A 124,316-nucleotide genomic window follows, 5' to 3' on the forward strand; every position below is an offset into this window, starting at 1 on the left:
GTATTTATTAATAAGCACCTTTATTGGTCAGGGGTAATATGAAGAACTGCTTTTTCCCGTTTCCGTGTCTTGTGATCACGTATGTGTTGCACAGATAGAAACAAAACAAAAAAAAGTGTAAGAAAGACAACATTCCTCTGGCAGTAGTGCACTGCGGTTGTTATTCTAGTGGTCCAGAGCAGCTTTACATTGAGCCAGCCCTCTTCTAACACTTAACTAATACAACCATCATAATAACTGTTAATGCCTTTCACATACTGTACCTTTACTGTGCATAATGTACACAGCATAGTTGCTTACTGTACAGAGTTAGAAGAGCATCACCCTGTAAATACCTAAGTTAATATTTCTGTGTTGAATGGTGTAATTGATGTAATTGCAAGTCAAAAGGAGTGTCTGCTAAACAGAAAGGTTGATGTTTTGACATTTGTATATTTTATGGTGGCTTTTCCTGAATGTGTATCAAAATCATGAGTGGTACTGTGTACAGCTGTTGTATTATTTTGTGAATAAATAGTCTAAATTACTTTGTTCGCCTGTTTCCTAAATGCAGTTAATAGGATCCACTGATCTATATAATGACTGGATAGCTCATGACGTTCTAAACTGGTTTTAGTGAACCCACCGGAAGTGTTCGAGCGGCCATCTTACGATTCCCTACCAGTAGAGGGCTCCAACGCCCGTTATACAGAGATTGGTAGCTCCGACGGCACTTTGAAGTGTAAAACGACGTTCACAAAAGGATGTAGAAAAACTGCCCACAGGTTGTAATTCAAGCCCTATAAGTAGTAATTTATATGCAACATTGTCGCCCGTGTTGTTTTCTCCGAGGCAAGAGTAATGCTATTAATGTCATTCTATAGATCAGTGGATACATCATATTTACCAATGTGCAGACTTAATGTGCATAAAACATGTACATAATCAGTATTTATATTTCTTTCGGACTGTATCTTCGGATAAATTGTCCGAAGGTTCCCGGACCCCTTTCAAATCAGGTTACAAGGGAAAAAGTGGATATCCAAATTAGGCAGGGTTATTTGCATCCGTTTGCATCAGTCTGCGTAAATAGACTAACCAATCATAATCAAAGGTGACCTTTGAAGCCAATCAGATCACTCTAATAATGCGTCATCAAGCCTGCTCCTGGTTAACTACAGGTAAGAGAAACTTTCACATTTCGACAAAATACAGATAAAATCCAAATTATTGAAGGGTTATTATATAACCTCTGCAGTATCCCAGGCTTGAATATGTTCAAGTAAATTGAAAAGCAGTATTTTTAAGCCGGTGACCATTACGAATGTGCACTAATGATGACAAAACTTAATAAAAATAACATTAATAAATAGTGTATTTTAAATATATACATCATTACAATGCAATAAACTCTCCAGTTACCAACAATATAACTTAAAGTCTTATTATTTGAATTAGAGAATACCGATCAACATAATGGTACGATATAGTCCATCCGAAATAAATACCACCAGTAGCCTACTAGACACAATTTGTTTGTGGGTGCGTGTTTTTTGTACACTCTGGACCAAGTAAATTTAATTTGATGTATTCATTATGCTGCTAACACATTTTACATTCGAGCTTTTGTCGCTGCATATTCATATGTGACACAATCTTCCAACTTGTGCATAGCCTACATTACATATCTTCTCATTTGCGTTACAATTAAGCTTATGCCTTTATCCAATGGAACGTCTTGAATAACACAGGCTTTATAAGATTATGGTGTTCTTTAAATTTGCCAGAGGTGTGTCACTATCTGTCACTGATGAGTGACACATAAAAGAAACTTTAGACGGCAGCATAGTTGAAGGATTCTCCATAGCCCGCTTCACGCATGTATTTCTCCATGTCCAGCGGCTCAGATACTCGCAGCACTGCCTGATCATTGGCGCTTCTCTCTCCTGATTGGAGCTTTCTGATCAGATCAGCCAATGAGACTCGCTTCTTTGGTTTCCATCGACAGCAGGACTCGATAATAGAATATCTAGAGAACAAATGTTACTTTGTTAGTTCATATTATAGTGGCCATCAGAATAAAATAGATTAGTGTTGACTAATAATTTTACAGTTTAGACAGTGTCTGATTTAATATAGAAAATATTGCTCAGGCTCAGAAGTTGTTGTTTTTACAGCGAGTCCCTCTCAGGAGACTTAAAGGGATAGTTCACCCAAAAAGTATTCTGTCATCATTTACCGGTAAGCCTACTCACCCCCAAGTTGTTCCAAACCTGTATCAATTTCTTTCTTCTGCTAAACTCAAAGTAAGATATTTTGAAGAAAGTCGCTAACCAAACAGTTGATTGGCCCCATGGCAGTCATTTTTTTTTATTATCCGTACTATGTAAGTCATTGGACCCCATCAACTCTTTGGTTACCCATATTCTTTAAAATATTGTCTTTTGTGTTCAGCAGAAGAAAGAAATTCATACAGGTTTGGAACAACTTGGGGGTGAGTAAATGATGATAATTGTACTTTTTTCTGTGAACTATCCCTTTAATAGAGATCTCAGTTATGATTTGTTTGTTTTAGATGTTTTGTCCTGAAATGTCTTAGAAGAAATGTATCTGAAAATGACACAATTGTATACAGTATATTTGTATGGAGCAACAAAATTGATGTGGACCGTTAATTTGGGAATTTGATGAGAAATGTTTGCGTTCATAATGAGATTTAATATCAGACTTTGGGAGGCATTGTGGAGATTTCTTCTTAAAGTTCTAGAGTTAAAGGTATCTTTATGTGTGTGGAGAGGTATCCTATAGTATAAAATAGCCTATAGAATTTAATAACAATATTAGGGGTAGTGTTTGCATGGTTAGGGTGAGTCTATCGTATTTATAATTAGCTTTATCTAAAAACAGTAGAAGTCTATGATGTAACCTTTACGCTTATTACATAAAATTGTTTATGTGTGAGAGTAAAGTGACGTACAGTGTATTGGAGCAGTTGGGGGGTTTGGTTATTGTGTTCTCTCTCTGTAAATGCTGCAGAAGTTCGCTGGCCACGATGTTGGGAAAGGGGGGATCTCCTGAGTTTAGAAACAAAGAGGTAAAAATCTTTAGACAACTGAACCAATTTGGTTAATTTTTTCCACAGAAGTGGAACCCAACTACAACCATGCAGCTGTAGCTTTCTCTTTTAATAAGAGTGATTTTTGTCTTATTGAATGACAGGCACACTCACCTAAAGTCACCATCTCATAGAGCAAAATGCCAAAGGACCATCTATGGAGGATTAAATAGAAATGAATACAATGTAAAGATAACATTGACTGAGAAACATTGACTGAAAGTAAACTCACATGTCACTGCTTTGCTGGAGAGGTTGCTGTCCCAACACCTCTGGCGCTTGCCACTTTCTCATTTCCATATCTTCCACATCTTTTATAGAGCCTCCATTCATTTGCCTGCGATATGCCGGACCCAAACCCCACAGCTTGACCGACAGGTCCCGACCGACCAGGACACTTCGAGCCCTCACATTGCCATGGATGTAATTCTTACTATGAAGATACTCCTGGAATTTCAAGACCGGTTTGTGTCAGAACAAGAACATTTGATCTTGGGTGTGACAATATATTTATTTTACATTGTAAAATCATAAATGCTCCAGTGCTCATGACTGTCCATGACTAATGCATGCCAGAGTCAAACAATGTAAAGGGCTCATTTTGATTTATAAAGTTGACACAGTATGAACTGAAAGCATGCATTGAGTGGCTCATAAAAACTCTCCATTCATTTATTTACATTGGCAGGCTTTCATGACTTGTCAATATGATTGTATACAGTATATCTTGCAAGCTGATTTGTTATCTAACCAGAGCAGATCCAATCTGAGCGCCCATGGTAAAGATTCGTTTTTCAGTCATGTCACACGGTGCTGCCTGACCTGTGTGGTCCTGTGAAAGAGGGTTACAGTCAGTCAAAAGGTGAGGTTTAAACTTACAGTTTGACTTTTAATCAATCCATTACAAATGAGATCATCAGTAATGACACAACCTCTACATCATTCATTCGCAGGTGACCTCTAGCTCAAATAACTGATCAACGCATTCAGAGAGTTTAATGTCAGTGTTTTACAGTAATTGCAAGACATGTCATGGTTATCTATCAAAATTTTGTGGCTTTTAATTCAGGTCTGTTAGATTTGAGGTAATTTATAGTTTGGGGTCGGTATAATATTTGTACATTTTTAAAAGAAGTCTCATGCTCACCAAGGCTGCATTCATTGTATTAAAAATACAGTAAAAACAGTAATATTGTGAAATTTTATTACAATTTAAAAACTTTTTTGTCTGTTTTAATATATTTTAAAATGTAATTTATTCCTGTGATGGAAAAGCATCATTACTCCAATCTTCAGTGTCACATGATCCTTCAGAAATCTTTCTAATATCCTTATTTGGTGCTCAAGAAACATTTTTTATTATCAATATTGAAAAAAGTTTAGCTGATTTTTTGTATTTTTACGGAAACTGATAAAAAAAAATGGTCATGATTTTTTTTGTACAATTTTAAATGACTCACTTTTGATCAATTTAATACATCCTTGCTGAATAAAATTATTAATCTTGCTGACCCCAAACTTTTGTATAGTAGTGTAAATTTTATATATTTATTTATATATAAAATGTGACTATAAAGATTCTACAGACATGGTCATTTAAAAGCCGCAACATTATAAAATAAGTAAATAATGTTTTTTAAGTGCTTGTATATTTATAATATTTTAAATTATTTAATTAATAATTTAATTTATTATAAATATACAAGCACTTAAAAAACATTATTTACTTATTTTATAATTATCAAATAAAATCAAAACGTTGGTCTTTCTTTTTTAGGAAAACAGATATCATCTTGAATTTGTGTCCAATACAATTAACTTTAGGATAAGAATATTCCTTCCACAATACCATTTGTTTTTTATTATTGAAATAGTATCAGTTCATGTCTGTGATGTGAACTAAACAGGAATTAGTCCCCTTCCACACCTAAATTCCTGTTTCAAAAGGAAATATGCCAAACAGGAAAGAAACCTAAACTTGTTAAGCCAGTTTATGACATATTTAGCCATCTGAAATCTAGTTTCGTCTCTTTCCCCTGCAAGACTGAAAATACAGCATTACTGAGTCTGTACCTGTCTGCACCTCCACAGGAAGCTCAGCAGGTCTCCGTGTTCCAGCTGTTCTACCACTATTGTCAAGGGTGTGCGCACAGTCTCCACCCCCAGTACTTTAGGCAGCGATGGATGCGATCCCAACTCTGAAAGGAAGTGGGAAAACCCCAGAAAGGACTGGATCTCTCTGGCATTGGCTGATTCTGTATGGGGAAAAATTGGAGTAGAAAGTAAGATTGTTCAGTTTATGAACTGCAATACATAAACTATCCATCTATCTATCTATCTATCTATCTATCTATCTATCTATCTATCTATCTATCTATCTATCTATCTCTCTCTGTCCATCTTTATATCTATCTGTCCATCCATCCATCCATCTCTCTATATATCTATTTCTCTGTCCATCTATCCATATACCTCTCTGTCCATCTATCTATCTATCTATCTATCTATCTATCTATCTATCTATCTATCTATCTATCTATCTATCTATCTATCTATCTATCTATCTATCTATTTACATATCTGTCTCTCTGTCCATCTGTCTGTCCATCCATCCATCCATCCATGTATCCCTCCATCCCTCTGTCCATCTATCTCTCTGTCCATCTACAGTGCATCCCTCTGTCCATCTATCTCTCTGTCCTTCTACAGTGTATCTCTCTGTCCATCTATCTCTCTGTCCATCTACAGTGTATCCCTCTGTCCATCTATCTCTCTGTCCATCTACAGTGTATCCCTCTGTCCATCTATCTCTCTGTCCTTCTACAGTGTATCTCTCTGTCCATCTATCCACCTATCTCTCTGTCCATCTATCTACCTACCTACCCATCTATCCGTCGTGTCTGTCTTGTCTGTCTATCCATCCATTCTGCATCCTTTTAGAGAATCAAACCATCAACATTCTAAATATAGTGAGCATCGATGCTCCCTGGTTTTCATGGTGCATTGTGGGACTTTTTCAGGGAGTGAATGTTTCAGTGCACTGGAAGGATTTAGCAATTGAGACAGCCCTTAAAATGACCGACCCCATGATCAGAGTCTACTAGGGAGATGATTGAGACTAAGTTAAAAAAAAAAAAATTAAAGGTCAGATCAGACAGACATAGCTGGACAACTAATAAAAACTAATAAAATTTATATCAAATATAAAATAACTAAAACCTAAACTAAAATTGGAATGAAAACTAAAAATTAGGGCTGTCAAACGATTAATCGCGATTAATCGCATCCAAAATAAAAGTTTGTGTTTACATAATATATGTGTGTGTATGGAGTATAATTATTTTCTATATATAAATACACACACATGCATATATATTTAAGAAAAATGTGTTATTTATATATAAAATATTTATATATAATATAAATGATATATAATATAAATATATATACACAGTATATACATGCAAATATTTCTTAAATATATACATGCATGTGTGTGTATTTATTTATAGAAAATAATTATACACCTACACACACATATATTATGTAAAAACAAACTTTTATTTTGGATGCGATTAATCGCGATTAATCGTTTGACAGCCCTACTAAAAATATGAATCCATACTATAAATTATATTAGAATAACACTGATCCAACCTTACCTTTAAGCATTCGTAAAGTGACTGGCTGGCTGTCCATGACAGCTCTGTGCAACGTGAAGTTGTCCTGTTTCACTGAGAAGGTGGGGGCGAGTGGAGAGACCATCTGGAAAGTGCCCGGATGCCTCACAGTGGTGTCCTGAGGTACTGCAGGCTGGGAATTCTGCATGTCATGGTGAGGTTGGGCTGTCATGGGAATAATCTCATGTTCCATTGGGTTCAGCTCCGGCGGAGCTGTTGTTGTAAATCAAAAGATTAAGAGATAAAAAAAAATTGTTAGAAGAATTTGGTGTATATTAAGACTTGTGTGAAAGACCTTTATATAAACACTTTGATAATTAATGAACTAGATAATCTATTAATAAACATTGCGATCACTCATAAAGGGAAAGCCCTGTAAATAAAGACAGCGATCCTGCATGGCCAGAAAGGCTTATAAATAAACATTGCGATCATGCATGGAACTGAAGACCTTTAAATAAACAGAATACAACGACTTGAGTATTTGGTGTGTGTGTAACAAAGTCAGATGCCGTAGCTACCATCAATGCCTTGCAGGTGCCGTCTGTTGCTGTTACGGTGGCTGAATGTGTTATGATGGTGTTGTGTGTCATCTTTTTCATTTCTGTGGTGTCCATAAAGATGTGATGGCTTATGGGAGCATTTGAGCACAAACAAAATGATCAGCGTGGCAAGAAAGGCCACGAGAAATAGCACTGGAATGACGATCAGTTCCACTTCATAAAAAAGTACCTCTGCAAGGAAAATACAAACACAATAGGATTAGAAAGCTGAATTGTATTTGTGTTATGTGCTGGCATGTTTGAAGGTTGAAAGTTGAAGGTGTGTCATGTAATTGGACACCTGATCACCCTCTCCAGCTTGATTGGTTTAGATTCCTCCCACTTGCTCTACACCAATGACATCACAGTGCTCACTCCTCATTGTTTGCAGCTGCACTGGCGTGAATGATGAGGTTTTTAAAGCTCCAGTTTAAGGGTAAGTTTACGCGACAATAATGTACTACAAAAGTTTTTCTTTTGTTTTTTCACGTACAGATGACAACGTTGTCAAAACGATCCCCATTGACACAAATCCACGAAAACAAATAAAAACACAGTATTGTGCATGCCAGGCCAGTAGTTGGCGATGTTACTTTGTAAAGAAACACTATGCGGCGTAATACGCACGTAACACGTAATACGCATACACGTGATGTCACTCTTTTCACAAATTCGCATTTTTGTAGATGACGATAACACTATCATCTTCAAAATATTCTACTTTTAAAGCTGCATTGTGTAATATTTAGGATGATCTGTTGACAGAATATATCATAATACATAATATCATATACTCAATATCATATACATAGCCTAACTATGTTTTCAGTGGTGTATAGACCTTCCATAATGAACCGTTATGTTTTTATTAACTTAGAATGAGCCATTTCTATCTACATACACCACGGGTCCCCTTACATTGAAATGCGTCGACATGTTTCTACAGTGGCCCTAAATGGACAAACTGCTCTACAGGGCGTGTTTCGTCACTATGTTGTTCTTCGTGCAAAGAAGCTATAGCTAAAGTCAGCGAATAAAACACTGACACCGTGATGAACAAGTTACAATAATATTCGCAATTACATATCGTTTTACTGAATAATTAAAGGAACACATCGACTTTTTGGGACTTTAGCTTATTCACCATATCCCCCGGAGTAAGGTAAGTCCATACATACCCTTCTCATCTCCGTGCGTGCCGTAACTCTGTCTGACGCACCCACCGCTAGCCTAGCTTAGCACAAACACTGGAGGTAAACGGCTCCAGCTAGCATACTGCTCCCAATAAGTGACAAAATAACACCAACATTTTCCTATTTACATGTTGTGATTTGTATAGTCACAGCGTGTACAAATCACAAGGTCACATGAGACACAGCCATCTTCTAACCGTATACATACTGGGAGCTATATTCTCAGAAGACGAAGCACTGCTACTTCTGCGGAGTGATTGGATTTATGTATGGACTAATTCTGGGGGATACAGTGAATAAGCTAAAGTTCCAAAAAGTCGGCTTGTTCCTTTAAGTAAACATAATTTCTTTAGTTATCTTTGTAAAGAAACCTCATTGCTTAACTGGCTACTCTCTGCTGTCTCAGACGGACATCTTTTCCTGTCGGCCACTGTAACTTCTGTTGGTTGCAATTTGTATCCTCACCACTAGATGCCGCTAAAAATTACACAGTGCACCTTTAAACCCGTTTTCAGGCCCCCACAACAGTGTTGTCTTCTTTGTCTGTCTTTTACTCTCTGCGGTAAAAAGAGCTCCTGTCTGGAGCTTTGAGCTCCTGTCCAGTCTTGCCAACTTGGCGACTTTGTCGCTAGATTAGCAACTTTTCAGAACCCTTTACCTCTTTCTTTTTTTGAATGACTAGCTACAAATCTACGCCTTTTTGGGCTGCTGGTAAGAAAGCTTTCCCCACCCTTTTTTTTATTTTATTTTTAAATCTTACTGCCACTAAACTTTCGAATGGTAGTGTACAGAGAGAGACTAAAACTAATAAATTGCACCTAGCACATAACTTACCACAGAGAGAGCCTGGTATACATGGAAATGTTGTGTTGGTTGAAATAGACATACTGTAAAAAGAAAACATATATATTACTACCATTAATGAGATATGGCAAAGCACCAACTTCAAAACACTATATGTAAACTGATATCTAGCAATTCAAGTGCAACACTAGCTACATGCATCAGCTTATGGGTTTTATGAGTGTAAGGATAACATCTCTGGCATAATCAGGCAGTGCATGTCTGCAGTTTGGCAACTCTTTGACATACAACTAGACTGTAAATGTTCAACATTGATTACCCATGTGGTTTGCTGCTTGCCTGGCAAGCCAGACCTACATCAAGATGTTAGGTCTGGCAACTCACCATAGACACGACTCAATCCGAGGGGCGGGATAAACGGCTGTCTTTCAAATTCCCTCTGCACGCAATAGGACAGCGCTTCAACCAACCAGAGCGTTTTCCCAACAGCGGAGCTAACGTTAGTTGATAGATTCAACTTTTGAATGGCCGGCAAAACTACGAACACATCTTCCTTTTTTAAGAATGATTTAAGTTCTTTGCTCTTTTCTCAAAGAAAAACTTAACTCCAAGTCCTCCAGAGTCGCGGCCAAAGCCGATTCGAAAAACTGTTCGCCAGCAGCAGCCGCTCTTCTTTGTTTTCAAGTAGCAGGGAACCGTCGCAACTCTGTCGTCATTATGTTAAGCCCGCCCCGCCTACTCTATACACGATGTGATTGGCCTGACCCAATTTAGGTTTTTACAGCTCCGAAAGTCAACGGAGAGTTGCTAGACTACCCTGGCTGCAAAATACATTTTGTTGCCGCTAGGGTGCGTCTAGATTTCTAGGCTAGTTTGCTGCATGTTTTGCTGAAAATGTTGTACATTACTAGTGTATATACTGTATAGTGAGCAAGTCATTTGTATGTTTTCACAATGCTTTTTAATATAAGTCTTAAAGCTAAATTTGGTTCATTGGACTTATCTGACATTTATTCAGCTTGAAATATATAATCAGTTATGAAGTGCCATCCTATTTGATAAGCAGCTAAATATGTGTTATAATTAAATCATGACAGTATGAAGCTTTTGCCTCTATGCATAACACTAGCATGAAAAAAAAAAAAGATCAACACTGGTCATCACAACAGTGAAATTTGTGATCAATAAAAGCTTTGAATTTAGATCAAACTGCCAGAGACATGCAGAACATCAATGTATGTACCTGTACAGTATTAAAAAAACATAGTGACGAGGTCATGCCTGGAACACTAATTATCATCCTTTGTCAGGACATTCTTTCTGTGCTTGTGTATTAAACTACCAGACTGTCACTCAACCTGTTCCTCTGCATTACTGTCTTTACATCACAGATGCACCACAAATTCAATCACACACAAGAGTGAATGTGAGCTCAGGATAAAGTGAATTTTAATTCTTGGTATAACTGCACTAGAATTAAACCAGTGAAAATGAAGATAAGCTTCATTTACTGACCAGTCAATCCTCTAACTCTTTTGATTTCTAAGTTTTCACACACATATATATATAATGCAGTACATTGTAATATAATGTATGCATATTAATATATATTATAAACACAAAAATGAACTTACATGTCATCTCTGTGTGTGAAGAATAATGCAACTATTTCTCATTTTCCAAACTTGGTAATTTCCTTCTTGTCAGAGGCTGTTTTTGCCGTGTTTTATTCCCAAAGTATCTTCTCTGTCCTATCTCTTTGTGTTCTATAAGTGTTGTTCATCGTGTTGTGAGTCAATTGCTTAAATTCTTGCTGCCACACCCACCTCCTACAGCTGTTTCTGTAAGCTCCGCCTTCACCTGAGTTTCTGCCATATATCACTGTACCATAGACAGCTTATGATATGGTGTCTATTTAAAAATGTTTTTAAACTATTGTAGAGAGTATGATTTCTTTCAAGGACTGTTTAAATACACTTGCTAATAAATTTCACAATTAATTACAAAGAACAAGTAATTGTAATTGAAATTGAAAGTAGAAAGACTGAAATAGTATTTTCCTGTCAAACGCACTCCAAAATGTTACGGCGTACTACTATTGTCACGAACTGTCAGTATGGTTTTCATTCTCGTGCACTTTTAGTTTGCTTATCATTATTTTCTGTTACAATATGAAGATCCAAAGATGACGAAGAGTCAAACAGGTTTCAGATACTAAGTGATTTAATGATAAAATAAACTCCAGCCTGTGCAACACTGTGCTCTAGACACAAACAACAACCGACCAAGAACTGAGGAAACAAAGGAACTTATACACTGATAACAAACTCAAATACGAACAGCTGTGATGATTAAATGAATATCCATGGTAACAAACAAGTGGCGCGAAATGTGAACAAAGACAACAGGAAATAATGATAACCAAACTAAGGGGCCGTTTAAAAACTTTTTATGCATTTTTGCCATTCGTTTATAGCCTGGCTAACGTCAGACCTCGTCTCATTGAGACGTGGTCTGGGAACCACATGTTCATTTTCTCGTATTTGAGGCGTGGTTTACGAATGCCCAGAGACGTTTATTGGGCACTACGAATGTCTATCAAATGTGCCTGTACGTAGCTCATAGCCAATCGTTTCAATTATACCAGATGACGTATGTAGAGCGACAGAAATTCGACGAGGAAGAAGACGAAATAAACTTGCGTTCTAAACTACTTAGAGCACTATCTAAGGCTGCATCGAAAGGCAACTTCGCGTCTGATGCCATGTTGGATCCATAGATATAAACAAACTGCTTCGGTGTGTCGCATAGACGTCGTCATCGTCTTGCTGCTCCCTCCCCGTTCTGTGATTGGTTCCCTTTTTGAGGGGAAAATCTGGTCCATGGTATCCAGGCTGCCTAGCAGCGTGAATAAAATTGCGCTGCGCGCAAGGCAGCATGGGGAAACCCAGGCTAATTTGTTTACACGACAACGGCGTTTTGGGTGCCTGAAAACGCAAACTTTTGAAAACGGTCTCCGTGTAAACAACAAAAACACGAATCTCCGAAGACGATGACGTCATGCACATGCATATTACGTGTTCAGTCTATAGTGTTTCATCGCCATCTAATGGCCTGGCAGCAGAATACAGCGTTTTTAGTCGTTTTCGCGAATCTGTGTGAATGGGAATCGTTTTGACAATGGTGTCGTCTACGCGGAAAACTCAAAGGAAAAACTTCTCCGTTTTAAGCATATCGTTATCGTGTAAACGTTCCCTAAAAGTCCATGAGAATGAAAGCTAAACTGACAGTTCATGACAACTACAGCCTACATAATCAAGAACATATTTAGAAGTTTGTTGCAGGTTTATTCAAAACCATAACAATTAAATGCTAACAGTTTTATAAATGTTATACTCTTCTTGTCCTCTTATCCAGATTATTCAAAGCTAAAACTGTCTGCTTGTGTCATTAACTGTATTGCTTTAATGTTCGTGTGAACATCACTGATGAAAAGTGCGAATCGGATATGGAACTGGCTGATTTGGTCCTCCCTGTTCTCCCCTCATCATGTTTCATGGGGGACGGGGAGTTCCCTTGGCTGCTCAAACCCTTACTGTGCCTCTTTCCAAATGAACAGGTGATCATAGCATTAGTTTGTTGCCTGGGGTGACAGCATCGGCCACTATTAAACAAACCGGCCTCACTAATTAAGGGGTAGATGGGTTTAGTTTGGCATCTATGCTCTCTTTGTAACTCACAACCTCTCACACACATACACAAACGCATGTACATGCCCCAAGCACATGCTCGTCCTCATACACCCATGTATGCACACGGAGCTTAGTTAGGCAGCTTGGACTGCTGTGTTGCACCACATGAGAAGGTGTGTGAGAGGGAGATGTCTGTGCATGTGGAAAACAGGAAAGAAAGATCGAGTGAGAGAACTTGTGCGTGCCCTCTCTCCCTCAGTCCGTGCCACCCCAGGGTGGGAATGCTAAGACAGACAGGCGGTTTATTTTTGGGTCAGTGACAGTGTGTCAATGGCTGCAGATGCGTCGCAAAGGAAGGCTCTGAGATACCAGCAGACCGTGGTCAGTCACCATCTCTGTCTCTGCTCTCTCTCTCTCTTTCTCTCCCTCACCTTTTCTTCTTTCTGGTTACTCTTTAGACAGTTGTGAATTGCTGTTCTTCTGTCATTTGAAATCATTATGATTTCAAAGATGTTGCACAATCTCTGCATGACTTGTATTACTTGAGTCACTGCGCTGCTGCAGAACTCGCGGGAAAGTGCAGCTGTTTACTCAATCTCTCATTTATCTGAGGACATCTGTAGTCTGTACTACCTTTTTTTGTTCTTTGAATAAGTTTGACAAAAAAACAGTCCATACTATAGCGTGACTTTAAATAGGAGGTTAAATTAAAATGAGCGATTCTTCAATTATGGAAATTCTCTTTCAATCAGTTTTTTGAGATTGACTTTTGAATTCTCTGCATAAAAGTATTAAAATCAGGGAAAGTCTACTTTGCAGTTTTTCTAACAAGTTATAAAAAAAAAAGTTAAACAAAACCATGATCAGAGAATTATTTCAACACGTGATAAATGTTTTAACATAGATGACAGATAGAAGATATAGAAATAGATTTATTTTCCAAGATTTAAAGACAAAAAACTAATCGAAAAATCGCCCAAATATACATTGTAAACTACAAACCCATTCAAAAGTGTGGGGGCGGTATAAAAGATTTTTTGGAAGAAGTCAAAACAGTAATATTGTGAAATTTAAAATAAATGTTTCTATTTTTATATATTTTAAAATATAATTAATTCCATGTAATCAAAGCTGAATTTTCAGCATCATTACTCTTGTCTTCAGTGTCACATGATCCTTCAGAAATCATCCTGATGCTGATTTGCTGCTCAAGAAACATTTCTTATTATTATCAATCTTGAAAACAGTTCAAGAGTATTTGGCATGGTAATGGGTATGACTGTGTTGATATATTTGGTCTTGGCAGAATAGATCTGCGGCTGCTACTGCTGTTATTCCTGCTGCTGCAGAACAAGTACAGGACTTGCTACTGCCAATACATACATGACACACTACTGTGAGCCAGTAAGACATGCTGTTGCTGTACAAAATAGCGTACATGAATTACCCGTAGCACATCTATACAGGTGGAGCTGGAGAAGGTGTAGGATGTCTGAAAGCGCGCTGCACTGCTTTAGCAAATGCTGACCGAGTTTGATAAGCGAGCTTATTGGCTACTGATACAGCAGGAAGTGAACCAATCAGCTGTGCCTTATAGAGAATGATGTGATTGCAAGCCGATTGAGTTAAGGACCTATAAGCCTGCGCCATCTAAAACTTTGTATTTGTGCTGCCATGATGCTTTTTTTTGGAGTCTTTGGTTAATAGGAAATTCAAAAGAACAATATTTATTTGAAATAGAAATCCTTTTGATCAATTTAATGCATCTTTGCTTTTCTTTCATCTATTTTTTACATCTTACTGACCCCAAACTTTTGAATGGTAGTGTAAGTGGAAACCCCATCATAAATTATAAATGTGTTCCTTAATCCCAGCCTGTCATAGGAGGGCAGCAATGTGGTCCATTGAGCTCCAACGGCTGGTGTGATTTCTGCTTTGACTGAAGGGCAGAAGAAATGTATGGGTTTCTTTTACGAGGTTGAACATTTGAGCATTTGAAATGGTGTTGGTAATACATCTTGTTTAGAGTGTAATATAAATAAGGTAGTATTGCTTTCTTCTTTAAGCAGTTAAGGTCATCTTTTGTGAGTCCCTGTGTCACTGTGATTTACTGAGCAGTATATGTAACATTGATTGAATGAGCTCGAGAAAAAGTATGTATCATTGATTGAGTGGGCTAGAGAAAACGTGTGTAAATGTTTTATCAATAAGCATATTTTGGGTTATGGGTCACCAAGAGTGTACTTCACACTAACAGGGATTTAGAAGTTATTCATTTTTGTTCAACTTTATGTAAATGAACAGAGATTCTATGCAGCGACAACTGGTGGGAGTGTAGACTTTGATCGCGCGAAATAGTTTAATGTTACAATAGAAATGGCTGCTGTAGCAACCAACATCACATAAACGTCTCAAGCTGTTTAATCACAGTCAGTGCAAACAGGGCTTTAGCCGTATTTACAGTGATATGTTATTTTAGAGCACAGTTCTGGTTGGATGTTTTGATTTGCTGTTATTTTGTCAACCTGAATCTCAATCGTTTCTGGTGTTTTTTAGTATTATTTTAGGATTCATTAATATTTTGATTGAACTTTTCTTTTGGTTTAGTAATTTGAATTCATTTCAGTAATTCTGAAAGTTTCTGTTTAGTTGATTTTTTATTTCCATTTTGGTTTTAGTAATTTTAGTACTTCACCTTTAAGCTTATGTATTTCAGTTAGTTGCCAAGACCACATTTCAGATAAGTTTTATATCTCATACTTAATTTTTATTTTATTTCAGCTTAGTTTTAGTTTTAGTTAAAAAATAACAACACTTCTTGTTTCACACATGCGGTCATTCTTTTTTTTTTTTTTTTTTTTTTACATTGTATTGCTGAAGTGTACATTTAGCAAAGTTAGCTGAATGAAAGAGCCTCAACACAATGGCCAGGCATTTTGGGATATGTTGACAAGTGCGGTCATCACAGCATGGGAAGAACATCTATTTTAGAAGACCTTCAACATAATTACATATGACTTTACATAACATCTGGTGATGACACCATGACAATTGCCTAAAAAGTCTTCCCATACAGCCATCAACATGACCAAAAGCACAGCAGCATGCCATCAAACACCTCTTCCAACACGCTTTAGCTTCAGCACATTAGCCCTTTCTGATAGGAATTACTTGTTTGTAGATGTGTGCTTAGAAGATATTAAAATCTCTAATAGTGATTTACATACATGAATGTGTGAGCTGCACACATTGCCATTTGCTGTTAGTGCTCCAGTGCATGACAGTGTTGTCTGATAATAGGTTTCCAATTTTTCCTTGGGAGTCCTTGAGAGATAGATGAACAAATTGGAAGAAAGAAAGATCCACAGAAAGGTGTATGGGGAAGTGTGACTGTGATCATTGGGTCACACCAAAGCTATTATTAACCCACCGGCTAGTATTACAGGCCCTGGGTAGAAAGGGGGTAGTTCCAATCTATGGCGGACAGGGGGTCAGCAAGGGGGGTGTAGAAGGCCGGAGGTGTAGAAGCAGACTGGGAAGGAGGGGGTGAAATATGGAGAAAGCAAGGGATAACATGTACTGTGGGAACGGGTGAAAGTAACTGGATAGATGCGTGGAATGAGAGTGAGAGAGATGTGTTATGAGGAAGAGAGATACACGATAAACCTATCATCTACATTGGCCCATTCCAAAGTTGAAAGTGAGCGTTTTAATTCAATAAAACTGCAAATAGTAACACATACAGAAACAAGTTTAATATCCTCTGAAAAATAATAAACCACAGAGGAATGGTTTTAAGCCAAATACTGTATATTATAAATGTATAGCTTATATATTTCTAAAGTCACAAATGAGATTTCTTTAAAGGGTTAGTTCACCCAAAAATGAAAATTCTGTCATTGCTTACTCACCCTCATGTCATTCCAAACCTTCGTTCATCTTCGGGACACAAATTAAGATATTTTTTGATGAAATCCGAGAGGTTTCTGACCCCCCATTGCAACGTCATAGCAACTTTCAAGGCCCAGAAATGTTGTAAAGACAAAATAGTCCATGTGACTCCAGTGGTTCAACCTTAATTTTATGAAGCGACAAGAATACTTTTTGTGTCAAACGATGTATTAATTAACTTCAGATTAGATTATGTTGGTAATAGGGACTTACCTAACGCTAAAACATGTTTCGTGCCTCTAACAAGTGCTTTCGATCATCTTTCTGATCTTAATGGTATGTGGAAAACATTTGAGTTTTGCCACAGACTTGTCCCAGCGTCTAGAACGCAACTGAAAGCTTTTTCAAGCGTCTCCATACTTTAAAAAACGCGGAAATCTACTTTTAAACAGGAAATGATGAAATATTTACATATATATTTACAGCGGATCTATTTGCACGGTATTAGTATTGCCTGAGGTCATTTTTCCAGACCTTTTTACTGAAGGTAAAAGTCGCCGTAATCTTTACTGACATTGTCTGTAATGATTACTGAGATGGCACATTCGGACGGGACTAAAATCACAGAGAAGCTCTGGTAATTATACCCCACTTCTCCATGTTAAACTAGTCCCGTCCGAATAGGGCTTTAGTTGTCTCTCCTAGATTGCAGCAAGGTTAAATGGAGAGCAAATGGACATAATGTGTGTGTGGTACGTAAGATCTTTTTTCTCTTACCAAAGCACAGTTGAAAGAGTTACATCTCTCAAAATAAATAATTTAATCTGAACGAGTCGTCTTGCTTCCTGCACGAACCTACGTAGGTTTGTAACAAATTTGCATAATGCCAGCCTTTATTCTGTATTGGCTGCCCACAAAGGACATCTACTTTGACCCTCAAACACTGTAGTTGTAGCCCAGAAGAGTAGTTGTGGCCCGGAAGAGTTTGGTCCATGTTGTTGACATGTCGAGAAGACGCTGTTTTTGCTGCAAATCTACTTTGCATGCACTTCCAAAGGATGAGAACTCAGGCTCGAATTGATACGGTAAAAACGACGCCATTGCTACTGTTCGTATTACTGTGTAAACAAGTGCTGAGGAAGCCTCCGGAGCTGAACTTACACTGTAAGCTGTAAAAAAGACAGTAACATTAGTGTCTGAAGTGCTGTAGTGTTGTCCAGAAAGTGTGTTTGTGTGTGTGTGTGTGTGTGTGTGTGTGTCTGTGTGTGTCTGTGTGTGTTTTAGAAAAATTGTTGGGAATGGAGACATGGGAAATGTGTTTTCCAGATGTCTGGATCTTATCCGGATGATTAGCCTATAATTCTAAATATAGACCAGTGGACTTACTCGAAGCATGTCAAGAAGATTTCCCTCTATTTTTTGGACTCCCTCTCCTCTGTCACCCTTCGGGTGTTGTTTTGAAGAGGGCGATGTCTTACTTTTTTTTTTTTTCTGAAGGAAAAAATTATGATGTGACCACATTAGTGAGGAATATTAAAAGCACATACAAATAGTTCTCAAATGTACTCTGTTCGGACAAATTTGAAAGGATAATGCAGTGGTTTGTCTTGCACACCTGCACTGAAGAGGTTGTGTGTTGGAGAGGGAAATAATTTGACCTGGTAACTGTAACTGTATCATTGGATGTAATATTTTTAATTAATTTTTATTTTTATATTTTCTATTTTAGTTTTAATGTTTTAGTATTTAATTTTATTTATGTGACTATATCATTTTTATTTAGGCTTTAGAAAATTCTGTCATAATTTACTCACCCTCGAGTTTTTCCAAACCTATAAAGCAGTTGATGGACCCCCTGACTTACAAAGTATTTTAAAAAAAATACAATAGAAGTCAATGGGGCCCATCAACTGTTTAGTTACTGACATTCTTCAAAATATCTTCTTTTGTGTTCAGCAGAAGAAAAAAAAATTAATACAGGTTTGGAACAATTTGAGGGTGAGTAAATGATGGAATGTGTGTACTGAATTGTCATTTTTGGGTCAACTATCCCTTTAACTATATTAACCCTACTGTAAGGGCATCCAAACCTTGCAAGGTGCAGTCTGTAAGAAATCAATATAGTGTCAGGGTTACTAATATAGTTTAGGTTGATCCAGGGGGATTATCCATGTAAGTTGCTTCTCTCGTGTAACAAAACCTTGTTCTTTCTTCTGCGATCAGCTGTATGGAGAGTACAGGGAGCACCCTGGTGGGTCCCAGCGGAGAGAGGCCACTCGCCTTCTGATGGAGAGACAGCGAAAAAAGCATGGACATCACCACCATCATGGACACCACCATCACGGTCACCATGGGCGGAGTCTCAGCCGAAGTCGCCATCACAGCCACCATCACGTGGAGAGAGGGAGCATTCATGACACACCGGAGGAGGAGCAGGCCCATACCTCCTCATTCAAGAAACGCCGCTCCTACTCCAAGTGCAGAGGTCAATAATAATGAGCCTTGCACAAGCAGATACGAAATATGTTTAAGGTTGGAATCTGATATGAATTATAATGTTTTCCCAGACTGCGTGGCTCGAGTACAGAAGTTCCTCGTCTCTAAATTGGGAGAAGACTGGATCTTTCTGGTGTTGTTGGGTATTACCATGGCATTAGTTAGCTGGACCATGGATTATGCTAGTGCCAAGAGTCTACAAGGTAGTACACTACCCAGAATTCCCCACCTTCTCATTTGCTTTATTCTTCTGTTGATGAAATTTGCTTATATGTTGTAGCTATTTAAAGTCTTTTAAAATTATAGCTATTTAAAGCTATTTAAAATGTAATTTCCCCTGTTCTATTTTTCCTTTAACTGATATAACCCACATTCTTGTGCCACTTTTCCATGTTTTCCCCAATTCTCATTTCTAAAACTTCTCCAATGGCTGGCATTTGTCTTGCTCTTTCTCTACCGCACGTGCTCCATCACTTCTGTCCTTCTCTGTGTTTCTCAGCCTATAAGTGGTTTTATGGGGAGTTGAGGGGAAACATCCCACTGCAGTACCTGGTCTGGGTTTTCTATCCCATGGTGCTCATCTTGTTTGCCTCCCTCTTCTGCCACCTGGTCGCTCCTCAGGCCATTGGTGTGTAGTCTTGCTGTTCCCCTTTGTTTTTAATTTTGATAATTTATTATTTTTGCTATACTTCTGCTTTTTATTTGTTATTTTTTTATTTATATCCTATTTATATTCTTTGCAGATCTTTTAGCTTTATAGCAGAGTTTAAAATTATGTCTTTGCCTTACCTATTGAGACTAAAAAACATAGTTTTGTCCTTAGAACAAAGGAATCATTTAGTTATTTTCTGCCTTTTTGTGGCAAACGTCTCAATGGCTGTGTTGGAAAATCATACTTAATTCTTTTCTGCCATTAGGTGCTTGGTGAGTTAGTTTTGGATCTTGCCTCTTTATATAATCTCAGTTTTTCATTAAGGTGTCTACATACACTGTGTCCGTCTTTTGGAAGCACCCTTACTGTATTCTGTGCCCCTAAAACTTACCAGCAACATATTTTTATTTTCTTACACTACTACTGTAACTGCTTTACACTGTTTACTACTCAACAATGCCACCTCCTGGTTTATCCAATGCAATCACTTTAAAAACACCATCCAGATCTTCCCAACCTGCTTACAGGGAGAGATTTTCTCTGATCTTCTCTGATCTGAAACATTTCTCTGTCAAAAGGTTAAAGTCAGCATGAAACAGAAGTTGTGATAGTCTTTGCTTTCTTATTGTGACATATATCCAAGTGAAACGACTTCTCGAACAAGAAAAATATTTAGGGAATTGATTGGATGATTTTTCTATTGGTCATGTTCATGTTAGTGACAGATCGCCAAACTTTCCTCAACGTCATCAGAGAAGAGAAGAGATGTTGTTGAAAGAAGAAGGGAGAGTTATTTTGAATAAAGATCACGAGGGCACATAAAAAAAAAAAATAATGATGTGCACAGATAAATAATTTATAATAAATACTGTAATATTCCATAAAATAAATAGAATTGTCCATTTTGAATGATTGATTTTAAAGTAATTAATCAAAATCGGTTTCTTCAGTTCCCTTTATTTGTTCATTTCTCAACTTATTACAGTTTTCCAGAATTTCAAAATTAGATTCTAAATTCTTTGTACTTAAAGACATAACTTAACCTATATGGGTCATTGACGAATAAGGTTTTTAAAAGTGTAAAAAAAATAGAATGGAGATATAACTATATTTGAAACCATTTTTTTAGTTTACCTAGGTGTTAACAATAAGATTTTGTGGTTTGTACAATCAATTAACACTGTTTTTTGTCATTTTTTACAAGATGGAAAAAATGTCACCAAAAAAGTCATTTGGTTTAACCACTGATTTGAAAGTTACAAACTGATTTGACATTGATGTTGAGATAGTATATAGTGTGTATAGTGTGATCACTGATCTCATAAATGTAATAATTTATTGGACTACTCTAAACACTCCAACATATTCAAGAAAAACATTGCACAGGGAAAGGAAAAAAGGGGAAATGTAAAAAAAAGAGCCTTATCTGCTTTATATTTGTATTATTGTAGTTCCTTTAGTTATTAAAAACAATATTATTCCATTTAAATATTTACTATATCGGTTTTACCGAATGACATTTTGACACTTCAAAATCTTTAAAATACCTTTATATGTAGTAAAATATAATTAAAACCTTTTGGATTCAGTAAAAGAGATCAAGTTGTACTACCTTACATACTTTGGATGTTATATATTTGTTTTTTTATTATTATTAAGGCCTTTGGACAAAAAAAAAATGACCCGTCACGTCATTGACCCATGTATACATAAAAAAATAAAATCACAATCCAAAACCATAAAAGAAACATAAAAAGTCCCTTTTTAAGGAAGTCCAGTATATGTTGGAACACATTTCTGGTTTGGTGTCGATGAAAAAGGTTGGGAAACAAAGCTGCAGATTACATTATGATCAATTTCAGCTGACTTTTCTATATAAAGTAGTGTACACGATCCATATTCATTATCATATTTTAATTTGGAAAGACTTTCCACATTGATTTTTTTTTTATAATTCACAGGCATAATTTCATAATTTGATTGTTTTGTCGGTTTTCATTTCTCTACTAACTCTTATTTTTTCCCTCAGGCTCTGGTATTCCAGAGCTGAAAACCATACTCAGAGGTGTTGTGCTGAAGGAGTATTTGACACTCAAGGCATTTATTGCGAAGGTGGTGGGACTCACTGCTGGCCTGGGCAGTGGTTTGCCAGTTGGCAAAGAGGTTTGATTTTATTTTTGATTTTAAAGTCCCATGTAACATACACGGGGGTACAATTTGCCATTTCATATTTACAAAATGCACAGTGATTTGGGCTTGAGTGCCAGTTGTGTCAACTTGACTGGCCTTAGCATTCTAACCTTTCAATTGTGCTATTTTTATGCATTAGGGTCCCTTTGTTCACATAGCCAGTATCTGTGCAGCTGTGCTCAGCAAGTTTATGTCTTTCTTCTCTGGAGTCTATCAGGTAAGCAGAAGTGCATGGAGATCCTGTGATGCATATTTGGCATCTCCATTCATAAAATGCTGAATGCTCGTTTATCATCAGGTGGCAGGACAGAGTTTTTGTATTACACATTATTTTTGAGGACAGTGCTGCTGACAATGCTTATTTATCATCCAGGGCATTTATATTACCATGAATTATTACCACCTTCACCCACCTGTACCCTCAACTGTGTCTGCTTGCCTTTGTTTGTATGCCTGTGTCAGTAGAGCCCATATTGTTATACAGACATCCTCACAGTGGGTTGTGCCGTAGGGGTTGGATGCTGTTTTGGAACCCCTCTTGGAGGTAAAGTGCATGGTGCACAGACATTTTCTAGTTTTTTCTTAACCTTAATCAGTATAAATCATGACATCTTTCTGAATAGTTTTAGCATGTTATTGAATACACTCACCTAAAGGATTATTAGGAACACCTGTTCAATTTCTCATTAATGCAATTATCTAATCAACCAATCACATGGCAGTTGCTTCAATGCATTTAGGGGTGTGGTCCTGGTCAAGACAATCTCCTGAACTCCAAACTGAATGTCAGAATGGGAAAGAAAGGTGATTTAAGCAATTTTGAGCGTGGCATGGTTGTTGGTGCCAGACGGGCCGGTCTGAGTATTTCACAATCTGCTCAGTTACTGGGATTTTCACGTACAACCATTTCTAGGGTTTACAAAGAATGGTGTGAAAAGGGAAAAACATCCAGTATGCTGCAGTCCTGTGGGCGAAAATGCCTTGTTGATGCTAGAGGTCAGAGGAGAATGGGCCGACTGATTCAAGCTGATAGAAGAGCAACTTTGACTGAAATAACCACTCGTTACAACCGAGGTATGCAGCAAAGCATTTGTGAAGCCACAACACGCACAACCTTGAGGTGGATGGGCTACAACAGCAGAAGACCCCACCGGGTACCACTCATCTCCACTACAAACAGGAAAAAGAGGCTACAATTTGCACGAGCTCACCAAAATTGGACAGTTGAAGACTGGAAAAATGTTGCCTGGTCTGATGAGTCTCGATTTCTGTTGAGACATTCAGATAGTAGAGTCAGAATTTGGCGTAAACAGAATGAGAACATGGATCCATCATGCCTTGTTACCACTGTGCAGGCTGGTGGTGGTGGTGTAATGGTGTGGGGGATGTTTTCTTGGCACACTTTAGGCCCCTTAGTGCCAATTGGGCATCGTTTAAATGCCACGGCCTACCTGAGCATTGTTTCTGACCATGTCCATCCCTTTATGACCACCATGTACCCATCCTCTGATGGCTACTTCCAGCAGGATAATGCACCATGTCACAAAGCTCAAATCATTTCAAAATGGTTTCTTGAACATGACAATGAGTTCACTGTACTAAAATGGCCCCCACAGTCACCAGATCTCAACCCAATAGAGCATCTTTGGGATGTGGTGGAACGGGAGCTTCGTGCCCTGGATGTGCATCCCACAAATCTCCATCAACTGCAAGATGCTATCCTATCAATATGGGCCAACATTTCTAAAGAATGCTTTCAGCACCTTGTTGTATCAATGCCACGTAGAATTAAGGCAGTTCTGAAGGCGAAAGGGGGTCAAACACAGTATTAGTATGGTGTTCCTAATAATCCTTTAGGTGAGTGTATATATGGCTGTCTTAATGTTTTGGTCTTGGCTGACTAGATTTGCTACACTGCTGCTGCTAGTGATTATTGCTGCTGCAGAGCAAGTATGGACTTGTAACTGCTAATAGATACACAGACACACTGCTGCTGCTGCATAAACAGACAGATATAAATCCTGTAGCAGATCTAGGCAGGTGGAGCTGGGGGAGGTGGAGGGTTTCAGAGGAACTCTCTCATAGCATACTGCAGGACTAGGTTACAGCAAACAATGAACCAGTTGAGCTAGTAATCTCATTGGCTGCAGGATTAGCAGAGGACAATCACCTTGTGCCATGCGATAATGATGTGAATGCTTACAGATTGCATGTAAAAAAACAGCTTGTGCCTTGTAGAGTTTCATGACTGAACTAGATATTTATTTTTGCTTGCCAGTAAAATGTCTAAACATCATTGTCAAACTTCGTTTTAAGTATAAATCTAACAAAGATTAAACAACTGAAGTAATACACTTAATTTAACATAGCCTACTACCGTTCGTGTTTGTTTTTTTGCCCAAGAAATTAATACTTTTATTCAGCAAGGATCATTAAATCGTGACACAAAGGAATAAATTATTTTTTTAAATAGTTTATAAAATAGAAAACATATATATTAAATCATCATAATATTTCACAATATAACTGTTTTTACTGTATTTTTATCAAATAAATGCAGCCTTGGTGGATATAATAGACTTTCAAAAAAAAAGTCTAACCAACCCCAAAATTTGAACGGTAGTGTTCCTATTTTATCATCATATTTGTGGTCTTTGGCATCAGAAAGTTTGAAAATCCCAGATGTAGATGACAGTAAACCCTTCTAAATGTTTATTTTGTTTATCCAGGTGTTTTGTTTAGCATTGAAGTTACATCAACCTATTTTGCTGTGAGAAACTACTGGAGGGGCTACTTTGCTGCGACATTCAGTGCTTTTATTTTCAGAGTGCTGTCTGTGTTCAATAAGGATGCAGGTGGGATACTAAATAATATTTCTGAGTGAAAGTCTTAATAGCCTTGAGATGATCATTTGTCAGATGAGATGACGTTTCTCTTCCATTGGTATTGTTTCAGTCACCATCACTGCTCTCTTCCGCACCAACTTCCGCATGGATTTTCCTTTTGACCTGCAGGAACTCCCGGCGTTCGCCATTATTGGGTGAGAGTGCGGGGGAAAAAGCGTGCCGTTCGTGGTGAGGGCACAATCCTGAAGTGTGTGTGTGTGTGTGCCATACTGTAACCCTTGACACACTAGTAGACCTGAGCACACAGCACTTTACATTCTGCATTATTGTCAGCTGACCAAAGCGACCAGATGTTGATATTATATTTGATTTGTTAAAACATCATATTTTGCTATTTGATGGAAGTTATTCTATTATACTCTATTATATTACATAATAATTGTGTTTACATTGATCAGAAACAATTCAGCAGTCCTTTCACTGTATCTGTCTAATTTATTATCTTGTCTTATTATAAAACTGAAAAGGCCAGAATGATTTGGATGGCTAGAATGATGTGATAGGTTTTGTCTTTGTTACTTTTTTACCCGCAGGATTTCTTGTGGGTTTCTGGGAGCTTTCTTTGTTTACCTGAACCGTCAAGTTATCCTGTTCATGAGAAGACCTAACATTCTCACACGATTCCTAACAAAACAGTAAGAGAAAAAAAAACACCAAATGACAACAGACAATATTAGCTTTAGTATTAACTTCTTTAGCATTATTATGAGAGTATGTAGTACTCGCTTGAGAGTTCTTTTGCTGCAATTACAATCTTTCAAATGTGTCTACTAACAAAACACTTGCAATATGTGTCATATTTTCTCTCTCAGCCGGTTGATTTTCCCTGCTGTTGTGACATTAGTGATTACGACACTGACATTCCCTCCAGGCTTTGGGCAGTTCATGGCTGGAGAGGTCAGATTTGGTTAACAATTAACAGTGCAATTTTGTTCATTGTTATAACTAAGAAATTAGGATTCATGCTATAATGCAGTGGTTCTCAACCAGAGATCCTCAGCAAACTTCCAAGGGGGCCTCAAGATGATTTGAAAAAAAAATATTTAAATCAAGATATTTCATATTTTAATTCACCCCCTCAACAACTGTTTTTTGTCTTTGAAGAACATCTCAGTTACATTTGTAACCTTTTCCACATGAGCTGGTAACCGAGCCTGCCCACAAGGCTGTTTATAGGCGCAGATGCTTGCTGAGCGCAGATTGGACTTGGGTCAACCCTGAAGGTCTCGGGATCCTGGGGTTGAATCCATATCCAAACTGTAGAAGAGTTACGCTACACTCCTAGTGGAGTGGGCCCTGACCCCTAGAGGCGAAGCCATTTTGTGCACCTCATAGCATGTATGCTGCTTGGTGACCGCATTACCTCTTTTGCGACCACCAAAGCGTACCAGAAGCTGAGAGGATCTACGCCACTGGCCTGAGCAGTAGACATAGATCCTCAGAGCACGGACCGGACACAGCAGGCGGAGGCTTTCTTGGTCCAGTGTCTCATGAGGCGAAGGAAAAAAAGCCTGGAAAGTGACTGGCTGAGGAGCCACAGAAGGTACTTTCGGAATGTAGTCCGATCTGGGGTGCAAAATAACTCCCTGGTCCACGCAGGAGGAGGCTACGAAAGGGCCTGGAGGTCTCCTGTCTCTTGAGTGATGTTAATGCTAATAACAGAGCCACTTTGAGAGTCAGCATTTTTTCTGAGACCGACTCAAAGGGCTCAAGTGGGGTTACCGTTAAGGCTCCTAGGACCAATGTTAGGTTCCAGGAGGGAACTCGCGACTGGCAGATAGGCCTCAACCATCTGGCCTCCCAAACGAGGCTCCTTCCAAAGAAATCTGGCTAACAGAAATAGCAACCACACATACCTTTAAGGCAGCTGGAGCCAGCCCTGCTGAAAGATGCTCTTGAAGGAACTCCAGCACGAACTCCAACATGATGCTGCATCCTCTTGAAAGGGAGGATTCACATGTGCATTTTTAAAATGAGTATAAATTATGCCAAGCTCTAAAATATTTTATCAGATATCCTATACATTTTTAGTAAAATATTTTTAGCGCAATTTTCCACCGGACAAATTGCGATTGTTAACTCATGATTTCTGTTCTGTGCGTCTGTGCGCACCAATCTTGCACTTCTATCTACTCCTCAACCAGACCACCTAGAGACTTCGGGTTTTCGGCATTATGTTAAGGAAGGTCTAATCTCGGGAACGCACAAAAAAAATCCAGGAAAAGATTGACTATCTCTTAGTGTTGTGATCCCATGAGGTGAGAAAATTGCGCTAAAACACTCACTGAGTTTTTATTACTTGTTTTCTTAATCCTTCTCAAGCAAATCTAGAACAATTGGGAAAATCATGGAAATTCATTGGTTAAAATGAGTGGGAACCCTAAAGACCATTCAGATTTTATCAACATAAAACTTCTGTAATCTTACAATTTAATCACAGAAACTAGGAGTGTCCACCAATTAAAATAAGTTTTAAAAACAAAACTTTGCCATTATAGCAGATATTGTTGTGGAGAATGGTGGGCCTTGGAGTCACAAAGGTTGAGAACCACTGCGCTGATGTTTATGGTCTTTCATTCAGACAGTCTTGGAATTGTGTCATAGTTTGGTTGGATTTTTGAAAGATATTATTTGATTTGGTTTTAAATGTGGTTTAAATTTGATGGTATTATTCCACAGCTGATGCCCAGGGAGTGCATTAACTCTCTGTTTGATAACTTCACCTGGACTAAAATATGGGGTTCCTCTCTCCCGCCTGGTCTCGGTCGCTCTGCTGTGTGGTTTCACCCTGACGTCAGCATCTTTGTCATTCTTATTCTCTTCTTTATCATGAAGGTTGGTCCTTTTCAATCTCTTGTTCACATTGTCCTCCATCAATCATCTGTTATTTATCTTCACTGGTTTAAGGTCCTTCTGTTGTCTTTAACTATGTTTGTTTTTTTCACGTATCTTTGTCTAGCATAAAGTGCCACAGCCACTCAACAAGCTTTAATTAAAGTAATGGTTGTACTTTATTTAACAGTACGTGCACTTTCTGTATACTTACAGTGCTTTTCACTTTAAAACACTACAAAAGCACTGCACTGACATTGGCTTTAGTTATCATATCAGTAGCCAGTAGATGGCTTCAACAAAACCTGCTTTTATTCAGGACAGTCATTATCTCCCTCCTTCTGTCATGTTTGAAGCTGCTGAAGCAATCATTTTTCTCTTGAGTTAGGCTCGTATAGGTTGTGCTTGTGCTGAAAGAGATTTTAGAATTAAGGCAATCGTGTGAAAACATTATTATTCATCTCACAGTTCTGGATGTCTGCAGTCTCCACCACGATGCCCATCCCGTCTGGAGCTTTCATGCCTGTCTTTGTATTGGGTAGGTCTTAGGTATTATTCATTTATTGGTGACTGCCATTTATGGATTCATTATGATTTATTTAAGGATCACTTTAACATACTGCATTGTAGTTTTTTTTTAACAACATCAAGGAGCTACTGCTGAAAAATAGACTTTTGGCTAACTTGGGTACATTTACATATGAATGTTTATTATCAAAAAATCACTTATTAAATACAAACTTTTGGATCACACTGTAAATATGTAAATTAACTTTACACATAGAACTCAGCCACCCACATTTAGTTTTTTATTTGATCAATAATACACTGGGATCATATATTCTCCAACGTTTCTCTTACAGGTGCTGCATTTGGTCGTTTAGTGGGTGAGATCATGGCAACTCTCTTTCCTCACGGTATCCTGTTTGATGGAATACTGTACCGCATCATCCCTGGAGGGTACGCTGTCATTGGTCAGTCATCCTTTCCTCCTCTTCCAATCCACCACTATTTCCTAGTGTTTGCTCATACTGTGTTGATGATGTCAGTCCTGTTCCTGTCCCATCTTCTCATAGTCTCTGATCTTCCACTGCATGTCTCCATACTCTCTCTGTCATTGTCACTCCTGTCATAACCCTGTCTTATAGCACTCCATCTTTCTATCCTGTTACTCTATCAGTCTATTCTTTTCTCTTACCGTGAAGGTGCGGCGGCGCTGACGGGAGCCGTCACTCACACCGTTTCCACCGCAGTGATCTGCTTCGAGCTGACCGGTCAGATCTCTCACATCCTTCCCATGATGGTCGCCGTCATACTGGCCAACATGGTAGCGCAAGGTCTGCAACCATCACTGTACGACTCCATCATCCAGGTCAAGAAGCTGCCCTATCTCCCCGAACTGGGCTTCGGCCACATAAGGTGTGCAGACATTACAAACGTCACCGCTATGGCTCCACGCATGAGACAAACCATCTTGGCTCACAGCGCAGCCAGGTTACCTCACCCTCGCATGCTGACAGCACCTCAGAGTCCTTGTGATTCATTAGCAGTGGGAGCCATTAGTAAATACACTTGTCAACGAGGGGCGGCAACATGAAGCCTTGGCACCTTTCCAGCTAACACTGAGCCTCTCAACACTCATTAGATTTGGGCTATTCATACCTCTTTATCAAGGACACGCTCTCTGTCTTAATATACCTTTTTGTGGGCTGGAGCAGTGGTTCTGCTTCAGGACCCAGAGTTTACATTGCACATCATGTAGTGACCCAACACAGTGCAATAACTGTTTATGGTACAAAGAAAAGCAAACAAAACTGTCATTAAAATCCAATGCTGAAGACTTAAAGGCACACTATGCAAGATTTGTACCTTAATATAACAGCTTCGAAATCATTTAGATGGTAAACGAACTTGTAGTAGGGCGAATCATCCTGATTAGGGCTGGGCGATATGGAGCAAAAAATATATCTCGATATATTTTGCTATATCTCGATATACAATATATATCTCGATATCTTTACAGGAAAAAGAACCCCCCAAAAACTACTGCAAAAACAAATATGCCAAATACCACAAAGTCTTTTTTATTGAAGTGCAAAGAGGTAGGCAGTTCACATAGGAACAAGTGCTTCTGCAACATTTTTAAATAATATATTTTTTTTATTCTTTTTTTTTTATAATTAAAACTAACATCATCAAGTATGATATTTTTTACTTTGAGCAATTCTGGAACTATAATTGACTATAGAAGCATATAAAACAAAACAGCTCCTTGGAAAAATTTTTATGTAATATTGTAGTAGTTATAAATAAAGGTTTATTTTAGTTCAGATTAACATTTGAGGCACTTGTATTCATAATGTCAAAATAAAACCGACGTAATGTTACTTGAAGGCATTATAGCCTACTATTCCTGCCAAACCTCCATGGTTGCAGTAAGTGTTACTACAGTAAATCCATGGTGAATGTTGCTGATCTGTGGACACTATAGTTCATTCATGGCACAATGTTTCTCCTGGTTTCCACGTCAGCGCTGTTTGATCTGTTAATAACGGAGAAATGTGAATGTTTCTCACTAGATCTAGCAGCCATGTTATTACTTCTGTGGCGAATTCAAATGCTTTCTTTACTGGATCTCTTATTAGTGCCGTGTAGTAACAGTGTCGCATGATCACGATTGGCTCGCGCTGCTTTGGTCCAAACTGATCAACGGTCCTTCAACCACATAATAACGAGCAGTTTCGTTCCGCTTGCATTACGTTTGCCATTTGATGTTGGGCAATGTTGTGGTCGCGCCGGCGTCTCTTACATTATGAGCGCGCTTGCCACGAGCAACGCGCCTACATTTGAAATAACAACATTTTTATAAATATAAACAATATATCGATATATACGATATGTCAAAATCCATATCGTGTTTAAAAAATATCTAGATATATTTTAAATATCGAGATTTCGCCCACCCCTAATCCTGATAGCAAAGCAGGGGGGGACGATCGACTAATAGCTAATTAAATCTTTAATATTTGCCATTATGGCACAGATATATTGAGCAATCCATAGTTGTAATATGTTGATTAAGGGTGTAACGATACCCTCATGTCATGATTTGATACATATGACAATACTGAACTCACAATACGCTATTATTGCGATACTATAAAGACATATGGTAAAAGGTTAACAAAAAATGTCCTGTTGATTAAAATGCTAAATTTGGTATTACACTGAAAATAATTGTAAATGAATAGACTTGGACTTAGGGCTGGTAACACAATGCACAGGACAATGGTGATACCAGAATAAAAATATTCATGATTCTGAAGCTGAAAATACAGAATTATTTCAAATGAATAATTTTACACTCTGTCACTGACTAGATATATTTAAAATAATGTTGGCCAATAATGTTTTTTACTGGTAACATCAGACATTTGGCATAATCAGGACCCACAAATATTCCCTCATTGCATTATTATACATTATATTCAACATTATATATAGTAGTTTAAGGTAGTACTGACACTACAACTCTGTAAACTTGAATTTTTTCTCACTCAGTAATTTAATTTTGGGTGAACTATACACAATGCATATTGTCACTATCCACTATACATATTGTTGCATTTTTGTATTGCGATATATTGTGACGCGATATATTGTTACACCCCTAATGTTGATTAAAACTTAAAACACCTATTTATTTTGCTATCATAACCACACACTCTTGTATGGCTAATTGCATTTTATCAATATTTCATATTGTTTGGATTAAGGATAGTTTTTCTTGTTGTCAGAACAGACCTGTGATCCAACAGAGAACCGCCGGTCTAGAGTAATTGAACTTTTTAAACCATGTCTTACCATTCTGTTTCCCTGCAGCCAGTATAATATCTTTGTGGAGGACATCATGGTGAGGAAAGTGAAGTTTTTATGTTCCCATTCTACATACAAAGAAGTACTGCATTTGTTGGAATCAACTTCTCTAAAAACCTTCCCGCTGGTTGACTCAAAAGGTAATGTCCCGCAGGCCGTCAAGACGATTTCCTGACTCTAATTAAACCTCTCATTATGGCATTTTCCTAGCTGCATGCAGTATAGGTGAGCGATGTATTTTTATTTTGTTCAAATCAAAGAATCTAAAGCTCTGTTTAGAAACCCAGCAAACTATCAACCTCATGTTGTTACTAGCAACATGAAGTTGCTGCTTTGTAGAATTTCAAATAAGTCACATCCTATACAAGATCTATCTCGACAATATGTTTGAAACAGAGCCCTAGTGTCTGACATCATTTTAATGCTCATTTGTAACTGGATTCTGAACTCACTTCACCTTCAACAGAATCTATGATTCTATTGGGCAGCATTGAGAGGTCTGAGCTTCTTGCCCTCTGTGATTGGTGGCTGTCCGCAGAGAGGCGGATCCTAATGCAAGGACAAAGCTCGCAAGGTCAGGTGCCTTGTGCCAAAATCAGCTGGGAATCATTTGCCTTTGTTGATGCTAGTGAGAATGAAGAAGAGGAGAATGAAGATGATAAGGTATATGCAAAGACATAATCCTACCTATCCTTCCATCCATAATGAAAATATAATAATTAGAAGAATCAAGATTTTTTTTCCCTGAAATTTTGCTTTTGTATTCCTTTTTAAGCTGACAATTTGTACTTACTGTTCTGTGTGAATGTTTAGACGATACCAGTTCAAGAGGAAAGAAATGGCCCTCTGCCTCCACCCAAACCTTCAGAACCATCCACCAATCACACGTCTCCTGGTGAGAAACATAACCAATCCTCTATAAATCTTTAATAAACCTCAGGCAAGCACTTCTATTGAACAAGCATCTTGAGGCGATATAAGTGATACTCATCCTCTAATCCGCCTTCCGACTTTTTCGTTTTTTCCTTCTCTCTCTCCTCCTCTTCTTGCCTAGATAAGGGTCCTTCCCAGTCTTTCGGGAGAATTTTACGTAACTTCTTTTCATCCTCTTCAGAAAGACACACAGAAGGTCAGCCACAGGTACATTGTTTGTGCTCAAAGGTCCCTTATGAAAACCGTCTCAGGTTACGACTGTAACCTATGTTCCTTGAGAACAGGGAACGAGACACTGCGTCAGAACGCTATGGGGAATGCTTCCGCATGAACCGGTGTCTGAAACGCTTATCTAATCACGGCAATTCTATTGTCCGGCGACAGCCTATGACATCATCACTAGTGCGACCCGGAAGTATATAAGGGGAGCCTGGAGAACATGTCAACAACTTATCATCTGAAGAGACTGTTCAGCAGGCATCCCCGAGGCATGGCGAAAAGACGCAGTGTCTCGTTCCCTGTTCTCAGGGAACATAGGTTACATTCGTAACCTGAGACGTTCCCTTTCAAAAGGGAACTTGCACTGTGTCAGAACGCTATGGGGAACGATCTACCCACGCTGCCATGCTGAGGGGAGTGCATGCCAAATTATGTCTGTGACAAAAAAATTCAAAAAACGGCAGTTTCACTGAAATGCCAAAAACACTCCCCCTTCGGGTCACATACAGTATGTACACGTCAGTGACAGTATTCCCTACGGCCACTGCCCAAGCTATAAGCCTCAAAGAGGCCTCTTGATACAATGAAGGCCTACCAAGGCTGCTCAAAGGCTTTGGAACCAACAACTTCCGTGAAAGGGGTTCCTTTAAGAGAATATGGCCAGGGGGTCCAAAGGAGTCCCGTCCAGTCACTTTCTAAGGGGGACATGAAATCAACCCCACATGCCACCAGGGAGGCTGACCTGGTCTAATTTAATGACCTAGTCTTGCCAACAACCTGTCTGTTTCCTAAACAGAGTCTCTAACATATTTTGCTTTACTTGTGGAGACATCCAATAGGGAGGACTGCAGATAGTGGCAGTGATCGCTCACAGACCGGATCATAGAGATGGGCATCCTGGAGAGTAGAATTCAGCATAGCGCTTTCTAACCCTTGCGAACGAGGGGAGTAACTCTACCCAATGGCGTATGCCCTGCCATTTAAGTGTGCTGTCATATTTTAATGGCTTAAGAGGCAGGGCCGGAGCACTTAGTATCGATGCCTCTCCAGCCGTGAGATAGTTCGCGAACATCTCGTCAATTGGGGCATCGACACATACCCTTGTTCACGCATCCCCTGAACATCAGCGATGGCGATGAATGCGTGCTGTAAAGGTGTTCTTCCATGCCTTTCTGATCTCATTGAGTAGATCCGGCAGGAATGAAAGGCTCATGAGAGCTGGAGCTTTATGGCTGGAAATAAACCATTCGTCAAGTCTGTCACGAGCGGCCTCTTCCCTCACGCGCTCCAACGACAGCAGAAGCCTTGCTGGATCTTCAGCTATAAGGTTTACATTGCCAACACGTAGTGTACTCAGCAGAAGTGCTATTGACCCTTTAATGCAAGGGGAGTACAATCTTATGCTACTATCGAGGAGGCCTACTGTAAAGCCTACAGCTTTGAATGTCACGGGCGTCAGCCCAGGCAGTGCTTCGGCTCTAATGGAGCATACTCAACCATCCCAAGCAACTAATCTGTCACTACCTGAGCCTGGGTGGTGAAGGGTGATATCATACAAGCTATGGGTAGCAAAGTACTCTAAATAAAGACCCTAACAAGGGGAGTACTATCAGCATGACCCTGAGGAATGTATCAAGTTTGAGGCCTATTTACATTCTCTACTAAACCCAAGGAAATGTGGCCAATGACATTCAACCTTATGACTTGAATTATTTTATTCAAGGGGCTCATTTTTCAATTTTAAGGCCTAACTGGATAAACTACCTACAATACTCAGCTCTAAAGGGCGGAGGCCTGAGCATACTGCTTCTTAATTTCTAGAGAGAAAAGGCCTGACAACCCCCATGAGATATCTGCATGGGAGGCTTTTTGAAGATAGCCTTCTACCTATGCTGCTATCTACCCTGTAACACCACTAGCATTTTTACACCTAGTGCAATAGGCGGGCCTTGGCTAGACGACTCTTGTAGTAAGAGGAGGCCAGTACTAGGAACAACTAGATTTACAGGAATAAATTATCCTGATGGGCTCTAGCTCTAAGTAGCCTACACTCAGATACTGAGAGGCTCGAGGCGAGAATGCTTAGCAAACCGCCTCCAATTTCCTTGTTAATAAGCCTTAGCCAGAAATCGAGGGAGCCCCGTGAGGGGCTATAATCTCAATGACTCTCTAAAGTGAGAGGAGAACTGCTGCTCTAGTATAAGGTGGCTATCAAGGTGGCCCGAAGAGGGCCAATGCTTGACTTTGTAGTTCTATCTGGAGCTTGACAGAGCGGTGGCCTCAGTAGAATAACTTCCGATAGGGAGGAAGCCATCTCACACAAAAGAAATGTCTATTAGGTGCTCGGATGAACGGTGGCCTCACTAGAGAATTTTCCATATAGCCAACCTGTTCACTACTACTGACTGGCACTACCCGTTATACAGTATAAGCCTGACTACTCTAACATAAGAGGAGGCCTATGGGAAGGGTATGCATAGCCTACCTATATATGGGAACTCTAGGGCCCTAAACCATATTTAACACCCCCTTAATACTTCCTAACAGGGAACCGTGGCCTATTATTCAACCTTACTAGAAACTCACGTAAAGGGAGAAGACCTACAGAGCTCAACCTGCTGCCCATAGAGCGATGGCCTAAACGACATTCACAAAATGGAGGCCTATCATCATAAGAGCGCAAAAGAGCGCACTTATTACCAAACCCAAGGCCAGACCTACAGAAGGGTTCCAAATTGAAGGAATAACTCATAATAGGTCCAGCCTCAGGCTAATGCAAGAAGCACTGGGGGTGAGAGATTTAAATGCTTCAAATCTGTCAGCTGATCAGCCTGGTATGCTTGCAACACCGTCATTGTGTGCAAGGCATCACCAGCCAGACCCGCCACCGCGTATGCCCTGCCATTTAAGCATGCTGTCATATTTTAATGGCTTAAGAGGCAGGGCCGGAGCACTTAGTATCGATGCCTCTCTAGCCGTGAGATAGTTCGCGAACATCTCGTCAATTGGGGCATCGACACATACCCTTGTTCACGCATCCCCTCAACATCAGCGATGGTGATGAATGCGTGCTGTATAGGGGTTCTTCCATGCCTTTCCGATCTCATTGAGTAGATCCGGCAGGAATGAAAGGCTCACGAGAGCTGGAGCTTTATGGCTGGAAAGAAACCATTCGTCAAGTCTGTCACGAGCGGCCTCTTCCCTCACACACTCCAACGACAGCAGAAGCCTTGTTGAAGCGCGTTCCATAACACTCAACAACTTAACATCACCCTCATCAGCCATCTCCTGCTCTCTTGGGCTGGTTGTTTTTATACACATCAGGGCACTCGCTGCTGGATCAGAGGATGCTAGTGACAACACATCCTCATCCTGCAGCTCACTCTCGTGGGTCTCTGAAGGGCGTGAGAGATTACCAACTCTCTCAACCTCCTCAGTGAGCTCCCTCTGAAAAACCCCACGATTGGTCTCTGCTCTGCCTCAGCGCGAGCGGGACCTGAATCGCCTGGTACAGATGTCTGTTCCTCTTCCCTCGAGAAGAGAGCAGACGAGAGTGGAGTTTTCTCAAGGGAAAAAACTCACAGTGGCACAAGCAGATCCCTCAGGAACTGATCGTGCATGCTCTGAGCCCAAACAATAAACACACAAGTTGTGTGTCATTAAGTATCAATATCTTAGACACGGATGCACACACTTCCTGAAGCATTTTTCACAAGCCATGATTACCTTTTTGAAGTTTTCAGGTTGAAGCGTACAAACAAAACAGTCCCTGAAGACGAAAAAGTTGTTGACATGTTCTTCAGGCTCCCCTTCCGAGTCGCACTAGTGATGATGTCATAGGCTGTCGCCGGCCAATAGGATTGCCGTGATTAGATAAGTGTTTCAGACACCGGTTCATGCGGAGGCATTCTCCATAGCGTTCTGACGCAGTGTCTCGTTCCCTTTCAAAAGGGAACTGCATGTGTGTGTGTTCCATCAAATGAATGCACTAAATGAATTATTGTCAGCATGTATGAAATTTTAATGAAAGGTCGATAAAATGAGAAGAGCAAACATATTGCTAATGGTCTGCATTAATATTCATCAGTGTTTTTCAAGGACGTGTGTGGTTAAAGGGAAGTGAGCGGTCTTTCATAGAATGTGTCAATATGTAAATGTTCATTCTAAAATATTAATGAGTTTGAATACTTGGAACAAATGCACCGTCATCTTATTATTGAATTATCTTGCCATTTTTTTCAACCCAGGAGCCTTATCCTCCACCTTTAACTGACACAATGACACCAGAACAGGTATTATCAATTCCACAACACAATAACAAATTAACGTTCAAGTAGGCATTTAAGCATGAAGAAAAAAATAATTAATTTAGGATCTGCATATTGTTGGATGTTTTAATTCTTATGTAGCTTATAAATGCAGATGAGTTGCTAAAATACAATAAGACAGAGTGGAGTTGAAAACTGGTTCTGACTGGTTCACATAGATCAAAGCCTGGGAAGAAACAGAGATGGACAAACCTCTGGATATCGATCAGATCAGAATAGATCCCTCCCCCTTCCAGCTGGTGGAGAGAACGTCACTTCATAAGGTGAGAGACATCCCAACAAAGTCAAGTCACTTTTACACTTTTACACATAATATAGCGCTTTATACAATAGTATAGTGTAGAGCGTGTTTTAAGCGTGAGTTTATTCAGATCAGTTCAATAACTGTTGATGTTGCAAAGTTCATCAATTATGAAACAAGTTCAATTTAGCTATAAGCAGCTCTACAGAAGACAGTAGTGACGAATGCATGATATATCTGAACCCTATTGGTTTTATGGCCGATATTAGATTTTTAAATGTTATGGATATCAGCTGATATTTGACATATCATTCTGAATGTGCCGGTGCAATGCAGCGCCAAGCGCAACGCAAGTGTTTTTTGCTAGTTTCAGTCCGACACAGTTATCATTTTCACGTCCTGCGCCATGTTGTTTAAATAGCAAATGCATTTGCGCCCATTTGTGCGCCCATGGGCATGCTGGTCTGAAAACGAGGTGAGTTCTGGTGCATTGTTGCACAGATGAGACTCTGATTTAACGCACGTAAATCCCAAAACACACCCATTACTCATTATGAGAATAGGGACAACCCTTTCAGACCATGCTCCTGGCGCACCAACCATTTTTCCCATCATTAAACTAGCAAAAGTGGATTCGGACACGCCCTAAGTGAACTTGCGCCGTGCGCTTTAGACCATGCGCTAAGATCATTAAAATAGTTTTAAAGTTAATTTTTAAAAACACTGATAATTTAATAACATTGTTAAATGTAATCTAGCAAATCTCAAAATTAATGTACATGTTCATACTGTACATTAATTTTAGCCTTTAAAATTCTTTTAGATTTTATTAAAAATTTATTTTGACAAAATAATATATATATATATATATATATATATATATATATATATATATATATATATATATATATAAAATGAATACAATGATTTCATATTTTTAAATAACTATCTGTATTAGCCAGCGCATTCCTATTTATTAATGTAAATCAGGGATTCCCCAACTTTTTTTCAGCCGAACCTCGTTGACCTTAAATATTTACTTCAAAAACCCTCTGAGATTTTACGTTTCGATAATTCAACAACACATTCACATGTTCATGGTTCTCTGATGTCCATTAATGGCCACATTGCATTTTATTTAATTTTTTTTTTTTTTTTTTTTTTAAATTAGGATTTTTTTTTTTTTTTTTTTTATGACTTTATTTATCTTTAGCTTTTCATCAACTCACAAACCTCAGCTTGAGAAACCCTGGCGTAAATGAAACTTTTTTTTTTTTTTTTTTATGATTATGATGATGATGATGATGATGATGATTATATAAAATTATCCAGACTCTCAAGATGATTCAGGATTTTGAAGGTCAATAAAAACTTTACTTTTTTTCACCAGACTCATACCCTGTTCTCTTTACTGGGCCTCAGTCATGCCTATGTAACCAATACTGGAAAACTGGTGGGAGTTGTAGCGCTGAAAGAGGTAGTAGCTTATCCATCTGTTGTCATTGCTAGTTTTTTGTCTTTTGCTGAATTTGCTTATTTGACTGTTGTTTAATTCAGAACTGCATACTTACATACTACTCTTACTATTTTTGCCATAGAAAGAGTAGTTTGCTAGTATGCTGTTCCGAATTCAGAATGTTTAACCCTTCTTTCTTCTTCTTCATCAGCTCCAAAAAGCCATTGAGGGCTCAACGCGCAGTGGTGTGCGCTTGCGCCCCCCTCTGGCCAGTTTTCGTGACACCATTCGAAAAGCTTCAAAGGTGCAAGCCTCTTCCCCTCCATCCTCACCCGTCTCCACCACTGCTCCTTCCTCGCCTCTGTCCGCACCCGTGGTCCCTCACGTCCATTCCCCTGGCCCAGCAGCCCCAGTGAAGGAAGGGAAGGAGGAGATGGTGGTGTGGATTGAGGGCGTGAAACGGGAGGTAATTGTGGGGAACAGCAGTAGCACAACCACAGTAAGCAGCAGCAGGAGCAGCAGTAGCGGGACAGGAAGTAGTGACAGTGAGGCAGGAAGTGCTGACAGCAGCCCAACCCTGCCTCCCTCCTCCTCTCCACCCCCCATCCCTCTCTCCACCCTGCAGCCCGTCCCCGAAAACAAAGAGGGTGAAGAAAACGAGGACGAGGAGCCCGTTTAGAACAAGTAACGTTTGTTTTTCTTGTATTTGAGGTGTGATCCGTGTACTTTTGTCCACTTTTATTTTTATATAACTATTTCATGTTTTTTATTCATTGCTCGTTTAAAAGGTTTTAAAACATCTGTTTCTTTTGCCCCACTCAATTTGTGTTCATCCTCTCTCTTTTCCATTTCCTCTTCCCCTTTCTCTTCTTTATTCTCTTTTTGTAAATAATTTTATTTTCCTTTTTTTCTTCCTCTTTAGAGGAAAAAGAAAAATAATAAAAGAGTTCTCATCTTATTTTTCTTCTTCTTCCTCTAAAAAATTCTGCTCAGTTTCCCCCTCCTTTTCTTCTTCTGTGTCCACTTGATCTTTCTCTTCTTTCTCTGAAAATTTCAGTAAACTTTCTGCCTTTTTCTTCCACTTTTTTTTTCTACTTACACCTCCCCTGCTTATTTCTATTTCCTCTATACATGTCTGTAAATAAATGTTTTCTCTTCCACTTGCTCTTCCTCCTTTTTCTCTATTCTAAAAAATCCTGTAAAAAAACAAATGTAAACTGCAAAATGTAAAATGTAAACTGCAAATGAGATTTGTTATTGAGATTATGGTCAAATAAGTGCTAGATTTTCTTTTCTCCCCAATACTACTTTAAATATTCCTTCCACGTCTTTTCAGTGGGAATCTGAAAACAAAAATGGGAAATGGGAAAAAAAAATTGGCTCTCTTTCATGTCGGTCACTCCAACGTTCGTCGGAGGGATCCGACAGAAATGGGATCTTCACAGAGAGACTAATCTAGTTCAAGAGAAACTAACTGAGTCAATGCACATTGGCTACAGCAGGATCATCTCAGAAAAAAAGCAAGAAAAAAAAAGCTGTTTTCACTCACCTAGGAAGGGCACGCTTTCCCAGTGTTATCCAATGTTCTCACTGAGTGGGTCTTGCAGAACATCAGTGGCCAGGACTTCCCGCATAAGCTTCTGCCCCTAATAAAGGGAGAAAAGTGAGGCTTTTGCAGGGCACTGGAAGGGCCAACAACATGGCGTGTTGGTAGGGATCCCATTTCTGTCGGATCCCTCCGACGAACGTTGGAGTGACCGACATTAAAATGATACCGATGTATGGTAACCCACATTCCCTGAAAGAGGGAACGGAGACGTCCGTCCCGTCGCCATGTTGTTGTACCATCGCTGCAGACGACGGGTCCCTGGCTCGGCTCCTCAGCGAAAACCAAAGCTGCGTTGCACCTCCTGCTCATTATATACCCGCACTGCATGATAGAAGCTGCTGGCGCAATTATCGGATGCCAATGTGCATGGGCTCGTTTAGTTTCTCTCGAAGTAGATTGGTCTCTCTGCGAAGATCCCATTTCTGTCGGATCCCTCCGACGAACGTCTCCGTTCCCTCTTTTTAAGACGTTTTATATAGCCGAAACATTAACATTTTCCTCGGTGGCATAAATGATGCTGATAATGCTAAATCAGGTTTACATACGGCAGTCTGTGACATTCTTTCAGACCTCATAAAAGCACTTAAAGTCTTCATGCACCTGGACATTTTCATATGCACCCTTTATTAAAGGGTCTGAACACTTTTTATATTGCCAAATGAGCAAAAAATTACAACAAATCCAAGACATTTCAAACAAGGAACATTTTCACTGCATTATATGTAGTTTTCAAAAATATCTGAAACTAAATGTGGCCAGCAGGTGGCACATTGTGAACCTTTTCAAAATCTGAACCTACTTTTCACCTGAAACATATTCTCCTCATGGCCTTTTCGAGTTATACATTTTTAAGGAATTCAAATTCAGGGTGTGCACACTATCGTCTCTTAATGAAACCCATGTCCTGCTGTCATCTATCAATCTTTTCTCTCAAAACTCTCTCTCAGGTGTCTCTCATGTCTTTAAACCATGGACTCTGCTATTTATGAACAATCTATGTTGGTTCATGTGATCTACTGTCTTCGATTAAATGTTTCAGGTAATTTAATGTGATTTTTGTGTCTGTTTAGTCAGTGAGCTGTCACTTTATTTCCCTCAATTTTTGCTTGTTTGTTTTTGTCTTATTTATTAATTTATTTATTCATCTCTTTCCCTCTTGACGTGATGAGAAATTGACAGAAAATGTATTATAAAGTAATTTCGAAAGGTTAATGATGTTGTTTTTGTCTCGTTGTTTCAAATTTGTAGTTTACCTTAGGAGAACGGACATTTATATATCTAAAACCATTCAGTCTTGGTATCTTCTAGGAATAAATAACAATTCAATAAACAGTGACAAATTTAAATAAAAAAACTTTTATGGCATTTACATCTTAAGATTACTGTCAGCGATTCAGAATAATAAATGTCTCGTCCTCCGGATGATTGAACGATTCCTTCACAGGACTTAACACTAAGGATTTTTCTATTGGCCTGGTAGGGCCAGTGGTAAAAAAAATGTTGTGGACCACAAAAAAGTAATACATAAATAAAATTGGCCTAGTTGTTGTCTCTGTTGTTTTTGACCCATAACCTTTATAAATAAAGTTGTGACACCAAAAATTACTAGCCAAATATTTCAAATATTGTTAAAGACAAGTAATAAAAAAAAAAAAAAATTATTAATAATAATTAATAATAATATTTTTACTATAATAAAGTAATAGTCAGTAATAATAAAAAATAACAAATTACAAATAGTCTAATTATGAGCAATAGCACAAATACAATAGAACAAACATACAAATAAAATAAACACTGCTTTTCATGTTTTTCGGGTACGTCTAAGAGTCATTTTCAGGTATAGAAAATGAATGATCAAGTGTAAAATAGTGAGCAGTGAGTGATTTTTTTTTTCTTTGTCCTTTATTGATTGATTAACATTAAAACAAAGACTGCAGCAGGTTTATTAAGCTGTTGTCACTTTAAGAGCTGCACGGATCCAGTATACTGTTATACATGCATTTTCTTTCTCAACTGTTTATGTTTACTTAAGATATAACAGACTATGTTTACTAGGATACTCGCAGAGACCGGCATTTTTTGACGTGATTTTTTATGAAAATGTCCGTTCAAGCGCAAGAAGACATGAAAGGGCCATCGGGCAGTCCTTAGTGTTGAGCCATGCTTCATTAATGGCTTCATCACACACACTTGACTTCTATATCCTTGTGTCCTTTAAAATTAGCCATTTGCAACCCTTTAGGTGGCTGCAGTTTTAATTAACTTTTGTGCTCCTGCACCATGGCTACGGCACATTACATTCCATTCATGCATTTTACCGCCTTACTGACAGTTACATTAACACCTGTTTTGTCTTATTTTCTATTTCGTTAATAAAACTTGAGTTAATTTTGGGCAAACTTTTGTGTCGGCCTTCTTTGTTGCGGCCTTTTGAGCCACAGGCTGTAACAAAATGGGGGCTCGTCCGGGACGAACAAGACACTGGGTCGTCACAGTGAGAGAATATTCTTATATATTTCTATCCTATTTCTCGTTACTGATCATTTATCAATCTCTAAATCCATTAACAAATGAGACAGTGCTTCACAATTAGGATTTTATTTACAGCACATTAAAATGCACATGATTTGAATGAGGTTACATGATGACACCGAATGGAGTTGAAGAAACTGCAAGATCGCTACCTATAGCTTTATTTTTTTATTCCTCAATAATCAGAAATCCCATTCTGATTTCACCACATTTCTTTGTCATTTTGCACTAAATGCATCATATTTCACAGAGTATGACAGAATTATGACTTTGTGACATCATTGCTGTCAGCTATTAATGTTGCCATCCTTTGGACATTTCACAAAGAGCTCTTACATCGAAGATGCTAAAGGTGTATTTTCCAAAGAATGTGATTTTGTTCGTTGAACACAAGAGATTTTTCACTTCTTTCTAATTTTGTCTGGTTTTGAATTTCGATCCAAATAAAGCAATTTAAAATGACTCTCCCTCAGCAGATACTAGTCCTACGGTGTTCGAAATATCACAAAGAATGACAACTTGCAGGCCTCGTTAGTATAGAAAAATAAATGTTGCCTCAGTATTGCATAACGACATTAATCAAAACTCTCAAAATCCTCAAAGAATATAAATCATTGCTAAACCAAACGGTTTCTAAATCTAAATTAGTGTTAATGTTGCCACATCCAAAACATTTTTTTCTCTCTCTCTCTTTTGGAACGTATACAAGTATCGACAAAGATTTAGATGTGCACGCTAGTAGTCGAGGGCACTTCTTTCTGCAGCGGGTATTTAAATTACAGCTTATTAAATAATTAGTGGAAAGCCTGCAAGCACAAACCAGAAAAGCACCTTCTTTTCACTTCTTTCCACAGTCATACGGTCTGTCATGACAAAAACATACTCTGACCAAACATGTCAATTAGCCCATTACCACATGATTTTACTGAGGTAATGAGTTTATCTCTTTGTATTATGTCAGCTACAGGATTCGAAAGCGACAACTTAACATGGAAAATACGCATGAAGCAAATAGTTCAACAAAACTTGAAATGGATGGATCCATGAGTTGTCTTCAGGATTCCCAATTTAGTTTCCTGTAGTCTCAGACTCAACGGATTAAAAGTATCCAAAGTTTCCTCATCTTTTTGCAAGAGAAGATTGATGGAACTTCCCGGAATGATGACGATGATGACTCTTCAGTTTTTCTTTTTGTTGTTCAGTGCAAATCAATATTGAGCAGCTCAGCCAGGCAGTACACAAACAGATCAACACAGACATCGATGAAAAAATGAAGTAGAACTGAAAAAAAAAAAAACCGTTAGGACAGAACTGGGCTGTCGCTAAAGAAGATGGGCAATACATTCGTTTATGTCCATAGTAGTGCATAAGTCTTAGTAACAATACAATTAGGATGTTGAAAAGGGCAGCACTGTTTCCATTTGGGCAGTATTGTGCTTGGTTATATTAAGAACAAAAATTGTGTGTGTGTGTGTGTGTGTGTGTGTGTGTGTGTGTGTGTGTGTGTGTGTGTGTGTGTGTGTGTGTGTGTTGGAGGTACATAGGGGACACTTCACGCAAACAGCAAATTCGTAACGTTTTTTTTTTTTTTTTTTTCAGAATATACCTTTAAAGACACATTCATACATTCGTACTAACATACATACAGTACATACATGTTATATATACAAATACATATTGTTTCATTGGCTTTTTGTTTTATTACAAAAATCAATATATATATTATTACTATGTTGATACTGTTAATTCAGTCACTTAAATACTCAAAAAACGCATGCACTTTCTTTTGGTTGAATTGATTTCTCAGTATTGCACTCTTTGTTTTCATTCGCAAGCGGCCTTGGACTTCAGCACTCCCGCAATAAAACGGCGGGAGCACATAATACGTTATATTATAACGCATCATCCCGACGTTTGGTCTCTATATGCGTCCGCAGTTCTGAGAGAGCACTCTTTCAGCGTTTATAACGAATAAATCTGTTCCTGATGTAACAGTTTGTACGAGTACACATCTGGGGTAAAAGGGCATATACAATAGCTTAACTGGTTTGATAATTTCACAGACAGTTTCGTTTTTTATGTTCCTCGCTCCGTCCTTTCAGCTGGCCCTCAATTTCAGTTGGTTGCCACAATAACCATGGCCCCATCCTCCATCTCTTCTTCCTTCTCCTCCGGCGATTGGATGAAGCAGGATGTGACCTCGTAGGTCATGTGCTCAGCCATTGGCTGTGCTGGTGCTCTTCCTGGACTCATGACCCCAGCTGGGGTGGAGTCCTCTCGCTGTGTCAGGACGGAAATTACGGATGTCGGCTCGGGTTCAAGGGTAAGTGTTATGTCATCCTCCTTGAGAGAGAGATTAATTTTTTTTTAATGATGTTAACATAAAGTGGTGAATGATGTAGACATTAAATATCCTACCTTGACTTCCTCCTCCTCTTGCTGCTCCGGGATGCATTCGGTCTCCATGACAGATTCCTCGCCGTACACTTCCCCCATGCCCATATCAGCCGTGGACAAGCCCATGTGTCCCATCAACTCCACCTGATGGGGCTCCACCTGAGCCGCCGCCCACAGGTCAGCTAGTCTCGGGTGAGTGGGCAGACCCAAACTGTGAATAGTGCTGTTGGGCGTGGCTTGTAAGGAGTGCGAGGCGCTGTGCAGTCGATGTTCCAATGACTTCAAGAGAAAGCATGAGAAAAAGAATTGAGAATATGAAGTGATAATTGGTAAAACACTTCGATTTGACAAAGTACAAAAGTGCATACTGAACATCTTTTATGAGGGAGTGAACTACAATCCCAAGGAGCATAGCAAATTATGAAAATTATTTTTTTGTGTAAAACTATTGATTAAAATTGGTTATTTATTTATTTATTATTTATTATAAAAACAACATATTCTAAGTTTATTTACTGATGAGTTTGAGTCTTTTTTGCTCACCAAGGCTGCATTTATTTGATCAAACACAAAGTTAAACAGTATATTTTGAAATATAATCACAGTTTATAATAGCTGTTTACTATTTACAGTATTAAAAACAGTATTTAAAGATATTTAAAGGGTTAGTTCACCCAAAAATGAAAATTCTGTCAGTAATTACTCACCCTCATGTTGTTCCAACCCCGTAAGACCTTCGTTTATCTTCGGAACACAAATTAAGATATTTTTGATTAAATCTGAGAGCTGATCACTCCTCCATAGGCTTCTAAGTGATTGAAACTTGCTGGCCCAGAAAATTTATTAAAGACATCGTTAATATAGTCCAAGTGACTACAGTGGCTCAATCTTAAGTTTATCAAGCGACGAGAATACTTTTTGTGCGCAAAAACAAACAAAAATAACGACTTTATTCTACTATTCATTTCCTTCTCTCTGGGCCTCTAGTTGGTTCGCGTAGTGTTTTTGCGTAGCGCGTCTGTGTTGCACGTCATCACGCATCACACACATGACAAGCGTCGACCAATAGTGAGCCTACGTGGTGACGTGCAACACAGACGCGCTACGCAAAAACACTACGTAAACTAACTCGAGGCTCAGAGAGAAGGAAATGAATAGTAGAATAAAGTCGTTATTTTTGTTTGTTTTTGCGCACAAAAAGTATTCTCGTCGCTTGATAAACTTAAGATTGAGCCACTGTAGTCACTTGGACTATATTAACGATCTCTTTAATAACTTTTCTGGGCCAACAAGTTTCAGTCACTTAGAAGCCTATGGAGGAGTGATCAGCTCTCAGATTTAATCAAAAATATCTTAATTTGTGTTCCGAAGATAAACGAAGGTCTTACGGGGTTGGAACAACATGAGGGTGAGTAATTACTGACAGAATTTTCATTTTTGGGTGAACTAACCCTTTAAGCAAATTTCCGCTGCCATTATTCCAGTCTTCAGTCAACATTATCAATGTTGAAAACAGTAATGCTGCTTAATATTTCAGGATTTTTAATGATTTAAAAGATCAGGATTTATTTAAAATAGAATATTTATGTAACAATGTAAATATTGTAATGTCACCTTTGGTTGTCATCCTCACTGAATAAATAATTTCTTTAAAAAAAAAATCTTGCTGACCCCAAACTTTTGAACGGTAGTATTCTGCAAACTTCAAGCTAACTAAAGAAGCTAAATGACAAATGTTTAATTTGACTATTTGCAACTTGTTGCAACTGTTTTATAATATATGTGCCATAAAGTTTTAATGAGCTAGTCATATAGTCGATAGTTGTGATATTTACATATAATGACATTATAAAGTGAATCTGTAGTATTTCTAATCCGGAACTGAATTGTGTTTTGAATTGTTTTCCTACAGTAAGATGTTCCAGATTCATCACATGCAAGACATGACAGTTGCACTCCGTCACCCTTTTCAGTCATGGTCAGTGCTGTTCTCAAAATAGCGAGACCACCGACAGCTCCATCCCGTAGACCAGGGTTTTTTTTTAATCCTGGTTCTGGGGACCCAACGCTTTGCCTATTTTGTATGTCTCTCTAATTTAACACACTCAGTTCAGTACATGGAGCACTTTCCTAATGAGCTGGTGTGTTTAATAAAGGAGACATATAAAATGTACAGAACGGTGGGTCCCCAGGACCATGATTTAAAAGCCTTTGACAACCCCCGGCTACAAGAGATCAAGTTGTAGTACTCCACATAACTCTGTAGTGTTCCTCTGAGCATGTTAACATGACAGCGTGTGCTTTCTGACCTGTTGGTACTGCATGAGCTGCTGCTGCTGGTACTGCTGATACTGTTGGAACTGCTGTAGGTTGTTCTGTTGCTGCAACGTCAACTGCTGCTGCGTCAGATAGTGGGTAGAGCCGTCAAAACCCTCACCCGAAGCCCCGCCCCCCATGATGTAAGAGCCGGCGGCGGGAGAGGCCATGCCCGAGGGCTCGTTGCTGATTGGCTCCCACGCATCAGAGGAGGAGAGACAGTAAAGGCCTTGGGAGACGTAAGTGTGAGGCCACACGTCTGCAGAGGAATGATGCAACGGCTGGTCTGAAGGACAGAGGTGAAAATGAAGGAGAGAGACGAAAGGTCGTAAGGTGAAGTGGAGAATTCAAATGCAGATGGAACCAAAGTGGTTTCTGAGAGCATTTCTTTTTATGTACTAATCCAGGGATTCCTAAACTACGTCACATTCTACATTTTATTTGAAGGTGTCCGTGTTACAGTGTAATTATACATACAAGTACTGAGTAATACTAATTATCTACATGTACTTACTATAGGGTTAGGTTTAGCATGAGGGTTTGGTTTAGGGTTAGTTGCATGTAATTATGTATAATTTATAGTTATTACTATAGTAACTACATGTAACACATGTAACAAAAACACTGTAAAATAAAGTGGGTTATACTTTATTTGAAGGTGTCATTGTTACAGTGTAATTAAATATTTAAGAACTGAGTAATATTAAGCAACTACATGTACTTACTATAGGGTTAGGGTAGGATTAGGATTTGGTCGAGGGTTAGTTGCATGTAATTATGCATAATTTAATGTTATTACTATGGTAAGTACATATAATTATGTAACAAGGACACTGTAAAATGTTACCATAAAGTGTTACCAGATTATACAAGATAGATAGATAGATAGATAGATAGATAGATAGATAGATAGATAGATAGATAGATAGATAGATAGATAGATAGATAGATAGATAGATAGATAGATAGATAAATAGATCTTTTCCTTTTCTAATACCATTTCCAAAACTATAACAATCATGATTTTTCATCGTTACAATACTCCCGCTACATTAAATCCTCATTATTTTGACATAATCAGGCTGAAGAGATCCATTTTGTTTGGTGTTACACTGCAACCTGGCTTCTTATAGCTCTGACAGCTGAACCTCAGGAAAGCCGCTGCTTCGCGATTCTCCCCCATTGCCTTTGGGCCTGCAGCTATCAGGCATCTCTGACACATTTCCACACACTAAATAAAGTGGTGGCAATGCGCTCTAGACCTGTCAAACGGACTCCAAGGCACATCAGTCAAGGCTGGGTAAACAATATAAATAAAATCTGCTGAAACATCTAAGAGCTAACATCAGTGAAACAAAGAGGTTTGGTTATGAGTCAAAAAATCCAAACAGTTCTTACTGCAAGAGCGGTTGAATATTCACAAGGTTTTAAACTGCCAGTGAAATAATCATGCAAGCATGAGCTTAAGAAGTGTGTGCTTGTAATATCTGAGCCGTAGCTTAAAAGATTGTTCTATTCATCTGTAGTCAAGCAAAATGACAAATCGTTGATGTAGCATAACAGAAAACATAGTGCCTTATTAAAACAATGTCTGTATTCTGTTCCGGCACAAGGTGGTAATTCTGAATGACCTCACCTCTGCTAGTGATGCTCTCCTGGTTAACCTCACTGAGGTGAGCCACGCTGCCCTGGTTGGAGTCCACACAGAAACTGTCTCCGTCCATAGAGGTCCAGGCTAAGAGTGTGGCCTCAGAGATGGCAAACTGCTGCAAAATGCCTGCAAAAAGTAGGATAATGAAATATATTGGATAAACATTTTAAATATTTACATATTCATAGCAGTTTTGTGGGGCAGCACAGTGAGCGTCGCCTCACAGCAATAAGGTCCCTGGCTCAAGTCCCAGCTGAGCCAGAAGTCCTTTCTGTGTGGAGCTTTTATGTTCTCCCTGTGTCTGCGTGGGTTTCCTCGGGTTTCCCCCACAATCCAAAAACATGCGGTAGCCTATAGGTGAATTGGAGACGCTAAAATTGTCCATAGAGGTGAATGCGTGTGAGTCCCAAGTCATGTTGGGGAAAGACCTGGAAACCTATCCCGGAAAAATACTGCCAACTTGTGCCAAGAAAATTCATGGTCAGTCTCTCGCGTATGGCAAGAGATGGCCATGGAATCACCAAGAGTCGGATATGACTGGAATTGTCAATGAGAGAGCAAGGATGCATTCAATTGATGAAAAGTAAAAGTAAAGAAAAATATACATCTGTCACGTTTATATCTTATTTAGTTTCATTATCATGTCCTGTTTACTTCACGTGCTGTCTCTGTTTTACCTTAGTTCTAGTTTACTGTTGGTCTCTATGGTTACTGGTTAGTTTTCACCTGTTCCTTGTTGTTTCCGTTAATGATCCTCTCTGTGTATATGAGCCCTTAGATTACTCGGTTCTGGGTCTTTTGTTAATATGTATGGTTCTGTGATATTATTATATGTTCTCTTCTCATGTGACAGACGAGACTTCTTTCAAAGACATTTCTAATATAACATGTTCCAAAAAAAAAAAAAAAAAACCTTATTTGATTTTCTGAAAGTTCTTGTTAGTAAAATATACAATAGGCTATTATAATTTAATATCCCTGAAAACTATTTATTTACATCAAATACATCTTTAAAGGGCCCATGATGTTGTGCTAATAATACAAAGACAATTGGAAGTAATTTAATGCAAAAAGAAGCAAAACTGCATGAGACTGAATACTATTGAATACTAGCACTGTTACGATATTTGGGTAACACTTTAGTTTAGGGTCCAATTCTCACTATTAAATAGTTGCTTATTAGAATGCATATTAGGATATTGATTGTTTATTAGCAGCCTACTTATAAAGCCCATATTAATGCCTTATTCTGCATTACCATATTCTATATCCCTAATACCAGGGTGAGACTCCCTGAAAGCCTCAAAAGCAAAATTTGAAGGGGGTCTCAAATTTTGTCAAAAAGATAAAAAATAAAATATTTTATTGTCACCAGTGTTTATTTCGTTAACGAAAAGTATGATGAAAAATGTACGTTGACGACCTTTTTTCCCCTAAGACGATGAGACACGACACCCACGTCATTAAACGATAACTGTGACTATATCAACACATGCAATATCGTTGACCAAAAAATAAAAAAACAAACAAAAAAATAGACTGAAATGTGTTTAAAAAAAATAAAAACTTGACCAAAACCACTTATTTTTGTCGAATAAAGGAGGAGACAACACAAGCACACGCGCGCATGGTTTTTACGTTTTTACGATCGTTCATGCTTACGGTTGCCAGATTTCAATAATTTAAACACCAGTCAGAGCTTTTCTGTTAAAAGGGCACGTTTTCTACCCGGTCTTTTCAATAGTATCTGGCAACCATGCGCGCGTGCTTTACACTGCTGAAGAAGCGTGGATATTCTGAAAACACGTACAATTAAGATGGAGTTCCGCGATCTTCATTTGAGATTTTCTACTTAATTAAATAAGTGTCATTCAGTCGGTCTGTGTTCTGTCACGAGCCGCTTGCGCTGTTTGTGTGACTAAATCTGCGAACAAAATGCAGGCTGATATTGTCACACCACGATTGGTCATACCGCAGGCTCTCATTTGCAAGTGCACTGATTAGGTGCCAGTCTCCGATAGGCTATACCTGGCATTTATTCAGTTGATTGCTATTGTAATTGCGCCAGATTGGTGCCAATTATTGTCATGTCTGCATTGTAATGCACAACTTTACCTCTCCTTATTATAAAACAACATGCATCCAAACAACTTTAGCCAATGCAACCTCCTATGTCAGTGTTGCTTTACGAATAGGCCTACTATAGCATATTGGATGATAATAAATTGTTAAGTGTGTGCGTGTGTGTGTGTTGTCATGTAGCCTATAGACTGATTGTCTTGGCTTGCATCCATGAAATATTGTAATGTTATAGGCCTACTGCATATTGAGAAAATTTAGATCGGTATTGCACAACAATCGGGAGATGGGGACCCCACCGAATATTGATGGGTATGTCGCACACTGCCTAATACACAATACCTAAACTTAACTCCCTTACTAACTATTAATAAGCAGTAGGAGTTTATTGAGTCAATAGTTATTAACTATAAAGTGAGTCGCCTAATAATAGTATTGTACCCTACTCTAAAGTGTGACCGATATTGCATGTGATTTTAATGAGCAATTTGCACTTTTCAGTCATCTCAACATCTTCAGTCAAACATCTCACCCGCTGCCATTCGTGCCTCTTTTTCTCCGTCACTCAAGTCACTGTAGGCATCATTTTCAAGCCGTCTCTCCCTCTCGCGGTTCAGGTTGGAGCGGCCCGCTCCTCCTTCCGGCCCTGCAGATGGTATACCCCAGCTCTGCCACTCAATCATATGGGCCACGCGACCCTGGGCCATAGCAGTGGGCTTGGTCACTTTGTCCTTCATTGATCTGGAAACCCCTGAAGAGAGAAAAACACAAATCAGCATCTGCACAGACTCTACATGGAGCTGCAGAGAGGGGCGAATGAAGGCGGCCAGGCAGTGCATTATGGGATATGTGTCTTTTGATTAATCACCTATAGTAAACTAGTGCAAGGCACTGTGCATGATAACAACTGAATGAGTGATTATGAATGAGCTACAGCCTGTTGATTTGATCGATCACGAGGCGTGAGAGAGATGCGATTGGTTGACCATCTTTAGAAATACATTATTCACAAAACTAATGAATTACATGAGATTCATAAGCTTTTATGCATGTATGAATAATTAGAGACAAAAGAGAAACGTCTAAACATTTCCTTTAAACAAAATGGCTCATTAACATGCAAATTTCTCATCTGAACGAGACGCATTAGTTTAAAACATAAGCCTCTGAATGCAAGAGAGCTTAAAAACAAGGTAGTCTGAGGGTAAACTCGTTGATGGTTGTGTTTTTTCTCAAGGCTGCTGACAATGATAAAAACCCCATCTGATGAAGTGACTGCCTCTCTTTAAATACTCTGATAAATCACCTCCATTTGTTCCTGGGGAAAACAATCTAATGGTATCACTTGAGCACTTCACCCCATTTTCAAGCATTTAAGAAAAACAAGAGAAATACAAAAGATACAGGACATGAAACCAAGAGATATTCAGATACCTACGTTTCCAGAAACCTGTTGTGACAATGAGCAGTATCTATAAAAAACAACACCACAACACACTACTGTCCAACAATTTACTTCACAAAAGAGCACTACACCTCACATAACCACAAAACACACTACAATACACAGCTGGCGTCACACTGAAAGACTGCGTTTCCCAGCAGCAAGCTTGTGAAGATGAATAGTGCACTTACGTCAGGAGGTTTTTTTATTTTTTGTGAACTCTTGTTGGATCTGACTGGGGATTTCATCAATGGCTAAAGAGGCCATTGACATGCACTAATTAATGGAGGAGGCAGGTGGTGAAACTGGAAAGGGAGGGGGGGGGACCCACAGGGGCAGCCATGTTGGCTCCAATCACCATCTCCTCCTCTGGAGCCAACATGGGGTCGGTTACCAGCTACCGAGACAGACACACACCTGACACACCTGTCAGAGAGGACTTAGCCAGAGCTCCAATCCCATAGGCGTTGGAGTTCCGCTTCAGACGGGGCAAAATGGAGGTGGTGTCCTCCACGGACAGCTGGTGAAAGAAAGAAAGAAAGAAAGAAAAAGAAAGAAAGAAAGAAAGAAAGAAAGAAAGAAAGAAAGAAAGAAAGAAAGAAAGAAGCATTAGAGAAGCAGCAAAAGTTTGGGAAGTGGGAGTAAAAATTGATTAAAGCAATAAGCCACGAAAATCACTGTAACACACGGCCTCATTTGGCTTATTACTTTCATTATACACTGGCAATGGCAATGAGAAAGGACACCAAGACCAAGGCTCAATTAATAATTACATTTATTCATCATAATTTATAATAAACAATCCTCCTGTCAAGTAAAATAGTTAATTAGCTTAACTGTGGACTGTTTATGATTGCTGGCAGCAGCTTAAACTAAAAGCACATAAAAGGGTTAGTTCGCCAAAAAAGGAACATTTTGTCATCATTTGCTCACCCTCATGTCGTATTGGTCACGATTTTGAATACAATGAAATTCAATGAGAATTGAAGCTGTGAAACTTCAAAATGACAAGAAATTAATCATAAGCTCGCTCCATACAACAGTTTTTCTGAGACTTCTGAAGCTATTCAATAACTTTGCATGGAAACAGACTAAAATTTAAAGTCAGCAAGAATCAGAAGATGTGATAGTCTTGTCTACCTTATTGTGACGTATATCAAGTACAACGGCTTTTCGAACAAGAAAAAATGTAGGGTGGGACTTGATTTTGTTTATCAGGAATTGATTGGATGGTTGTGGTTTGCTATTGATCGATCTCATGTGATTGACAGGTTGTCCTGCCCTCGCATCAGAAAACACGTCATCAGAGAAGAGAGAGATGTCACTGCAAGAGGGAAGGGAAGTCATTTTGATTGTTGATTGTTTTATTTTTTTATTTTTTTGCCATGACTTTACCATATTACCAAACTCACATTTGCCCTATTTCTCCTTTATTTGAAAAATAATGATGTTCAGTTCATGAGCAAACCATTCTTTTGAGTCTTTACAATTAATCATTTTATTCAGTTCACAATGATTTGGTCACAACGGTTAACAGCGTAAATTCAGTTCATACAAAACTATCATATGGCTTCAGTAAACGTGAAATTTAGTGCACACACAGTGTAAATCATACAGAGTCATACACAGCACCTTTAAGATACTAAAGTCAGCAAACTCTAGTTGGCATTTACTGTAATTGCTTGGGTAAAAAACAAATACATGATGCAAAATTGTTCCTTTTGTGTTCCATGGAAGAAAAAAAACTCATACAGATCTGTAATTAAACATTTTTAATTTGTTCTAAATACTCATAAAAGTTCATTTGATTGAACTAATTTGTTAGCCTGGGTTTCCCCATGCTGCCTTGCGCCCAGTGCAATTTTATTCACGCTGCTAGGCAGCCTGGATTCCATGGACCAGATTTTCGCCTCAGCGAGGGGACCAATCACAGAACGGGGAGTGAGCAGCAAGACGATGACGACCTCTCGGATAAACTCGGTGGTTCTTTCGATAAAAACATGTCTGTAGAGTGTCCATATATACCTTCTACCCTCATGTTTGTCTTGCACAAACGGAAATAGTCGCAGAACGCCATTGTGTACACAAATCTCTGACCCATCGTCTTCTTCCTCGCCGAATTTCTGTCGCTCTACATACGTCATCTGGTATAATTGAAACGATTGGCTATGAGCTACGTACAGGCGCATTTGATAGACATTCGTAGCGCCCAATAAACTGCTCTTGGCATTCGTAAACCACGCCTCAAATACGAGAAAATGAACATGAGACGAGGTCTGACGTTAGCCAGGCTACTAATTTTTATAATTTAAGTTGGCCCTACTCAAACCAATTAATTATTTTAAGCATTAGGGTTTACAGTGACCCCACTCATGATTTTAAACTTTTTCGTGTCTTGAAAAAAGCTATTCCTAACAAGCTGTTAAATGGGACTACAGAGGTTGCCAGGGACAACAAATGTCATCACACCAAACAGATAAACTCATCTACTCACTAGTCTGCTTTTACAGCCTTGAAATATTGGTGGTGATGTTGAAGTCATGCGACTGTAGTGTAGTTCACTTATAGCCTGATTAAGTTTTTACTTAAGCGATTGTATTTAGGCTTCAAAATATGGAAGCTTGTTTCCGCCACTGAATATAAACTCACAATTGCGAGAAATAAACGCGCAATTCTGACTGTTCTGACTGTCTTCGAGTTTATGACACTCTGCAAGTTTATATCTCACAATTCTGACTTTATAACACGCAATTGCGACTTTATAACACAAATTACGACTTTATATCACGCAATTCTGACTTTATAACACAAAATTGTGACTTTAAATCACGCAATTCTGACTTTATAACACACAATTGTGACTTTATATCACGCAATTGTGAGAAAAAAAAACGTAGAATTGTGAGTTAAAAAGTAGCAATTACCCTTTTTATTTTTTATTATGTGGCGGAAACAAGCTCCCATATCAAAAAGACAGGGTATAGTTGTAATACCTCTTTGCTTCAGCACCTGTAACTCACTGAATTTTTGAGCTTGAGTGCTCAAACTTGTATACAAAGTACCCAAATTTGTTCACTACAAAAGGCACCAATTCAAACCTCCTGAAGAATATCACAGCCCTTGTGAGTCGATGTCAAATACATGGTTTGCCTTTGTTACAACATACCCCAGGGTACAGTAGTTTGTAACACACGTTGGGGTAAGTTGTAACAATTAGACAAAAGAAGCAAAAATAGTGGCCACACCATGCAATATGCTTTAAAAAAAAAGAAAATTGTAATGAAAAACCGTGGCCAAATTGTAAACAAAACGCCATCATTGCAGCACTCTATTCAGCTAATGTGCAGTCACATTATCTATTTTAAAACAGCTTCAAACGTGATTCATCCAGACTTTTGTTAGACTTATTCATGACCGCATTTCTACTGTCAAAAACAGTATAGCAAGTAAAATTTGATTTGACACTTCCTGATTCATCTGGTGGCATTAACTGTCCTTTTTTCATTTTAGAATGAGAGTAGATGTCACTAACTCCATGTGAACCACATTGTGTTATCATCTCTCACATCCAGTGCCACCTACAATTCACAAAACAGGCCGAATCTCAGATAACATGACGTGGCCTATCGAAGACAGCTGGCGGACAGCTCAAACCCCCAGAGAAACCTGCCAGTGATGAAACACTGTGGAGTCACAGCAGATATTTAAGATTTGCAGTTTTTGATTTATATTAATACAAACCTTTTAGTACTTTTCAACCATCATACTATTATGACATTTTTCTTCACAACATTAGCATCGTACCTGTTCGTTTAAAGTTATTTGGTCTTAAATAATGTTTAGCACAAAAACGTGATTTATACATTGTCCGTGGAACTTTTTTTTTCTGAAACGTTTTAGTTGGATGTTCGTCTAACATTTTTTGAATGTTATTATTTGTTTCAGAATGTTTAGAGAACATTCAAATGTAACATTCCCATAATGTTTGCAAAATTGTAAAATGCAATGTTCCCCTAACGTTCATACAACACTTTTTAAACGTTTGTATTTTATGGTTTCACTTTATTTTGATGGTCCCTTTAACACATTCTGCTGACTATAAGTAAAGTTGCACCTACATGTACTATCATTAGAGTATTAGTAGAGTATTAGTGGACTGGTAGGGTTAGGGTTAGAATAAGTTGCAAAGATACAGAAAAATATAGTATATATATATTATATAGCATAGCATATATACTATACAGAAAAATAAAGTATAGTCAATAGAATGTCTGTTGGAGAACCATCATAATAAATAGTAAATATTAAGCAGAAATGCTCTAATGAGTGCTGGTTGACATGTAATTGCAAAGTTACTCATAGTCAACTAAATGTTCAAAAGGGACCATTAAAATAAAGTGTTACCTTAGTTATTTCAGAGAACATTCAGTATGGGAATGTTATCAAAATGTTTCTACAACATTTGTGTTAGCTGGGCAGAGAGTAATATGATATAGATTGTTATATTGATTAAAAATTATAAAGGAGAAATAAAACATGAGACACAGAAAGTATAGTATTAAACGCAAAATTGTGTATATCTGACTTACATTGATTCCTTCCCAGGAAAACTCGCCATGTCCTTGCTAGAAGAAATTAATTGAAGAATAGATGGGAAAGATACAGTAAAAGAGAAGAAAAGGCATGCTTTCAGTTAGCAGGAAACAGCAGAAGGCTGAACATCAAGCCAAGTACAGAACACTAGATCTGGAAGAACAACAGATAAACAGAAAGCAGGAGAAGGAGGCGAGATGCTGTTCATCTGTCACGAACTGTTGTCCAGACCAAGATATATCTTTGTATAAGCCCTTGTTGCGATATATACAGCTAACATGGTGTAAAATATTCATGAATGAAGTACCACCTAGTGTATCCATGTTGATATCTGCCTTAGAAGTCTTTACATGAGGACAACAGCAAGAGGAGATGGAGGCGACTTTGATGAGTAGCGCTGGAGTAAGTAATCCTAGACAACCCAAACATCCAGTGAGCGATCGATCGCATTTACACCGCACCCAGCGCAGCGAGACAAACACCGGTGCCAGTACGAACAGCAGTAGCCGCTCATTGTTCATTAAGAGAGAAATCAATATGAAAGGTCAAATGGAGGTCAGTGTCAGAAAGGCATTGGCGTGCCGTGGGGCAAATGTCTGCCCCTTGGAAACTCTGAACAAACTACCGGCACGGTTCGGCTGTTCAGGGGTCGATCGATTTGTTTCCCACCATCTTAGTCTTTATGGGCGCTTCTGTTACATAAACTGTGGAGCTGGCTCCTAAAAATACATTTTTGAGGCTGGCTTGCAATTACGGCAGCCACCTACAATTTTTCTGTGGGGGGCGGATACAGCTAAATGAAAATTAACATCAGTAAATTAGTTTTCTTTTCCACTGCAGTGAGAAAGCAATTAATGTTTTGCTTCACATTTTAAGGGGACACCTTTTAAAGGCCTTTCAGATAGGATTTGATTTCAAAACAGCACTTAGGTCACAATCATTAACCTTTTTATAACTAAAAAGGACGTGCCTATGTGGACATAGCAGAAATCACATGCTCTGGATGTGTCTCGAAACTTGGGTTGGTTCTAGACCCTTTTTAGGGGAGCTTCAGCGCCCCTGTCTGTCGTCTCAGCCCCCCTAAAACTATAATCACCTTTGAATGATCAGGCCAGTGCTGCTTTTTCGGTTGTTTTTTTTTAAGATTGCCAATATAAACATTCACGTGATTTTCAGACACTGCGAAAGAGAACTCAATGCAGAACTCGCACGTTGTGTGATAGATCGTTTCAGCGCAGTCGCACACACACCCGAAGCGCGCACTTTCACGTCTTTATGAGCAAATACACATAGAATTATGTCAAAATGCCCATCTTTATGATTATCCACGTAGATACAGTCTTAAGTGAACATAAACAGTTAAGAAAATATCTGTTGTCTGTCAATATAACATCCATGCATTAGGTCTTAAAGGCCCTGTTTACACCTGTATTAAAATGCGTTTTGGCCGATCGGATCACAAGTGGATGAATCTCATTTGACCGGATTGGTTTCATAGTGTAAATGCTCATGTGATCGAATGTGTTTAAACAGCCACAAAAGACTGCCTACTCTCCGTCTACTGACCTAATGCGTGAACATTATGGGCACTCTAGCCAGACGGGATTTAAACTTTGCATTAAGACCCCAGTTTGGCTTGAAGATGAAAAACCCAAGCACAATGTTCCCTCACTATTCCTGATTTCTAACGCACTCGCAGCGTTCGGCATGATCTTGCAGCTATCAGGGCAGAAACGAAAGTCGAGAATTGTGAATCTAAAATATTGGCATCATAAGGTTACATTGGTCAGAACAACAAATCTTTAGGCAGGGCAAGTAAATATCTGAGCTAAAAAAAAATTTTTGTGTTGTCAATATTTTTTGTTTTTTTGTCATTTTAACTTAAATTACATTAAACTGACTTAAAATGAGTTATAACTTATAAAAAGAAGTTGAAAATTTATGAAACTTATTTTGATGAGTTAAATCAATGTAAAAACATAAGTTGTCATAACTTATTGATCATATAATTTTTTTTACAGTGTAGCCTAGTTGACAGTAATACTTGTCAAAGTAGCCTAGGTGTACCCATTTGAACTATAAAGCAGAAAGACTGGAATCATTAAATCATTTATAAACATTTGTAAACATCACGGTGCGTGATTCTGTAGTTCGCTTTAAAACACGAATAGCACGATCGCTTCCGGGTTTAGTCTCAGCCCGCTCACTCACATCCGGTGCTGCGCTGTAAGCCGTGTTTACATTCTGTGCTGTGAAGATAATGGCAAACTACACTCGCTGTTTACAAGAACTGCCCAAGGTTAACGTTAACGACGTCAACACCATTGTGAGGCAGTTTGCTGTCACGCCTAAGAGCAAGAGAGAAAAGGGCTTTAAATTATATATTTCAAGCTACATTGACAACTTTGAGGGTGAGTACGTTAGCTGCTAACGTTATTCTCTCATATGCGAAATTCAACTAAAGTTAGCGAATCGGTTTGTAAAATCGTTTTATCCGTTTCTGACAAGTTCAAACCGGTGTTTGTATTATTTGATCTATTATTTTGATTATTTGATCAATATTAGTTAAACGTATAGTTTTAAGTACATTTGAAAATTGCTTGTTATGTTATGCGATGTAACTGTTACATACAAATTGTGCAATATGATTGTTACTGACTACGAGTAATTTCTCAGTTTCCAGTAAAGATCAGTTCTATCAAATCATCTTTTTTAAAGTGACGACTGCAGACCCTTGTATGAGATGTAATGATAAATCTCTCACGTCGAATGTTGTGTATCCACTTTCTGCGTGTTTCTTCGTCCACAGGAAAAGTGTGGAAACTCAGTACAGAATTAAACTTTGAGGAGGCCTCACATAACGGGACACAACAATGTTCAGCCGAACTACTGTCTTCCCGCCGTTGATATGTAAATTTTCTGGAAGCCATCACTAAAATAACTATACAATAATATATATATATATAATACTTAAATTATAAAACGCTGTTTGATTTTGCCGCTAGAAACCATATAGAACGCGCTATGCGGAAGTAGAGACGCTGGTTGAGATTTTACCGGAAATACGTCAGCAGCGTTCGTGCATAGAGCCTATTCTGTCATATTCTGTGATTGCTTCTGAAGAGTGAAATACAGTGTGAAATACAGACTGAACGGAACGTCAAAACATCCCACATGGCCAGATGATACACAAACTACGTTTCTTGGCTGGATAAAGCAAACTAGCATGTCACTAGTAAAGTTTTGATGGATGAGGTTTGCAATCAAGGCAAAGACAATGGCGGTGATGTACAGGAGTTGTATGCGTGACTGAGTCCATTGTATTGATGAGCAAACGAATCATGTGTGCGCTCTCGATGCACTGATCACAGATTGTATGCACAGACACATTTCAGTAAATTCAAGTTTCCACACACATTCAGGATCAATTTAGATTTTCGTGTATGTTGCTGTGTTTAGTAACTCTGAATGAATCTGTGTACTGTATGCAGTCAGGTTAAGGTGGTGGTTTAGTTTTTTTTTTTTTTTTTTTTTTTTGCCATTTCTGATGTGGTCCTGTTCGGTATGGCAACCTGACTTGTTTAAAATGCAAACAAGCTCTTTGCTGTTGCACTGTACACATACTGTAACTGTCACCAGCTGGAGTGCCCTTAAGATCCACCAGAGGGCACTCCACATCAGACTACTGTCATTCCCTCACAAACTACATTTCCCATAACTCACTGCCCGGACTCATCATCCCTGATTGCATCCACCTGTGTCTCATTACCTGGTCAGTCTCAGCCTATTTAAACCATGTACACTCATTAATTCCCTGCAAAGTCTTGTTTAGTGTCTCTACTGCATTTCTGAGCGTGTTTGTATCCTGTTTCTCCCGTGTCTTGATTCTCTGCCTGTCCCCTCGGATTTCTCTCTTTGCCTCAGCCCTGATCTGTTATTGTTCGGATTGTTTGTGTATGACCCTTGCCTGTTATTTGGATTACGTCTTTGTAATAACCTGTTAAATAAATACTGCATTTGGATCCTCAACCTTCTTGTCTCAGTTTGTGACACATACTATACACTGTGAATTCTGAAAGGTTTTATTCTGTTTTTGTTTTTCATGGGTGTGCATACATTTCTGAATTATATGGACTTCTTATATAATTTGTTTGGTGTCTTTTTGGAGTCTCCAAGTGTCCTTTTTTGGAAAGACACCTAAATTTACCTTTTAAAAAAGCTTGCAGAACATACAGTTTTGTGAAAATCACCCTTCAATCTGATGATTTACTTGGATGTAGCAAATGATGACAAAATGGACGTGTTTTTCACCCAAAAAGCTGTCAAAAAGGTCTAAATCCTTAATGAAAGTGCATTAAGCAGTGAAACAAGAGTTACAGCATCAGATGAGGGTCAAAATCAGTCAGGAGGATTGTAAATAATAAACCACTGTACCATATAGGCCTATTCCTATTAGATTAGATTTCTCACAGGAAACCAAGTTAGTTATGTAAGCTTGGTAATTTGCTGCTTACTTTTTAAATGTGAGGATAAACACAAGTGTTTGATTCAAACGGGTTTAAAAACACCAAAAAAAGTCTGTGAAATCCAAACTAATTCCATATAGGGCCTTCTAATTAACCCTATAATGATTTATTTTAGTGAAGTTTGAGGGCGATTTGAGATAGCGCTAAGCAAGCTAAAGTAGTTATCTGTAGTAGTTTTCTTTTATTATTATCATTATTATTTTGGCAACCAGCAAGTGGCTTATTGAATTAAGAGATAGGCCTAATGAGTGATTTATTATGGTAAGGTTTGCTACGTTTGAGGGCGATTTGAGCTAGCATTAAGCTATCTAGCCTTGCTACTTGGCAACTAGCAGCTGATTCTTGAGAGTTTTTCATTGCTAGGCAACATTTTATGATTTTTATTTTATTTTAGTATTATTATTATTATTATTTTGGCACCCGGCAATCACCTTTTTGAGTGCAGCTCTCTAACACGAACATATACATGCACAGAACAGACACTGTTTCAATTCGCTCCAGCTACAGTGAGATGACACCACCTCTTGGCTCAGCTTCCAAACTCTGCATTGAGATATAAAACATGTCATTTTGGTTTGGATGATACCAGAATCCAAAACAGTAGATTTTGAGCCAAATTCATCTGTGGATGAGTAGAGCAACAAGCCAGGAGCTGATGCCCTTGGGTAGGACGTGAACACGGACGGCAAATAGAGAAGACGGATGAGGCTACGTCTTCCCAGGGGACAAGCCCGTTATACGGCAATACTGTACGGTAATGGCCGGGCTCTGGGGTCTGGCTCCCGTGGCCTTGGTGAGAAATGTAATATAGTGGCTTTTCAAATACACATAATACCATCATGCTTTCTCTGATTTTCAGCACCAGGGGGTGGCAAGACATGCGTTTTGCACACAGGGGGTCCTTGCATTAGCTAAAGACTTCATTAAAGTGCCATGAGGCACAAATGTCAGCACTTGGTGCATAATAGCTTTGGACAGAAATGCAGACTTCGCACAAGTATCATCTCGGCAAAGGATGTCATTTAGATGTGATCCTTAAAGCTTAAGCTCACAACATGGGACAGAGGTTTGGTGCCCAAGCAAAACTTAAATATGCAAAGTGCTGTAGTTTTACTTACCTGCTCCCCATCTTTCCGAACGGGAACTGCATCCACCGCTGCAGGGAGAGAGAGAGAGAGAGAGAGAGAGAGATAAGGGAATAGGCATGTGGCTTATGCAACCTTTACCGAATAAGCTAAGTCAAACTGACAGCTCCTCTCTACATTTTCTGCTGACATTCACACAAAGACCTAAAATTAGATTAATTATCCATCCAAACCGCCAGCACTCTGAGGAAGGAGATTTGTAGCATCATGTTTCTATATCGCATCGTTCCTTTAAAATGATAAAAACATTAGTGATTGCTCTGCGTGATGCAATTATGCAAATTATTAGGAGTTGTATTTCAAGAATAGGCTGAAGAGATACTGAATTTGAGATTAACCCTAAAACAAGCACATATTTTCATTTTATATTCTAGCTTCCTCTAAATTTGCACTTTAGCATCATTTTGATTATGAAATATGTTGACGGTGTGTGTGTTTACAATGATTCATTCAAACTGACAAACAAGTAATGACATGTAACCCAGTTTCCACTAACATTTCGAATGATGGTCTGAAAACAATCAACCTGTAACATTAGAGATTGCTTAAACACGTAAAATTGTAGCATAATGACTGTTTTTAAGGCAAAGCAATAAATGGAGCCTCACCATTCAGTGACGAATCTCAATACAGGGCACAATTAAGGCCAACCAGCATTGAAACAATCAAACACATACATGTGGGTGATCATGTGCACTGACTGCTTATTTAAATTGAGTTTTTTGTGTTTCAACTGGTTTTGAGAATGGCCCTCTTGCTGCTTGTTCTCTCATCTTTAGTGAGAGTAAAGATATGTTTGCAAAGAGAGATAAATGGCTGTACAAGAGAAGTTGTGTAGAAGCCATAGAGATGGTTTGGTTATGTATGCTAATTGCTAACTGCAGTTATATGCTCCCTCATTTACAGTAATCCAGATTCATCAATTCATTGTAGAATGGGGGTAAAACCTGGTGCATGCTGTGCAATATTGTTGCTTGTCATATTGTATGATATGAGCAGAAAAAGAGTTTGCGTAAAGCAGTATTCACGTTGTGCCTGTCGCTGCCATAATAATGCCTCGTTTCAAAATTTGACATGACTTTTGTTTTTTGTATGCTTTTTTTTAAACAGTATCCAGCATTTCAGAAATAAAAGTCTATTTTTAAAATGCATGCATGCTGAGCATGTCCCACTAAAAGATCCAAGACTGGTGATTTTTTCATACGACAAAATAAATCTTTTCCAATACCAAAAAGTGTCAGACAGCAAAATTGTGGCCAAAATTGTGTTGTGAATCTTGTGAGAACCTTCACTGTGCACATGTACAAAATTATTAATAAATGAGACCCTGCCTAGCTGCAGTTCACATGCTCTCTCACTCCCCCGTCTCTCTCTATTCAATTTAGTTCTATTTAATTCAGCTCAATATCAGTGAAATTGAGTTGAGCATTGGCTTTATTCATTGAACTCATTTACAACAGTCCTAAACCGTTGACGCAATAGAATAACAATATTGAGATGGGGTTAATCACATCAAAACAGAATGTACCAGTCCTTGTTCTATCTGCATCTGATTTTATTTTTTCCACTCCAGACCAATCTCAAAATGCATTAATTGCATCCTGTGCATGTGTGTGTGAGCGTGTGTCTTTTAATTGCTGGTCTCTCTCTGTGTGTAAGTACAGCAGAGCCTTTGGGCCTCAGGGCCATTTCCTCAATCAACCTAACCCACTCTGGAGAGAAGGATAGAGCCATGCAGAGCAGTGCAGCTCTGGAGGAGACCAATTAACCAGAGTGAAGAGTAAACAGAGAACGACAGATAAAGTGAGTTAAAGTAAAGCAGATCTAATCATAATCAATTAGAAAAGAGACGGTCAGAACTAACATGCCAGAAGAACACATGATGAGAGCAATGATAGACAGACAGACGGACATATAGACAGCCAGGACGGACGGATGGAATTATAGATGGATGGATGGATGGATGGATGGATGGATGGATGGATGGATGGATGGATGGATGGATGGATGGATGGATGGATGGATGGATGGATGGATGGATGGATGGATGGATGGATGGATGGATGGATGGATGGATGGATGGATGGATGGATGGATAGATAGATAGATAGAGATGAATCCCTGCACATCCCAGCTGTCAGGACCCATAACTTTCTAACTGTTTATTCCACCATGATGTTGTTATGGACAAAACACTTCCACTCATGCAGGAAAACACATTGAGAAAATCCCAAGAGACATGAAGGATAAGCCATCACATCCAAGGTCGCTAAGCGCCACATGGCCGCTGCACTGTTTACCCTGCCCATCTACATTTATGTCTGAATCTGACACTAGGCATTATGAGGGCCCGAGCTTCAGGGGAAAGGAAAGAGAGAGCGAGAGAGACGGATAAAGAAGCAGTCAGACGAGATAAACAAATATCCATGTGACGAGGATAAAAGCTAACGTCAATAGACATTGAACGATGAGGAACAGGAAGGAAGATTCCTAGACACCCAGCATAAGCCTGACGGTCTCACGGAGAGAAGCAGCAGAAGATCTGCATTGCCAAGAACCAGATGGAGGAACAACTGGACCATGGACAATCTGGCTTGACAGATCTCACAGCCTAGAGAACATCTTTGAGATTTTATTCTACAGCTAAAAGGTAGTGAAGAAGTAGGAGAGAGGGAAGAAAAAGGGACAAATAATGGAATGCAAGCTGGAACTCTGACACACGGCGACGCTCACAGTGACTCTGATTAGGAGCGAAGTCCAAGAGGCTGACTCACCTCCAGTACTGAGCCAAAAACACACGGAGAGGGGGGAGGGAAAGGAGAGACAGAGACAAAGAGGATGAGAGAAAGACCAAGACACTGAATGAAGGGAGGAACACTATGCAATATGGTATCACAAAGAAAAACGGAGGACAAAAGGAGGTAGGCGTAAAGAGTTTAGAATGACACGGAGTTAGAAGACACAGAGAGAGACTCAGAAAGAGAACCGAGTCTCAGAGAGAGAGAGCACAAACTTACAGACCATCACAATACTGACCATCAGGGTGAAGAAGGAACATACATTGGTGTTACATACATTACATACATATGTGGCCTAAACAATAAGATGCATTTACACTTGACTTGGAGGCATCTTTAAATCACTTCATGAGATGGTCTGACTGAGTGACGTCTCAAATGTCTTGAAGGGCATTTCAATCTTTTCATGATCATTTGCAAATACCTGCAAAAGAGTAATTCAAGTGCAAAAGACTGAAGTGCAAAACCTAAGAAATTAAGTGAACACCACTTTACAATCAGTTACAATGAAATGAACAGCAGCAATTACTGTTTAGATGAGTCAGCTATAGTTATTAAAGTAGGACAAAGTCTGGTTTGAGAATAAAATGATATGAAAAAAAAAAATTATGCTATGCAAGGCTGCAAAATGAATTTGAGCAAATAAATATCCAAAACAAATATCAGCATATAACCGGCAGTTTTGTTTTTATATATATGTATACACTGACATATACACATATACACTGAGAAGTCCCATATGGTTACCAATGCTGCATTTTTTTTTTTATCAGTTATATTGTGAAATATTATTACAATTTAAAATAACTTTTTTCATTTGAAAATATATTTTAAAATGTAATTTATTCTTGTGATGCAAAGCTGAGTTTTTTTTTAGCATTATTACTCCAGTCTTCAGTGTCACATGATCCTTTAAAAATCATTATAATATGCTGATTTGATGCTCAAGAAACATTTCTGATTATAGTCAGTTGAAAACAGTTGTGTAATTTTTTTCAGGATTCTTTCAATGTAAAAGTATACTGTTATATATTTAACATGAATTGTGATTAACATTTTTGTGATTTATCTGTACATTGTGATGCCAGTTGGGCATTTCTAACTTAAGCAAAAAAAAATTTGTTACAAATTAAGTTAAGAGAGAGAAAGAACGAGAGAATATTTTATTCTGTTTCATTGCGATTTTTGAACATTTCTTCACTTGGGATTTAAAACTCACCTCTAAACGATCGGTTTATGAAGTGACCTTCAACCTAATATTAATGGAAATCTTTCAAAGAAACAACTGCTTCTACTGTCTCAAATTTAATTGGAAGGAACAGCAGGTGAAACTGGATGTCAGTGGCTTAAAATAAGGAAAGTCTAGGGGCACCATTACAATAAAACCTAAAAGTGTCACAAGGATCAGTTCCCTTTATAGACAGCACTGGATAGGAAGTGATGGAAACACTTTAGAATTCTGTTCCATCATTAATGAATAACTACACAGGAACAAAAGAGTAATGCAATATTAACACTCTAGTAAATGCTATTAAATAACAAGTAACTCTGATTAACTATAGTAAGTATTAGCACTGAATTGAATGTGGTAGTTCACTAATCAGTACCTATTTTTTCATACCTCCCAGTGGACTAAGAAGTACTATATACATGTTTATAATTAATGTGAATAAAGCATAATAGGTTATTATTCATTCTAAAGTGAAGATCATAACCCACTAGTAATGACTAAAGTATTACCAAATCCTTCAGAATCAAATACTAATGACTGTAATTTAATTACTTTTCCATTGAAAAAGTAAAGTAAGGGATTACTCTTCATTTTTCTGTAATTTAATTACAGTTACTTCTGGTGTTATTGCATTAAATACTGTAGACTATAGAACAATTCTATATAAAACAATAGTGGATTTAACATCAAAATTGAATGTTTAATGTTAAAATGTATGTTTTTAATTTAACCTTCTCCCTTTAAATACTTTGGTCAGTTCACAAAAATGTTATATTATTTATTTGAAAGAATTAAAAGAGCAGTTTCATGTCTATCCTTGTAACTGGTTGAGGTTGATATGAGATTTAGATAGTAAGTAGTAATAAGTAATGCATTACTTTTTAGAGAAAGTAATTAGTACAGTAATCTACTGGTATGGGTAGTTGTTCTGAACAAGGCACATGACAGGAATAATCTAGGACACTTTAATTCAAAAATACTCAGTAAAATTCAGGGAAACAGATTTCTCAACACCTCAACATTGACAAGACAGGACAAGGACTGCAAGAACACAGGGCGTATAAATACTAGACAAATTATGGCACGAATAAGCTAATTAATTGGACGACTTGTTTAATGAATCAAACAGACTAGGAAAACTAGGTCAACTGACACGGCACACAGGTAAAAACAGGACCGGACCGAAAACACAATGAAACAAAGTAGACAGAGAATACATGTTACATTATCCCAAAGGAAGGGGAAGTGGAATAGAAGAAGACAAAAACAGTCCAGGGCAAACAAAACATTCCATGGGTGAGTGGAGGGTGGGAGGAGCCAGGGGGAGCCAGGTGCAGGAGGAGCCAAATGAAAGTCCAGAGTCCAGCCAGGATGATATCCCAGGGCGGAGTCGAGGGAGGGAGGAGCCATGGTAGAGACTTGGCTGACGACACCCTCGGGACGACCGATGGAGATGGAGACCCAGGCGGAGCTAAAAGGATGAAGAGCCCATGTAACATCACTGGCAGGTGCAGGAAGGCGTCTGACGAGGCTGAGTCAGTGAGACGAGGGAGCCCGGTGAAGCCGTCAGGACGATGGTTTCTGGTGGAGTCAAGGGAGGAAGGAGCCAAGGCGGAGCCGATAGGTCTACAGGCCGCGAGTGATGGATTCGTAGGCTGGAAGTGGAGCCAGGGGAACCTCCTTACCAGGCAGAGCTGTAGAGATGAAGCTCCAAGTCAGGTCATCACAAAAAGGAGTTGGAGATGCAGAGGAGCTGAAGGGAACCAGCGGAGGTGGGGCTAAGGAACTGGCTTATTTGGGAAGAGGAGGTGGGAGAGGGAGGCTGGGAGGGATCACAGGGAGCACAGGCAACATGGGGCTGGGCGGAACCAGTGGAGAAACAGGAGACTCAGGGCTAGGTGGAAACTAGAGTGGAAACGGGATACAGGACTGGGTGGAACCAGCGGAGAGAGAGGGGATACAGGACTGGGTGGAAGCAGCGGAGAAAGAGGGGATACAGGACTGGGTGGAAGCAGCGGAGAAACAGTAGACTCAGGGCTAGGCGGAACCAGTGGAGAAACAGGAGACTCAGGGCTAGGCAGAACCAGAGTGGAAACAGGGGATACAGGACTGGGTGGAAGCAGCGGAGAGAGAGGGGATACAGAACTGGGTGGAAGCAGCGGAGAAAGAGGGGATACAGGACTGGGTGGAAGCAGCGGAGAAACAGAAGACTCAGAGCTGGGCGGAACCAGCGGGGAAACAGGGGATTCAGGACTGGGTAGAAGCAGAGGAGAAAGAGGAGATTCAGGGCTGGGCGGAACCAGTGGGGAAACAGGAGACTCAGGGCTGGGTCGGGACCAGTGGGGAAACAGGAGACTCAGGGCTGGACGGGACCAGCAGAGGTGGAAGAAACAGGGGATTTACCTCCTCAAACACCTCCAAATTTCTTTCAGAGTCCAAATATTTTCCAGAGGCCATTTAATTCGTATCCACAGTGGCAGGGTTGTGAGTAGGGCTTCCCTCCATGCCCTCGGACTCCACAAGCACTCCCTCAGTGACGTGCAGTGTTTCCGGCTCACACACCTGGTCAGACTCTCCGTGAGGTTCAGGCTCACGTGGCAGGCCGATCACAGTCTATGGTGGGCTCTCACCAATATCCCGTGCAGATAATAATCCAGGAGTCTTTAAAAGTCTTTAATTCAAATATACTCAAAAGACTCAGAAACAGATTTCACAACATTAACAAGACAGGACAAAGACTGCAAGAACACAGGGAGTATAGCCTAAATGCTGGAACAAATGGGGAACTAATAAGCTATAATTAATTGGACAAGTGTAATGAATCAAACAGACTCAAGACTAGGAAAACTAGGCCAACTGAGAGGACACACGGGTAAAACAGGACAGAACCAAAAACTCAAGGAAACAAAGTAAAAACAGACAATACATGTTACAATAACACTGTTGAAGATGTAATTAGTAGCTAGTAATTAATTACATATTTAAGAGTAACCAACACTTGTTACCATGATGTTCACTTTAGAATACTGTTCCAAATGACTAGAAGGATGTGGTAACACTTGAGTCATATCTTCATATCATATCATACCTTACAAAAACTTCAAAAGCTTACAATCACTTCAGTCATTACTAGGTTATACTAGGAGTTATCATGCTTTTCACTTTAGAATACTGTTCCAAATAATTAGTAATTTCTCATTACTCGTTTGTTCCTGTTAGGTTATGCATTAATGACAGAACAGTATTCTGAAGTGTTACCAAAGTGATAAGAGGTATAAATTCACACTATAAGACATTTAAGAACTTCCTGTCTGTCACTTCCTGTGCCTACCTCAATCACCCTCTTTCTCTGTCTTCCTCTCTCCCTTTACTCATCTGACTAATTATTTGAGGTCTCTCTCTCTCTCTCTCTCTCTCTCTCTCTCTCTCTCTCTCTCTCTCTCTCTCTCTCTCTCTCTCTCTGTGATTCCTCCTAAACCTTTCAATCATACTGAGCCAGTCACCTTGGACCGTGTCTGTCACCACACAAGCTGGATCATGCAATCACATGCAAACAGCACACACACACACACACACACACACACACACACACACACACACACACACACACACACACTCACACTCACACTCACAAGCATTAGATTGAGTGTGTGTGAAAGAGACAGAGAGAGACCATCTGTATGTCAGCTTGTCTGACCCTCTTTCAGAGCTTGAAATGAAATCAATACAAAGAGGTATCCCTGAGTAACGCAATAGCTCAGAACAGAACAAACACGTACAGAGAGCGAACCAGTGCAAACATCGACATTAGTGCCAAGAACTGAGCCATCCACCTGATGCCCTCCTAAACACACCCACACAATGTTTCTCACTCACAGTCCTGTGACAAACAAATACATGCGACATTTTACCAATCTATATGTATATTTATTAACTTAGCAGATGCTTTTATCCAAAGCGACTTCGACAAACCCAAGCATAAAAGAGTCAACAATATAAGATATGTCACAAATTTCAATAGTAAACCAGAACACTACAAAGTCAGTAGACAGGGACAAAAAAAAAGTGAGAAAATGTTGTTTTTTCTTTTTTTACAGAACTATTTTATTACACAGAAGTGTGTGATTTCACTTTCAAGCTTGCCAACACACACTTCTCAACTTGCCTTTTTTATACCCACCCCTGGCCCTGAGACACCTATTTGGGACGGAACTACTTGGGTCAGATCATTCATCATTCGGCTACAACAACAATACTTTTACACTGCTCTGGAATACTTTTATATTATATATAAATAAAATATTTTTGTATAGTAACGGCAACTAATTCTGACTGCTAACTATATATTTGATGGCAGCAATAAGGTACGAGAGAGGCTGTGCGGTATTGTGAATAAGCCATGGCTGAAGGGCGTTGTTAGGCATGACCAGAGAGAGACTGTAAAAAAGACGCGAAGCCTTGAGTAAGTTACCTTATTGCTTTTATAAAACGGTTAACGTTACCACACAATACAAATATTAAAGGCATAAAATATGTATCAATACAACTTTCATGAGGTAAAATCACTAAAAGCCTTCCTTCCGCTGGAAAAAAAATAGTCCCTGGCTGTGAACAGCAACAGAAGTTACAATCGCCATTAGATGGCAACAAAGACTGTCTTTATGAGTGAGTCAGTCAGTGGTCAGTAGAGAAAGACATTGGACTGAATCTTCTTGTGAACACGGTGAAGCTAGACGCAACTTAAACCCCTTAAGTTAACTGTTAAAAGGACAAAATATCACAGCGGACATTCAAACTGATTTTTTATTACGAATAAAGGACTGACCTGTGAGGAAAATGCTATATCTACTGTAAATGCAGGTACACTCACTTACTCGATCTCTCACAATCTACTTTATAAGCTTCAATGAACGATATCAATTGTTAGGGGTAGTGATACATAACCATTGGGTGAAGCGGTCATAGCCGTGTTTTATCGTGAATCAGAATCAAGGACTGGAACTAACCGTTTCATAAAAGTAAATATAACATAATATCATATGTTTCATATAAAGATGTTTGTTTTGTGGAATATAAAGACCATCACCATGAAAGAGTTTTATACATTCAAGTCTATAAAAACTATAAAAGAATTATCTTAATTAAAAAAATTAAGTCTTATCCTTACCTGTCATAAAAAATTAAAAATGTATACTATCTTAATTCATGATAATATGTTAATACTTAATACTGACCCTCACTGCTCAAGTACAGAAGCGTATAATTATAGCAAATTCACAGTGAATATGTTTGACAGTAACATAACTTTAATGAGGAAAACCTGTGAAGTGTTATTTCATGCTTGTTTACCGAAAGGTGCAAGAGGGCATTTTAGTTTAATATTTTGATTAGTATTGCAATTGCCCTTTACAGTCTGTCACCAGATTCAGGTATTTCGGTAGTGCCCTTTAAAGGCTGTGCTTGATTCATTACACAATATTGTGAGAGGAACAATAGCTGTGTAAGTGCTTCTACAAAGGACTCCAATTAAAAAATCCAAACCTGACAAAAAGGTTTGCAAGTAATATATGCAATGCATGTTACTGTTAGCACTGAATCTCTAAAGGATTTGTGATGATCATTGTAGACTAAGAATGTTTCTATTTCTGGCTATAGCAACAATTTGCATTGTGAGCTCATGAAGTCAAGAATAACAAAAAAAAATCGATAACAGGGCCTTGGTTGAGCCATTAAAAGTGTCAGTGCAACATGTCGACAGCACATAAATTTCCTCAGCTTACATGAAAAGTGTTTGCCTCACTCAAAATAAGGGGGTGAACAACCACAGGCCCATATCAGGCACTTGACCCATATTATTTAGCATGCATCTTGTCCTCTCTCCTCTCCTTTTCGGTCACTGTAAAGTAGACACTATTTATAGCCAAACACACTAAATATGCCATCCACGCTCCTCCCCAGAGCACATAACAGATAGCCAGCTAAATTCAGTGCCACAACTTGAAGATGCAAGAATTTTTAGTCTAAAAAATAAGCATTTCTATAAGAGGTGATTAAATTTAGCTCTCTCAGGAGGATATAAATACGGGCTTCCCTAATTACCCAATATGTCCCGCTCTGACACTTTCTGCAATAGCTTTTTATGTGAAAGAAACCTAGACTCCGTGTTCCTGTGACATCACAGCTCAATGACAATCAAAGGTCAAATACAGCGGCATTTCTTTTTTTATCACTCCATCAGCTGCCTGTGTTTGTTTTGATACTGCGCCCTCGTCTTAATGGGCGTACAACATCATAAAACACGTTTAAGAGGAACAATTCTGTGTCCTCTCTCTGTCTGCCTGCCTGCCGTCTCACGGTTACAACAGAATATTAATCGCACCAAAACACCTGCAATTTGTCATCGACGACTGTGTTAAAGCGTACCCATTTGGCGGGAACAGGTGCCCATTGACTTTGCAGAATTTGACCTACATGTGAGGCGCATCCAGCTCCACGTCACACCTGAGCGCTTTTTGCTCGTGAGCGCATGGACCCTGCACCTCTGATCCTGAAAAACACCCTCTTCAGTTAACCTCTTTGAGCAACGCACGAGCGTACGCGCTCAAACCTGTGAACTGCTGCTATTTTCACACAAACAGCTCCTGACGTGACCTTAGCACGGTGTCAAATGTGGCGAGTCTTTGAGACCGTACGTTCTGGATATGCATCGAATGCAACCATTCGCTCCAAAAATTCCACTTCAGATCTTTAAAACCGCCGGGTGAATGGCACCTACCGCATGCAGACGGACACATACGGATATCAATTCCAGACGCACTAACGGCTCTCAAAAGCAGACATCCCGGCTTCCCACGAGCAGCGTGCCGAATCACTGTCAAAGCCTGGAGGACAAATGGCCTTTAACCAAAAGGTTTCCATAGAAACACACACGTTTTCCCCGTGAAGGGGGATGCTTGCGAGCGGAGCGTTGCCTATCGCTCCTCTACCCCTGGCTGGTCTCCTTTCAACCTGGAAAAGAAAGGCTAGCAAAACGGAGAGGGTCTTACTGATGGTGCGGGATCCGATACAGCCCATGGTGTCTCAGCGAGGGCCGGTTTGTGAACAAGGAACGAGAGCCACCCTCTCAGCAGACATTCTCTCCTTCTCTCTCTCACTCCTCTTCTTCTCCACGTCTCTGACTCTCCCCTCCTGTCTCTGTAAGGCTGTATGCGAGAGCGAGTGTGTGTGTGTGTGCCTCCAACACGCTCTCGCCGTCATCCACCCTCCCTCTCTCCTTGGCTCACTGCAACCCCCTCAATACTCTCTGGTGAGACGAGATATCAGAGTTAGTCAGTCACTAAGTCAGTGTGTCTGTGAAACAGGAGAGATTGCTGTGAAATCTCTCGCCGGCCACTTATGTTCCCTTAAATCCCTTTGTAATCAATACAAATGTTTGAAGTATCAAACAGCTGACAGTGACATTGAGAAATGTCAATGACAACAAGAGGAAAGAGCGCTGGTCAGAAGTTGCATGCAATTCCCTGGAGTTCCAGGACTGAGAGGATCAATATCTTGGCTAATCGTGTGGGGCATCTCTTTTCTTTGGTGTTCTCTCCATTATCGTTTGACAATGCGGTGCATCTGTCTCCCCACCCAACTCTTGCCGCCCCTCCCTTGCTCCATTTTTTCCTGTTGCGCTTGCACTCTCCAAAAGCATACACAACCATCTATTTATCCCTCGTGATACCTCAGACTCCCTCTTTGCATCCTTTCTCACACTCAAATCGAAGAGTTTCGTACATCTATATAAAAACGGTTCATCATGATCGCTTGTCATGTCCAGTGTGTCCGTAGATTTCCATAACCTTGAATATACCCACACACAGGCACACACGCTGTCCAGACTGTACATGCGCACTCTCCCTGCCTCAAGCAAGCAAGGTTCCTTCCTTTTCCTTCTTTTTTTCTAAAACTAATTCTGTCACTGCATTCAGCCAGCACTGCCGGAAGAAGAAGCTTTGAAGAGGAATGGAGAGGGCTAACCCAGGAGGTGTGCTTTGACTCATATTAAGGAGCATGAGGCTGTGCAGCTTGAATTAGTATTCAGGAGGAGAGAGAGAGGGAGCAAGAGTGATGAGGAGAGGAAAGAAGGGATGACAGGAATGGGAAGAGTAAAAGAACGGATGAAATATGTGTGCGTGTGGTAATATTACAGGGAGCTGTCCCGACAGATGCCGAGGTTGACTGCTTTTCGCTTTGCAAATGTGTTATGAAATGTACTACAATTATCTAAGCATTTCGTTTTTCACTTGGTGTTATGTTTTAAATCAAATCCACAATATAAGATAAACTTTTAATTGCGGGCATTTTGTTTATCCTCATAAACTTACACTTTAAAACACAGACACTTTTTTTTTTCTGTATAGGGACAGAGCAGAGTAAGCCGACTTTTTGCCACGTGACCATATATTTATTTACATTTAGTTATTTGGAAACTTTTATTCAGCAAGAACGCAATAAATTGATCAAGTGCCAGTAAAGACATTTACATTGTTACATATATTTCTGTTTCATATGAATGCTGTTCTTTTGAACCTTCAAGTTCATTAAAGAATCCTGAAAAGCAGCACTGGTTTCAACATTGATAATTATAATAAGTGTTTCTTGAGCATCAAAATCAGCATATTAGAATTATTTTTGAAGGATCATGTGACACTGATAGTGTAAAGGCCCAGGTACATTTCATGTTCCGCTCCGTCAAAGTATACTCTTTTGGCCGTGAACGTGGAAAGACGCATTTGCTATCTATTTTTCAAGCGCTCAAGTCACTTGTTGTACACGCACCGTCCTCGTGGACACAAAGGCTGCGTCCATAATTGCATAAGGTGCTTCTCAATACTCTAATTAATGCTTCCTCATTTCCTCGCTCTTCCGTCCTACAGCCCGTGACCCAGAAACCGATTGAATTCAGCCATCTTGAAGGACATCTCAATTCTCTAATTGGACTTGTGAGGAAAGAGGTGTGAGGAAGCTTCCTAATGAACTCATGAGCGAGGATATACAGGTGTGTCCTATCGCATCCTAAGGGGGTGGAGATAAGACGTGAGCAGAAATAAGAAATGAGAAGAACCCATACTCTCTTGAGTAGATACTTATTTTGAGTAATTACTTATTCTGTTGACATACCAGAGTCAGTTGCGACACTTCACCGCCATTCGCAAATCCTCTCCCGTGACCTCATGGGATGGTAAAGTGTCCATCGGATGCGCACTTAAGAATCTCGCTGGAAGTAGTAGGTCATTTGGGTACTTTTTGCCAACTCTTATGAGTACTTGTTAATTCGGGCATACTTCTTTTGTTACACTGTTTTTTGCCTACTATATCATAGGGAAGTATGCAATTTTACAGATAGTGTTTTGCAGACATCCGCAGACCCTCCTGATAATGAAAATTACGTCACACAGTCAGTGCTTGGACAAAATTGGTATACTTAGGACTTAATGGCTGCTGAAAATTTCGCTTTGCCAACACAGTGTCACGGTCAGTAGCTATAATGAAGCTCAAGACGAAGGAGATACTCAAAATAAATCAGGCTGGAACTGAGGGCTTAAATGCACAGGCAAACAAAGGAGCTAACGAGATAATTAACATAATACTCAAATCAATCAGAAACCATAGTGACAAACAGGCAGGGAACAGAGGAGAACTGAACTAATTAACTGGAATGACTAAATAACTGGAAAGCTAACCTAGAAACACAGACATGACACAAAAACAAACCCAAAACGTGACAGAAATTTTTTTTTTTTTTTTTTAAAACATGTAAAAAGAGAACGTCTCGGTTACGTATGGTAACCCTCGTTCCCTGAGTCCAGGGAACGGAGACGCCTCGTCGGGGGAGTTCCCCTGACGAATTGGGATCACGCCAGGGATCCAACCACCTTCGAGAGAGTTAACAACGAGCCAATGAAAGAGAAACTGAATTGGCATGCAAAATTTGCATTCCGCATCCCGCCTACCAGCGCGGGTATAAAAGGCGGAAGTAAACATTGCATCATTGCTTCTCGCTGAGGAGCCGAACAGTGTCCAGTCCTCCGCGAAGGTACAGCAGTATGGCGACGGGACGAGGCGTCTCCGTTCCCTGGACTCAGGGAACGAGGGTTACCATACGTAACCGAGACGTTCCCTTTCGTCAGCAGGGAACTCCGACGCCTCGTCGGGGGAGTTCCCCTGACGAATTGGGATCCCTACCAAAACGCCATAGTGCTGGCCCCTTCCAGCGCCCAGCTAAGCTACCCTGCAGCAGTTTCCAGAAAATTTTGCGGGAGCTAGCTAGGGAATCACACTGCTGTTCCGCAAGACCCAATCAGTGGATATTGGATAACACTGGGAAAGCGTGCCCGACCCCAAGGATATAATAGGGGGGAAGGAACGCTGCGGAAGCTGAGGCAGCCTAGAGGAAGGCCCTCATATACACACATGTACTAACCACGTAGGGTAGTGAAACATATGGCAGTCCTTGAAGGTAGTCCCAGTCCAGAGGAGTGAGGAGCGTACTCAACAGGGACGACAGAATGAGTCTGTCAAGGGGAAGACACGGCTGAACTGCACGTGGCAATCATGGGTCGCCGCAGGGACCACTGGAAAGAACACCCAGTCTACTAGCAACTCCTTACTGAAGGTAGCAGACCTGGTGCCGGGCGGTCCGCAACGCCTGGCACCGGAGGGGTGATGGAGGAACTCACGAGGTTAGCCGTTTGTTGGGTAACCAACGGAGCACAAAGACGCACGTATCCGCTCACGGAATGGCGTCGCAAGCCGACACACCTATTCCCTCTAGTTACTGGCCGTAGCGAGTACTCGGGAGGAAACCGGTTCCACACGTAGGCTATAAAACCTAGCGAACGTGTTCGGTGTCGCCCAGCCCGCAGCTCTACAAATGTCTGTTAGCGAGGCGCCTTGTGCCAGAGCCCAGGAAGCGGCAACACTCCTAGTGGAGTGAGCCCGCAACCTAGGTGGGCAGGGCTCACCCTGGGACTCATAAGCCCTGGTGATAGCATCCACTAGCCAGTGGGCTAACCTCTGCTTGGAGACAGCCTTCCCCTTCTGCTGGCCTCCGTAACAAACAAAGAGCTGATCTGAGGTCCTAAAGCTTTGCGTTCTGTCTATATAAACCCGGAGGGCCCGGACGGGACAGAGAAAAGCTAGGGCTGGGTCTGCCTCCTCCTGGGGCAGCGCTTGCAGGTTCACTACCTGGTCCGCGAAGGGAGTGGTAGGAACCTTGGGCACATATCCGAGCCTGGGTCTCAATATGACCTGAGAAAGGCCAGGCCCGAACTCTAGGCACGATTCGTCGACCGAAAATGCCTGCAGATCCCCTACCCTCTTGAAGGAAGCCAATGCTAACAGGAGCGCTGTCTTAATGGACAGGATATTAAGCTCGACTGACAGCAAAGGCTCAAAAGGAGGACTTTGAAGTGCCTTAAGCACCAGAGTTAAGTCCCAAGAGGGTACAGGGTGCAAGTTGCGAGGTGGATTTAGCCTCCTAGCACCCTTGAGGAATCTGATGACCAGGTCGTGCTTCCCCACGGACTTACCTTCAACTACATCGTGATATGCGGCTATTGCGGCAGCATACACTTTAAGGGTGGAGGGAGACAGCCTTCGCTCCAACCCTTGTTGTAGGAAGGAGAGCACGACTCTGATCGGGCAAGTTCGTGGGTTCTCCCCGTGGGAAGAACACCAGCCGACGAACAGGTTCCACTTCAGAGCATAGAGGCGCCTCGTAGAGGGGGCTCTAGCTGAAGAGATGGTATCTACCACTGCCTGTGGCAGGCCATCTAGAACCTCCGCGTCCCGTCCAGGGACCAGACATGGAGTTTCCAGAGGTCTGGACGCGGGTGCCATAGAGTGCCCCGTCTCTGAGAAAGAAGGTCGTTCCTCAGAGGAATCGGCCAAGGAGGGGCTGTCGCGAGGAGCATGAGTTCTGGGAACCAAGTCCGGGTTGGCCAATACGGGGCTACCAAAAGGACCTGCTCCTCGTCCTCCCTGACCTTGCACAGTGTCTGTGCAAGAAGGCTCACTGGGGGGAACGCATATTTGCGTAAGTCCCGGGGCCAGCTGTGTGCCAGGGCATCCGTGCCGAGAGTTCCCTCGGTCAGGGAGTAATACCACTGGCAATGGGTCGTGTCCGGAGAGGCAAACAGGTCTACCTGTGCGGCTCCGAAGATTCGCCAAATCAGCTGGACCGCCTGGGGATGGAGTCGCCACTCTCCCGGAAGGGGAGGCTGACGTGAAAGCTCGTCGGCCACATAATTGAACTCCCCTGGGACATGAATGGCACGAAGCGACCTCAGATGCTTCTGACTCCATAGGAGGAGGTGGGAGGCGAGTCGCGACATACGACGGGAGCGCAGACCACCTTGTCGGTTGATGTACGCAACGGTCGCAGTGCTGTCCGTACGGACCAGTACATGCTTGTGTCTGAGAAACCCCTTGAGGCGACACAAGGCCAAGCGTACTGCTTGCAACTCTAGGCAATTGATGTGCCAATGCAGCTGGGGCCCCGTCCACAGACCCGAGACTGCATGCCCTTTGTACGTGGCCCCCCAACCCTTGGCAGAAGCATCTGTGAACACCACAGCATGCCTGGAAACCTGGACTAGGGGCACTCCGGCCCGTAGAAATGCAGGATCCGACCAAGGGGAGAAGGTTTGGCGACAGTGCGGGGTGACTTTGACCCGGAACGTGCCGCTCTGCCACGCCCACCTCGGGACTCGGTCGTGAAGCCAGTGCTGGAGCGGTCTCATATGCAACAAGCCGAGCGGCGTTACTGCGGCTGCGGCTGCCATATGCCCCAGGAGCCTCTGAAACTGTTTCAGTGGGACCGCTGTCCTGCCTCGAAAGGACTTGAGACAGGTGAGCACTGACTGGACGCGCTCCTCTGTGAGGCGCGCAGTCTGAGCGACTGAGTCCAGTTCCATACCGAGATAAGAGATCCTCTGCACGGGGCAGAGTTTGCTCTTCTCCCAGTTGACCTGAAGCCCCAACTGACTGAGGTGACGGAACACCATGTCCCTGTGATCGCACAACACATCTCGCGAGTGAGCCAGAATGAGCCAGTCGTCGAGATAGTTGAGAATGCGAACGCCTTGTTCTCTCAAGGGAACAATGGCCGCCTCCGCGACTTTCGTGAAGACACGGGGCGACAGGGCCAGCCCGAAGGGTAGGACCTTGTACTGATATGCTCGACCCTCGAAAGCAAACCGAAGAAATGGTCTGTGTCGAGGAAGAATCGAGACATGAAAGTACGCGTCCTTCAGGTCGATCGCTGCAAACCAATCCTGGGGACGGATGCACTCGAAAATGCGTTTCTGTGTGAGCATCTTGAACGGGAGCTTGTGCAGGGCCCGATTCAATACTCGCAGATCCAGGATTGGCCGTAACCCACCGCCTTTCTTGGGTACAATGAAGTAAGGGCTGTAAAACCCTGACCTCATATCGGCTGGAGGGACCGGCTCGATCGCGTCCTTCGCCAGCAGGACGTCGATCTCTTTCCGCAAGACCGGAGCATCCACTAGACGCACACGGGTGAAGTGGATGCCCCTGAACTTGGGAGGCCGGCGTGCAAACTGAATTGCATAGCCGAGCCGGATGGTGCGGATGAGCCAGCGCGACGGACTCGGGAGCTCTAACCAGGCTCCGAGAAACCGCCGCAACGAGCCCACCCGCACGACCGGCGTACCCGCGGAGGGGCAGCGAGGTGGAGGGCAGGGACACGGCTCTGGTGGCATCGTAGCGGCCGAGAGCGGGGTCTGGGTGTGTAATTGGACAACACCTACCTGCCTCCACCGGGGGACAGACGGCAGAGAAGACCCGAGAGTGTTCTGCTGCGGGCTGTCGCCTGGCGAGGGAAGGGGAGGAGACGAGGAGCGAGGCCCACGGGCGGCTGCTGGTCTCCGAGCCTTCCCGCCCAGCGACAGAGAGGAGTGGCGTGACCGAGGTGGCGCCACTGCTATCTGAGAGCTGGGGAGAGGGGACTGAGAGTGGCGAGACCCGAGGGTGGCGCACACTGTCGTCCCACTCTCTAACGGACGAGACTGCTTGTTCAGCAGCCCCATCCGTGAATGACCCAGAGGAGGAAGAAACTGCTCTTTTATTGAAATTGTGGGTACCACCGACCGGGTGGTCGGTGGCGGAACAGAAACAGACACAAACAAAAGATTTTCCACCCGGCCCTCCTCCGGGGGAAGGAGGGGAGCAGAGGCCCCCTCCCGTAGAGCAGTTCCTCGGTCCTCTGGGTCGCCCGTCTCAGGAACGCCTCTTTCCTTTCGCCTTCTTGGGGGGTGGAGGCGGCTGAGCGGGCGGGGGAGCCCCCCTACGACCGGCGCCCCGCCTCCTGGAGTTGGACTGCTGTCCAGAAGGAGGAGCAGAGGCGGCCGCAGGAGGGCGCCCTCGGCGACGAGCAGCCCGAGGTTCTTCGGCCACAGGAGACGGACCAGCAGCAGTCCGTTTCCTGGGCAGGACATGCCGAAGCGCCTCAGACTGCTTTTGGGCGGCGGAGAACTCTTGGGCGAAGTCCCCCACCGAGTCGCCGAAAAGGCCCCCTCGGGATATGGGAGCATTCAGAAATCTGGATTTCTCTGAATCCCGCATATCCGCGAGGGTAAGCCAGAGGTGGCGCTCCTGGACCACCAAAGTGGACATCGCCCGTCCCAGAGAACGTGCGGTGACTTTCGTCGCCCGGAGGGCGAAGTCCGTCGCCACACGCAGCTCCTGCAGCACCCCTGGGTCGGGACCACCTTGCTGCATGTCATGAAGCGCCTTGGCCTGGTGGACCTGAAGCAACGCCATGGCATGCAGGGCGGAAGCGGCTTCTCCACACGCCGTGTAGGCCTTCTCGGTTAGACCAGAGGAGAACCTACAGGCGCGGGAGGGGAGTGAAGGGGCACCCCGCCAAGTGGAAGCGGCTTTCGGACACAGCTGCATCGCTACTGACCGCTCCACCGGGGGGATTCCCTCGTATCCCTTAACCGCTCCACCATCCAAAGTGGTGAGGGAGGAGGGGTGAGTTGATCTATGTCTGGCAGTCAGGGGTGCCATCCATGACCTCGTCACCTCTTCATGCACCTCCGGGAAGAAAGGGACCGGAGCGGGACGCTGAGAACCAGCGCGACCCGCCCCGATACACCAATCATCAAGCCGCGAAGGCTCGGGACACGGTGGGGGGTTCCACACGAGCCCGACATTCGCGGCCGCCCGGGCAAGCATAGCGGCCAGCTCAGGATCCGGCTCGGCCGCAGCCACCACACCCGAAGGGGGTAGACCCGCCGAGTCGTCACCTGAGGATGACCGCTCTCCCTCCGATGCAGCGATAGACATCGCATCTTCAGGTGGCGCCCCGAAGGAAACAACCGGAACCGCACGGGGCGGCACCAGTGGCTCCAACGGGGGCACCGATGGCAACGGCGCTACAGAGGAGTGGGAGCCTCGTGAGGATCTTTCACCTGGCGAGGTAGTCCGCACTGTAACCCTCATACGCTCACCAACAGCCACAGCCGAAGTAGTCGCCTGCTGAACTGAACCAGCCGACGAACTAGATCGGGTGTAGACTGAAGGGACACCCTCAGCAATTTTCTGCTGAAGGATTCGAAGTCTCGAGCGGAGCGTCGCCAGAGTCATGTTCCCACAATGAGAACATGACTCGTTCACAAACGCTGCCTCTGCGTGCGCTAAGCCCAAGCACGAGACGCAGTGTCTGTGACCATCACCCTGAGACAGAAGTCTACCGCATCCAGAAACACACGGGCGAGATGACATCTTTGTCACGTAGACAAAGAAGCAGGTCGCCCAAAACTCTTTTAGGAAAGAGAGAGAACCTCTCTTTCAGTGCCGAAGCACTCAGGGACCCACCGCGGCCACACACGGGGAAACTGCAAGCCCGTGTGGGCACTCAAATACCAGCCGTGAAAACGGCTTTTTTTTTTTTTTCACAGCTGGCAGAAGCGGCGATCACTGACGAGGCTGTCACACCGGCACCAGAGAGGACTCTTCCCGAAGAGACTCGTTGAAAAAACTTCACTTCTCAGGCGGAAAACAGCAGCACAAAGCAATCTGTTCGGCTCCGAGGCGATAAGCAATGATGCAATGTTTACTTCCGCCTTTTATACCCGCGCTGGTAGGCGGGATGCGGAATGCAAATTTTGCATGCCAATTCAGTTTCTCTTTCATTGGCTCGTTGTTAACTCTCTCGAAGGTGGTTGGATCCCTGGCGTGATCCCAATTCGTCAGGGGAACTCCCCCGACGAGGCGTCGGAGTTCCCTGCTGACGAAAGGGAAAGAAGGTTTTACCTCTACCTCATTACCGCAAAAGCTTACCCCTCTCTCTTCCTAAATAGTACGATTTTTTTCTTGTATCAAACATTGTAGTCAACTCTACAATTATTTCGCAACAAACCTTGTTAGCAAGTTGATTTAACATAGGTCAGCTTACTCAACGCAATCGTCAGACAGTCAAAACACCATTGATAGCACATCAACATACCAACAGCTCCATAAATTCAGAAGCCCAAAGTGTCGACACGTCGTACTATATAAATGACTCTACACGAATCAATGTCTCAACTTTCCCTAACTCAAAAAAGGAGGCGTATACCTGACACTGAGGGAGATAAATAGAGAGGAAGAGGGAGGGAGAAGGCTCATCCAGACATCACAAAACCAACATTGGGACACCATATCATCATTTATTTATGCGCCCAACAGCTTGCCTGAAGTTACAGGAGGCTCTCTCAAAGGGTGAGTCATCCTTTTCTCATTCTCCCTCCCTCCCTTTCTCCACCCTATCTCTCATTTTCAAAGCAGTGACTGACATCAAATTCACTTTGAGGCTGGGACTTCCTATGTCTTTCTTGCCTATTTTATGTGTGTTTGTGTATCAAATCATCTTATATGCACCATATAAATTTAAGGTTGCATGCTGTCAACTTAACATTGTTGTTCCATGCTTTTAGGCTACAATACATGCTTGCCACATACTGTCATGTTAATTGCATAACTATAAATAACACTGAACATGTACTGACCTCTCAATGTTCTATAGAAGGCATGATGATGGGGGAAAATGCTCTGAACAATCCCCATAGCAAACTGCAGAACAGCCGCTGCAAATCCGATTTCTTCCCTTTACATTTGCAGTGTGAGTACATCTGCCCTGTGCTGTGCTGAAAGAGCTATAATTCAGACAGAGGGCCAGGCTCCGGCCCGGATCTACTGCCCTTGGCCACGATCAATAACTCCATGTTAGACCAAAGTAATTCAGCAGGGTTTTATTCACTCTGAACATTTCTTTGACCCACGGAGAATGTGAATCACCCAGAGATCCCAGCCCTGTCACTTTGTACCTGTGCAAGGGCTCTATAGTTTACTTAATCTACAAATGTGTTTGCTTCAAAGGGTTAGTTTGTCTAAAGTGTTTGTTTATCTATCTATCTATCTATCTATCTATCTATCTATCTATCTATCTATCTATCTATCTATCTATCTGCCCACTTTTGCCTTCAGAACTGGCTTAACTCTTCGTGGCAAAGATTCAACAAGGTGTTGGAAACATTCCTTAGAGATTTTGGCCCATATTGACATGATAGCATCAATCAGTTGCTGCAGAACTGTCGTCTGCGAATCTCCCGTTCCTCCACATTCCAAAGGTGCTCTATTGGTTTGAGATCTGGTGACTGTTGAGGCCATTTGTGTAGTGAACTCATTGTCATGTTCAAAAAAACAGTTTGAGGTGATTTGAGCTTTGTGACACGTTATCCTGTTGGAAGTAGCCATCAGAAGATGGGTACACTGTGGTCATAAAGGGATGGACACGGTCAGCAATAACACTCAGGTTTAAAAGATGCTCAATTGGTACTAAGAGGCCCAAAGTGTGCCAAGAAAATATCCCCCACACCATTACACCACCAGCAGCCTGAACTGTTGATACAAGGCAGGATGGATCCATGCTTTTATGTTGTTTACGCCAAATTCTGACCCTACCATTTGAACGTCACAAGAGAAATCGAAACTTTTCAGACCAGGCAACGTTTTTCCAATCTTCTTGTCCAATTTTGGTGAGTCTGTGTGAATTGTAGCCTCAGTTTGGTGTGTCACCTGGTGTGGTCTTCTGCTGCTGTAGCACATCTGCATCAGTGTTCGATGTATTGTGCATTTAGAGATGCTCTTCTGTAGATCTCGGTTGTAACGACAGTTACTGTTGCCTTTCTATCACTGGTCATTCTCCTCTGACCTCTGGCATCAACCAGGCATTTTTGCCATCAGATATACCGCTCACTGGAGATTTTCTCTTTTTCGGAATTTTCTCTAGAGATGGTTGAAAATGTGTGAAAATCCCAGTTGATCAGCAGTTTCTGAAATACTCAGACCGGCCCGCCTGGCACCAACAACTGTGCCGCGTTCAAAGACACTTAAATCACCTTCTGTCTCCATTCTGATGCTCAGTTTGACTTCAGCAGATCGTCTTGACAATTTCTACTTGCTTAAATGCATTGAGTTGCGTTAACGAGCAAGTGCACAGGTGTACCTAGTAAATAGGCTGGTAGTGAGTGTAATATAATAAAATAATAAACAATGTGAGTAAAATGGCTGAATCTGTGAACAAATTTTAAACATCAGTTTATAAAGTATTATTTTAAAATATCTGACCTACCAATGTTATTTCTACTTGAGTTGTTTGGAATACTTGTACATATAAATACATAGCAGCACATTTCACAATTCAGCTCATGATCGACTTGTAGATTTGCCAACTCAAGAGGGAAAAAACATTCACAATATAAAGTATTTCGCGTAACCAATGTTTTGTGTCCCCTGATAGTCTCAAGAAGTAATAACGGTGGAAATCAAGTCACTCAAATAATATGATGGCATGCTACCCTAAATGAGTGCCAGGGGCATTGCGATTATAACTCTGTCTAGGAAAGAGTGCTTGTCTTCTCCCTTCTTAATTTGCTCAAGGGAGCATAAATGCTTATTAGCATTGCCACTGTAATTTCTCCTTGAGGGAGACCACTGACAACACCCGCTAAACAGAGTCTTCCCTTAATACTTCATATGATATGTGGGTGTGAGCAAGGCAAAATTATACCAGTCACAGATAGAGGAAACTTTGTGATCTGCTTTATCTGAACCGACATTTCTTCTGCGCCTGCTTAGGTTGAAAAAAAAAAGTGCTTTTAAAAATGTAAAGTGCTTTAAGAAAAGAAAAAGCAAAAATAAATCAGCATGCAAATAACGGCTTTTAAATTGTACTTTGCAAGTGATAATCTCGCTAGATCTTAATTACGGTTCATCTACTGCTATTTAAAAAAATAATGATTCAGCAGCACAGCTGATTCACTGTGGCATGCTTACCAGACAAAGTCTTGAATATATATGCGAATACAAGGCCAAGCAATTTTAAAATAAAGAGGAAGCCTGTTTAGACATGCATCTCAGTTGGAAAAGCAGCAGAAATTATGTTCTTTTGGCAGTCCTGTGAGGTGGCATATTGTGCCAGCCCTTGCTTAAATGAGATTGAATATCCTCTCCATACCGCACAACACAATCTCAAATCTTAACTGCTGTACTGTAGTCTTGCTGTCAGCTTCACTTCGGTTATGTGTTTATTAGGATAATGACTGTACTGGGAGAGTCTGGCTATATAACCACACTCCCTGGAGCTCAATCCCCAGGTTCTCTTGATAAACAGTTCGTAGACTATTGACTATTGCCCTCTACTGGTGAAAACTACACACTACATGCCAGGAAAAGCTATTATAAGGCCAATAGAGACTAGATTAATGCCGGTACAGTCATGAACAACACTAAAACAATCTGGCCCTATGGGGCAATACAATGTGATACTATTTAACTATATATATTGCAGTATTGCAGTTGGGAAATATGAGGAAATATGCTCCCCTTAACAACAATGTGGAATTACTTTTAAATTGTAACATGTTTAGATAAGACATTTGAGCTTGTGCATGATTATGATGCATCAGCCAATGTGTTATTAAGGGAAATAAATAGAAAACTTTGCTAATTTAATTCTCTTTTTATTTATTTTTTGAGATGGCCCCTAGCCTGAATAATTGAATAATGACAGAAAAAGCAGCAGTAAAAGAGATTCATCTGAAAGGTAAATGTATTCTTATGGGCAGGTATAAAAATATATTTATTTAATTGCCCATATTTTAGTTGAAGATATATCATAATAGCAACACTATTCATTTAAACTGGCTGATTTTACTCAACTAGACTATAGATTTTAATGAATAGCAATAAATTACAAGAATTACAATACATATTAGATAAAACAATAATAACAATAGCAACATGCCACTCGGTGCCTTCAATTCGGGGTCGGGGCATTCTTATTCCAAGTGTCTAATTTTATTTTTTCACTTATATATATATAGAAACAAAAAGACACAAAAAACTTTCATATTCAATATAATATAATGTAATAGACCCTTGGAAAAGTAAAATAAGGGATTACTTGTAATTTTTCTGTAATTTAATTACAGTTACTTTTGATGTAATTGCATTAAATACTATAGAACAATTCTATATAAAACAATAGTGGATTTAACATTTTAACATCTCATGTTAAAATGTATGTTTTTAATGTAGCCTTATAACTTTAAGTAGGAAGAAGAAGAATTTAAATTGTAATTTATGTAATTTTATATTATTTATTTGAACGTATTAAAAGAGCATTTTCATGTCTATCCTTGTATTGTTCAACTGGTCGAGGTTGATATGTGATTTATAAAGTAATTAGTACCGTAATCTAATTACACTGTTGAAGATGTAATAGCTAGAAATTAATTACAACCCCATTTTTAGAAAAGTTGGGGCATTTTGTAAAATGCAATAAAAACTAAATTTGTTCATTCTCTTGAACCTTTATTTAACTGACAAAAGTGCTAAGAAAAGATTTCCAATGTTTTCACTGACCAACTTCATTCTATTTTTAGAATATAAACAAATTTGTATATTTGATGGCTGCAACACACTCCAAAAAAGTTGGGACAGAGGCAAAATAAAAGTGAAAAGAGTATAAAACAGTTTTACAACAGTCCACAATTATAGCAGGTGAATTAGTCATAGGTGAGGATATTGTGATTGGGTATAAACGGAAGATCTCCGTAAAGCAAAGATGGGTCATTTTCCAAATTTCATGAGAGAATTGTTAAACAATACAAAAATCACATTTCTCAATGCAAGATTGCAAAGAATTTAGGTCTTTCACCATCTACAGCACCATACTGTGAAAAGATTCTGAGAATCCAGAGAAATCTCAGTCTGTAGGCAAGGAGACCTCTGTTGAATGTGCGTGACCTTCAAGCCCTCAGATGGTATTACATGAGAAACCATCCTCCTACTGTGTTAAATACAGCAACATGGGCTCAGGAGTACTTTGCAAAACCATTGTCACTTTACACAGTCTGCCACTGCATCAAGAAATGCAACTTGAATCTATGTTCCGCAAGGAGAAAGCTATACAAGAGTTCAATGCCGAGATGTTCTCTGGGCCCGAGCTCATCTCAGATGGTCTAGAAGACAGTGGAAATGTGTGCTGTGGTCAGATGAGTCCACATTTCAACTTTTATTTGGGAAGAACAGACATCAAGTTCTCAGTCCCAAAGACGAAAGGGACCATCCAGACTTTCATCAGCGACAGGTGCAAAAGCAAACATAATACAAAATACAATTTTGTTGGTCAGTGAAACCATTAGAAATTTTCTGTTTGTACTTTTGTCAGTTAGCCTAAATAAAGGTTAAAGAGATAGACAAATAAATCTCAGATTTTACTGCATTGTACAAAATGTCCCAACTTTTCTGGAAATGGGGTTGTAGCCTACATTTTTTGAGTAACTTACCAACACTGCCTCTGACTGAATCTCACAAATGTTGATATTCGGATGATATAGAGCATCCTTTCATAAATGGGTTGAGACCATTTGTGGTTATAAAATAAGGTAGGCCTACTATCTCATACCCTCAAAAAAATTCTAAATGAGGTCTCACGCAAAATGTGACTTATTTCTAGTATCTTACCATAGAACATATCTCTGAACATACAAAGAGGAGTTATATCATTCTGTTTCAACATACTTTCAAGTAGATGAAAGGGGTCTACAACAGACACCCCCTAATCATTAGCCCCAAGCCCCCCTACCCAGATTCCCGAGGACTTCCGGTAATACCGGAAGAACCTTTGTTTGTGTATGTCAAGATGGCGGCTGGAATGTATCTAGAGCACTATTTGGACAGTAAGACTATTGTCTTTGTTTCGATATTCATCCCCATAAATAAACATCTTCCGTGTTCACAGTGTCCAGCATGTCTGCACGTTTCACATACATACACAATTTACAAAAAAAACGATCGCGCAACGAGACAAAACAGCGCTAATAAAGACAGTACGGTTATTGGGCTCTGAAGCTAACGGGCTAACGGTATTTAAACCGTGTTATGATGTGAATGATGGTTTTGTAGATTTGTTTGGTGGGTGCGGTGCCGATAAATGTGACAACGTTACTGCTGTTAAAACATTTAAATAATGTAAATAAATACCTGGGAACATTAAAGCTCAGTGTCAAGCATTAAATGCAGTGTTTCAGCACAATCGAGTTCGCTTGTACTCGTACAGATGGAGATCGTTTACTGTAGTGCTGGTTTGCAAAGGCGCTGAGCCTTATGGACCTATTTATTGCTTGATATTTGTGTAGAAGATTCATATGTCACTTGATCTGTTTAGGCATAGAGAATTTGCCCTTTGAACTGCAGAGGAACTTCCAGCTGATGCGAGATCTGGACCAGAGGACAGAGGGTGAGTCTACACTGTAGACCTGCCTCTAAATCAATACAGTAATATAGAATATATCTTTATATCAATATTACATGTTTATATTGCGTGACTTATTATGTGGAATAGTAAATCTCTTCTAAAGTGGTTATTTTAGTGTCCGTTCCTCATCTTACATGTAGCCTACTTATTACAGTACTTAAAGTAAATGACATAATTGCATAACAGTAAATTGCATTATTTCAAGCAACTAACCCTAAACCAAACCTAATTGTATAGTAAATGCATGTTGTTAATTAATATTACTCAGTAGTACTTATTTTTTATAATTACACTGTAACAGGGGCATCTTAAAATAAAGTTACATTTCTTCTTTCTGTAGATCTGAAAGGACAGATTGATTCTCTGGCTCGTGAATACACAGCTAACGCTCGGACATTGTCCTCCGAACAGAAGCTCTCGCTGTTAAGACAAATCCAGCAGTCTTATGGGAAGTGCAAGGAGTTTGGAGATGACAAGGTTCAGCTTGCGATGCAAACCTATGAGATGGTTAGTGTGAATTTTGCTCATTGCTAATGAACTGTTATAACTACTGCAAATTTCTGTTTAAAATATGTTATAAAAGTTATTTTAAATTATAATAATATTTCACAATATTTTGATCAAATAAAACCAGCCTTGGTGAGCATAAGAGACTGCTATCAAAAACATTTTTAAAAAATGGTATCGATCCAAACTTTTCAATGATAGTGAGTTTTAAAAGTAATGTAAAATGTATCTGTAATGTACATTTAGTTGCTTTATAACTCCATATGGTGCATCACACTTCATTTATTCTATGCTTTTAGGTGGATAAGCATATCCGAAGGTTGGATACAGACCTGGCTCGCTTTGAGGCTGACCTCAAGGAGAAACAGATAGAAAGCACCGATTATGACTCTACCTCTAGCAAGGGCAACAAGAGTGAGTGCAACATAGGTACTTATGTCTATTAGTGCTGTTCTGACACATGCATATCTCATATGTGAATCTCCTACATCAACAGTGTTTCTGATGGTTTATTGTTTGAAGGTGATCATCGAGGACCCAAGAAGAAGGAGGTGACTCGCACTAGGTCAAAGGTGAAGAACTCTGATGATGATTGCAGCTCCAAGAGCGGACAGAAGAAGGTCAAACTCACGCAAGGGTGAGAATCACACACATTTTCTATGATATTTCTGTTTTTATAGATAAAGTGTGTCATTTTTGTGCCACTTGTGACGCCAAACAGAATTTGTTTTTTAAACTGGTTTGCCTTTGTAATTAAATACTTCTGCTTTGTGCACTTAGTACATAAATACTACCATTCAAAGGTTTTGTTTTGTTCTGTTTTTCGAAAGAAATTAATACTTTTATTCAGCAAGGACAGTTAAATTGTTCAAAAGTGACAGTAAAAACTTTAACAGATTTCTTTTTCAAATAAATGCACTTCTTTAAAACTTTTATTTGTCAAAGAATCCTGAAAAAAAAAAATTTATCACTGTTTCCATCAAAATATTAAGCTGCACAATTAATGTTTTCAACATTGATAATAAGAAATGTTTCTTGAGCACCATATCAGCATATTAGAATTATTTCTGAAGGATCATGTGTCACTAATGACTGGAGTAATGATACTGAAAGCTCAGCTTTGCATCACAGGAATAAATTACCAGTTACAGTTAAAACATGTTACAAACAACAAAATATGACTGTTTTTACTGCATTTTTGTATTTCAAATAAATGCAGCCTTGGTGAGCATAAGAGACTTCTTTCAAAAACATTTTTTTTAAATCTTACAGACCCCAAACTTTGAATGGTAGTGTATGTGCCACAGACAGGATAAGTTTAGTTTTACTTTTCATCTTTTAATAGAGATTAGTTTAGACTGTAAGTCGTAGACTGTTTGTGATGTTGAATAGATTTCAAAGGAGAGAGGGGAGCTGGAGCCTCCCAACATGTACATAAATATCTGAGAAGTTGTTTTGAAATACATTTTTAATGTTTAGAAATACCAAAGCGTTAGCGGTTTGCCCTACAGCCTGGTAAGCAGCATTTACTTTTGCCTTTCTAACTGTTTCTGTCAATAAAAGGGGGGAAAAATAATAAAATTGTATTAAGACTTAGAAGTGGAAAAAATGGAACTCTGATTTACTAGTTCCTTTTAAATTCCAGCTCAGAGTTTTCAACCCCGGCTGTGAACTTTGGGAACGTGCACCCCTCGGATGTGTTGGACATGCCAGTGGACCCCAACGAGCCCACCTATTGTCTCTGCCACCAGGTTTCATACGGAGAGATGATTGGCTGTGACAATACAGACGTGAGTCTCCTTCCTCATGCACTGTGACAGAGGCCAACACGCTCACAGCCTCTCTTACCTTATTGCTTACATATAGATATTTATTCTATATTTATTTTATTATATTTATTTCCGGGGTTGCGGTGCCACCGGCTTGGGCCCGTAATCGCTGCTCGCAGCTATATTTATATTTATCTTTATATTATATTATCATGTTCTCAAGTTGGAAAAGCTATTCAGTTCCCACTTAAAGTGATCCTTATTTCCAGCTGATGCTGTAAAAGGAGGGCAAACGTGACAAGATGACTGAAATTAAAGTTTTTAAAAATTAAAGCACGTTTATTCTTATGTTCCACTTGAAAAAAATATTTGGCACTTTTTTTTTTTTTTTTTTTACTTTTAGGGGTCAATGGCTCCTTAATATATATTTTTTTGTCTGGAGCCCTGTAGTGTGTACTAGAAACGTCATTCCTTGATCGCAATGTTATATTACAGCCGATTCCTATACATTTGTATTCACAGTTAATATGCTAATGTTAAATGTGTGTTATTCTCTTTCTCTAGTGTTCTATCGAGTGGTTCCACTTTGCCTGTGTGGGTCTGACCACCAAGCCCAGGGGGAAATGGTTAGTAGTCATGTGATTTTGCCCTTGAAACTGATGCAATTCAATGCTGCCGTACATCAGTGTAGAAATAGACGTTTTAGTCTAAAGTAACTCACAAAATAAAGCAATATTGAATAGCGTGTGAATGTTTTAGTGAATATTAATGCTGTTAAATCAATTAATCATGATTAATCGATTCTAAAATAAAAGCTTGTGTTCATATAGCCTAATATATGTGTGGATATTTATATATATACATATTTTATGTGTATGTGTGTGTGTGTATATATATATATATATATATATATATATATATATATATATATACATATATTATATAAACTTTTATTTTAGTGAATACATTTGTATATTTCAACATTTACCTCATTTTTCTTCTTCATTAGGTACTGCCCAAGATGTTCACAGGAACGGAAGAAAAAATGAACATGCAAAACAAAAGAATTCGCAGAGAGGGAGGTAGAGGCAGACGCAAGGGTTGAAAGTGTTTTTAAGACCCTCCATAGACACTAATATAGATCCACTCATTGCTTAATCTGGTGCTTGTCATCCTCTTTTCCATCTTCACATCCCTCTCTCAGCCAGACAGTAAGAAGGGATGACGGGTGAAGATGAAGGAGGTGTAGTTTTTAATTTATGTATTCAATAATGAAGATGACTTTTGTTATGGAGTATTTTTGATTTGTTTTTGGTTCTGCATTATTTTATATTCTTATATTTGCGGTTTGTTTATTTAGATTGTCTTTTATAAAGCTCATTTTAAACACATGAACTCAGCAGTCAAAACAGTCAGGGAGCGTATCAACACTTGATCTCACAGTTCTTTTTGACGGTTAATTGCCGTCAGTATCCTTCTCAGATGGTTTCTAATATGGGATCATTTCCTACTAGTCTCAGTTTTTGCCTTTTAAAAAGTGGAACAGGTCTTGAAACCGATCCCTTACCTAACTTATTTTCTAATTTCAATATTCATAAAAGGGCAAGAGTTATATCAACGTACCTCACCAGATCTGACATGTTTATATGACACACACACACAAAAGCTGCTCACTGGGATCATTTAACTTGATTTTCACTCACACTCAGTACAGAGCCTTTCCACTATTGTGACTTTGTCTTACATTCACAAATCCTGCACTTCTCTTCAGGTCCATTCCACAACTGTAGATTTCAATGCAGACATTTTTTTGGTGCTTACGGTCACACACTACGTATTGACTCGGTCGTATTCCAGACTGTTGAAAAGCATTAACGCAGCACGTCATGTTCAATTGAACACCTGGTCATTAAATGCATTTTCTTTTGTAACCTATGAATTAACTCTAGTGTTGCTGCGAGTTAAGCAGCTGGGTTCTTTGCGACTGGATTTTGGTGCTTATGAATATATTAAAGATGATGTGTTTGGTTTGGTTAAATGCGTGAAGTACACAGCACAGCTTACAATGGTTCTCAGTCGTTGCGTCGACGTTGTTAAAGCAGTATGATACTTTTTGCGAGATGTCAGAATCAAATGTGTTGATATCAACTTGTATGTAAGATTTGGTCGTTTTAATAAAGCAATTACAGGTGTGTCAGACAATGCAAACAGTTTCAAAACCTGGTGCTACACTGTGTGCTTTGCCGGTTCTAATTGATTATATTGTCTGGTGTACGATGAAGGGTTTGTGTCATGTGTTTATTGCCTTTGTGATGTTGCTTTGTGATTTGATTGTTCCCGATATTTTAGAGTACTGTACTAATGTCAGATAATGGGTCTGGTGTCTTCCATGCTGAATGAACAATGCCTGATTCTGAAAGCGTCACTGTGTCTTTTGGTCATTATTTCATTCTTTCTGGCTTTTTTTTAATGTTAGGGTCAGAAAAGTGTCATGAACGTAGTGTCAAATATTTCAAGTAATCTCAGTATTTAATAATATAATTTAAATATATAATATAATAAAAAAAAAATTATATACACTATAGTTCAAAAGTTTGGGGTCGGTAAGTTTGTTTAATTTTTTTAATAAGTTTCACGACTGCATTTATTTGATGAAAAATACAGCAAAAACATTAATATTGTGACATGAAAATATGTTTTCTATTTTAATATATTTTAAAATGTAATTTATTCATCTGATGGCAAAGCTGAATTACTCTAATCTTCAGCGTCACGTGATCCTTCAGAAATCATTTTGATATACTGATTTGGTGTCAAGTAACATTTCTTATTATTATCAATGTTGAAAACAGTTGTGCTGCTTAACATTTTTGTGGAAACCGAATACATAGATCCTTTAATAAATAGATTAATAAAAGAACAGCATTTATTTTAAACATAAATCTTTTTGCAACATTATAAATGTTCAGTGTCATTTTTGTTCAAGTTAATGCATTCTCTCTGAATAAAAGTATTAATTTCTTATATTAATTCATATATAGTATATGGTGGCATAGCCTCTGTAATATCTCTAGAGACATTGCACAGTAAAGGTAAGTCCACGATAGTGTAATACTGCATTGCAGTTCTCATACAAACCACTAGAAGCACCCTATCACTTGTAAGAGATCCACGTTGTGCAATGCTGCAGTGATGCTCCCCTAATGCTGCTTTTGGTCCTGATGCTGCTAAAGTGCCTCCATGGACTTAAGACCTTTATTGTAAATCGTTTTGTTAACACATACTGCTAAAAGTAAAACAAATATAATACAAAATTTGGAAATACAGAGCTAATGCACCTTTAATAGGGTGCGGCTGCCTGCAGAGAGCGTCATTAGCTGTTGTTGCCGCCTAGTGACACTCAAGGGGAATTGCATTGTTATTAACTGCTACACATAAAAATGGGCCATTACTTTAACTAGAACTAGATGAATTAAATCATTTCTGCATGTACACAGTTAAAATGGTGTAGGTTTCAGAAAGTCTTTAAAAACGTTCACTGGCTCCATGCATATTAGACACGTTGATCTTCCGTAAGGAAATGTGCTGGACATTAAAAAAAAACAACTACAGTGCATTTCTTATTTATTGAGCTGTGGGGATGAGCAAGATGCCAGACAGAACATCATTCAAACCCACACGGGGACTGCCAAGACTTTGGGCAAAGTCATCCCAGAGCTCAATGAGTATATGTGGAGACTATAACAAATGACGTGCAAATGGAATCAGTATTGGCTACAATTTATGGAAGAACTTTCTTCAGAAGAATATTTATGACTATGTGCGCTCCAGCTAACAGACAGACAGATCGGTCAAAAGATTTTTTTTTTTAATTATAATTTTTGAAAAAAGTATTTTATGCTCACCAAGGCATTTATATCATCAAAAATACTAGAATGAAGAAAGAAAGAAATCTTTAAAGTATTCAAATCTATCAAAAGTGACATTAAATAAAAAATTATCAAGGTTTACACAAAAATATAACACATCAAAAACATAACTAATAATAAGAACCAGCATTAATAACTGAGCACAAAAAAAGTAACTGATCATATTTGAGCATCAAATCAGCATATTAGAATTATTTCTGAAGGATCATGTGACACTAATGATATAATGATGACTATCACATCCACTGAGTCATACTGGAGTGACTGGAACACTGTAAAAAGTGATCAGTTGACTTAACTTTAAAAAAAAAAGTTACAATTATTTAGTAATATTCATGCATAATTGAAAAAATTAAGATATGTGATCTTGACAATTTCACATACGCATGGTTTAATAATTTTAAGACAACAGGTTTCCTCACTTTTTTAAGTTAAGTCAACTGATCACTGAACTCATTTTTTCTTTTCACATACTGTATATTTGAATAATTACTCTGGTCAACCAACAGACATTATTGTCTCGCAATACCATTAGCAAGTGCTATTCACTCCCTATTATAGTGATTATACATGTTTAACTTCTAATTGGTTGCTTAACTATAATCTGACTCTTGATTTTCTTGATATTTGACATTGATGTGATAACACGATTATCATGGAGCTGCCAGTGGAACTGCAAAAGCCTGTAATCAGCCCTTCATCTCCAATCATGTCTTCCCAGATCACTTTACACAGCATGTCATTATGTGTAGGACTAGCTGTGATGTTGGTGAGTCACTGTATCTGAACTAAATTTTCGATCATAGAACTCACTTAAGACAAGAACTTGTTTTATTATTTTGTCCTAAGAGCAAAAAGTCTGGCTTTTGGCAGCTTATTTGGGCTCTTTCATTTACTGACCTACTTCTCTCTACACGAAGATGAGTGTAATGAGGTTAAGAAGGATAACCAGCTGTCGCTTTGTAAGGGCTGATCCACCTGTAAACTGCGCCCCCAATAGATATGTATAACATCTGTTTACATATTTAATGCCATTTGACTAAGTTGCCCAAATGATTACTGTGAATTTTTTTTTTTTTTTTTTGTGATAATTTTTTTCAGTGGTTATTTTTCACACAGGCCGTATATATGGACAAACACACCAAATATATTAACTGTTAAAAATAAAACTCAGTTTACTTATTATTGTGTGTCATGCTCAAGATGGATATGATAATGAGGGTGTCCTCTATTTGCGCTTTTCTGAGTCCTGCTTGTTCTATTTAACTGTAAAACACTTTGTAAACAGTGTTGAATAGAGCTATGTCACTAATAATTCATGTGAAACATATGCTTTGGTTGTATTCTGTTTTAAAATTATATTTGGAGAACTTTTTTTTTTTACTGCGTAGAAAGACATTATACCCAAGACCATGCTGTAAATCATAGATTTATATATATTTAACATAGATTTCATACCCTGATTCCAGACCCAGATTTTATAACCTAAAAAAGAGTTTCACTTTTATACTATGAAAATATTCTATAAAAGTACATTTTTATCTCAAAAGTTAGTGTGCTTAGTTACCAAGGAGGCAAAAGTGTCAGTGAAGATACTTGAGATGAAATATGGGAATTTAATAAGGTGAAATTATTATTATTATTTACTGTCATTTCAAATCACCTATAATTTTCACAAACTATGGAAAGTGTGAGAAAATATTATGTAGGCTATTATGTAATTTTAGCTAAGATACGCTATTTTGTTCAACTTAATACTGCTAAACACATTGGCTAATTCGACATGTTGTGGAAATAATTCAGATAAAAAGACAGCTACATTTCTGAATTTTTTACTTCTCTAAAGGTCCACATTACCGAAAGTGTTTATAGATGAAGACAGCCCTTTTTATTGTCGAAATGTCATATTCATAAATGCAAAGAACGTTTTTTAAAAGTAGCTGGAACAATGCTTTGACTCATACTGTAAAAAACTTGAAATTGCTTTATTCTTATTTAGAATCTTTATATAATTTATACCACTTGTCGTGGTATTGAATCTTGTTGTACAAACCTAATAAAAAAGTCGCAAAAAATAATACTAGGCCTACTTTTTGATTCGGATGCTGCACGCTCTCCGTCACAATTTGTATCACACTGTTGTTGCCAATCACAGTCAGTGACGTGAAGGGTACACTTTCGCTACCGTAAATCCCAGAAACAATCAAACGCACATTCAAAATTGTGAGCTTAAATATTGGACAATGAAATATAACGTAACAATCCCTGGGGTTAAATGTCTTATTTTACAGCATCGATAAAACTCTACACGTTGAAGTCTGCGAAACTGGACAAACTGTCGCGATGCGCGCGAGTGAGGCGCTTATACTATCTAATCACGGTAAGAAGGAGCCGCAGTTGCTTCTCTCATGTTTATCTCTGCTCTGGAGCCTGGCTGTTCCGCTATGAAGACGCGTTTAATCCTCTCTAAGAAAACAAACCACGTCGGTGTTGGCATAACAAATAGCATGCACATACGCGTATCGCGTCCTTATTTCTCATTAAAAGACTGTCATATCATTTAAAGGCTTTCAATTTGATCGGGTGTTAATCGGATTCATTCATTTGGTCCTCTTGAATCGGACAAGTGTTCCTTCAGTTTATTAACTTCAGAGGATCCGCTTTGAAGGCACACAGTTAAATCAGTGTTCATGCCGGACTTTGAGCATTTTAGATTTTCTCATACCAGAATGAATCCTGTATTGGGGGAGAACGTGTATTCGTTCCAACAGAACCAGGTGACGGGCTTCGCGGACTCCGCGTCATCGGGCCACTGGACCGATCCAGCGGGCCTTTTCTTGAGCGAACACACGGGTGGCTTCGGGCAAGATGGGTTTGACCTGGGCGCTTTACCACCTCCGGGAACACAGTATCTACACCTGGGTAACTATCTTCACCGGGTGTCTCCACCTCCTCCTGCCGCGACGGCCCTGCGTAACGACCTGGGATCCAACATAAGCGTCCTCAAAACTCTTAATTTGCGTTTCCGCTGCTTTTTAGCCAAAGTGCATGAACTGGAACGTCGGAATAATGTGTTAGAAAACCAATTGCAACAGGCTTTGGATGACAATGCAGAGTGTGTAGAAAATAGAAAGCCTTTAACGCGAGATGTTGGGGTTCAAACCGGCTTCGTTGGAGTAATTCCTGTTAGGCCAGACCTGATACCCATTCAGAACGCGAACGACACCGCATATCTGTCCGGAACATTGTTGTCACCTGCTTTCAATCACACCACCCTCCCTTTCGAGTCCAATAACAGGACAACAGTTGAAAACTTGAACCCATCCAATCTGACAGACTCTAATTTCAATCTCACCCCACATTTCCCCATCAGCCCGGTTGATCCTGCTCCAAGATTCACCAGCAATATTAACGGGAAGTATGTCAGTACCGGGATTGGTTGTACCAGCAATTACCCACCCAGATGTCACCCCGGCACTGTCTGGTCTTATAATTCGAGGTTCAGCACCGGGCGTGAGTCGCGGTTCTCGGGTCCAGGTGTGTCGTCATGGGTGCCTCCAGACGGGGTGGGTGTCCAGATAGACACCATCACCCCAGAGATTCGGGCCCTGTATAATGTGCTCGCCAAGGTAAAGAGGGAGAGAGACGAATACAAAAGGAGGTTAGTATGTGTGCAATGTGATGTTCTTGTAAATGACTGTATAAAGCTTCAAAATGCAACTTTTACGCACAACTTTACGCGCTCTTTGCGCGCGCAATGCAACTTCTCTAGCCTTTCCATGCCAGTTACATCTCAGTATGATAATATAGCTATACAGTACCAGTCAAAAGTTTGGAAACTTTACTATTTTTTTTGTGTGTATGTTTGAAATAAGTATCTTATGCGCATAGAGCCTGCATTTATTTGATCAAAAATACAGAAAAAAACTAATATTGTGAAATATTATTACAATTTAAAAAAATGGTTTTCTATTTGAATATAGGCTACTTTAAAATATAATTTATTCATCTGATGGCAAAGCTGAATTTTCAGCATCATTACTCCAGTCTTCAGTGTCACATGATCCTTCAGAAATCTTTCTAATATGATGATTTATTATCAATGTTGGAAACAGTTGTGCTGCTTAATATTTTTTTATAACCTGTGATACTTTTTTCATTATTCTTTGATGAATAAAAAGTTTTTAAAAAAAGAACAGCATTTATTCAAAGCATATATGATCAGAAGTTTGGGGTCAGTGATTTTTTTCTTTCTTTTTTTAAAGAAATTAATACTTTTATTCAGCAAGGATGTATTAAATTAATAAAAAGTCATAGTAAAGATTTATATTGTTAGAAAAGATTACTATTTTAAATAAAGGCTGTTTATTTTAACTTCTGAAAAAAGTATCAGGTTTTTTTCAAAAAAATCTTATATTAGAATGATTTCTGAAGGAAAAATTAATTTACAATCAAACCATTCAATTGATTGCTAGTTAACATTGTATTAGGGCTTGTGTAGTTTTTTCCCCCCTAAAAACTGAAAAATCCTCATTACCATCATATGTCATTACCATAACAGAAAATATTAATATGCACCACACATTACACAGTGCATTCTGGTAATATAGACCAGTGAATTCCGATGTCATCCTCAGGTTTTACCACCGTGAGTTGAGATTACAGGTTAATAATAGTGTATCACTCAATATTCATATAATATCTCTAACAGGGCCTGTTCAACCCTGTGGCCCTCATAAAAATCTGGTATAGTTGATGTGCTCAATGCAAATACATGAAGCATTCTGTGGAATTTATATGAATGTGTTTGCACTTTTCTTTAGCAAGATTAAACTATTAGGGCTGGTTGACACTGACTTTATTTAATCTATCTCTAATTTAATTTCATAAACAGAATTCAATTACTGTATATTACTCTTCTTACTGTATAATCAGTGCATATCACAGTCAAAATGAACTTTGTTGCTTTTTTCTGGGGCTTTTTTAATGTAATTTTTAAAGGGTATATTATTTCTGAACATATAATGTCATCCTTGTGTCAGATACTTTGATATAATGAAAAATATGTTAGAATATCATTTCTTGATTTTATTTTCAGTCATTTTTGCTCTAGACCCCCATTAGTTAATTAACAAAGGATTTAAAATATAGTAAAAATGCTGTAGGATTATCCTTTGCATTCAATAGTTAAAAGTTATTTAATTTTTTAGGCAGATTTCTTATTAATACTCTTTCAGTGTTATGTAGTTTTTGTTGTTGTTTTTTACTTTTATTGTTACCTAAAGTTTGTTTAGGCAAACTATATCATATACAGTAATATAATTTGAATATGTTTTAATTTAATGCATTAATATCATAACATATGAATAATGCTAATAATGCTAATTATAATTTTAGGAGGGTTTCAGAACAATACATGACTAATGAGTAAAATGACATGAAGGAGTTTGAGTCAGTCCCCTGTACAACCCTCCCTCCTTCCCGATGAGTCTCTCTCTCCATCTCTCCATCTCTCTCATTCCGTCTTCAGCCTCCTCCCCTCTGCGCCTCAGCATCTGCAATGCAGTACTGAACTGAGTGCTACTGCCAGCATGCCAATAGAGAATCATTCAACAATCTCTCTCTTACCTTCCCTTTCAGCCTCCCTAGACTTCCACCAGCTGCCAAAGCTACTGAGTATCAGCCAAAATAGCACAGTCAGGTTTACTTCTCAAGAACCCTTTGGTTGTATGTTTCTCTGTTATATTTTCCTAGTGTTTTTAGTTGAATATGTGATTCAGTGGCACCTGGTTTCTGGAATTGCTGATTCAGCTGTCAGTGTATTCATTGGTGTGTTAAGAAGAAAGTTATTAGAAAGTTATTTCAGTGTTACACTAACATAAATCACCTGCTCTAACACCTGCAGTGATACTGCAGTAATGGACTAAAATGGAAGGTGTGTGTGTGTGTGTGTGTGTGTGTACTTGTTTTTATATCCCGGTTGGGACTTGGACCTGTTTGCACACCAAACCCGTGGGGACCTCATGAGCGGTGGGGACCTGATTCCAGGTCCCCACAGGCACACCCATTGAAAACGATAGAAATGGCCATTTTAACATAGGTGGCAGTGTTTCCCTCGAAATGCCAATTGGTCCCTACGGGGTCGGTTTATCGGAAAAAAATTGTGTCTGTGTATAAAGTGTGTTTGAGAGAGCGCCCCCTGTGGTCAACATTGGAACAACTGTGTGTGTGTTTTTTTTTTTTTTTTAATATGCTCTGACATGTTTAAACATATTCAAATGCAATATCTTAGGTGTTTCTTCTGTGATCTTTATCTTCTGTGATCTCTGACATAATCAGTGGGTCCTTATACGTTTGCATTCATTCCTTTTTTAAACCACAAATTAAAAATGGAAAATGTTGTTTTATTTTAACAATGATTAATAAAATATACCAGCTAATTTAAAACAATATTATTTCCCTTAAACAATATTATTTAATAATTAAAAAATAGTATAAATTATATTGTTAGATATAACAATATAATTATATTGGTGTAATGCATGTAGACTTTTCCAGAAGTGAGAAAAGTAATGAAAAAATTTGTAAGCATCTGTTTTCATGTCAATATACATATTTACATTAAATAAAAAAATCTATGAATTTTTTTAATTAAATCAAAATTCTATGAATTTAGACATAGCCTATACATACTGTAGTGGATGAGCTTGATCACTTTTCCTCTTTTAATGACAGCAAGGAGTGTTGTAGATGCACAATAATTCATCTTTATTCTAAACTGCACATCTTATGTTATGAGAACATACTTTTTAGTGAGAACAATGGTCAATATTCCACACTTATTTCGATATTAAGGTGGATACTGCTAGATTCGGTGGTCAAATGGTCCATTGTCCGGTATCAATGAATACAAGGACCAATGATAATAGCTTACTGTACAACCACAGCTGCATAAAAGTGCTATTGATGTGTGAAGGCATCTCCACAACATTATGAATAATGCTACTGTCTTTGAAAATGGTAAGATTTGCACATTTCCTTTTTAAAACACTTTGTGATACGCCAGCCCGTTCTCATCCCAAGTCGTCATATACTGACGCTTTCAAAATTTCTTCAATATCCGACGCACAAAGCACCCTTTAGCGTCCATATGAGACGCATAACCCTACCACAGACCTAAACCTACCCATAACCGAAGCGTCTCATATGGACGCTAAAGGGTGCTTTGTGCGTCGGATATTGAAGAATGTTTGAAAGTGACGATTTGGGGATGAGAATGCGTTTTGCAGCCGCCGCAGAGTCAGACAATTACAGTATATTCACACTGCAATATATAGGCCTATTCGTTTTTACACTAAAATAGCTAACACCTTATCATAAAACTTCATAAAGTTACTTTAATTTGAATTGTTTAAAACAGTCAAAATATTTTTTGGCCAGCGGAAATGAATGAGATCAACTCTATTCTAATATACAGTGCCTTGCGAAATTATTCATACCCCTTCATTTTTTTTTCCACATTTTGTTTTGTTGCAGCCTTATGTTAAACTGCTTTAAATTACTTTTTTTTTTCCATATCAATCTACGTCTCAAACACCATAATGACAAAGCACAAAACAGGTTTGTAACAACTTTGCAAATTTATTGGAAATAAAAAACTGAAAAGATCCCGCTGCATAAGTATGTAAAAAGTACCCTTTTCTGGGACACTGGAAATTTATCTCAGGAGCATCCATATTGCTTCTCGATGTTCCTACACTTGGAGTGAAGTTAAACTGTGGCAAATTCATTTGAATGAGTCTGATTTAGAAAGGCACACACCTCTCAGAAAAGGTCTAACAGCTGAAAATGCATATCAGAGCAAAAACCAAGATAACTGCCTGTAGAGCTCAGTGACAGACTTGCGTTAAGGCAATGATCTAGGGAAGAGTTCAGAAACAAATCTGCTGCATTGAAGGTTGACAGAAGCATTATCCATAATGGAAGACGATTGGAACAACTAGGACTCTAGAAAATGTCCAAGCTGACAGAGCTGACAGTGCACACACCTGAAGGCTCCAGACACTCAAACTGCCTGAACATCTGCTTTTATAGTGGTGCTCACTTCCTGGTCATCCGTTAATGTTAACAGTGTCCTAACTTTGTCACACGTCTTTTGGTTTTATTTTTGATAAATAAATAATGACACGGTGTGATATGTTGTGGTAGTATTCATCTGGGGTTTTAATTTCCAAATTTGAAGACCTGCAAATAGTAGGCCTTTTTTTTTTTTTCTAATACAGAAGTGGTGACCCAAACAGCCTGCTTACAAACTTTCTTCAAATTATCTTCCCTTGTGTCGGGCAGAACAAATAAATTCATACAAGTTTGGAACTACTCGAGGGAGAGTAAATGATGACAGAATTTTCATTTTTAGGTAACTATTCCTTTAAGTCAGTCCCAGACTAAAATGCATGTTTGAGCCGTCTCAACTGAAAATATCTTGCATCTTAAAATACGTCAGTGTCATAGTTCTATATCAAGATACCAGTAATGTTTCATTCTTGTAAAAGTTGCCTAAATATCTTAATTTAACTAAGGCCTAGTCCTGGCTTAAGCTCAGTAACGTCTATGAAACCGGGCCTAAGCATTTTCACATTAAGTGCTTTTAAGAGAGTTCCACATGGCTGCAGGGGATGTTGGGTTCAGTATAGTGACAGTATTTGGCTTGTGTATCCGACTGTTTTACAGGAGCAGGAGGGTACAGTCATACCCCTGGTTTCACAGACAGGGCTTAAGACTAGTCCTAGACTAAAATGTAAGTCTGAGCTGTTTCCACTGAAATAAACTTGCACTGACTGATCTTAAAAATATATCAGTGCCTTTTTAGTTTTAAGATGCACATCGGTAATGTTTTTTTCTAAGCATGTTTATAAAAATTACTTAAATGTCCTAATTGATCTATGGTCTAATCCTGGCTTAGTCTAAGCCCTGTCTGTGAAACCGGGCCATTGTGTTATTGAGGTGTTCTGCAGGGCCCATGTCATGAAATATAAAAACAATATTTTGTGTCCATAAAATGTATAGTTTAAATTGATTTAAATCTATTTAAATTTTGGTATTCAGCATAACATTTAAAAATACAAATTTGAATAAAAATAAAATCCAACTTTTTTTTCCAATTTTGAAAAAGGAATGTATGCAAAAGATCACAGATCTCATTGCCTTGTTTTGGATCAGGCATAAAACATAATCAGAGCTGGGCAGTATTTCAAATACATTTATTTGAAATGCAAATTACTATTTTGTTTTTAAATGCTTTTGCGTGTAAATAGGCCTATATTTAATCTTGGTATTTACATGTATTTTAAATATGCTTCAACTTGTAATTTGTAGCTTTTAAGTATCTTTAGAAAAATGTCATTTGTATTTAAATACATTTAATATTTTGACAATACAAAAATAGTAAGTTTAAATGTATTTAAATTAAAATAAGTTATTTAAAAACAAAATAGTATTTTGTATTTTAAATACATATATTTGAAATGCTACTAATCCCTGAACATAATCAACTTGCCAATGTAAGGGTGTAAACAAAAGAGCACCGACGACAGAGCGTCAGTAGCCTAGCTGCCTGATGGAAATCTCCAGAAGTGTGTGTTCACCGGACATAGCCAGTCCCCATCGCGACCACCCCTCCCCCTCTCGTCTGCGATCGCGCGGCAGCCATCTTTATTCATAACTAGCTGAAGTGCGCGGAATCAATTACCAGCCATTTTGAGACGACGACGACGCGGACAACATCTACGGACGCATCATGGACAAATTAAGGTAAGACTTGTAATAGAAAAATTAATATCATGGTAAATTTGAATTCTGTTTATAGTCGTACTATGATGAGGTAGATCATTAAACAGAGTAAAGTACTGCTTCTAATTAAGGTGTCATTAGGCAATTAGCCGGGCCAAGGTTATAACTAACAAGCGTGTTGGTTTGTGGTAATTTACGTTCGGATTTGCATGATTATTCGGTAAAATAATAGTTTTAGGCAGCAATGTACCGTGGTAAAGTTAGTTTGATGTTTGACATTCATTAGACATTCGGTTTCATACCAATTAAACTGTTTGCGGCCTTTGTTTTTAGCTCAAATTTAGTCAGATGGACATAACGTTAAATATATGTCCTTTATGTTGCACAAGGCTTAATTAAAAATAAATAAATAAATTAACCTTAATTATTAATTTATAATAATTTTACACTTTTTAATGTATGAAATAGCCTAATATAACTTCACTAGCACCTTTTGAGATAAAGGTATCAAATCAACTGTAAAAAATCTCTAAATATTATCTCCTGTCATGCACAAGGCTTATTTGTTCAGAAAATCCCTTTATTGTTTTTATACAGTACTGAAACTATTTTTGATGTTTAATATACGTTACCCACTTAAATTCATTAAACTCTGACACAGTTTGAGATAAAGGTATCAAATAACTGTAAAAATCTCTAAATATTATCACCTGTCATGCACAAGACTTGTTTTTTTTTTCAGAATCCTTTATTGTTTTTATATACAGTACTGAAACTGTATTTTTGATGTTTAATATTCTGTACCCACTTAATTTCATTAAACTCTGACACAGTTTGAAATAAAGGTTTCAAAACAACAATTCAAATGAAATAAAATAAAATAAAAATATAATACAACAATAAGAAAGGTAAAAATTGCAATTACAAAATATGATTACAAATATACTAATATGGAATTTTCACTTTATTGCTACATTCAGGCCAAAATTGGTGAATTTATTGGATTTAAATGGGTTACATGTATGTGAAGAGCTGAGATGCAAAAGCTTCTAAGTGTTACCTCTTTTTTTTTATTAATTTAAATTACATTTATTTATTAGGCTCCTACACTCTCACATAAAAGGTACAGAGCTGTCACTGAGGCATACCTTTATGTATAAAAGTAACAACAAAAAAAGTACAAACATTATTTTATAATTTATCAACTGTAAAAAATACTTTATATTTTAAGTGGGCACAGTATGTTAAATATCAAAAATACAGATTCAGTACTGTATATAAAAACAAAGGAATATTCTGAAAAAAAAAAAAAAAAGCTTTGTGCATGACAGGGGATAATATTTAGAGCTTTTTACAGTTGATTTGATACCTTTATCTCAAAAGGAGCTGTCTGTTGTTTAATTAATTAATATTATTTTATACATTAAAAGTTGTAAAATTATTATAAAACCCATAAAGTGCTAATTCCAAAAACAGAGTCTTGTGCATTTACAGGGAAGTTTTTCTGAACATTTTAGTATTGGTTTTATAGTATAATGTCATGTAGTTTAATTGTTTAATTAAGTTAGATGGTTAATTCTTTTTTTTTTTTTTTTTTTTTTTTTTTAAATTAAGCCTTGTGCAACATAAAGGACATATATTTATGTCCATCTGACTAAATTTGAGCTAAAAACATAAAGGCCGCAAACAGTTTAATTGGTATGAAACCGAATGTCTAATGAATGTCAAACATCAAACTAACTTTACCACGGTCATGTACCGAGTACATAAATGTTAGTGCAGTCTGACCGTACTGTAATAGGTCTATTTGAAAAGATTAACCTGAAGGCACATCTGTGCGTATGTGCACATGTGGCCTAATTGTGAGTTAATGAGGTGTACAGTATGTGTTAACGATTTTATTTTGCCTTTGGCACAGACCAGATAAACCCAACCGAAGCAACAGCAGGTTTGAGCGTCGCATCACGAGACTGAGAAAGCATCATGATGAGTGTGCCAGGAGACAAACAGCTAGACAGAAGGTGATTTTAATTTTATTATTTGATCTTATTTTTAATTTACCTACTTTAACATTTCATGTATGGAAGTAGCCTAAATCATTGGACACATTAGTCTGTATAATATTGCGGTTAAGTTGTTCACGTCGTATTGTTAAGAAATTTTGTTCATATGTAAAATATTTTGTTTTTGATTATATGAACATATGTACAAAACTATTGTCGACATAGCTTTAAGACAGACAATTAAATATCAAATAAAATCATATATCACGTCCACTATACACTTCTTAAAGCATGTGAAGCTGCAAAGTGAGACTAAATTATTTGTATGATTACAGTTGTGCTTTCGATTCTTATTTCAGGCAAAAGAAACATCAAGTGTTTGTCCCACCATGCCCTCCCAGGCCCCAGATGATCAGGTCCCATCTCCCCTCAAGCAGGACATACTTAACTTACAACAGATGTGTGAAACAGGATCCTTGGTAAAACACTTATTTATGTATTTTTTAATTCAGAGTTATCGTAAGAATTTGACAACTGACTATTTCTGTTATCCTGAACAGGCGGATTCAAAGGAAAATCCAGACAGTTCTGTGTCTTCAGATGTTCCCAAGCTCCTAGCCAAACAATCACTGTTTACAAAGAAATCAGTGGTAAGTGTTCATTTCATAATGCCCCTTTTCCGCTCCTGCTGGAGATGACACCACCGATACACACCGTAAAACAAACATCAGTTTGGTTGCGCTTTATCTGACAGTGGCCTGTGATACAGGAAACTCAATTAAATTAACATTTGTTTTTCTTTTAATATAAAACACTACGTAGTATATGATTAATATGAAACCTTAGTTTCATTACATTAGTGTTGTTAATTTGTAACTTGCTCTTATTCAATATTTAAAATTCAATATCATAAAGACAACTGTTGAACTGAACTAAAAATCATTTCATTGCAATTCTCTCTTCAACAAATCAATTTATTTATTGATTCTGAGCTTGGTTTTAAAAACTGAGTTAGCTTTTGAAAACACTTGTATTCTGCTTGCTTTTAATTCCTTACGCACATGCGTCACTCAAACCATTTAAAAAAATAAATAAATACAATGTAATGCTTTATAAACACAAATTTATGTTGTGCAACGTGCATGTTTATTTACATTGAGAAGGGCATGCTACAGAGTACAGAATTTATGAAAAGTCACAAAAGTCTATGGAAAAAAAAAAGCAAACCTTTAAATAAATTGAGCTTACTTAATCACAGACTACTGTAAGATAAAGCACAACCAAACTAATGTGTTTATGGCCCCCTATGCCTGACATTTCCTCTAAAGGTGTTTATTTTTTAACCTTTTTTATTAACTAAAACATTTGTTTTGCCTTTTTTATTTTTCTCCTGCATGTTATAAAAAAAAATCAAACAGACTTTAAATTAAAGCTATACTTTTGAATTTAAAAGAAAACCCTCTGCTCTAACTTTTTAACATGTATATCCATACACAGATTTTAAGCACCTCAATTATTTAATTCAGACATTCTTCACAACTTCATAGTACTCTTTCTTAAGTGACTGAATATCTACTGTTTGTATTTATTATAAAATAAACAATGAAAAATACAGTAAATACATTATAAATCTGTTTATGATATGTGCATAAACACCACTGACCCTTACAAGATCCACCTCCATCCATTATAAAATGCGATTTATCTTGTAGACTGATGTTTGCATTACCACATAAGGTCCTGGCAGATCACTAGATGAAAAAATGCACCCAGGAATCGAAACGAGGAATCGAAATTTTAATTTTATAATAAGTATCCGATTCTTTATCTTAAGTATCCGATTTCAGAATCGGAATCGATTTTCGATTCCCAACCCTAATCCTGTCTCCCACCCACTTCTCACTGGTCACCTCTGCTCTACACTGGGCTCTGGACAGAGCTATGTGTGGACAGACTGTCCTCTATTCACCAAACCTGCTCACTCAACCAGCCTCACCCATGGGTGATTGGCACCATCTGAAAGTAGTAATTGCTTTTTTTTTTCTTGACTGAAAAAAAGGGCAACCGTTAGTAACTAGTTCCCTGCTCATCACTTCCATCATTTGCTCACTGATTTGTGCCCATCCTACTGCATGTCCTCTGGACCCCATTCTTACTAGCCATAACTTTTACCATTGTGACAACAATCACACGTGATGTTTCATTTTTTTCTGGAACATTTCCTACAGCATTCAAGCAGGCTTTGGCAACTCCCCTGCTCAAAACCTTTCCTTAGTTCTTAGTTTAAAGTTGAGAAGATAATGTCGGGGGTCACTATCCCATTGTCTGATGCTAATAATGGTGTAAAGTTCTTAAGTCTTATTTTCTTCCCTTCAGAGAAATCTTCAGTTGGCAGCAAGTCTTCGAGTCATCAGGCCCCTTCATCATCTACAGGTAAAGTCAAACCTTTTCTTTTGGAACCTTTTCTTTTCAATAATGATGATTAATAATCATCATTATTGAAGCTTTTGTTTACAGTGTAGCAAAATTTTGAAATGGTTATTTGTTTTATCTTCCAGAAGAATGTTCCTTCTCGGCAAAGGAGAGAGAGAGTCCTTCAAGTTCAGGTAAAGAGTTAGGACTGCACTGCTAACTTGCTCTGCTCTCTGATTGGTTAGACAGCCCAGTCTGTTGTGATTGGTTATCCACACAAATGAGTTCTAGGGTGCTTTTCATTTCTTATTTTTGCATCCTCGTTCCCTTTCCTTGCTTCCTTTCCTCGCGAGAGAAGGATTTAAGGAAAGGAAATGAGGACGGAGGAATCAAAGGAGGAATATTGGAATATTCTTGACCACTCAAGCGTCACTTCAAAGCGTCATCAGCTGCGCTAAAGGGATCTGCCCATATGTTGTTAAAGTTAGTTATTTAAGGCATTCATAATAATTATTAACAAAGCAAGATGCACAGTTTAAATATATGACATTATTTACACTGCAAAGGGAAAATATAAAGGTAAATTACTATATCTGAAGGGGGAGGAGTGTGTCACGTTTAGTCGATAAAACACTTCCGCATAGGATAAACCCACGTATCCTCGCTCAAGACTCCTCAGGAAGCCTCCTCACTCCTCGATCCTCGCGGTGCAATTAGAGAATTGAGATGTCCTACAAGATGGCTGAACTCGATTGGTTTCTGGGTCATAGGATGGAGAACGGAGGACCGAGGAAACGAGGAATGATATTGACAAGCACCCATAGTGTCTGGGGCTTTAAGTTTTTGTGGGATGTCCATGCAGAACGTAGGCAGACATTATGCGAATTTGTTACCTTGTGGCCTCTGAACTTTGCGAAATAGGATTCAGTCTAAAAACGACTTAAACAGAGTCAACTTTTTCTTTATTGATGATGTGTGGTCAGTATACATTCACATACAGCTACATTACACATTTTCAAAAATCTGTGATGGAGATTGTTTTAAAGTGCTCCTGTTAATCTAGTTAAATGTACAATTTTCTTGTTATTAACCTATGTCTTGGTGACCTAGCTAGGAGCTACATTGTACAGAAAGTAAAATCTCATAGGTCTCAAGAGTAATGTCTGGTACTCCTCTACTTGGTATTGAATGCAGATGTTCTAGTGTACATTACCTCTGTTTTTTACTCTACACTCAGCCTTTTAAGGTAAGGTGAAACACTGTCTCTTGAAAGTTGAGGTAAAATTACTGTCATTTTTAGGTGTGTCAAGATGCCCAAAAAGAAAGTGGACAGAAGAGGAGGTGAAGGCAGTCGAGAACAAATTATTGGACTGCATCACATCTGGCAGGGTACCGGGGAAAAGGCAGTGTGAAGACTGCATCAGGTCAGCGCCGGTATTACTCAAACACAGAACCTGGGAATCAGTCAAGTTCTATATCAAGAACCGAATCGCAGCATTCAAGAGGGAATGTGAGAAAAGAAAAAATAAATAATCATGTCTCAGGTCAGTTTTTCTTGTTCAGGAAAGTCAAGCACTAGGTGCTAAAAGATCATTTTTTGCTGTTTTTGTTCGAGAAGTTTTTGCACTTGTATTTGTACAGTGAGATCTCTTTAAAGTTTTTGCATTTGGACTTCTCTTCTCTTCTCTTCTCTTCTCTTCTCTTCTCTTCTCTTCTCTTCTCTTCTCTTCTCTTCTCTTCTCTTCTCTTCTCTTCTCTTCTCCTGAAAAAAAAATTGTTATAAGGAAAATTGAGTTTAACCTGAAGAGTATATTTGAAAAACATAACTCTGTTTTTGACAACTTTCAAAAATCATGTAACCCAACAAAAATAACCCAACTATAGTTTGACACATTAATTGGAATGCACAATGAAAAAAAATCCATTGTGCATTACAATTAATGTGTCAAACTAGAGTTGGGTTATTCTGACTAGGTTAAAGAAATAGTTAACTAACACCACAACATGATTTTTGAAAATTAAAAAAAAATGGAATAATTTGTTTTTGCAAAAACTTTATTGTCGGTTTAGACAAAAGAACTTTAGTCAAATGTGTTCAATATTTCTACTGTTCAACTGCTGCACAAAGCCAAAATGTTTGTCAAATAAGAGAAATGACAAATAAAGTTTAGTCAGAACTACTTTTGTCAAAGAACAATTTATTTGAATGCAATTGATTTGGATTTGAATGTATTTGCAATACGGATGTGATTAGTGGTAGCTAGGTTTGCCTACTGCAGAAACGAAAAATATGGAACAGTTGTGCTTATATTCAAGATTAAGGTCCAAGGAAAAGAATATGCAACTCAAATGTTATTTCTTTCTCTCTCTTTCCATTTTACAACATTAGTGAAAGATGGCTTACCTTATTAATCGCGTCCAACGTAGATTGCATGTTTTCTTGCACGGCTGGATGTTGTACTCAAGAAAAATAATCACATTGTTTGTATTTGCCAAAACTGATTTCCTAAAATGAATACAGGCAGAATTGGTCTTAGCGCAAACATCGCTTACAGTGAGGTGGGAGCGAGAAGTTGTCAGTGGATTATACAGCCTTCCTCAAACAGTTATGATAACAATTCTGATTTTGATAAAGTATTCTGCATGAGGGTGGCTGTGACTGCATGATGACAGGTGTAGTGATCAGCACTTCTGCAGTTTTATCAGTCACTGGTTAGCAGTCAAGGGAGGGCACATACAGGACACAAATTAAGCCCAAAATACGGGATATCCCGGTTAGTACGGACTGGTTGGCAACCTTAGTGGTAGCTGGGAGCACCTGTTGATCTGTATGATGTTAATTTAAGAAGTTTGGGGTGAGGTCCCCATTGGTAACCTTTTAAACACACACAGTGATGTCATTAATTAGCATATGAAAACATTACGTCACAGGTCCCCTCCAGGACCTTCTACCTGACGGGGTCCCCAGCAGTTGGTAAAATTTCAGGTCAGTCTTCTGGGGCTCAGCCTCAAGATTACAAGTGATAGCTGCTATAACAGTTGTAAATGGAGTGTGGATCAGTTTCTGCCTTGTCTATAGACCACTCAGAAAGGGTGGTTCCCACCAGGCTGCATGTAGTCATGTGTCCCCACCCAGTAGCAAAAACAAGTATGTGTGTGTGTGTGTGTGTGTGTGTGTGTGTGTGTGTGTGTGTGTGTGTGTGTGTGTGTGTGTGATCGTCATCGTCCACCTTAAGTAAGGCAGATCAATAATATTGTTGAATATTAAATGTCCCCAACTAAGCAAGCCAAGGCGACAGTGGCAAGGAACCAAAACTCCATCAGGTGACAGAATGGAGAAAAAAAAAAACCTTGGGAGAACCCAGGCTCAGTCGGGGGCTAGTTCTCCTCTGGCCAACGAGCGAACAGTGTATGATTATGATCCAGGCAGCATTACAGGTCAGAAGTCAGATTGGATCAGACATTCCGAATATTTATCCAGTTCCACCTGGTTGGAAGTTGGAGTCATCACGCCAGTATGGGGACGAGTTTGTTGAGGATCGTCATCATTTTAAATGCATGTGATTTGATATTTATTTACATCTTTATATGCAATGGCTAACTAAGCCGCCATTATAGGTTGCATTACAGACAGTTTTGTTTTATATTTTCTTGAATGATCAAAGCCAAGGTATACAACAGTACAACCCATTACAGTAAATGGACATCAATTACACACTTCACTTTTTAAAGACAGTAATACCTCAGTTTTTCCTCCGCCTACATTAGCAACTTGCGTCAAGGAACTCAAGCTTTGGCTTGAGGCAAATTACTTTAAATTTAACTCCGGTAAAACAGAGGTAATACTGATCGGCTCTAAATCTGTTGTATCTAAATTATCCGGTCAAGTGATGGATTTGGATGATGACTTGATAATGATAATCACAAAATCTTGGTGCTCTCATTGATTCCACTCTTAAATTTAATGATCGCATCGGTATAGTGGTAACGACAGCTTTTTCCACCTACGTAATATCTCTCGTATTCGTAATACATGATTTGTCACAGTTCACAGAGTCAACTAGATTATTGTAACTCACTTCTTTATGGCTTTTCAGCTAAAAATATCAAACAATTACAATATGTTTAAAGCTCAGCAGCCCGCTTGATCACTCACACAAGAAAGAATGAGCACATTACTCTATCACCTTCATTGGCTTCCGATTTCCTTGCGTATAAACTTCAAGGTACTAATCCTCACTTACAAAGCTCTCCATAACCTTGGTCCTACTTACTTATCTGACTTACTTCAGCCTTATGGTCCTGTTTGTTACTTGCGTTCTTCTAGTGCGGGATTGTTAACCACCCCTAAGTTTAGTCTGGTTTAGTCAGGTCTTTCAGTGTTGTGGCTCCTATGTTGTGGAATGCTCTTCCTCAAGACATCCGTCAAGCATCCACCCTTCTCTCCTTCAAATGATATAATTGGTTGTGATTGTGTGATTTGCCAATTCTCTCGTCTTATTAATTATTCTAGATGGGAAGAGGAATACGCAATGCGGATGGATCTTGAGGAAAAAGTTGCTGAGCTTGAAGAAGTAAGATCAAATCAATTTAATATTTAAATGAATTAAACTAATAATCAAATCTTATTTTCCACTGTCTACACTCTGATGACACTTGTTGTGTTGCAGGACCTGCAGGAGAGCGAGGTGTGCCAGGATGAGCTTGCTCTGAGGGTTAAGCAGCTTAAAGCGGAGCTGGTTCTGTTCAAAGGCCTCATGAGCAATGTGAGTTAAGCACAATATTCACGTGACCTGACCTCAAAAATACCTCATTTAGTCAATGTTGTTTATTTCTATAGAAGCACAAATAATGCTGAGTCAAGTCAAACGGTGTCCCACAAATGTCTTAGCAGAGTAATTGATCCTCTTTACGTGTCCACTCCATTTTAATTAGACAAATTCAAAAATTTCCTCACTTATTCTCTTTTATTTCCCTTCTCTCCTTTAGAATCACTCAGATTTGGACAGTAAGATCCAGGAGAAGGCCATGAAAGTGGACATGGACATCTGTCGCAGGATTGACATCACGGCTCGTCTGTGTGATGTAGCGCAGCAGAGAAATTGTGAAGATATGATTCAGATCTTCCAGGTGTGTGTGTGTGTGTTTACCATTGTTTATAGTGTTGCGAAAGATATCTATTTCAAATAAATGCTGTTCTTTTATCAAAGAATCCTGAAGATAATCTATCACGGTTTCCACAAAAATATTAAGCAGCACAACTGTTTTCAAGATTGATAATAAAAAGAAATGTTTCTTAAGCGCCAAATCAGCATATTTGAACGATTTCTGAAGGATCATGTGACACTGAAGATTTTTATTCATATTCTGTTTACTAGCAAGTAGCCACACCTCCGTCAACCTTGACTCGCCGTCCTCGAAAACCAGCACCGCAGACAATCAGAGGGAACGAGAGTGATGAACCAGTAAGCATCTCTGAAAGTGAGGAAAGCGGGAATAAGGAGGTGGATCTGTGTTGCTCATCAGCCAATCAGATCAATGAGGAGATGCAGAGGATGCTCAATCAATTGTAAGTGGCGCCGTTGAACATCTGACATATTTTATACAGACTGTTTCAAATCATTTGAGAGAAGGAGTGTTTGTTTTTATGCCCCAGACGCGAATGTGAGTTTGAGGATGACTGCGACAGTCTTGCATGGGAAGAGACGGAGGAAACTCTGTTACTCTGGGAAGATTTTCCAGGATACACTTTCAGTGTTGACAACCAAGGAGAGGTACATCCATCTTTTATTCGTTTTTCCAGTGATGGACTTTGGAAATGACATCGGCATGATAGAATTATATACACTCACCTAAAGGATTATTAGGAACACCTGTTCAATTTCTCATTAATGCAATTATCTAATCAACCAATCACATGGCAGTTGCTTCAATGCATTTAGGGGTGTGGTCCTGGTCAAGACAATCTCCTGAACTCCAAACTGAATGTCAGAATGGGACAGAAAGGTGATTTAAGCAATTTTGAGCGTGGCATGGTTGTTGGTGCCTGACGGGCCGGTCTGAGTATTTCACAATCTGCTCAGTTACTGGGATTTTCACGCACAACCATTTCTAGGGTTTACAAAGAATGGTGTGAAAAGGGAAAAACATCCAGTATGCGGCAGTCCTGTGGACGAAAATGCCTTGTTGATGCTAGAGGTCAGAGGAGAATGGGCCGACTGATTCAAGCTGATAGAAGAGCAACTTTGACTGAAATAACCACTCGTTACAACCGAGGTATGCAGCAAAGCATTTGTGAAGCCACAACACGCACAACCTTGAGGCGGATGGGCTACAACAGCAGAAGACCCCACCCGGTACCACTCATCTCCACTACAAATAGGAAAAAGAGGCTACAATTTGCACGAGCTCACCAAAATTGGACAGTTGAAGACTGGAAAAATGTTGCCTGGTCTGATGAGTCTCGATTTCTGTTGAGACATTCAGATGGTAGAGTCAGAATTTGGCGTAAACAGAATGAGAAAATGGATCCATCATGCCTTGTTACCACTGTGCAGGCTGGTGGTGGTGGTGTAATGGTGTGGGGGATGTTTTCTTGGCACACTTTAAGCCCCTTAGTGCCAATTGGGCATCGTTTAAATGCCACGGCCTACCTGAGCATTGTTTCTGACCATGTCCATCCCTTTATTACCACCATGTACCCATCCTCTGATGGCTACTTCCAGCAGGATAATGCACCATGTCACAAAGCTCGAAGAAAATTGGTTTCTTGAACATGACAATGAGTTCACTGTACTAAAATGGCCCCCACAGTCACCAGATCTCAACCCAATAGAGCATCTTTGGGATGTGGTAGAACGGGAGCTTCGTGCCCTGGATGTGCATCCCACAAATCTCCATCAACTGCAAGATGCTATCCTATCAATATGGGCCAACATTTCTAAAGAATGCTTTCAGCACCTTGTTGAATCAATGCCACGTAGAATTAAGGCAGTTCTGAAGGCGAAAGGGGGTCAAACACAGTATTAGTATGGTGTTCCTAATAATCCTTTAGGTGAGTGTACACTGTAGAAAAAAAAAGTTGCTGTCTTAAATTCCTATGTACAGTCACCTTGGCTGTATATTAAATTATATTAAACTGACTTAAAAAAAATGAGTTGAAACTTGAAAACTGCTTAATTTATTTTGATGAGTAATTTAATGTAAAAACATATGTTCTCATGACTGATTGATCATATCATTTATGAAAAGTATGAAATGAATCCAATTACACCTGGAAAAAAACAAAAATGCATTTGAACAGCTGAACATGCAGACTCGTTTAACATCCAAATATAAAATTGAAGTTTGCATTTGCATAATATTTATTTAAACCAAGTCATCAAATCTCATGAAGTTTATACACTTTTAAACTACAGAATAGATAGATTACTACAGTATTGCAGTAAAAAGCAGTTATCTTCTGGTGTTGCTTTTTAAAAAGATTTATACATTATTCAGTCTAATATTTTGTTCAATTTATCTAGCGTTATTTTTGACCTATTGATATGTTTTTCCATCCAAATGTTTCGAGCAGGCACACAAAAACACCTGTAATACAAGCATAATATGAAAACGCTCACACTAGGCCTAATACAGCTTAGTGGTTTCTGTTGGCTCATCAGTTTTGCTATAAACGGCAAGCGAATGAGAAAAAAAAACACTGAGTCACCATTTTAACTGAATTGATTTCCATCATATAGAGAAAGCTACAAGACATCTAAAAAAAAAAAAATCTTTGCTAATTCTTCCTGTCTCACACAGCAAGACGAGTCCATAGAGAAGGTGATAAAGGACACAGAGTGCCTTTTCAAGTCCCGCGAGAAGGATTATCAAGATACCATTGACCAAATTGAGGTAAAGAGATTGAGCTTGTGCCTAAAAACCTAACTCTGCTTGTATTTCTATTACTTTAAGTTTGTTTTGTCTTTGTCTGTACCTGTAGTTGGAATTGGCAACTGCTAAGTCTGATATGAACAGGCATTTGCATGAGTATATGGAGATGTGCAGCATGAAAAGAGGGCTGGATGTTCAAATGGAGACCTGCAGACGATTAATCACTCAGACAGGAGACAGGTACACACATAAACATACACTCACACACAGACACATTCTTGAATATGTGGGACTCTTGAATACTTGAATATTTACTTGGACTCTCCATAGGCATAATAACTAAACTACCCATTGCAGAATAATTTTTTAAAGGAACACGCCAACGTTTTGGGACTTATTCACCGTATCCCCCAGAGTTAGATAAGTCCATACATACCCTTCTCATCTCCGTGTGTGCCGTAACTCTGTCTGACGCACCCACCGCTAGCCTAGCTTAGCACAAACACTGGAGGTAAACGGCTCCAGCTAGCATACTGCTCCCAATAAGTGACAAAATAACGCCAACATTTTCCTATTTACATGTTGTGATTTGTATAGTCATATTCTCAGAAGGCGAAGGCTTTGTCTCATGTGACCTTGTTATTTGTACACGCTGTGACTATACAAATCACAACATGTAAATAGGAATATGTTGGCGTTATTTTGTCACTTATTGGGAGCAGTATGCTAGCTGGAGCCATTAACCTCCAGTCTTTGGGCTAAGCTAGGCTAGCGGTGGGTGCGTCAGACAGAGTTACGGCACGCACGGAGATGAGAAGGGTATGTATGGACTTATCTAACTCTGGGGGATAAGGTGAATAAGCTAAAGTCCCAAAAAGTCGGCATGTTCCTTTAAGCCATTTGGTTTACGAGGTCACAGGAAATGTCCTCATAAACCATGTTTACGTTGTAAAAACCCATGTCATTACACATTTGTGTCCTCATAAACCATAAGAGTACACACACACACACACACACACACACACAAACAAGGACTTCGAAAGAAGACTAGTCATGATAGTCATGTTGTAGGTTCAGAGGTGCACATAAATAACTACTTCAAACTGCCTTTTTTAGACATCAAAGTTTTTGTAGGCTTTAATTAATGGACAGTTTTTTACCAAGAGTCTTTGACCTGCATCAGAACTTCTCATTCCGGACCACTCATTGCACAAGCTTTTAATTATGTGAATTAAAAAAAATTCTGGCAAACATACTCTGGTTCTGTAAAGAAAATAGCTGCGAATTAAATAAATGTGTTTTTGTTAAAAAGACAAATTTAAACCCTTGTTTATGATTATTGATTATGTTGCACTGTAAATTAGATTTGTTTTTCTAATAAAGAAGTGGATTTAAGCACATTTTATATAGCATGTTAACTGTCAGTGTCCCTTTTACCCTATCACATATTTCATTTTAGTAATTATCATAAATTAGATATCATAACACTTAACTTAACACTTAGATAACACTTAAAATTCATTAATTGCTGATTTTCTACTTTAAAACCTCATCAACCACATCAAATTTGGAACACAACTTGGTTAGACATATGGCTTTTTTAGATTTAAAAAATATTTAAAACAAAGCATTTTTAAAGTTTTAAAGACCCCCTGCATTTAATCATTTTATCCTATATAACTCCTCTTTCTCTGTGAAAATGATTCCTTCATGCCTTAAAGGGATAGTTCACCCAAAAATGAAAATTAGCCCATAATTTACTCACCCTCAAGTCATAGGTTACCGTGTACATGACTTTCTTCTTTCAGCCAAACACAATCAGAGTTATATTAAATAATATCCTGGCTCATTATCATCATTATAAAGTCATAAATATAGTTATTTTTCTTACAAAAACACATTGCTTCGCTTCAGAAGGCCTTAATTTAAAATATCTTGAATGTAACTCTACACCCTTGCTTCATGTATTATATGCAGAACCATGAATATGCAAATTAGTGCCAGTTAGTTACCACAATGGCAAGTGGTAATATTGGTTTCATTCAGTATGTTTGAACTAGAAACTGATTCAGAAGATGAAGAGTGAATAATAGAGGCTACAAGTTTTATGTATTGCTCTCTACAACGTCGGACAATATATGAATAGCCTTCGGCTTGAATACGTTATCAAACAGCTAATAACATGTTGCTAATGTTACACAAACCATGTTCCCGTTCACCATTTCAGAGTCAGACAGCTGCCTTTTAAAAATCAACATTCTTAGAAACGCTTTCAACATCATAAAAGAAGTAAGTGGAGAAACGCCCCGCTCCACATGTTGACGGGATTGGTTATATAAGCCGGTAGGAAACAGGGGGAAACCATTTTTTCTTTTCCCTTATATTAGAAAAGTGGCTTGTGTTCCTAAAATGATGTGTAAAGAAGTTGGCTGCAAGTGATAGTGTAAGCTTTAGCTTTGGCTTTAAAAGATAATGTGAAAGATGACATGAAAGCGCGTTCTCGATGTTGTTTTTGACCTCTTCACATTTTTGTTGCTTACTATGGAGGGTTGAAGCCGGACACTCACTGTTGTCCCTCATTTCCTTCACAGTAAATCCCCTCTTCTTGTTCCGGCTGCTGTGGAGGAGGGAGAGAATGCAGAGAAGGAGAGGGAAAAAGCAACTGCGGCAAATCCTGACAGCGCCGAACCCTGTTGTGACACGCAGTCAAACTCTTCTGTCCCGGACCACACATGGAAGAAGGCTTGATAGCCTTTATGCCCCTCCAGCACCACAGTAATAGCTGCAATTATAAACATATCGTTTCATAATAGAGACTGTGATGCTGCAGAAAGACTCACAGTATACGGGTTATAGTTACCTTCTGAAAGGCAAGTAACCTTGTGTGGTTTCACTAGTGCCCTCTATTGGAATACACAGTTAATGGCCCCAAAAAAAGCATCCGATGTGCAATTTCAGTATGTAACACCATATAAAAATTCTGGCCAAATACATATCACTCTTTCTTGATGACATCTTTTTAGTAACAGTTTTTTTGTGTGCAGATTATTCCTGCTGTGTAGTACCATAATTAATTATCAGTAATTTGTCTTTTAAGAAATATGCTCTGGTTATACTTAGGCACTCATATTTACACAGTGGAACATTGGAGACAACAAGATGGAGAGCTGAGGTGAAGAACTGAAAGTTAGCTTACATGCATAATTTTGGCTAAATTGTTTAAATTGAGGCAAATCAATTTAATACCACACAAAAAATCTATTGGTTATATTTTTACTTTTGTTTTCTTGTTAAAAATGGTCATGTCATGGAGAAGGATGTCATTAAGGAACTGGTTTTGTTGGTAAAAAAAAATAAAAAAAATACACGTTTTGAAACATTTTTAATAGAGGGAGAAAAAAAAAACATGAAGAAACTCCCGAAATGTTTCTTAATAAATGATCACTGTAAAAGTGATATTTCAAATTTACTCATAACTGGATATGAATTTTACTAAATTAACATTACTAAAAGATTGCTTAGTAGGAATTACTCACCCCAGCATTAATCACAAGGCTCTTTTGACAACAACAACAACAAAAATCTAAAATATTTTTTTCAATCATCCACAGCGATAGGGTTTTTAACCTTGAATACTCAAATAATAAGAGCAAGTTATTAATCTCTGAACGAGCACTTAACAGTTTCTGCATCAGCTACCAGTAATGCCAGCGATACGATAAGTGATATTTAAATAGGTCTGCCGTCAACTTCTTGCAGCTCTAAATGGAGATGACCGTGAGAGCAGAATTTCACACTGAACATTGAAGTGTGTGGGTTTCTGTTTTCATTTACAGATTTTATCTGTGCTTTTTGTGCTGTGGGTGAAGGCCAGATGACTAATCACTGGCTTTGTTATTTGATTGTTTTGCTAGGTTAAATCTTTAGCATTGAATCACTACGCATTGTAACATGCCTTTGATCGCTTAGCCTCAGCGAATGCCTTTAGCCATTCAGTTACATTAGCATTAGTCAAATTGAATGAATTTCATTAGATTCACTCAATGAGGGCCAGGGTTACAAAAACAGATTACAAAGGTCATTCATAAAGTGCATCTGGCTAAAAAAAAGAAAAAAAAAAAGTTCCGAGTAAATAATCGGTTGAAACAAATTGGTTAGTTAGGTCACAAAAGTCAATGAGTCGTATGCACTTATTCTTAAGTGATGACTGAACATGTAAAGTGCTGCTGAGGGCGATGCATTTTGCATTATTCCTCTCTCCACTCTGAACTTCTGCTAAGCTACTTACTTATTTATTTATTTGTTTGCTTGGTTGTTTAATGATTAATTTGAATAAAGAGGGTTCTTGATTTCACTCACAATTTTAGCCAAACAATTCCAGACTTAGTAACAGAGATCAGATAGTTGCAGTTAAGTTTCATTTAAACAAATCACTTCATAAATAGACTAACTCTAAAAAATGCTGGGTTGTGTTAACCCAATGTTGGGTCAAATATGGACTAACCCAACGTTGGGTTAAAAATTCAATTTAAAAATGGACAAACCCAGCCGTTGGTTTACATTTTTAATGTAACCAATGCAATTTGTCCATTTTTAAATTGCATTTTTGTCCATTTTTGATTTTGTCCAAAATGCAAGTTGTCCATTTTTAAATTGCATTTTTTAACCCAACGTTGGGTTAGTCCATATTTTACCCAAAATTGGGTTAACACAACCCAGCAGTTTTTAGAGTGATATGAGTCAGTATGCTGTATGTTTAAAAAAAAGATATTGCTCTCTTCATGTTTACTTTTTCTTTCTATATAAATGTTCAGTGCTTTACTGAGAATTACTGGTGAAACCAACTGTAAAGGAAAGGCTTAACTAACATGTTTGTGTATAAAGGGGCCTGAGAGAATTGTGAATGTAGGACGGCAGGTTTTGAAAGTCTTTTGCATTTACACTTGACTCTTGAGGAGGCGTTTACTGACACATATCTGCTTCACAACCTTCATAATGATAATAAGGTCTGTCTGCTTAAAACTCTTAAATCTCAATAGACATGTTCTTGTAGATGTAAACCATTGAATCAATAGAGCTTCTGCTGTTATAACTCAGCCATACAGTAATGCCATCTCATGCAGCAATGGACCGTTTGTTAACATGAATGTAAGTGAGTCCATACTGAACTAAAAGTGATATTATGCCTTTTATTACAATCTAAGAACATGGGCTCACCAAACTCTCAGTTTGTAATATGATGTTAAATTAAGTGGTTAATGTAAAAAGGAGAAATGATTATCAGTGTGCAAATGAATGGTATGTGGAAGAGGGGGATTTTATTACCCGAAGAACAGGAGCAAATCAAAATGTGTGAGGCAACGTTAGAAAAGGGCTTCTAAACTCTCTGGTTTAGGAATGTTTTTTTTTGTGTGTGTGCAATAGACTACTATTTATTAAAAAAATGAAATTGTTCTCGGTCTAGATATCTGATATCTAGAACAATGAAACTTGTAAAGATGGTCTCAAAGAAGAAAATGAAAAACTGTGTACAGATTGTGGATGTGGACAAGCTGAAAATAAATTATTTTAATGCAAACGTTGCTCGTTCATTCTTGTTTGCATGAAGTATTATTATTAATGAAATCATTGTATAAGGGGAAGAATATTTTTCAGTAAATTTGTAGTTTGTCATTTTTAAGCCAAGACACTGCTGTACTGCTGTATAATATAATTATTTGACATGCATTATTATTCAAAAACACATTAAGAAACCAACATTTTGAACGATACATATTGGTTTCTGGTCACCAAGAATTCTCTTA

General features: G+C 39.1%; 7 protein-coding genes across 14 annotated transcripts in view; 5 read left to right on the top strand and 2 right to left on the bottom strand.

The window, feature by feature from the left end:
• The window catches only part of slc2a3a (solute carrier family 2 member 3a), a 15,025-nt gene extending 14,498 nt beyond the window's left edge, over nt 1-527 (top strand). Inside the window, exon 11 of the mRNA XM_079879570.1 lies at nt 1-527. This exon is cut by the window's left edge and continues 1,571 nt beyond it. The gene's annotated coding sequence lies outside the window, so the exon portion shown is untranslated.
• A 35-nt stretch (nt 528-562) lies between these two features.
• On the bottom strand, nt 563-11,117 carry styk1a (serine/threonine/tyrosine kinase 1a). 2 transcript variants are annotated; one of them, XM_079879577.1, is made up of 10 exons: nt 10,948-11,117; nt 9,344-9,396; nt 7,296-7,508; nt 6,757-6,987; nt 5,168-5,349; nt 3,846-3,926; nt 3,327-3,541; nt 3,209-3,249; nt 2,957-3,053; nt 563-2,008 (listed from the first exon to the last, which is right to left on the bottom strand). In XM_079879577.1, exons 2-10 carry the CDS (start codon nt 9,393-9,395, stop codon nt 1,813-1,815), a joined length of 1,308 nt encoding a protein of 435 aa, XP_079735703.1. In that variant the 5' UTR covers nt 9,396; nt 10,948-11,117; the 3' UTR covers nt 563-1,812. The 2 variants fall into 2 exon arrangements, with proteins under 2 accessions (XP_079735703.1, XP_079735704.1); XM_079879578.1 differs by lacking the exon at nt 3,846-3,926 and having other exon boundaries at nt 1,529-2,008; nt 10,948-11,039.
• Nucleotides 11,118-13,165: 2,048 nt separating this feature from the next.
• Nucleotides 13,166-41,044, top strand: clcn1a (chloride channel, voltage-sensitive 1a). The gene is made up of 23 exons (XM_079879569.1): nt 13,166-13,386; nt 19,120-19,381; nt 19,464-19,595; nt 19,892-20,020; nt 22,074-22,207; nt 22,374-22,451; nt 22,700-22,778; nt 24,964-25,089; nt 25,190-25,274; nt 25,674-25,775; nt 25,953-26,037; nt 27,820-27,975; nt 28,441-28,510; nt 28,836-28,946; nt 29,178-29,391; nt 31,855-31,988; nt 32,315-32,511; nt 32,662-32,743; nt 32,903-32,988; nt 37,248-37,292; nt 37,487-37,591; nt 38,960-39,046; nt 39,237-41,044. Exons 1-23 carry the CDS (start codon nt 13,336-13,338, stop codon nt 39,702-39,704), a joined length of 3,018 nt encoding a protein of 1,005 aa, XP_079735695.1. The 5' UTR covers nt 13,166-13,335; the 3' UTR covers nt 39,705-41,044.
• Nucleotides 41,045-43,561: 2,517 nt separating this feature from the next.
• On the bottom strand, nt 43,562-74,630 carry fam131ba (family with sequence similarity 131 member Ba). 4 transcript variants are annotated; one of them, XM_079879574.1, is made up of 9 exons: nt 74,396-74,608; nt 63,294-63,331; nt 57,646-57,681; nt 53,483-53,576; nt 52,145-52,363; nt 49,519-49,659; nt 47,876-48,168; nt 45,588-45,845; nt 43,562-45,512 (listed from the first exon to the last, which is right to left on the bottom strand). In XM_079879574.1, the coding sequence occupies exons 1-9, from the start codon at nt 74,421-74,423 to the stop codon at nt 45,285-45,287; spliced, it is 1,335 nt and encodes a 444-aa protein (XP_079735700.1). In that variant the 5' UTR covers nt 74,424-74,608; the 3' UTR covers nt 43,562-45,284. The 4 variants fall into 4 exon arrangements, with proteins under 4 accessions (XP_079735700.1, XP_079735699.1, XP_079735701.1 ...); XM_079879573.1 differs by having other exon boundaries at nt 53,474-53,576; XM_079879575.1 differs by lacking the exon at nt 57,646-57,681 and having other exon boundaries at nt 53,474-53,576; nt 74,396-74,630.
• A 14,947-nt stretch (nt 74,631-89,577) lies between these two features.
• Nucleotides 89,578-94,929, top strand: ing4 (inhibitor of growth family, member 4). Of its 4 annotated transcripts, none has more exons than XM_079879580.1 (9): nt 89,578-89,650; nt 90,139-90,210; nt 90,569-90,735; nt 91,035-91,164; nt 91,258-91,372; nt 92,215-92,250; nt 92,381-92,525; nt 93,069-93,130; nt 93,514-94,929. In XM_079879580.1, exons 1-9 carry the CDS (start codon nt 89,614-89,616, stop codon nt 93,551-93,553), a joined length of 804 nt encoding a protein of 267 aa, XP_079735706.1. In that variant the 5' UTR covers nt 89,578-89,613; the 3' UTR covers nt 93,554-94,929. The 4 variants fall into 4 exon arrangements, with proteins under 4 accessions (XP_079735706.1, XP_079735707.1, XP_079735708.1 ...); XM_079879581.1 differs by having other exon boundaries at nt 91,035-91,149; XM_079879582.1 differs by lacking the exon at nt 92,215-92,250.
• A 3,924-nt stretch (nt 94,930-98,853) lies between these two features.
• iffo1a (intermediate filament family orphan 1a) lies at nt 98,854-121,285 on the top strand. Its single transcript, XM_079880191.1, has 9 exons — nt 98,854-100,094; nt 115,151-115,211; nt 115,308-115,403; nt 115,627-115,767; nt 116,016-116,206; nt 116,294-116,411; nt 118,441-118,533; nt 118,622-118,752; nt 121,104-121,285. Exons 1-9 carry the CDS (start codon nt 99,124-99,126, stop codon nt 121,258-121,260), a joined length of 1,959 nt encoding a protein of 652 aa, XP_079736317.1. The 5' UTR covers nt 98,854-99,123; the 3' UTR covers nt 121,261-121,285.
• On the top strand, nt 106,157-112,812 carry LOC307163885 (uncharacterized protein). Its single transcript, XM_079880192.1, has 7 exons — nt 106,157-106,243; nt 108,141-108,243; nt 108,585-108,704; nt 108,786-108,875; nt 110,602-110,658; nt 110,784-110,831; nt 111,938-112,812. Exons 1-7 carry the CDS (start codon nt 106,230-106,232, stop codon nt 111,980-111,982), a joined length of 477 nt encoding a protein of 158 aa, XP_079736318.1. The 5' UTR covers nt 106,157-106,229; the 3' UTR covers nt 111,983-112,812.
• Nucleotides 121,286-124,316: the final 3,031 nt, after the last annotated feature.

The sequence above is a fragment of the Squalius cephalus genome (assembly GCF_949319135.1).
Source record: "Squalius cephalus genome assembly, chromosome: 8".
Classification (NCBI taxonomy): domain Eukaryota; kingdom Metazoa; phylum Chordata; class Actinopteri; order Cypriniformes; family Leuciscidae; genus Squalius; species Squalius cephalus.

Bases quoted from the DNA above. Each gene is read 5' to 3' on its own strand.
- ing4 (XM_079879580.1), top strand. From the start codon at position 89,614: ATGGCGGCTGGAATGTATCTAGAGCACTATTTGGACA. The intron at 91,373-92,214 runs GTGAGAATCACA...TTTAATGTTTAG, and splicing joins AAGGTCAAACTCACGCAAGG to AAATACCAAAGCGTTAGCGG. The intron at 92,251-92,380 runs GTAAGCAGCATT...TTTAAATTCCAG, and splicing joins GCGGTTTGCCCTACAGCCTG to CTCAGAGTTTTCAACCCCGG.
- LOC307163885 (XM_079880192.1), top strand. The intron at 108,705-108,785 runs GTAAAACACTTA...TATCCTGAACAG, and splicing joins TGTGTGAAACAGGATCCTTG to GCGGATTCAAAGGAAAATCC. The intron at 108,876-110,601 runs GTAAGTGTTCAT...TCTTCCCTTCAG, and splicing joins TGTTTACAAAGAAATCAGTG to AGAAATCTTCAGTTGGCAGC.
- clcn1a (XM_079879569.1), top strand. From the start codon at position 13,336: ATGGCTGCAGATGCGTCGCAAAGGAAGGCTCTGAGATACCAGCAGACC. The intron at 25,275-25,673 runs GTGAGAGTGCGG...TTTTACCCGCAG, and splicing joins CCGGCGTTCGCCATTATTGG to GATTTCTTGTGGGTTTCTGG. The intron at 32,512-32,661 runs GTATATGCAAAG...GTGAATGTTTAG, and splicing joins AGGAGAATGAAGATGATAAG to ACGATACCAGTTCAAGAGGA.
- iffo1a (XM_079880191.1), top strand. From the start codon at position 99,124: ATGCCGGACTTTGAGCATTTTAGATTTTCTCATACCAGAATGAATCCT. The intron at 115,404-115,626 runs GTGAGTTAAGCA...TCTCTCCTTTAG, and splicing joins TCAAAGGCCTCATGAGCAAT to AATCACTCAGATTTGGACAG. The intron at 116,412-118,440 runs GTACATCCATCT...TGTCTCACACAG, and splicing joins GTGTTGACAACCAAGGAGAG to CAAGACGAGTCCATAGAGAA.
- fam131ba (XM_079879573.1), bottom strand. From the start codon at position 74,423: ATGGGCTGTATCGGATCCCGCACCATCA. The intron at 52,364-53,473 runs GTGTGTGTCTGT...TTCTCTCTTCAG, and splicing joins CTCTCTGACAGGTGTGTCAG to GGGTTTCCAGATCAATGAAG. The intron at 45,846-47,875 runs GTCAGAAAGCAC...TTTCTCTTGAAG, and splicing joins AGCTCATGCAGTACCAACAG to TCATTGGAACATCGACTGCA.
- styk1a (XM_079879577.1), bottom strand. From the start codon at position 9,395: ATGTCTATTTCAACCAACACAACATTTCCATGTATACCAGGCTCTCTC. The intron at 6,988-7,295 runs GTAGCTACGGCA...TTACAACAACAG, and splicing joins GCACCTGCAAGGCATTGATG to CTCCGCCGGAGCTGAACCCA. The intron at 2,009-2,956 runs GTACGTCACTTT...TTTGTTCTCTAG, and splicing joins CCCAACTGCTCCAATACACT to ATATTCTATTATCGAGTCCT.